The sequence below is a fragment of the Euleptes europaea genome, chromosome 17, assembly GCF_029931775.1.
Source record: "Euleptes europaea isolate rEulEur1 chromosome 17, rEulEur1.hap1, whole genome shotgun sequence".
NCBI classification, from domain to species: Eukaryota; Metazoa; Chordata; class Lepidosauria; order Squamata; family Sphaerodactylidae; genus Euleptes; species Euleptes europaea.
Genome location: NC_079328.1, coordinates 36,520,261 through 36,662,456, shown reverse-complemented (window position 1 = coordinate 36,662,456; position 142,196 = coordinate 36,520,261). Strand labels below are relative to the sequence as shown.

Genomic DNA, 142,196 nt, shown 5'->3' with positions numbered 1-142,196 from the left:
CCTCTTGCAGCAATGGGAATGATACAAAAGAAAAGTCTGTGGCCACAAAGAGGAGGATGCAACAGCGGCCACAGCACGTGTTGAAGAGTGTGGGCAGAGAAAGTTCTCCTTGCCAAAGAGAAGGAATTGCTGTTGACTAGGAGGTGTGGAGGGTGGAAATAAAACTCCAGGCAAAACCAGGCTGCTTTTTCCTTCTCTCTTTCTGAGCTTCAAGTTAATTAGCAGGGCTGCCTGCCCTGCTAATTAACAGCCCCCAGTTGTGATGACAAGCCAGATGGTATTAGTCAGAATAGCCAAGAAAGCCTCCATTTTCCGAGGCAGTATACCTCTCTGGATACCAGTCATATCCTCCTTATGAAATTCCAGAGGCTTCTTGTTGAAAACAGAATGCTGGACAAAGTAGACTTTGGGCAGTTCCACCCAGAGGATGCCTATGTTCGTCTCCAGGGCTTTGACCCTTTCTCCTCCTTGGGCCCATGTTGGCTGATGTACCCCTGGCTAGCTAGGTTTTTCCAACCAACCTGGGGCAGCTTCCCAGTTGTGGAGAATGGGATAATCTCACTCACTATGGGGAAAAATTTGCAACTGTCTTCCAAGGAGGATACAATTTTTAATTGTATTCTCCTTTAATCCTGAAGGGCTATGGCTCAGTGGTAGAGCATCTGCTTGGCATGCAGAAGGTCCCAGGTTCAATCCCCGGCATCTTCAGTTAAAGGGACTAGGCAAGTAGGTGATGTGAAAGACCTCTCTGCCTGAGACCCTGGAGAGCCGCTGCCTGTCTGAGTAGACAATACTGACTTTGATGGACTGAGGGTCTGATTCACTATAAGGCAGCTTCATGTGTTCATGTGTGTTCATGGTTCTCTTTGGTTAGTTTAGCAAACATCAAAAGTCTAAAACAGCGGTACCCACTCCCTGGCTCACGGGGAGTCACAATCACACCCACCATCAACCAAAAGAGCCACATCTACTTCCATCCCTGGCATGAGGACTACCCCTCAGGAAGCCTCACACCCTCCCTGTTCCTCAGGTGATGAACGTTTCAAGGTGGGAACATCTGCTAATCAGAAGCCCCACCAGGCAAGAACCTTGCCAACTTTCTTGAAACATGGGACACATGCGATATTGGGGAATGGTGTTCAGAAGAGCCACGGGTGGCATGTCAAGGAACCGCATGTGGCTTCTGAGCCAATGAGTATCACCGATCTAAAAGGAGGAAACAGGAGACCACGAACATTACAGTCCCCAACATAACTTTCCTTGGAGTATTTTAGCATCTACCTCACCAAGCGAAAAACAATAAATTTAAGGTGAGTTTTGTTTGTTTGTTCATACATTCTAACCATAGCTCGCTTGCAGTTGACCTCTTGCTTTGTCCAAGTAAAGTTCAGTCCAGGTTATGCAAATCTTGCCTCATCTATAAACAGCAAAACAGAACTTCTTTTTAGTGTGCTTTGATGTGAGATCCTAAACGGCCTGTTGGTGGTTGGCAAATGACTCCCATCCCTTCCTTGCACAGCAATAAGGACAGTCCTCTGCCTTGAGTGAAACCAGTTCAGCTGTAAACTATCACCTTTCTGGCTTGCAAACTAGTAACGCAACTACCGATTCAGCACCTGGGCAACTTTTGGGAGGGCTAATTCCACACGATAATTCATGGCCGCAGTGAGAGGCTGTAATCCTAAATCCATAATTGCTATTCTGTTCTTTTTCATCACTCAGAGGGCCTTATTCATGCAGTGGCTTTATTTTTAGTCCTCCTTTCTTGCTGAGATTTCAAGGCGGATAACAGAAGTGGTGGTGGGAATCAATGCAATAAAGAACAACATTATAAGACATACCACAAATTATTTATGAAAATTAGAAAACAACACAGTAAAAACAAGATATACAGTAAACAATGCCACAAATTATAACAGCATTCGCTTGACAAAAATGCCTTCCTGAGCAATTCCTTGGAGCACTCTGGGAGAGTCTTCTTTAGCTGCTCTGCCTAGGGTGGCCAACCTCCAGGTACTAGCTGGAGATCTCCTGCTATTACAACTGATCTCCAGCCGATCGAGATCAGTTCCCCTGGAGAAAATGGCTGTGGTGGCAATTGGACTCTATGGCATTGAAGTCCCTCCCCTCCCCAAACCCCACCCTTTTCAGGCTCCACCCCAAAAACCGGTTGCAAAGAGGTACCGGGCAACCCTAGCTCTGCCAGAGGATGTAGTGATGGTTGTGGGCAAAGATGGCTTTAAACCTCCACACTCAGAGGAAGTACACCTCTGAATCACAGTACCAGGAGGCAACATCAGGGGAAGGCCTCAGCTTCTATGCCCTGTTGTTGGATCTCCAGAGGAACTGGTTAGCCACTGTGTGAGACAGGATGCTGGACTAGATGGACCACTAGTCTAATCCCAAAGGGCTCTCCTTATGTCAAATTTTGGCACCCATGGCTTATCGGGACAGGGGTGTGTGTGTAGACCTGGGTGGCCTTTCACGGGTTCTGAGACTCCCCACCTCCACATGAAGCTCCCTTATAGTGAATCAGACCCTTGGTCCATCAAAGTCAGTACTGTCTACTCAGACCTGCAGCGGCTCAGGCAGAGGTCTTTCCCATTACCTACTTGCCTAGTTGACTGCATATTTTATGTACCTTCTGTAACAACTGTAATATTACTTATGCCATTAAAGGTTTTTCATTCATTCATTCATTCATACTTGCCTAGTCCCTTTAACTGGAGATGCCAGGGATTGAACCTGGGACCTCCTGCATGCCAAGCAGAGGCTCTACAAGCCGAGCCACAGCCCCTCCCCTAAATAGATTTAACAGAGAGGGGCATACTCTTGACCTAGATCTAGCCCATGGATTGCATAGGAATGCCCTACTCGGAGGCCCACAATACCCCTCTTTGTCTTTCCCGGCGTTGGAGCAACAGGCATTCGCGGCTGAGCATCTGCTGTCAATCACCAGGAAACACCGACCGCAATCCCAACCGTGGGCGTCATCCTCCCCGGGCTCATCAAGCCCCGCCCCTCCTGGGCCGCCGTCCAATGGGAGCAGCCTCTTTCCCCTTGCCTGCGTGCGGGAGGCCTGCGGATTGGCGGAGGGTTGGCCCTGCGGCCGCCAGAGCTTCAAGAACAACAAAGCCCTGCCCGGGGAGGCTTGTGCTATAAATAGGGACGCCGAGCAAGGATGGGACGTGTGCGTGGATCCCTCCAAAGGGGGGGGGGGGGAAGAAACATTGGCAATTCGCTGGGGCGCCACGAGACCTGCTTTCCAGCTGGGCCATTTATGCCTGGGAGGTTTTGCCACTCTCTAGATGCGCGTTTCCCCTATCCGAATAACTTTGCATGGGGTTAATTCACAGTGGGTAGCCGTGTTAGTCTGTCTGCAGTGGTAGAAAAGAGCAAGAGTCCAGTTGCACCTTAAAGACTAACAAAAATATTTTCTGGCAGGGTGTGAGCTTTCGTGAGCCACAGCTCACTTCTTCAGATACAGCTAGAATGTGAGTCCATCCGTCTTTAAGTAGAGGAGAGTGAATTCAGACAAGCACTAATATGTAAATGTTAACAGTATGTCAATGTGAATAGCAGGCGTGATGGGATTAGGTGTGGTCTGCAGAAGAGTCTGTGATGTCCAGGGGAGAGAGGGGTGTGGAGAAATCAGCGTTGGTAATGAGCCATGAATGCATGGGGGTTTATTGTTGAGTATTGAGAATTCGGGTGGGGAAAATGTACATCTAGAGTGTCAAATCCCAGGCAAAACTTTCCGTGCAAAAATGGTCCACGCCTGCTAGCAGGGCGCCTGGTATTGCCGGGCGGTCGCGCCCTTGCAAAGGTTGCGAGCTCGAAACGGTGCCTGCGGTGCAAAGGGAGGGGCGTCCAAAGCCAGACCGGTGACCCAATTGTAGAGACCCATGGAGTTTCTGTTGGCTCGAGCATACGGGGAGCCATTAGGCTTGGAAAGCGCGTGCACCCAACTTTCCTTTCTCCCTTAGAAGCTGCTTGATCCATTGATCTTGAGCAGCGTAAATCTAATGTTTGAGGGATAAAAAGGTCTGAAACAAATCTTGCCACTGACAATGTGGCCTTGGGGACCCTGTCACTTAATAAAAAAGGCATTATGTCGGACACAGAGGCATTAGATTTATATGTTAAAAGGGGAGAGATATAACGTGATCGGAGTTCTTCATAAAAGCGGCATTCCAAGAGGGCAGGAGCTAATGAATCGATAGAGCCAGAAGAGCAAGGACAGGTCCTGTCTGGGTATGGTATGTGCAAAATGCATGCAACCGACTTTCTGTTTGCTGCCCCGGGGCCGGCAGGCGCCAGGAGGGAGCTTTCCTTGGCGGGAGTGCCCACCCACGCACCCCCTTCCCACCGCGTTTGCTCCAGTATCCGCATACCGGGGTAGCAAAACTAAAAGGGAACGGGCGCCTTTGGCTCTGGGGTGGCTTTTGTGAGCCCGTGTGAATGCCGCTAACGCGGGAAGAGAGCGGCAGGGGGTCTTTGGAAAGCACAGCTGAACATTTTGCAAGCCGGCATGGCAACTTGCTTGCAAACCGAGATGCTTGCAAGCTGCATTGCAAAGGGGCCCTGCCCTGCCCTCTAATCCCTTATCTATACTCGGTATTAATTTTACATTAGGTACTGATTTAATAATGTTGGATAAGAACAGGTTAATTAAAATAATATTGGGATTAGTTCCGTTAGCAAAAGTTTATGCAATTTATGTTTAGATGGGAGAGGGGGAAGTCGTATATTGTTAAATTAGTGATATTACTTGTTTTTTTTTATTACTACTATTATTTTTACCATTGGATATTGTTTCCATGTTGCTATGTTAAATGAAAAATAAAATAAAAAACATATTTAATAAGCAAAGGGGCCCTGCCCTTTTACTCATGGGTGGGTCCCACTGGTCCCAACGCGAGCCTCCAGCGAGCGGGTCCAGGGTCGCAAACCGTGGCGGAGGAAAGCGGGCCCCCTTAAAGATTAGGCAATAAGTTAAAAAATAAAAAATGAATAAAAAAATGCAATGGTCGCCTTAGAGTTGGGGGTGGGGAGGCCCCCTTTGTCTCCTGGCAACCAATATTGTCAGACCCAATCCGCCGCTGATTGCAAACCCCGCCTAACTTGCAGGATGCGGGTGCGAAGAGACTCTTTTCCCCCTTTCCAACGAGGCTGTGATCCTCCTCCTCCCCCACCCCATTGCTTGGGCGGATCGACGGCTGCCGTCGGAGGGCGGAGCGGGCGGGGTCTGCGGAGGGTCGCCCGCCCCCCAGATGCAAGCCCCGGCCTCTGCGCTCCGCCCTCCGCCGGGCTCCTCCCCGTCTTGTTCCCGTGCGCCTCGGTGGGCGGCTGGGTCGCGAGCGGAGCTGGACGGGGCGGACGAGCTGCGGGGACGCAGCCATGTAAGTGCGGGCTGGGCTGGGCTTTGCTGGGGCGGGTTGGGTTGGGTTGGGCTGGGCTGGGGCGGGGGGCGGCCTTGGAGCCCTCTTCCTTCTCAGACTCCCCCACCCACCCACCCACCCACCCTTCCTGGACGGCTTGGCGTGGGAGAGGCGCCAAGTCGTCTTCCTCTGGCTTCCCTCTGGGCTGGGGGAAGCGGCCAGGCGGTCCAGCCCAGCGCTCCCTTTGCACGCTCTCCTCCCTCGGTGGGGAAGGGTTGCCCTTCGCTAGTTCTCCGCCGTCCGCTCTTTCCCCCTGAAGCTGGGGCTCTTTCCCCCTAAAGTTGGGACTGATCGGCGTGAGGTCCGCCTCCTAGTTCAACTTGGATTCCCGCAGCAAGACGGTACAGGGGACCGTCCCACCCACCCACACACCCACCCACATTTTCTTGCTTCAGGCCCCTGGGATAGTAAATTCTCACTATGGCCGTTTATAGAAAAGGGCAAGAGTCCAGTAGCACGTGAAAGACTAACAAAAATATTTTCTTGTAGGGTATGAGTGCCACATCTGAAGAAGTGACCTGTGGCTCACGAAAGCTCATACCCTACCAGGAAATATTTTTGTTAGTGTTTAAGGTGCTACTGGACTCTTGCCCTTTTCTACTACTGCAGACAGACTAACACGGCTACCCACTGTGAATTATGGCCATTTATGCATAGGAGGTTTTGCCTTGGATTTGCCGCTCTCTAGATGCACATTTCCCCCATCCGAATTCTCAAAACTCTGCATGGGGGGCTTAGTGTTGCGTTTTGAGAACCTGGGTGAGAAAAATATGCATCTAAAGAGTGGCAAATCCAAGGCAAAACCTCCCATGCATAAAAGTTGTATGTCTTATTTTTTACTTCATTGCTACCCTGCTTTTCTTCCCACTGGGGACCCGAAGTGGCGTACGTTGTTCTCCTTGCCTCCATTTTATCCTCACAACAGCCCTGTGATGTAGGTTAGGTTGAGAGGAAGAGAGCGATTGGCCCAGGGCTACCTACCCAGTTTCCATGACGGAGTGGGGATTCGAACCTGGGCCTCCTAGATCTTGGTCTGACGCTCTGACCGCTGCAGCCGCTCTGGCTTTCAAGCTATGACTGTCTTAAGAAAACTTCACATTACTAGTTCAGCTAGTAACTAGTGGATGGCCTCTGTATTTCTCCTGATTAGATTTGAGCTTTGCAGAGTTGCATTTCGCTCTGTCTGTCTTGTATGCCAGGGGCCCCTCTTGGCTGAGCTAAGTGAGTACATGTTTTCCCCAAACCGTATACATACAATGTAAGCAGAGTGAAGATCTATCTGCTTGGTGCATCTAAGAAGCGGAGTTTTAGCCACAGGGGTTTCTGCTGAAATAAAATTTTGCTAGCCTGTAACATGTTGAGCAGGGACTAATGTTTGCTTTTGCTGGAATAGACGGATAGGGCGACGCTTCTTATAGTTCTTCCTTTTCCATGTTCTTTTATTTAACAATACCCTCCAAGATGGATTTATAGTGGGGTCTTGCTCCTTACGTTTAAAACCCTTAAAAAAAAAGTTTTCTGCTACCAAAATTCTTCTCTTCCTCTCCCCCAGAATGCCTTCTCTTTGAATCACCATTGTGTGTGTATGGAGAGCTGTTGTTAAAGGGCTGTAGCTAAGAATCGGGAACCTTCATGATTCTCGCCTCTGCTGTGAACTCAAGCAAGCAATGTTCTTCCGGTTTCAGATTCCCTTTCTGCAATATGGGAATGATTGTAGTGGCCTGCCTTACAGGGCTGTTGCAAAGGTTGCAATATACATGCAGTGTTTGGGACACTGAAAGGACCAGTCAGTTACTAAGTCTTTTCAGGGCAAGCGCTGTGGCCCTCTTCCCCTCCTCCCCCGCCTTGCTTTCCTATAAAACCTTTTTGCCTCAAACTTTTTAACAAGCCAACTGCAATTTGCTTCCTCCATCACAGTCTGGCTGTGGGTTCTTCTTTCCCTCTCCTACTGTGAATAGCACTCTGTGCATGTTCAGAGACTCTCCCCTTATTGCTTCATGTGCGACTGGACTAAGTTGTGGGTTCTGGAGCTAAGCCGGAGCCCAACTGATTCTTCCAAAGGGGGTGTCTGTGATAGTCCTCCTTCCCTTTCAGCTATATGAGAAATGGGTGACCAAAATGCTCAGATTGAGGAATTGTGGTTGTGCAGGAAGGGAAGTTATTTGGAGATCTGGGTGAAGAGAGTCAGTGGCGCTTCAGTGGGGTGCAAAAGAGGTGAGGGCGTCCAGAAGGTGTGTGAGCCCCTGGTACAGAGGATTTGTTTCCTTTAATATCCTCCCTCCTGAGCCGTCTGGTGTCGTGGGCAGAGTCCACGTTGGTAATACCAGGTAATCTTGGTTTTTCCATTTCATGGCTGAGTAGCCGGCCATCCTCTGCGAAGGCCTGATTAGATTTCCAGCTCCGGCAAGGGCTGTCTCTTTGCCAGTTGGCGGTGATTTGCCTGCCGCCTGCCCGTGTTGCATTATTTGTGTAATTTGCAGTGTGGGTTTCACAGCCTGAATGTTTTCCTGAGGTTAGCAGGGTGTAATTTCCAAATGAAAGGGTTCTGCTCTCCCTGCCACTTGCCCTTCCCGCCACCGTGTGCTCATGGGGAGACTGATGCTCAAGATTGCTTTTTTTTTTCCCCGTTTCCTTTTTTGCTTGCATTTTGGCAGCGTGGGAGAAAGTGACGGGGAGCAAGCAGCTAACTGGAGCCTAAAGGGGAACGTAACCTCCCCTGGTCTGTCTTCTTATTTACAGTTGGAGATGCTTGTGGCTAGGGTTGCCAACCTCCAGGTACTAAGCCAATAGAAAGTCACACCTCTATACTAATGAAGATACAACCCAAAAATCAGTATAGGAAAAGGGGACCACGCTTACAAAATTAACTCCAAGGGAAAAGGTGCAGCGCATCCATGTGGTTTGTTTACTTTTAATTGGCAGCCTCGGAGACTGCTTTCCATTTTTAAAGGAACACACCCTAAGAACGGATGCTTCTGCCTAGAAGTTTTTTCTCTGCCTTTGCTTCCAAACCAAAATACTGTTTTGAGAAGCATCCTCACCATGGCATTGCCTAATTGTCCACTTTCCATGTTCTCCCTGTACTTGGCGTTCCCTTTCTCAAACTTGATTTTACTACCATCTTTTCTGAAAACTCAGTCCAGCCACCATCTGGACAGGAAAATGTGCATTTTTAAGGTCTTCCCCACATCGGTTCCTTCCCTCAGTCAGTTGTAGCTGCCATTCTTTGAGGCCTTTTAATTGCTGATTTTAAAAAAACACACCTCAGAAAGTCTTTCCATGGCATCGTGGAGGTGAAAGCAGGGGGAACTCATGAACACATGAAGCTGCCTTATACTGAATCAGACCCTCAGTCCATTAAAGTCAGTATTATCTACTCAGACCGGTAGCGGCTCTCCAGGGCCTGAGGCGGAGGTCTTTCACATCACCTACTTGCCTGCTCCCTTTAATTGGAGATGCCAGGGATTGAACCTGGGACCTTCTGCATGCCAAGCAGATGCTCTACCACTGAGCCACAGCCCCCGATTCTTCTGCCTGGGCCTGCCTGCTTCCCCTTGGCAGCTGGTGGAAGAAAGGGTGCAGAAAACTCACCTGTGGCTGAAGGTAATACTGTCATAGCATTACCTTCATAGAATTCATCAGTTGGAAACTTATTGTTTGTGATTGATGAATTCTGTGAAAGTAATGCTATGAATATGATGAATTTAAATAATTGATCATGATCAATTACTTAAAATAAAGAGCTTGCCTCTACCTAATTGTCTTGCAGTCATTTGGCGATCTCTTTGGATGTACCTAGCTAAGCTAAATTTCTCTGAGATGACTTTGACAATGAATGCAGAACAGAGAATCCTAACTGAGTGGGAGCATCTACTGCTTCGAGTGTATCTCATGTATTTCCATTGCAGACATTTGTATCCTTGTTACAGTTTTGTCTGTGTTCACAGGAATGGAATGAAGGGCCAGGTTGCGGGTACCTTCGTATTGTTCTTACACTCTTTAATCAAGATAAATCTCCCCACAAGAAAGATTGTGTTTAATTGTCAGGCCAAGGTATTCCCTCGGTTCAGTTCCACTTTCTAGAGAGGAAGAAGCCACGATTGGCTAAGGCAGCCTGGGAAGGGGTGTGGAGGGTGGGGACATTTATGTTTGTAACATTCTCAGGAGCAAGCGAAAGAGAGACCCCAGTGCGAAAGTGCTGGGATAAAACTGATCAGTAAGTTGATTTCTATTTGTCTAGGGCTGGGTTGAGGCAAAGGGTTCTTTTCCCACCGCAGGGGTTAACCTAGTACCTTTGATGTGCTGTTGCCAGTTGTTGTGAATGGTTGCTGTGCTTATTTTGAATACTTTTTATGCTTTGCATAGCAATGAGAGGACTGTCCTCATGTTTCATGCCTCTTTGACCTCAGTATTTACATACATGGACACACATACTTCCCTCCCCCTCAGTGGGGTAGCTGTTTTAGTAAGGTTTATTGAATAAAGCAAGACTTAGGGTTTCACCGCATGTCTGTTGCTGCAACACCAAAAAGGAGTCTTCTGGCACCTTAAAGATCGGCTGCTTTATTGTGAGTCAAGCTTGATGAGGGGAGGGAACCCATGAGATGCCTGAAAGGCTTTGTGCTGAAATGTTGAGAGTTGTACTTCCTGTCTTTAATTGTCTTTTAATGATTGTTTACAATCCTCCTCTGCTGTGTATATAATTCTGCTGACTGAGGTTTCACTTCATGCATCTGCTGAAGTGGGCTCTAACCGATGACAGCTGATTCTGTAAGAAGATGCCCCAAGACTCCATAATGTTCAGGAATGGGCAGAGACACGCCTCCTCAGTCTAACCTCATGCATCTGCATTTATTTATATCAAGCTTTTCTCCCCAGTTGGGATTCAAAGTGGCTTAGAACGTTATTCTCCCCTCCTCCACTTTCTCACAACAACCCTGTGAGATAGGCCTGGCTGTGAGTTTGCCATGGTCAGCCAATGAACTTCCATGGTAGAAGTGGGGATTTGAACCTGGATCTCCCAGAATCCTTGTCCAACGCTCCAGGAATTAAACTGTATTATACTTTATTAAAGTTATACAGTAGGAGAAGGATGATGGGTTTACAGCTGGAGAAGAGAGAGATCCAGGTGTGAGTGGCTGGGTACACATGCCAAAAAAATTGTAAAGAACTACCTGGTCTTTCAGATATGCATCATGGATCCTCATCCTGGTGTCCCTACTTTCAGAGGTCAGGTGGGTGGTGGGCAGTGAGAACGTCTTTTTGGTGGTGGCTCCCCATTATAGAATGCCTTTCCCAGAAAGATTCATGGAGTGCCTGCAGGTTCTCCTAAATTAAGACCCTTTTATTCTCTAACACTTTTTGGAAGAGATTGATCCATCAGCAGGTTTAAAGATATTTATCAGATCTCTTTCTGACTCTGTTTACTTCAATTTTGTTTTTATTTCATGTTTGTTTCATGATTTTATTTTGTTTTATCTAGCTAGGTTTAACTGTACACCACTTTTGCAGGTTTTTAAAAAATAAAAAGCAACTTAGATCTTTAAAAGATAAAAAAAACAGTTGCACAGATGTGTGCTGCATGGGACAAGGAACACTTTCCTATCTCCCCCCCCCCCGGCATTAAATACTGATGTAACCTGTCCTCTGTTACTGTTACAAAACAAAGCGAAAAGAAATTCTGATGGGATGTTTGCTCAGCCTTTTCCTGCATGTTCAAAGTGTGCGCGCACACACACTGGTTCACAGCCAAAAATGCATTCTGTTTCCCACCCTGGTTCAGGTGGGGTGACTGAACCATGTTGGTGAGTTTACTAAACTTGTCAATTCATTGCAAGTTCCTGTGACTTCATGCATCTCTGTCCACCCTTTCTTTTTTTGTGTGTCATATTGATATAGAACACAGATTTATAACTGGGACGGGTTGCTGTCATCCGCAGAGGCTGTTTTTTTTAGTGTGTGGTCTTTAAGTAGACCCACCATCAGGTTGCTTATGACTCTGCAGGTTTCTTATGACTCTCTGATGAAACATGGAGTAAGTCGATTTCTTTTTAAAAATTTATACCCTGCTTTTCTCTCCAACCGGGACCTGAAGTGGCTTATTCTCTTCTCCTCTGTTATCCTCAAAACGACAGCCCTGTGAAGTTGGTGAGGCTGAGAGTGTGTCGGCCTCATGGTCACCCAGCAAGCTTCCATGGCAGAATGGGGATTTGAACCCAGTTCTTCCAGGTCCTAGTCCGACTCTCCAACCTTTGCACTATGTCGGCTCCTTGTCATAGTTTGAATGGCAACATTGACTTCTATCAAGCGTCCACAAACTCTCAGGTTCGGAATAATTTCTTGGCCCTTGTAGGTGTAACCTGGGGAAAGATGCCTGTGCGTGTTTTCAAAATCAGGGCTGCATACCCTTCTGCAGTGGGACTAATCTTCCTAGTAGGTCCATGAATCATTCCAACGTCTCTCTTCTAAAGATAGAGGAATGGCATAATTCTAGGCTTCCTTTAAACAAAATAACCAATGGGTGCAGCGAACCTAGATTGCTGTTCCTTACTAAATAATGTCTGACAGCCTAATTGTCTTTAAATTACTGGATTGGTTCAACTCTTGGAGTTTAATGCGTTCCCTGGGGCATGCCTGACTTTAAGTGGCATGGCTGACCTTAAAGTATCCTAGGTGGCTGCCTAGGGCAGCGCATCTCTGGGGGGAGAAAGGGCTGGCAGGCTTATTCTCATTGCTGCATTAGATGGAATGGCTTTTTCTGTTCAGGGAGCTACTCTGCTGATACTTGGAAACAGCAGTGAGAGATGTCTGATGGTACAGGCAGATAAGGAGGGATCAGGAAAGAGGTAAGCAGTTTTGGAATGGCCCAGGCTAGCCCGATCTTGTCAGATGTCAGAAGCTAAGAAGGGTGGGCCCTAGTCAGTACTAGGATGGGAGACCACCAAGGAAGTCCAGGATCATTACGCAAAGGTAGACAATGGCACATGAACACATGAAGCTGCCATATACTGAATCAGACCCCTGGTCCATCAAAGTCAGTATTGTCTACTCAGACCAGCAGCACCTCTCCAAGGTCTCAGCAGGGGTCTTTCACATCACCTACTTGCCTAGTCCCTTTAACTGGAGATGCCGGGGATTGAACCTGGGACCTGCATGCCAAGCAGATGCTCTACCACTGAGCCACAGCCCCTCTGAACGTCTGTTGCTTTGAAAACACTGCTGGGGCTCCATAAGTCGTCTGCAACTTGACGACACTTTCTTCCACCACCACCAGGAAGTTGATGGTTTTGGGAGGAGTCCAGCTGGCCTGTTGTGGAGTAGGGTGCCTTTTAAATATTTTCACCAGAGTGCCAATATATCAAGGGTAAGGCCTTCTCTGTTAAGTGATTCAGAAGCACTTGAACTAAAAATATTCAGGTAATGAATTGGCCTGCCTGATGAGGATGGGTTCCCACACTTTTGGCCTTTCACGGGATGTGTAAAGTAGGATTGTTGAGGAGGTCACGTTCAAAATAGGAAATAGGGTTGCAGAGAGCCAGCTTGATGTAGTGGTTAAGAGTGGTGATTTGGAGCGGTGATTCCCCACTCCTCCACATGAGTGGCGGAGGCTAATCTGGTGAACTGGATCTCCCCACTCCTACACAAGAAGCCAACTGGGTAACCTTGGGCTAGTCACAGCTCTCTCAGCCCCACCTACCTCACAGGGTGTCTGTCGTGGGAGGGGGAGGTAAGGTGATTGTAAGCCGGTTTGCTTCTTCCTTAAGTGGTAGAGAAAGTGGGCATATAAAAAACCAACTCTTCTCTCTTCTTAACGCCTGTGAAATTTTAGGCAGTTTTCAGGGTTAGGGCATTTCTCTTTTTCTTTCCTTTCCTCTTTGTCATATGAACAGCAGATTAGTAAACAGCACAGGAATTCAGTGCTGCGGGCTGAGTGTTTTACAGCAACTTCTGAAGCGGTTGGAGATTTTCTGCATGGTGTTTTGCAACTGCACCAATATTTTTTTTTTTCCGGCTGTGCCTGTGTTTGTGAGGAGGACCCAAGGAGTTGGATTCTTTTCTTTTTTTGGTTATCTAGATCTCCAGCGCGATCTCTTATACCCTCCCATTAAACGGTTTCCGTTAAAGCAGTGCCAAAGGGCTTCTTTGGGGCTGGGTTTAAGATACCATGATAGTGGTTTTTATAAATGGTAGTTTGAGCAAATTTTGGCATCGAACCAGGATTTCACGCTAGGGTTTGTAGCTGGTTTTGTACATAGCAGTTTGCATTAATTGTGGGTTGTGGAGGCATCCGAGTTTCCGAGCTGATTGTGTTCCACCACCCCTTGGAGAGAGACCTGGTCTTAGATAAAATCCTCCCTGTGGTATAGGAATGGGGGGGAACTGAGAGGTGAGGATTACTTACATCCGGTAAACTATCCTGATTATTTTTGTTTTGCACAAAGCATGGCTTTGTACAGATTGCTGATTACTGTTATTTACTGGCAAAGAAGAAGCCTGCGCTACCGGGAGACTCTCAGAATGATCTTCCGGCAGTGTCTATTTTAAGGTGAGAACCACCTGTCAAGCACAAGCTGGGTGAGGACTTTGTCCACTCACCTGAAACGTGGGATGGGAGCCACATTGGGGCACAGTGCTCAGCACAGCTACAAGTGGCATGTCAAAGAGTCACACGTGGCTCCCAAGTCACTGAGTGAGTATCGCTGGCCTACTCTTCCTTGCAGTTAAACATACACTGGGCACGATCCCAATTTGCTTACTGTGCTTACCCATTTCCCTCTCTCATCCCCATCATGTCTGCTCATGCACCCCAGAAGTGACCATGGCAAGAAATCCCTGTGTGGTCAAGATGGGAATCAGTGGCTCAAGAAAGTACATCTCTAGGGCATACAGGAACAGGATACATCATGTTTCCCAGATCCATTCTGAGGGTTACTGTTATCAGTCAGCCATAACCTATCTGCTTCCGGTGTAGCACGCTGTGTTAGGTCCACTCGTCAGCTGAAATCAAAATGCTAAAAATAGACTGACATCTGTGTGTTGCAGTCTTATGTACGCTGACTCAGAAGTAAGCCCCAGTGAGTTCAGTGGGACTTCTTTCCTGTTAAATGCACTTGGGAATTGCAGTTTTCTTGTTGCCTGGGAATGCATTCTTAGAGATAACCCGTTAGAATTTCAAGTGCATCATGACAAAAAAGATTTTGCACGTTGGTGCAACCTGTTCTGGAATCTGGATTGTAGGCAGATGCTGATCGTTCCGAGTTGTGCTTATTTCTTCCCCTGGAATTCTGGCTCTTGGGAGGAGGGTGTCGCTTGGCTTTCACAAGTGGCAGCTGTGGCTGGATTTTCTCAAGCTCCTTCTGGTGCCTGGAGAGACAGGCTTCTTGGGGAGAGGCAGTTGCTGCTCTTAGCGAGGAAAGGGGGTTGAACGAACGTGCACGCAGCAAAAGGCAAAGAAAGAAAGTTCTCTGGAAATCCTCTGCAACTGAATTGCTTTCCCCAAAGTGACCAAGTGTGGGAATACTCATCTGAGGCCTAGTGCCATTGAACCTCTGTTCTGCCCCTGCATATTTGGGAACTTTTGCAAATTCTTTTCTTTTGCTTTTTTTTTGGGGGGGGGTATTGTTCCATGACATGTCCCCAGGCACATGACTTCCTTCTCTGCCTGCAGTTTGGACATCTGCCGTCCAGAAGAAGTATGAGGATATTAAAAACCACTTCCTGTCGCAGGGCAGCAGCTGCCGCCGCTTCTCGATTGTATTTCATTTTATCTAAATGTCTGTAAAAAGCACTTTTCCCGTTTTGGGTTTTAAGCGTTATTTCTCCCTCTGCTTTCTCATGTCTTGGTGGGTGTAGCCAGAGCGAGATTCGACCATTCTTTGGTGTCCTGGGTGAAATCTCTCAGGCGCTGTGTGGGTGTGATCATGGCTGTCCTTGGATCTATGGGGATTTGGTGGTTAGTAATTGGGGGCGCTTCAGGTTAGAAAGCCGGGGGCCTTTGTGACCTGGTGAGTGTTCTCGCCCACTGAATGCTTAAGGCGTAAGTGAAGATAATAGGATGAGAGTTGGGGTATGTAAAATGCTTGAAGGCGATGCTCGCATTCTCTGAGCCTCTTAGATTCTGAGTCTAGATTTTTTCCTTACTTGGGGCCAGGACTTGTGGTGTTGGTAGCCCCTTTTCTCTCACAGAGCTGTTTGTACTTTGTTTTACAAAACAAAGTTGCATTTAGATAACCCGGATAATTTGTCCTATATAAATAGAGTTGCCAACCTCCAGGTACTAGCTGGAGATCTCCTGCTAGTACAACTGATCTCCAGCTGATAGAGATCAGTTCACCTGGAGGAAATGGCAGCTTTGGCAATTGGACTCTATGGCATTGAAGTCCCTCCCCTCCCAACCCCCCCCCCCTCAGGCTCTGCCCCCAAAACCTCCCGTCGGTGGCAAAGAGGGACCTGGCAACCCTATATATAAATTGTGCAGATCCAACCACATTAGGGTAACATTAACGATTATAGATAGGGGTGTGGCTAAATAGTAGGGTGTCTGGTTTTCATGTGGAAAGTCTCAGGCTTAGCTCCCAGCATCAGGAGTAGATGATGTGAGGTTTCTACCTGAGATCCTGGAGAGCCGCTGCTAGTCAGTATATCTCTGTGGCTGTATGCATGACCTCATTTGGAGATAACATCAAAAGTCTAAATTTGAGGCCTCCCATGCATTTGAGGCCCAGGCCAAATGGCCATCTTGGCTGCTCCTGTGATGGGCACTGGTGCCTGTTGTGGTTACCCCCAGTTGGCCCCAAGTAAGCAGTGGGTTTAATTTGCTTCCAGAAAGGGCATGAAGACTCAGGGGCTGAGATCTTCCCAAGTAGCCCGTGGATGCCATCTGTCTTTCTTGTTATGCTGAGCCTCATGTCTGTAAACATGGCACAACCAAGTGCATTGTGCGTGGTGTAGAGGTTAAGGGCAGTGGTTTGGAGTGGTGGGCTCTGATCTGGAGAACCAGATTTGATTCCCCTCTCCTCCACATGAGTGGCGGAGGCTAATCTGGTGTACTGGGTTGGTTTCCCCACTCCTACACACGAAGCCAGCTGGGTGACCTTGGGCTAGTCACAGCTCTCTCAGCCCCACCTACCTCACAGGGTGTCTGTTGTGGGGAGGGGAAGGGAAGGTGATTGTAAGCCGGTTTGATTCTCCCTTAAGTGGTAGAGAAAGTCGGCATATAAAAACCAACTCTTCTTCTGTATCTTCCATGCACATATTTCCCCCCTTGGTCAGATGGAGGAAAGAGAAATAGAAGCACTGTAGAGAACTGATCGAGGCCCCCATGGAAACCCTTTTGCTCCTTGCATTCGCTGGTGTGTCTGCTGTGCGTTGATCATTGTGGAATTTTGTGTTGCGGCCCTTTGGAATGCTGGGAGAATCTCATTCATTGCAAACCCTGCATATCTCCCTACGTGATTGTCGGGGTGGGAAGTATTCCCTGCAGGACGGATGGAGGCGGAGGGCAATGTTGGAGGGTCAGGGTAGGCGGAGGCCTAAGATTATTCTTGGCTGAGGCAGCAGGGAACTTGTTTGGACATTGTAGCCCCTGAAATACTTTCCTCAAGGCCGGAGACAGCTGTTGGGGGGAGAACAAGGAAGAAAAAGAGGCCAAGTGGAAATATGGCAAAGGAAAAAAGGGACCCTGCGGTTCTGGAATGAAATCCCCTGGATATTCCTTCTTCTCCCACCCCCTCCCAGTTCATTTCAAACCATCCAGTTAAATTTGGACACTTTATTGGCCTAAAAAGGCAGACAAGCGTTGCTAGAGGCAGGCTGGACTCAGGGAACCACAGAGTGGCGGGGTCAAGCATCAGCATGCTCAGGCAGGTGCCACAATTGTACATTTGATCCACTCCAACCTGGCTTCTGATGGTTAATTTTTTTGGGGGGGGGGGGACAGGTGGGTGTCATGAGGAAATGGCAAGAGAAGACAGGCATCAGGTTTAAAAATTCTGTGTCCAGAATAGCTGAGTTCTGTTATCTGTATCAGCAGTGATGAAAATTTGCTTGTTTCTTTGTGTGACCGGGGGCATGATTAATTGTGCTGCTTTTAGCCATAGGACAAGGGAAGCGGTCAGGTGCAGATGTCCAAAATTCTGCCTTTTTGACCAGCTCAAAACACACCCACAGTACCATTTCTAAGAATTCGCTTGTCATTGAACACATGAAGCTGCCTTATACTGAATCAGACCCTTGGTCCATCAGAGTCAGTATTGTCTACTCAGCCCAGCAGCGGCTCTCCAGAGTCTCAGACTCAGGCAGAGGTCTTTCACATCACCTACTTGCCTAGTCCTTTTAACTGGAGATGCCGGGGATTGAACCTGGGTCTTCCTGCATGCCAAGCAGATGCTCTGCCACTGAGCCACGGCCCCTTTCCATCGCTCTCCAGGGTCTCAGGTAGAGGTCTTTCACATATCTACTTGCCTAGTCCCTTTAACTGGAGATGCCGTGGATTGAACCTGGGACCTTCTGCATGCTAAGCAGATGCTCTACCACTGAGCCACAGCCTCTACACTGTCTGCATGCTTCCAAGCAATTTTTTTTGCACCCATAAGAGTATTTTTTTTAAAAAAGGAAGGAAAGCTGAGGTTGCCTGCCCCCTGTGGTTGTTCAGGGCAGTGCAGTGCATGGTGGTTAAAGGCCCCTATCTCCCATTTCCAAGGCTGGGACTTGAATAAAGATAAAAGTCCTCTTTGTGGCTCATATTGATAAAAGGATTGCAGACTGCAGCTTAGTTTTACATCAGTGTATCCCACTTAAATATAACAGGTGTGCTGGAAAGCTTTCTTGTACGGCACCCAATATAATATTTCTTTCTTAAGCTTTGGATTTTCCACCGTCTTAGTCATAAACTTGGCTGGATGGTTGGTTGTGGTCTAGCGTAGCCTGGCATTTAAAGTCTTCTAAGTACCGCTGTTGCCGTTTCTGCTGGAAGACATCAGTTTTGCATCGAGCGCACGTGCTCTCCCATCCCCGCCCCGTGTGCTTCTCCCACATGATCGCTTTGCAGAGTCTCGGCTGTCTTCATCTCCAGACTTACTTAATTTGGAAGGCTGGATTGAGAGAGTTCCAGGAAGCTTGGAACGGCCTGTGCTGCTCCGCCTCAGGCCAGCCAGAGCAGAGGCGCCTCTGCAGAGTTAATGTTTATCCAGAGAAAGTGGGCTGTGGGCTTTGGGCCTCCAGAACAAGCCAGATGGGGGGTTCGTGGGGTTGCCAACCTCCAGGTGATGGCTGGAGATCTCCTGCTATCGCAACTGATCTCCAAGCCACAGATCAGTTCCCCTGGTGAAAGTGGCCTCTTTGGCAATTGGACTCTATGGCATTAAAGCCCCTTTCCTCTCCAAACCCTGCCCTCCTCAGGCTCCACCCCTAAAATCTCCAGGTATTTCCCAACCCAGAGCTGGCAACCCTAGGTGTGCACCATATCCACAGGGGGTGCAAGTGCTGCTGTGGTGGGGGTGTCTCTGCAGCTGAGAGGCACCCTTCAATCAGTAAGGAATTTCTGCGAGTAACAGGTTGTAACGTGGTGTAATGCTTAGTTTCAGACTAGGAGCTGGGAGAGCCACGTTCAAATTCCCACACCGCCATAGAAGATTGCTGAATGACCTTCAAGGAGGGGCTGTGATTCAGTGGTGGAGCCTCTGCTTGGCATGCAGAAGCTCCCAGGTTCAATCCCCGGCATCTCCAGTTTTAAAGGGACTAGGCAAATAGGTGATGTGAAAGACCCCTGCCTGAGACCCGGAGAGCCGCTGCCGGTCTGAGTAGACAATACTTTGATGGACCGAGGGTCTGATTCAGTATAAGGCAGCTTCATGTGTTCATGTGCCAGCCATGCATTCTCAGCCAAACCCTACCTCACAGGGATGTAGTGAGGAGAAAGTGGAGACGGGGGAAATATTGTAAGCTGCTTTGGGCCCAGTTGGGGAGAAAAGCAGGGCGTGAGCGAAGGAAATAAATAAACTGGTCCCTTCCTTTAGTGTTGTTTTCCTTGCCAATTCTCTGTTTCTCTGTCAATTGGGAGACACTTCCGTGTGTCCAGAGGGGCTGCTCCGTGCCTTTTTTAAAATTTAAGAAGAAGAAGGTTTTTATTTGCCAACTTTCTCTACCACTTAAGGGAGACTCAAACCAACTTACAATCACCTTCCCTTCCCCTCCCCACAACAGACACCCTGTGAGGTAGGTGGGGCTGAGAGAGAGTGACTAGCTCAAGGGCCCCCAGCTGGCTTTGTGTGGAGGAGTGGGGCAACAAATCCAGTTCACCAGATTAGCCTCTGCCGCTCCTGTGGAGGAGTGGGGAATCAAACCCGGTTCTCCAGATCAGAGTCCACTGCTCCAAACCACCGCTCTTAACCTCTACACCACGCTGGCTCTGTTGTTTTGCTGCTTGGAAAGATGTGACAGGGAAGGAAAGTCTTTCTGCATTAGTCTCTTGCATCAATCTGCTCTGTTGTGCAGGCTCTGGGGCCTGGTGTGGAATCTCGGGAAGTGTCAGATTGCTTGCGGGAGGGGGAGAAAAGATTCTAGCCCTCATTGTTATGGAAACATTCCACCAATGTTTACAAAAGGGTTCAGTATTCAATAAATGGCATTTGCATTCTGTGCAGTCTCAGTTACTCTTTTATAACTGCTGCCTGGTACATAACAATCTAGATCTCTTCTTCCTGAGAAATTACTGGTGGGAGGGGTAACTACCTTTCATCATTCTATGGCTAAGATATACTTCTTGATTTAAAAAACAAAAGCACATGTTGTCAGAAAGCCAGAGGTTTTTGTGTGTGTGTGTGTGTGTGTGTTTTAAACCCCTCAAATGCCACGATCTAGAATAAAATGTGTAAAAAAGAATATTTATGTAAACTGTGTATATTGTATTGATTTGCAAAAGTGAAAACTGATTTTTTTAGGATTTTAGAATTATGGGTTCTTTTTTTCTGCTTCACTCCGCGGGATGTCTTAAAATGCGTATTGTGGATCATGTAAAGCGCTGTATAAAACTTCCCTTTATAACCGTATCCAAATGCCGTGTTTTGATTCAGCACTTAGGTAAATACAATTTACAAATGTTATTGCTTTTGCTAGCGGTACAGGACTATAATTAGGGGATGCACACATTTGCTTAGCATAGTCCTTTAATTTGCCTGATGTGACTTTTTCTCATAGGTGGCACGACTGTTTAAGGTTAAATTGTCACCTGCTCTACAGTGGGATTTTAGCGCAAGCTGAGTCAGCATCTCCTGGCAGCTTGCATCCTCTCTTTCTGCTTCTTATGTTCTCTGCCCATATGAGATTGGAAGAAAAGTTTAGAGCGTAGTCCTTGTGTAAAGCTAGGGATAAATGAGGACAAAAAACATAATATTATTTGGTTTATTCAGCCTCCCCTTTCAGCAAAGTGAGTGGCTTCCAGTTGGTCAAGTAGGGAGTTGAAATGCAGTTGTGGGCAATTCTGCTTAGGATTGAACCTTTCTAAGACAATTGAAGCCGATGAGCGTAGAAAGGTCTAACTCTGTCTAGGATTGCAATAAGTATCTCTGTTCTTGAATCTCTCATAAATCTCCCAGGACTTGAAGAGAGCTGCTAATTGCATGGAAAGGCTGCAGGTTTGGCAGTGCCCACAGGCACCAGCTGCTATCGTATATAATTCAGGAACAGTGGGCATGCTGCTGCCGCCTCCTCCAGCAATCTGTTCAGCAGTTGCATCCAAAGAATTGTCAAGCCGCTCAGCTTCTTTGGTAAACTTTGCTTGTGTTTCTAAGAGAGCAAATAAGTTTGACGATAATCCCCCGCAGACAAGGGTGTGTGTAAGTGTGTGCATTGTGATACACTGGTCCAGATGTCCTTCGCTCCATTTTAAAGTATGTTGATACTGAAATTTCCCCCTCTCTGTTTGCACTTTCTCTGCCAGCCCTTTTGCCCATAGTTCCAAATAGCGCGTGTGCAGAAGGGAAGAAGCGAAGCAATTTGGAAGAGAGATGCAAAATCCCCCTCCCTCTCTTTTGTGCATACCAGTAAAGAAGCCAGTGTGCTCATTGGCTGAGAACAGTTTAGTACAAGGATGCTTTTAAATAAGCCAGGTAGCAGTCACTTGGAAGCTGCCCATGTCAAGTTTTGTGTATTTGTAGCTGGGGATTTGCTCCTATTGGCTCTTTTGCCGGGTCTGCACAGTAGCTGAATGAGGCCGGATCAAGGCAGTGGAGAGTAGGAGGGATTGTACCATTTCAGACTTGTTTCTGATTTTTCCTGTGAAAGGAGAAAACTAGGACAAATTGGATGTTCTAGACCCGTTTACCTCTGTTAACTAATATTTGCCAGGGATCTACGAGATTTAAATTTTTGTCTTTAGTAATATCTTTAAAGCTCTCTCATGCTTAGAATTAAGACCCCTTCACCCAGATATGCTACCTATTTTGTTCAAATGCTCGCATGTAGGGTGCACTCCAGGAGCCCCGTGGTGCAGAGTGGTAAGCTGCAGTATTGCAGTCCAAGCTCTGCTCACGACCTGAGTTCGATCCCAACGGAAGTTGGTTTCAGGTAGCCGGCTCAAAGTTGACTCAACCTTCCATCCTTCCAAGGTTGGTATAATGAGTACCCAGCTTGCTGGGGGTAAAGGGAAGATGACTGGGGAAGGAACTGGCAAACCACCCCGTAAACAAAGTCTGCCTAGAACATGTCGGGATGTGATGTCACCCCAAGGGTCAAAAATGACCCGGTGCTTGCATAGGGGACCTTTACTTTTACCTTTAGGGTGCACTCCACTCTTGCTTCAGGATTTTGTCAATTTGTTCAGCAGATTATGTGGATCAGCACTTAGTTGAGCATCCTTGGGAATAAAATGAGTTCTTGGTGTGATGCAGGGAAAGGCTGACTTTCTGCAACACTAAGAGCTAGGTTTCCTCACTTGCAACTTGTGGAATCCAGTAATGGGGGTCTGGTAAAGTGTGGGAGGTCCTGCACATAAGTAGTGGAGCTAGGAATCTGCCTTGTGATCTCCTCCTGGTCAACTCTAATCTCATTGGATGATACCCAAACCGCACTCATTTCTGGTTCTTAACCCTTGTGATTGCACCCCCCTGCGTAATCCAAATCAGCCAAGCTTGGGTTGCCCTCTCTTGGGCCTGGCAGCTTTGTTGTCACTGGGTGGGTCTGGGGCGAGAGTCTGCCTCAGTTTTGCATATGTCACTGTGGTGAAGTGGCCCAAGCCAGCTGTAGTTCCTGATTTATCACATGGATTCCATCTTTGACTGTGAACAGTCACAAAGGCACAAGGAGAAATAACGTAGGAGCTGACTGCGTTGCTGAGGGAACCACAGATGATGCTTTTGCTGGAATTGCCAGGTCACAGTGACTCATGGTAAAGCTGGGAAGGAGGTCTTGCGTCTTGGCCTCCCTGGTCTCAGTTTGGCTTCTCCAGCACTGCTGCGACAATCCAGGGGATTACTGAGACAGGGGGAAGGGATGCAATTGACAGTCGAACTGCTTTCCGTTTTCCTGCCTTGGCTGCCGGGAGAGCATCTGCTAGGGCCTGCAATTCAAGGGTTTCCACTGGGTGAGGATGGACAGGCTCAGTCAAAGAAATGCTGGGCTTATGTCGGAGTACGAATTCTCTGTTGAACATCCAGACTTGGCAAGCAGAAACTTAAGTCCAGTTCAGTAATAAACTGTCCCCGTTTCTGAGCCAAGTGGGTTGTTGTAGGTTGCCCCTTAAACAGGCCTAAACTTTGCTTGCTTTCTCTGCTTTTATGTATTTAGATTTTACTCCCTGCTTTTTTCTCCTGGGGTGGCTCAAAGCGGCTTAGAACATTGTTCTCCCTTCATTTTACCCTCGCAACAACCACCCTGTGGGGTGGGCGGAGAGGATGTGAGTAAGTCCAAGGTCACCCAGCAAGCTTCTGTGGCAGAGTGGAGATTCGAACCCGGGTCTCCCAGATTCTACTCTTAACTGCAACACCAAACTGGCAGGTAAAGCACCTAGTTGGCCACTGTGTGAACAGACTGCTGGACTTGATGGGCCTTGGTCTGATCCAGTAGGGCCTTTCTTATGTTCTTAAAGTTGGGCTTTGTGCATTTAACCCTGTTCATGTCCATACTCTTCCATCTGACTTTGTCTGCTGTTCCGATCTTCACGATTCTTAAATGCTACGCTTTACTAGTAATATATCCCTTCTAATACATATATTTACAAGGCACTCATAAAGCAAAGTACTTGTAAATTTATGTATTAGAAGGGATATATTACTAGTAAAGTAGCATTTAAGAACCGTGTTGTTTGTGGTCTGTGCTGCTGTTATATTTCTTTCAATTTTGCTTATTATTGTAACAACACTCTACTTTGTGTATACGTTCCGATCTTCACGACTGCCCTCTCTCTTTGGCCTTTTATGGATTGCCTGTTTCCGCTGGATCTTCTGCTCTCTGACTGCACAGTATTTGCAGTCGAATTCTCAAAACCCTATGCACAGGGGCTTTCTCCTCCCCCGAAGAAATTCCAGGAGAACCTCGTGATTAATTATGCATCCCCAGCGAAAATGCGGAGCTTCTGAAGCATGCATGAGTCCCTCCCCCCGAAAATGCTGCTTTGTAATTGGCTCGGTCCAAAATACCAGCAAGCCTAAGTGGATCATTGGTGGGTCAGTGGAACAGGATTAGGCTGACCATATGTACCATTTTGAGCGGGACAGTCCCGTTTTTATCATGTTTCCCGTCTTTTTAATTAAAATGTCAATTTTGTCCCGTTTTGCACCTCATTACACTTCCAACTTTTGTTTCCTTCAGTTCTGACATTTCTTTTGCTGCACACAGGCATGGCTGGGTAAATTCTCATAGAAAAAGTGCTCAGATCGGGTTGCACTAATATTACATAACCCCTGTCCCGTTTTTGCCATCCCAATGTCTCGTTTTTGTCTCAAGGAAATATGGTCAGCCTATACAGGATGGATCTTTGCCTTTCTGTGAGCGGTTTGGGAATAGAATCGGAGCTTCAAGGTTGGATGGTCCACATTATTTGGCCCCTTGCCCAAAGGTGAAAACCCTGTGCTCTCCATCTTTCAACCTCTGCAATCCAGACCACGGCAAGGGCAGGTGTGAAGATGCCCATGAAGCAATCACATCTGGACAGCTTTACTGAAAGGAGCCGCAAACCACACGCTGCAGCAGGAGTCTTAAAAGAAAAGAGAAAGAAGAGGAACCAAACAAACCTCCGTACAGGATTTACTAGCCAGGAGAAGGAGGAAAAATTCTTCCCTGGCCACGAACACGGCAATCAATCAGAGCAGGAACCTGGCCCATCCGCAGAGTCTTCCAAGAGGAAACTTGGCTACGCTGGCACCGGGTGTACTTTTTTTTGTGCCGCAGTATGTCAAACCTTCTCTGCGGTGTTGACTGGCGTGAAGGGATTTGATCCCAGGACAAGGACATAGTTGCCAGAGACCAAAGTAAGATTTTTTTTTCCCTGTCAGGAATTGCTCTCGGATTGGCAATGGCTGGTTGGGAGCCCACTGCTTGCATGTGTTATAAAAACAGAGGGACCTGCCTTATCGGAGCTTTCTCTTCCTCCAATTCCCAGTGTGGCTGCATCCTCCTGTCTCCTTCCCATGTGGGTGGGGAGGGGTGCGGGAAGGAGGTGCTTCCCCCTCCGTTTCCTGTCTCAATCACATGGGCTTCGGCTGGTTTCTATGACAAAAGCCAGAAGGGGGTGGGAGCTCCGGGAGCCGAGTGCCTTTAAGTCTTCAGTGTTTTCCCCCTGTCCACGAGAGTGGAACAAAGGAAACGCGACAAGCCGGACGCCTTTTCTCTCCCCTGCTTGCGCTGCCTGGGAATCTAGACATGTAAGTTCCTAGTGGCATCATGCGTGTCCGACCCGTGGAAGCTGGGGAGGGGTGGGTGGCAGTGGGCTATTGAGCGAACGGGATGGACTTGGCTTCCAAAGAGACTGATTTAAGGTGAAATCTCTCACTTTGTATTCAGCTTGCTTGTAATAGGGGGTGTGAAAGATGGTCTTCAGGTGGGCAGCTGTCAGGACTGGTTATCCGTAGTCTTTTGGGAGATGTTGAGTGGATTGGCTTTGTGAGTCTCCCAACTGGAACTGGGAGAGAAGCTTTGTTATCCTTCAGAGCGATGGTTTCTGACAGTAGTTGACCAGCTTTTCCCTCTTCGATAATATGTTTTCCTTTCCTTTGCTGTGTGTTGGGCAAGGGTGAAAGCATAGGTTTAGGGGTGTCCATGGGGAAAAAAGAATATTATCGTTAAAAGTCACTGTGCACACCAGTTGGATATTTTAAAATAACCGAACCACAGCAGCGTCCTGCATTCAACTGATATGTCGGTATGGTTTCTGTTTTCTTCAAAAGCGCGTTCTCGTTTTAAAAAAATAATCAGGTTGGTCGCATACTTCAGTGCCCTGATTTTAAGTGCCGCGGCAAAGAACGACACTTTAACTGTTTGTTTTATTTGTGTAAAAGATCTGGCGGTGGTCTCTAAGGCGGCTTACATGCAAAATAAAACCAATGCGAGAATAAAATGGGAAGCGGGGTGGGCAAAAACCGCCAGTATAAATCATGTTGGCCTTAAGAAAAGGAAACACGCCGGAAACAGTTGCATAATTTCATCCCACCAAAAGCTGGGTGGTGGTGGGGAAATAGGGCAGCTTTCCCCCTAAAGGATTGCAGAGTTAGCGCCAGGCAAAATGTGTTTGAGGAGGGGATTCCGTAATTAAAATCTCACGATGGAGGAGCCTCTGGTTTGCCACCCATCTATGAGTAAGGGGCAGCTGATCTCTGACTGTCTCTCGGTCCATTTGAAAGTTCTGCGTTTGACCTGTCAGTTCCTAAGTGACCTGGGGACCACAGTTCCTGAAAAATGAACTGCATGGTTCAGCAAGTCACCAAATGATAGTTCAGAAAGTTGCCAAATGATGAGATGTCTGACATGGTGGCTAAGGCAAAACCTCTGGTCCCCAAGTTCTCACAAGAGCTCCACTTTTCATGACAGCTGTGGCGCTCCCATGAAGCACTTGCAGCCCACTGCACTTTATTTAACCGTTCTTGAGTGGTGACCAACAAGGATACAACCCGTCGCTTGCTGTGAGAGAATGGGCGGAAGAACAGAAGAGGGTAGCGGTGGTGTGGGGCTGGGGAAATGGAGGATGGAGCAGGGGATGCTTGATTTTTCTCTGGAGAGCCAGCGTGGTGTAGTGGTTAAGAGTGGAGGACTCTAATCTGAAGAACCGGGTTCGATCCCCCACTCCTCCACATGAGTGGCGGACTCTAATCTGGTGAACCGGATTGGTTTCCCCACTCCTACACATGAAGCTTGCTGGGTGACCTTGGGCTAGTCACAGTTCTCTCTGAACTGTCTCAGCCCCAACTACCTCACAAAGTGTCTGTTGTGGGGAGAGGAAGCGAAGGTGATTGTAAGCTGGTTTGATTCTCCTTAAAAGGTAGAGAAAGTCGGCATGTAAAAACCAACTGTTCTTCTAATTCTGCTTCTAGCTGTGATGTAACCAAACCTTCACAAGTGTTTTCTTGCCCTTTTTGCTGCCATAATAGTCACCTTTAAGTGTTGCTGGCATCCCAAGCTCTGAGAATCAAGGGGTTGGGGCCTGATATCAAGGGATGGGGTCTGAGGGCATCCTATACCTTCACAGCTTCTGCATGACCCACTTACGTTTCAATCAGGGTTGATTCTAGGCCATGTAGCTATTTTCATTGTGATTCCGGGCATAACAGGATAGTTCTCCCTATCTGAAGTACATGTTTATGGCTAAAATGCAGATTGCAACTCTGAAAACCCCCTGCTTTGTTGAATATATTTTTGTGACACATTTGCAATCCTGCCTTTGCTTCAAGGAGCTCAGGACCCTGAGCATGGGGTTATCTCATTTTATCCTGACAGCAGTCTAAAGGGAAGGGGACTTACCTGAGAGTGCAGCTTCTCTCTTCACTCAACCACCTTCATGGCTGGGATTTGTGTTTGTGAGCGATGTCAGAGCACACCTTTCACTTTCTCTGCTGTGTTACATCAGCTGTATGTGACTTGGTGATCATGGTGTGGCCAGTACGCTGGATTAATTAGTCTGGAATTGGAGCGTGGCCTTATATACATCACCACATCAATGGGAACTGAGAGTACAGGGAAGTCAAAGGAATAGGGCTGCCACCTGATCCTTAATTCACAAAATGGCTTCTTATTTATTTCAGAAAAATAAGAGATGCCCCGTAACTGCAAAAAGCAACTTTAATGTAATATATTGGAAGGATGGTTTATTCTGATAAAAGTACTGGGAATGCTCTCACACACACATTAAGACATTGTATTCTTATGATCTTGTGCGTTCCTTACTGTGTAGCTTTTCAGGTGGCCAACCTAAAATGGAAGAATATGTAGAGCTCATAACCTCTGAAGAAACTGGAACTGCATGCCCATATCATCCAGATGGCAGACCGAGAAAGGGTCTTCTCAGGCATGGCACCAAAACTGTGGAATTTCCTCCATAGGGAGATTCATCCATCCCCCTCCATCATTGTCTTCTACCAGCGGATGAAGTCTTTTGTTTAGCATTCCCGTATTGCCCCTCCTTTCTGTTTGTTATTTTACACACATACACACACAGAGTTTTTGAAGTTAATTTTAATGTCTCTTTAACTGTTCAGTGCCTTGAGGGCCCTAACTAGGCAGAAGGGTGGGATACAGATATAAAAATAAAAAGCATGTACTGACAAGCTTTAGGGCAGTAGGCAAGAACCCGGCATCTGTCTGTGGAACGTTTCCCATGCCGTTTGAGCTGTGTGCCAAAGTAACCATCTCATCAGCTGTCAGACAGCTGTCAGTCTGCCAATAGCTGGATTTCTGTCCTTACCACATGGTCTTTGTTTCTGAGATGGAGGCAGAGTCTTCATTTTTCTGCCAGCAGATCTCTCTGGAAGGGGAGAGACGCTTGTCTTTGAGAGGGCGATTTGCTCTGGGGGCATTAGAGAAAAATTCCCTGTCCAAATGACTTGGGACGTGTTGGGTTGACGATGGCCTTTGAGTTTCTCCCTTCCCCTTCCTTTGTTCGAGGCATGTGGGCTGCAGGAGCCCTTGGCTATTCTGTGCTTGGTCCCTGACTATGGGCACCTCAGAGCCCACCTTGATGGTTATGACCAGCTGCAGGTGGCAAAATTGATTGACTTTCCAGCATCCTTCCCAAGCATCCTTTCTCTTCCCAGAAGAAGCTGATAACGGGGCCGTATGTCAGTAGTGAGAGAAGATTTTTCTCTCTTTGTGGAGTTAGTACATTGAAAAATAAATACTGGTTCATTGCTGTTACCTCATCTTTTCTCCTTAGGGCTTGAGCTGTTGTTCATAGATTAGGTGTTCCCTCTTTCCCCCCTCATACCAACCCTGTAAGGTAAATTAGGGTGAGGGAGAGTGATTGATTCAAGGTTACTCACTGAGCTTCAGGGCCCGAGTAGGGATTCAAACCCAGTCCCCGGTCCGAGTCCAGCTCAACTCACTACACCACGCTGGCTGTTACTTTCAGACATCATTTTGCCCACGCATGGATCATGCATTAATACACAATTTCTTCTGAGGTCTGCTGAGATTTATTTTCACCTCGGCTGCCGGCTGCGTTGCTTTGAAATAGGTTAACCGGTTAATAAATTAAGTTAAAAGCCTGTATCTAAGCTGAGGTGATTATTTTTAAGATCCTGGTTCCAATTAAAAGTCCAGTGAGAGGACAGCGTTCAGCTTCGCTTTTCTTCGTGGCTGTTTTAGATTTTGTGAACGGAGTTAAAAAGGATAGGCCCTGCTTTGTTGCTTGACTGGATTCTTCCTTGTTTCTCTGCCTGCCAAGAAGGCAGCTGTGGGGGGAACTGGAGGGTTGGTTTGTCTGAACAAATGTCTATTTCCAGCTTATAATTAACCAGTTCGGTCCTGAGTCATGCGGGTGGTGGAGATCTATCTCAAAAAGGAGGCCCTGATGGAAGGGTCTAATAGTGGTGAAGAAATCCCCACCCGAAGGGTTTTGGAAAAGGAAAAACGTTTCCAGTGACAGCTGTTAGATGGGGAAAGAGATGCTTTTGTAGGGATGGTGTTGAATTTCTCATTGGTTTGGACCTGAAAGTCCCCAATTTGATTTTGCTTCTCTCTTGGGCATAGTGCAATCTTTATTTTCATGACATTCTTGGCTTTTACAGAAAAATTTGCACGTTTTTCAGTTTTGTGTGTGAGTAAACCAGCATTATACGCCACAGGTAATTTTATATGTATAAACTGATACTCTGTATAAATAACATATAAATACCCTATTTTAACAAAATTATATTTGTTAATGAATCCGCAAAATCAACGGTGAAAAGTGCTCAGCCAAAACTGTTGAGAAATATATTTATTTTGAAATGTTCATGTGCCTGCCTTTCTCTTGAGCATCTCTTCTATTTATTTAGAGCTTCTGTGTGACACCTTTGGATCCAAAATTGTCTAACAAGTAATAGAGCCAATGTGGTGTAGCGGTTAGAGTGTTGGACTGGGATGTGGAGACCTGGGTTCAAATTCCTGCTCTGCCATGGGAAACTTGCCGTGTGACCTTGGGCCAGTCACACACTCTGAGCCTAGCCTACCTTAGAGGGTTGTTGAGAGGACAAAATTGAGGTGAGAATGACGTAAGCGACTTCAATTCCCTTGGAGAAAGGCAGGGTATAAATGACGTATTTTTTTAAAAAAATAAACAATACCAGATCAGCATTGAAACAGAAATAATATATTCAACAGTAAAAAACTTCAGGAACACTAAAACAGGTGCTGTCCCATAGTCAGTCTGTTGAGCTGAAATATAAACAAGAATTAACAAAGAATTAAATGGAGACCATTTGTTAATTCTTCATTTTTTGTCCTTTGTAGAGGAACTTTTGAAAGGAACTAAGCAAAAAAATGCCTTGTAAACAACCCCTCCCCGCACCATCTGCGTGGGGAAAGGTATTCTTACCACTATATCTAACAATAAGTGGGCTTTGCCCTGTGCTGATCTAGCTGTTGAATAAACCCAAGACATTTCTATACTGTCTTTCCTACGGAGGTTAAGGCTGCTTACAAACATGGCTGCAGTTCAAGCAACATAATTTAAAGCAACCTACAAAAATGCAGTGTGCAATATAACAATGCTAACCGCCAACAACAAAGGTCAGATTTATTGTCTGCCAAAAATTGTTATTCACGTTTAATTCAGAAGTATATGCTGTCAAGCTAAGGCCTGCTTCCATGCTTTATGAAAGGCCGCCAGCGTTGGGGCTTCCTCAGCCGCCTCCGGTAGTTGTTCCACAAAACAGGGACAGCGATTGAAGCCCGGAAATGGACAGACACCGATCGTGCCGCGCAAGGAGGAACTGTGAGGAGAAGTTGTTGCAAAGAACACATTTGGCACGTGCATTGATCAGGGAGATTATGAAAAGCAGAGCAGCAGGGTCATCTGTAGATTAAGGTGCGTGCGTGAGGGACTTCCCCAGGTGTGCAGAAAAGGGTGGCTTTGTAAACTAGCCAAAAGGAAAATGGAAACAAAAACCTCCAGGCAGTCTGATGAGGAGTAAATAGGCTTCAGGAATACAGAATGTTGAGGGCAACTGAGTGTGGGTCAGTTAAACCAAAAGGTGGACAGGACAGGGGGAGAAATCAGCCTCCTGAGTCCCCAGATACCATATAGAGTTATTGAGGAAGTGCTTTAGTTTCGGAAGCCTGGTTGCAAGATTCTGAGAGGGTTTGTTTGTTTTTTACCTCCTTAATAGGAGCTCTGTGTTATAATTAGATTGCAGTCAGTTTCTGAGCTCTGAACACAATGCCCACGTTGGTTGATTATTCCGAAAAGCCATGCGAAGACTGCCAAATGACAGCCGGTGGCTTGGACTGAAATTGGAGGAGGATATTTCTGGCCAGACCTGACCTGGATAGCCTGGGCTAGTCCCATCTCGTCAGATCTTGGAAGCTAAGCAGAGTCTGCTCTGGTTGGTACTTGGATGGGAGACCACCAAGGAAGTCCAGGGTTGCTATGCCGAAGCAGGCAATGGCAAACCATCTCTGATCATCTCTTGCCTTGAAAACACTACAGGGTTGCCTTAAGTCGCCTGGGACTTGACGGCACTTTCCCACCACCTTTCTGACCATAGAGAACTGTTTCGGTAGGGTGGTGCGTGTGTGTGTGTTGGAAGGAGCTTGCCGAAGTAGTAAATTCAAGTTAGACTGATTTTGCACAGTTGCAAACACTCCAGAGCTCCATTGGTCTGAGTAGCTCTTTATTTTTATTTTTGCTGGGGGTGGGGTTGGCTCCAGGACCGATGAGATCATTTGCCGTTCATGTTGTGCTCGAGACCTCTCTCACCAGCAGGTTAAATGATTTTGCCACCATTGTTTTGAGGAGGTGAGAGAGCCAGTGTGGTGTAGTGGTTAAGAACAGTGGACTAATCTAGAGAACCAGGTTCGATTCCTCACTCCTCCACATGAAGCCTGCTGGATGACCTGGGACTAGTCATAGTTCTCTCAGAACTCTCTCAGCCCCACCTACCTCACAAGGTGCCTGTTGTGAGGAGAGGAAGGGATTGTGATTGTAAGCTGCTTTGAAACTCTTTAAAGTAGAGAAAAGTGAGGTATTAAAACCAGTTCTTCGAGAGCCAGCGTGGTATAGTGGTTAAGAGCGGTGGTTTGGAGCGGTGGAGTCTGATCTGGAGAACCGGGTTCGATTCCCCACTCTTCCACATGAGCGGCGGAGGCTAATGTGGTGAACTGGATTTGATTCCCCACTCCTACACACAAAGCCAGCTGGGTGACCTTGGGCTAGTCACGCTCTCTCAGCCCCACCTACTTCACAGGGTGTCTGTTGTGGGGAGGGGAAGGGAAGGTGATTTTAAGCCGGTTTGAGTCTCCCTTAAGTGATAGAGAAAGTCGACATATAAAAACCAACTCTTCTTCTTCCTCCTTCCTCCACATGAAGCCTGCTGTGTGACCTTGGGCTAGTCACGGTTCTCTCAGAAGTCTCTCAGCCTCACCTACCTCACAAGGTGCCTGTTGTGAGGAGAGGAAGGGATTGTGATTGTGAGACTCCTTAAGGTAGAGAAAAGCGAAGTATTAAAAGCAACTCTTCTTGTTTGCTATTTGGCCCACTCAGGCACAGCAAAGCAGGATACACATGAATTTGCCTTATACTGAAGCAGACCATTGATCCATCAAGGTCAGCATTAGATTGGCAGCGGCTCTCTAGGGTCTCAGGCCTTTCATATCACCTGCTACCTGATCCTGCCAGGGAAGGGAATAGATGGTGCATGTAGCGACTATATTAACATGTGATGGATTGGCTGCTTTGCAGCAGTCATGTTGGGATCTGTCTCTTGGGCTGCTGACGGGGTCAGGTTGGCAGCCGCCGATACTTCCAGCTCCAAGTGCCAGGCGGGAAAAAAAGGTGTTTTGCACGGCGGCGCTTGATGAAGTCCAGGGTGGGCCAGATATAGCCGCCCCACTGCTTTTGACCTCTGAGTTGACTCCAGCGCCAGTCTAAAAATGTGCACTTGGGATAATTCGGGAAGGTTTTTGTGCCTGCTGCTGCAAAGCTTGAAACAGACTGGCAGAGATGGGGTGGGCAGCATTATAGATCCATTTTCATAGAATTACAGAGTTGGAAGGGACCACCAGGGTCATCTAGTCCAATCCCCTGCACAGTGCAGGAAATTCACGACTTCCTCCCCTACACACACCCAGTGACCCCTACTCCATGCCCAGAAGATGGCCAAGATTCCCTCCCTCTCATGATCCGCCTAAGGTCATAGAATCATCATTGCTGACAGATGGCCATCTAGCCTCTGCTTTTATGTTTCACCCAGGAAGTTTGCCAAGAGAGAAGGCAGGTTGGGTAGAATGTCACATCCTAACCAGTGGATATGGTGCAAAAAGGGGTGAGGGATGGATAGGAAGCTCCTCAGCCATTATTTGTAATTCTCTGAGGCTACCTGTAGTTCACAAGGAAATGAATGTTTGTTGCCTGCATTCAAGTAAAGTAGGCAGGTCTTTAGCAACTGTTGTCTTGTGTGTCCCCCCCCCAATTTGGTCCTCTACAAGGTAAATTAGTCTGAAAGGTAGTGGTTGGCTCAGTGAACTTCATACCTGAGCAGGGATTGGAACTCGGGGCTCCTACATTCATTAGCACAACAGCCCTGTGAGGCTGACTGGTCTGAATACCCCATTTTCAGACTGAGGTGGGGAAGAGATCTGAGGCTGATAAAGGCAGTAGTGGCTGGCCAGATGAATTGAGTCTTGAACTGGAGATTTTCTGGCGTAGGGGCTTCCAGCTGTTCCCAGTTGTGCTGGCCCATCTCCAAAATTAGCAACCAGGAACCAATCCCCTTTTTAAAAACCTGCCTGCTTCCCAGGACCTCTTTAATAATCAACTCCAAAACGAGCCAGTTGGATTGTGATGTGTGTGTCTTGGTTTCTGTGTGTTGTATGTTGTGTTTGTGTTTCTTCTGGAGGCAAAATGCTTTTACCCCATTGCTGGACAGAGAAGATCAAATGACAGTTCTTTATTCGTTATTCCCTTACCACCAGTAAAAATTAAGGTGTTCTTATTTGCTTCTTGAGTGTTTGGATATCAAGCTGAAAAAAAGGAATCTTTCCTTGCTCCAAGTTTGATCCCAGTTTTGTAGTGTAGTGGTTAAGAGCGGTGGTTTGGAGTGGTGGACTCTGATCTGGAGAACCGGGTTTGATTCCCCACTCCTCCACATGAGCGGCGGAGGCTAATCTGGTGAACTGGATTTGTTTCCCCATTCCTCCACACGAAGCCAGCTAGGTGACCTTGGGCAAGTCGCAGCTCTGTTAGAACTCTCTCAGCCCCACCTCCCTCACAGGGTGTCTGTTGTGGGGAGGGGAAGGGAAGGTGACTGTAAGCCGGTTTGAGTCTCCCTTAAGTGATAGCGAAAGTCGGCATATAAAAACCAACTCCAACTCTTCCTCCTCCTCCTCTGCTGCTTCTGCTATGGATGAATTTAACTTGATTATTTTTCATGCTCCTTCCTGCATGATGGTGGTAATTGGGTTTGTGCCGTGCTGTTGTCCCCAGCTCCTTTGCCAAGCGCCTGTCTTTGGCAGTACCGGTGTTGATGCTTGGCAGTGCACAAAGGCCAATGAACTCCCATGTTATGCTGCCTGCCTGCCCTCAGTGATGGTGGCATGAAGGCCAAGCAGGGGTTCGAGGCTTGCAAAACGGGGCTTTAATTGCTGGTGGAAGAAATAGAAGCCGGGGGTGGTGGTGGGTGGGTAGATAATGATCTGGATCCCTCTTGTGTTTTGTAATGTTACAGATGTTGCCAACTGGGGTGCATGAAATATACAGTATAGGAGGCTTTGTGTGTTTCATTACACCCATGTGCAAAAGAAGCACATGGGGCCATGGCTCAGTGGTAGGGCACCCGCTTGGTGTGCAGAAGGTCCCAGGTTCAATCCCTGGCATCTCCATTTAAGGGACTAGGCAAGTAGGTGTTGTGAAAGACCTCTGCCTGAGGTCTTTCTGGAGAGGCGCTGCCGGTCTATCGAGAGCTGTTAGCCCTGTTGGAACCTCCATGTTTAGAGGTAGAATGCCGCTGAATATCTGTCTTGACACCAACCAGTGGTGACATTTTGGGATGGTGGGGTTGGGCATCTCTTGGGCTTAAGAAGTGGAAGCGTTGGTAGAAGGTAGTAGAAAAATGAGTAAGGTGGTCACGGAAGTTTTAATTTAATACAAGTGGATCCCTTATCTGGACATCCCATATACAGACTGATCCGAAAACTGGACCGTTCAAGCCGGCATGCAGGCAGATGCTTTCAATGTTTCCTCTCACCTAAAAAAATAAAATACAGCGTATACTGCAGCGTAGGTGGAGACTGGAAGCCTGCCCTTGTTAGTTTGTTTGTTGTTTGCTGTTGCTCTTGTTTAACAGCTGATATAGGTATTCTGGTGAGTTGCTTACACCTTAGTGGATGGCCCAGGCTAGCCTAATCTCGTCAGATCAGAAGCTAAGCAGGGTCAGCCCTGGTTAGTATTTGGATGGGAGACCACCAAGGAAGTCCAGGGTTGGTATACAGAGGAAGGCACTGGCAAACCACCTCTGTCAGTCTCTTGCCTTAAAAACCCCATAAGGGGTTGCCATAAGTTGGCTGCGACTTGACGGCACTTTCCACACACACAGGAGCCCCGTGGCGCAGAGTGGTAAGCTGCAGTACTGCAGTCAAGAGCTCTGCTCATGACCTAAGTTCGATCCCAACGGAAGTTGGTTTCAGGTAGCCGGCTCAAGGTTGACTCAGCCTTCCATCCTTCCGAGGTCGGTAAAATGAGGACCCAGCTTGCTGGGGGTAAAAGGAAGATGACTGGGGAAGGCACTGACAAACCACCCTGCAAACAAAGTCTGCCTAGTAAACGTCGGGATGTGACGTCACCCCATGGGTCAGGAATGACCCGGTGTTTGCACAGGGGACCTTTACTTACTTACTTGGTTACACCTTTGCTTTCTGATGGTTCAGTGTACACAATTTTTTTAAAAATTGTTTAAAATTACATTCAGGCTATGTTTATAAAGTGTATATAAAACATAAATGACTTTAGGTCCCATCCCCAAGATACCTCATTATTTATATGCAAAAATTCCAAAATATTCTAATATACGGAAAAATGCAAAATATGGACCACTTCTAGTCCCAAGGAGTCCTGATAAGGGATACTCAACCTGTACTAATCTTAGGTGAATGCCACAGTATGGCAGCATGAAGGGCTCACATTTCTAACTAAGGAGGGGACCTTCAGACCAAAGAGATTTTCCAGCGCTTTGCAGGCAGGCAAAGTAATGGTGGACAGCCAGCGTGACGTAGTGGTTAAGAGCGGTGGTTTGGAGCGGTGGACTCTGATCTGGAGTTCGATTCCCCACTCCTCCACATGAGCAGTGGAGCCTAATCTGGTGAACTGGATTTGTTACCCCACTCCTACACACAAAGCCAGCTGGGTGACCTTGGGCTAGTCACAGCTCTCTCAGCCTCACCTTACCTCACAGGGTGTCTGTTGTGGGGAGGGGAAGGGAAGGCGACAGTAAGCCGGTTTGAGTCTCCCTTAAGTGGTAGAGAAAGTCGGCATATAAAAAACCAACTCTTCTTCTGGATGGACTTCTGGTAGCAATGTGTGGCGGGAATTCTCTCTCCCCTTCTCTCTCCCTGCCTCTAGTGTACTGTTCATATTAAAACTTAATGAGAACAAATGAGCTTGTTGCCAGGCGAAGAAACTAGAACCTCACCTAGTATGCACAGCAAGGAGGTCTGTGGTCTGCCTTCTTCCATCTTGACCTAATTGAGACCTAAATGCGTGTTTATATTTGAGAACTTAAGGGCATTTCCATTTTAATAGGAGATGAACTGCTTCTGGTGTTTGTGTAGTCTAGCTTTATAAATGAATATTTGTTTTATAAATGAATGTTTCATTGTCAGCTGCTTCAAGGGCTGTGGTAGCTGAAAAGTGGCCTTAGATATTCTGATCTAAATATATATATTCCTTCTTCTGATTTAATCCCCTAGAACCTTTGGAGTTCTGCCACAAAGTGGTGGGGGCAACTACAAAATTGCTGCCACAAGAGGCAGAGCCAACCATAAATTATCTGTTTTGAGAGATTCAAAACAGATAAAAGGAAGTATTTCTTCACACAACGCACAGTTAAACTGTGGAACTCCCAGCCCCAGGATGTGGTGATGGCTTCCAACTTGGAAGGCTTGAAGAGGGGAGTGGACGTGTTCATGGAGGAGAGAGCTATCCATGGCTACTAGTCAAAATGGACACTAGTAGTGATGCATACCTATTATCTCCAGGATCAGAGGATCATGCCTGTTATATTGTGTGTATGTGTGTGTAAAGTGCCGTCAAGTCGCAGCCAACTTATGGCGACCCCTTTTTGGGTTTTTCATGGCAAGAGACTTAACAGAGGTGGTTTGCCAGTGCCTTCCTTTGCACAGCAACCCTGGACTTCCTTGGTGGTCTCCCATCCAAATACCAGGGCTGACCCTGCTTAGCTTCTGAGATCTGACAAGATCAGGCTAGCCTGGGCCATCCAGGTCAGGGCTCCTATTATATTGGATACTGTGAAACACAGGCAGGACAATGCTGCTGCAGTCCTCTTGTTTGTGGGCTTCCTAGAGGCACCTGGATGGCCACTCTGTGAACAGGCTGCTGGAATTGATGGACCTTGGTCTGATCCAGCATGGCCTTTCTTATGTTCTTATATTTATGATTTTATGTTCTCAAATGACTGTCACAAGAGGTGAAGCCAACCACAAAATGTCAGGGAGTGAGGTCATGCGTAACTCTAATAGAGTAACTCTTCAGCATTTCAGGAAGGAGCTACATTTAACAGGATGCCTTGTAAAGAATTAACATTGTTTAAAGTACTGTCTTGCATACACATGAGTATCTTGTGTCATGGTGGCAGCTGATGCTGAAACAACCTTTTTAAAATCTGCATGGTTGATCAGAAGCCCATTGGGCAAAATTCCCACCTAGCCCTGCCCACTTGCTGGGTGCCAAGAATGGTGTCAGTAGGCAACATGGTGCCCATGGGTACCACACTGGGGACCCCTGCCCTAGATATGCACCGACCTTCCCTGGAGGTTTTTAAGCAGAGGCTAGATGGCCAACTGTCAGCAATGCTGATTCTATGGTCTTAGGCAGATCATGAGTGGGAGGGCATCTTGGCCATCTTCTGGGCATGGAGTAGGGGGTCACAGGGTGTGTGTGGGGGAGGTAGTTGTGAATTTCCTGCATTGTGCAGGGGGTTGGACTTGATAACCCTGGTGGTCCCTTCCAACTCTGTGATTCTAAGATCAGCTAAAAACGAGTTTGTGGTTTATTATCCCTGGGTAACTCTTTGTGAAGATGGACATGCCCTTGTTTTCTGCTTGGACTGGAGCCAGAAAGTTCAGAAGGACAGAATCCAGGGTTGGAAAATTATAGAACCCACAGTATGCTTTAAATCCAGTGGATAGTTTCTAGAGAAGCAAAAAAAGGAGCTGATCCTCTATCTGCACCATTATTTAGAAGAAGAAGAGTTGGTTTTAAATGACGACTTTCTCTACCACTTAAGGGAGTCTCAAACCGGCTTATAGTCACCTTCCCTTCCCCTCCCCACCACAGACACCCTGTGAGGTAGGTGCGGTGGAAAGAGCTCTTAATAGAACTGTAACTTGCCCAAGGTCACCCAGCTGGCTTCGTGTGTAGGAGCGGGGAATCAAACCCGGTTCTCCAGATCAGAGTCCACCTCTCCAAACCACCGCTCTTAACCAATACATCACGCTGGCTCTCCAAATAGCTGCTTTCAATGAGAATGGGGAAGTAAAGGCTCTGTTATCAGTCTAGTCTTTTCTTCGCTTTCTGGTTTGAATAGAATCTCCTTTCAGCGCAAGTCCTTTTAGTTGGTTAATTGCTTTCTAAAAATGGACTCATGGTTTGTATTTGTTATTAATCCTTTAATATTTAAACCACTGCATAAGTCAGTTATTATATGTCACATGTCCCCCTTTTTTTCTTTATTTATACATTTGTTCCCTGGTTGTTTTGTGGGGGGGACTTAGCTTTGGGTATATTCTTCTGTCATTTTGGGAGGATTAATTTTTCAGTCTGTTAGCACGGGATTGGGAGTGAATTAACACCAAGCTAGCACTGGAACTAGGGGTTTATTTTAGGCCAGTGGTGATTAGCGTTTCTACATGCTGAAGAATCATTATTAAAGTACTTATGGAACTGGGTGCTTTGCAGAATTTGCAAAAAACACAGCCAATGGCCTTCCTGAAAGAAAAAGGCTTACTTGACAAGCAAAAGGAGAACAGGATAATGGAGTCTTTTCCACACTGTTATCTGCCAGAGAGCCGCTGTGCATTACAGAGGATTCTCGAACATGTTCTAGGGGTGCCTCTTCAGTTTGTGACAGAATGGCCAGGTGTGTGTTTTGCAACTGTCCGAAAATGAATTGAGCGCAAATGTGCTCTGGGAATACACCCAGCAGTCGCCTGTAGTTGTGTGCTGCAAGGGTTTTAAAATATTGTGCAACCGGACACAAGATGTACGGCTCCAAGAGAATGTGCAGTTCGAAAGTTCAAGTTATGTCAGCTGATGTAAAGGCTGGTAACTGTGAGAAGTAAAGTGGATAGTCTGGGCTCTTCTAGAACCCCAGACCCTGATTTGAGTTTGCTTGTTTCTGGAATATAACACTATTCTGCATTAGTCTTATCAATTTACAGTCCTGAGTTTTTTCTTCAGAATCTGTTGCAGGCTTTGAAATGTCCTGGAATGTGACTACAACATGTGCGCTCATTAGAGGAAAGTGCACCGGTTTGTTGTAATGGTGCACGCCGTGTTCCTGAATTACAATCACAGATCTCTGTGCAATTGGAAATTTTCCCTTTTTTAAAAATAAGAAGAAAGCCTGATGTGCACAGAGGAGGTCTATAAAATTATGCAAGGTTTGGAGAGAGTGGACAGGGAGAAGTTTTTCTCCCTCTCCAGTAATACTACTAGTTAAAATGGATACTAGTCATGATGCATACCTATTCTCTCTAGTATCAGAGGAGCATGCCTATTATTTTGGGTGCTGTGGAACACAGGCTGGGACGGTGCTACTGCAGTCGTCTTGTTTGTGGGCTTCCTAGAGGCACCTGGTTGGCCACTGTGAGCAGACTGCTGGACTTGATGGGCCTTGGTCTGATCCAGCATGGCTCTTCTTATGTTCTTATAATACTAAAACACGGGGTCATCTGCCGAAGCTGGAGGGTGAGAGATTCAAAACAGATAAAAGGAAGTATTTTTTCACACAACGCATAGTTAAACTGTGGAACTCCCTGCCCCAGGATGTGGTGATGGCTGCCAACTTGGAAGGCTTTAAGAGGGCAGTGGACATGTTCATGGATGAAAGGGATATTCATGGCTACTAGTTAAAATGGATACTAGTCATGATGCATGCCTATTCTCTCCAGGATCAGAGGAGCATGCCTATTATCTTAGGTCAGGGGTCCTCAAACTACGGCCCGCGGGCCGGATCCGGCCTGTCATGGTCCTGAACCCGGCCCCCTCCTCCCTCCGGAGCCGCCGCCGCACCCATTCCTTCCCCAAACTAAGGCAGCCGTTTGCCATATAAAGCGTCGGTGGCAGCAGCGGAGCGGCGACACCTGCGCCAACCCGGGAACCGCCGCCTTCCTTTCCCCAGGCAAGGACTTTCAATCAGATGTGTTTTGGGAATTTTGTATTTCACATCTGTGCACAGGCCAGATTTGGAATGGGACTGTGGCACATGACGAGAGTAAGGCTTCAGCCCCTCCCCCCAGCTGTTCTGAGCCAGGGTGGTGTAGTGGTTAAGAGCAGTGGACTCTAATCTGGAGAACCGGGTTCAATTCCCCACTCCTCCAAATGGCCGGCGGACTCTAATCTGGTGAACTGAGTTGGTTTCCCCACTTCCTACACATGAAGCCTGCTGGGTGACGTTGGGCCAGTCACAGCTCTGTTAGAGCTCTCTCAGCCCCACCTACCTCCAGGGTGTCTGTTGTGGGGAGGGGAAGGGAAGGTGATTGTAAGCCGGTTTCATTCTACTTAAAAGGTACAGAAAGCCGGCATATAAAAACCAGCTCTCCTTCTCCTTCCCCTATACTTCTCCTCCTCCTCCTGATTTGAATGACCACCAGGGACCAACTGTTTGCTCTCCTGGGGGAATTTTCCTGTCACCCTCAGTACTTGTGGGTTCCCCAATGGGGCAAATTGTCGTTCCTGGTGGAAAATATCCCCGCAGGCCCGCAAGTGTCTGGGAGGTGTGAGACCCAGAATAAGTCTGATTGAAAGCTGTCAGGGCTACCATGAGAACTTTGTGAACTGACCTTCAGAGAGACTCTCCCCCCCCCCAGTATTTTGCTTATTCTTGGGACCAAGCTTAATGTTGCTCTTTGCCTTGCAACGGAGAATTGGTGGCAGAAAGAGGTTCTTTCGCCCCTTCTGCACCTGACAGGTTTTTCCAACAAATGCAGCAAACAAAAGCCACATAATGAGGGTCTGTATGTGGTTCCATTAGGGTTGACAGGTCCCACTTAGCCTCCGGCGGGAGGCCTTCGCATTTACGCGTGCGCCGACGCACATGCGGCACTTCCGGTTTAGAACCGGAAGTGCCGCCTCGCAAAGGGCCTTTACCTCTTAGTTTGAGTGGTAAAGTGGCCCTTTACCACTCAAACTAAGAGGTATAAGGCCCCTTGCGAGGCGGAACTTCTGGTTCTAAACTGGAAGTGCCATGCGCGGTATGCACGCGTGCATGCTCGTTTGCCCACCGACCCTCAGGTGGTCGGCGGGCAGAGGGGGCAATTGCCAGGGGTTTGCCCGCCACCAACGGGCACCTGGCAACCCTAGGTACCATCAGGTCGCAACTGAGTCATACCGACCCCCACCTCATGGGTTTTTTAAGGCAAAAGATAAGAAGAGGTGGTTTTGCCTTCCATTTAAAGGTATTGAATGACACATGCTTTGGAGTGTGTATGCTTTGGAGTTCTCCAGAGCTCTTTATCAGGCAGCATGTTATAAACAATTTTTAAAAGTATGTGCGGGGTGGGGGGAATGCACCTTCTAGGCCATGGCTCTGTATATGTCCCATTAGATGTCAGTAGGATGCTTAGCTGACTTCAGCGGACCCAAGGTGTGGCTAGCTAGTATCAGATTATATCCCTGGCATACTGGGAGGAGGAAGAAAATTCAGAAACGTCCTACTCAAAGTACAAAAACCAGCGGTTGGCCAGACGTCCCTTGCAAATGATCCCTCACAAGGTTATGTTTTCCTCAGCTGGGAAACCTAGGGATAAAAATACTTACAACTTCTGGTGGGGGGCATGTTTGCAGGGGACACTAAAGTAGGCCTTGTAAGTCGAACACCCCCTTTTAACTCTTGCAAGTCTCCCCTACACACCGCACGATGCTGTATTTTTCCATGCCAGGAAAACACGAGGGTCAGAAACCCAGAGCGTTCTGCATTCCTCCTCCTGTTTGTTTACCTTGTCTCCAGATCTTTTCTGACAGGTAGAATTGCAGTTTTCCCCCCTCTTCCCTCCCCCTTCAGCTGTTGCTTTAACTTTCAAAACAACACACAAGTCCCATGGCACCTTGCATACCCAATTCACCACCCACCCCAGCAAGAAGATGCTTTGAAAAAGCTGCAGAGCAGGAGAGGTGAGGTGGTGGTGGTGGTGGAAAGAGGATTTGGTTTTTTTTACCGCGCCAGGTTCTCTCACTCCCCCTCCCACTACATTTTCTTGTGCTCTCATCACAGTTCCCAAATGAAATGAAAGCTTTTTGCATCAAAGAATGCTTCCGGCAGAAGCCTTGAAGGATTGGGGGGTGGGGGAAAGGGAAGTGATTCAAAGCAGCTCTGAAGTGTCGCTTCTCCAGTTTTAGGGGAGGCGGGGAGCGGAACGAGCCCATTAAACTTAGTTACACCACGGTGCTCGCTGTCTCTGCGCGTTTGTCCCCGTGTTCTCCTGGGAGAGGTGCCGCTGCCTGCCTCCTCCTGTGAAGGGAGAATATGGGCAGGACGAATGGATCCTGCAGAGTGGAAAGGCGCCACCTATGTTGTGTGGATAAATGGTTAATTAGCCGCTAGTCAACCACAGAAGCAGCTAGGCCCGGATTCTGCTCTTGGGATAAATTATTCAAACCCAGGCACCCATTTGCATCATTAGTTCTGACTGCAATAGTTTGTACTCTTTCCTTCCTCCTCTGGGGTTTTGTCCTAGTCAGAAAATTACAGTTTAAAAAGGAGAAGAAAACCCATCTGCCTCTTCTACTTATTAGTGCTTTATCTTTAAAGAAACCAAAGATGAGCACAGATGGGTGGACCCAAGCTTTGCTTTGCACTGAAGATCAGTTAATGCAATCCAGTTATCCCTTAACGTTTCAAGAGTCCGCATGGGGTAGTGGTTAAAGTGTCAGACGAGGATCTGGGAAACCCACCTTCCAATCTGCACCGTGCCATGGAAGCTCGCTAGGTGACCTTGGGCCAGTGACTGTCTCAGCTGAACCTGCCTCACAGGGTAGTTGGTAGGGTTGCAATCAGCAGCAGATGAAGGAGGCGGAGACGTCCAGAGGGGGATTGGCAGGTCTGAAGCAATGACACCACTTCTGGTGTGAACTGAAGTGACATCATTGGCAGTGGAGAGTGCTTGAGCATTCACCCCAAACTCTGCGGTTTAACCACAGAGCCTTGGCCAAATGCTAGAGTGTCACCTGGTGCAATGACATCGCTTCTGTATCACGCCGGAAGCGACATCATGCTAGGGTTGTCAGTTGCACCCCCTCATTGTGTCCGGACATTTCCTCCCACCACCCAACTGAGAAGCTGCAGACAATGGATGCTGCTGGTAAGCCTAATGGTAGCATTGCCAACAGGCCTAGAGGAAAATGGCCTGTTCATTTAACAGAGGATTTTTGGGTTGTTATTTACCAGGTGACAGGTTATTTACCAGGTGACATTATTTATTTCCATTTCATGAAAAAGCTTTGGCCATTTCCACATATTAGCTTTGGCCATTTCCACATATTAGGCTCTTCATTAAAGGATCAGGACATTTCCCCACCATAGCATTCTTTAGGATTTAAGTTCTGAATAGACATCCTTAGGATTAGGCTTTTAACACCTATATTGGCCCTGCAGAAGGAGAAACACAAAGCTGGAGGAGAAAAACGACAGTCTTTCAGATGCTGGAATGAGCTCTTGGTGTACACAGAACAGTTTTTCGGGCTTAGGTTTCCCGAGAAGAGGGGAAAAGGTGCCTTGCAAATCTATTTACCTAACGAAGCAAAGCTGCTTACTGGGTAGCCAGGCTTTAATTAAAAGCAATACAGCTCTTGTTTCTCCCCCACCTGCCTCCCCCACTGGATTTCTTTGTCCCTGGTTGGCTTTTGAACTTGACCTCAGTCTGAAGGCTGCATGGGAGCATGGGGCTGGGCATGGGTGTGTGACTTCCCTGCGGATGACAAATGTCACCCCAGCGAAGCTCATTTTCACTAGGTTCAGGGGGAGGCAGAAAGAGAGCGCTTCTTCACGCCCTGCCTAATTAACTGTCAGAATTTGCTTCCACAAGACGCTGCGCTTTAATAGCTTTTTAGAAAAGGATTAGACACAGACACGGCAGATGAGTCCATCAGCAGCTAATAACTAAACGGAGCCGCCATGTTGAGAGGCAGCAAACCTCTGGATATCTGATGCTGTACACAAAAACGGGGTATGGCCCTCTGTTCCCCAGAGGCATTTGGCTGTCCGGGAACAAAATGCCAGGTCTGTGCAGATCTTTGTCTGAGCCTGCAAGGTAATTCTGACATTAATCACGTACTTCTCGGTCCAGATCTCGGATAGGGCTGAGAACTTGTTTCACGGTGGGCCCCTTCCCGTACTTTGCTGCTCAAGGGGGAATGGCCTATATGTTTGGGCAGGATGTGGGTGACCCCAGTTATATGTACTTCAGCGTGGTGTAGTGATTAAGACCGATGGTTTGGAGCAGTAGATTCTGGTCTGGAGAACCGGGTTTGATTCCCCGCTCCTCCACATGAGCAGCGGATTCTAATCTGGTGAACTGGATTTGTTTCCCCACTCCTACACGAAGCCAGCTGGGTGACCTTGGGCTAGTCACAGTTCTATTAAGAGCTCTCTCAGCCCCACCTATCTCACAGGGTGTCTGTTGTGGGAGGGGAAGGTGATTGTAAGCCGGTTTGATTCTGCCTTAAGTGGTAGAGAAAGTCAGCATATAAAAACCAACTCTTCTTCTTCTTCAGGTAGGGTTGCCAACCTCCAGCTGGAGGCTGGAATCCAGTAATTACAACTGAGCTCCAGACTACAGAGATCAATTCCTCTGGGGAAAATGGCAGCTTTGGAGAGTGGACTCCTTCCTCAAACTCTGACCTCCCCAGGCTTTGGCCCCAAATCTCCTGGAATTTATCACCTTGGAGTTGGAAACCCTAGTTTTGGGCAGTTTCCCAAAGAGGTTTCCTCTGCTAGGTGCCCTGTAATATTTTGCTATGGGTTAACCAGGTTTGGGTACTTTGTTTTGCACAGAGGGCTATGTTAGAAATATATTCCAGGCATTTGGAAGCATATGTAATCTGGCCGTCATTATTTTTGCCTATACTAAATTTTGCTTACATCTGTTCTTTTAATTTTATTTATCTAGTACATCTTTATCCTGCCTTCTAAGAGCTCAGGGTAATGTACTCCCATTCTCCGTTTTATCCTCATAACAATCCTGTAAAGTAGGTTAGGCTGACAGTGAGTGATTGGGTCAATGAGCTTAATGCCTGAGAGGGGGTTTGAATCAGGGTCTCCTGGAGCCTAGTCTTTAACCACTACACTTTGCTGTCTTTTTTTGTGAGCGCCATCTGTACTGGAGCTCTCTACTATAGTTTGGTAGACCTGTGGAGATGCTTCAGTGTTGTTTTCCTTGTATATCAGGAGAAGGTTTTAAAAAACTTGGGGGAATCCTTGTGTGGGTTTTAAAGATACGGACCTAGAAACCTGTTTGACAAGAAAAACAACAAATTCTGACATAAACAATAAAAGAAGTACCCACACTGCATGAATGGCATCAAAACGTTATGGAGCTGGCCAAGATAGCCAAGTTAAGTAAATATATTGAAGATAGTTGGGTTTCTGACTTTGATATAGACTGGAAGGTATGGTCAGTATATATAAATCAATATTTTAGGGATTAAAAAATGACCTTAGGTTTTAGAACCTAAATGTATTAAATGGTAGACTAAGATGAAAATAGTTAAATATTAATTAAAGTAAAAATAGATTAAATCAAAATTATTCGCAAGAGAAATAAGGTATACGGTGGTCTGTTCTGTGTGAGGAGAGTTGGAGGTCAGTTTCCATAATGTTTTGTGTCTCACTTTTTCTTTTTTTCCTCACTTCTTTTTGTATATTGTGTTTTTGTATGCTTTATGTATGTTGACATATTTTGTAGTGTTCTGCATATTTCAATAAAACTTTTTTTTAAAAGGTACTAAAAAGCAGCCTAAAAGAGCAAGAGTCCAGTAGTACCTTAACACGGCTACCCATTGTGATCTAATAAGCAGCTTGTTTGCCTGTTACGTTTTATTTTGGCCCAATATTTGCCCATCTAGCAAGCTTTAAAAAAACACGTTTTGGGTTTTAAGCAACAATGGCATTTGGGAGCCTCTAGGAATTCTGGGAGAACAAGGTACCACCATATTGTGCTTGCAGGAGTTACTTATCCAATATTACTTATCCCCACTGCCCTCTACTGCCACATTTTAGTTCAGCGCCTTTTCTGAAGCTTGTACCCAGAGAATCAGAATGGGAAAAGGTACAAAATCCTTGTCTCTTCTCTGCCCTAAAATATTTTTTCTAGATTAATAAACACAGATTCAGGGTGGGTAACAGCCATATTAGAAACCAAACACAGGTAGTAAAATTATTTAAACGATTTAAAACACATTTAAAAACAAATGCAATTCAAATTATGCCATTGGGCTCCTTGTTGGCAGTTGCCAAATTTTTGGCAAAACAAAAAGCATTTTTTCAAAACCTGCCAGAGACTGGAAGCTGGGAAAGATCTGGTGACTTCAGAGTCCCTTGTACCCTATCAGTACATGTGGAGCCATCAGCAGGGCCATTAACCTCCTGGGCCCTTTCAGCTCAGGAAAACAGCACAGGGGGAAGGCTTAAGTCTCCTGTGTCCACACACCATGGTCCCCATCCAAATTTGGAACATCTGGGAAGCATGGACTCCCAAAACACATCTGTCAACCCCTCCCAGGGATATTCCTGAGAGAAAGGTATTATTATGTGTTTTTTTGCTGTCAAGTCGCAGCTGATTTATGGTGGGAGTTTTCAAAGCAAGAGACATTCAGAGGTGGTTTGCCATTGCCTGCCTCTGCTTTGAGACCCTGGTATTCCTTGGTGGCTTCCCATCCAAATACTAACTAGGGCCAACCCTGCTTAGCTTCTGAGATCCGATGAGATCGGGCTAGTCTGGGCTATCCAGGTTAGTGGTTAGGATCTCATTAAGTGATTTTGGTCCAGTCACTCACTCACTCTCAACCAGCCTAGCCTAGTTTTGTTATGAAGATAGAGATGAGGAGAAAACCGCATATTCCTCCCAGAGCTCTCTCCAGGAAGGGCAGTGAATAAATACAAGGGAATAAATATAGGGCCTTGAAGGGTGAAACCAGCATCTGACTTGCCCATTCTATCCTCATTAGTAGAGGCCATTAGCAGACAGCCGGAGCTCTTCCTACTGCATTTTCCCCCCAATCTGGATGTTATCTGGGTTTGGTGCATTCTCTTGCATCCTGCGAAACGACAGGTTTGGCCCTACGTTAATCCCTCAGGAATGTATGTCCTGAACTAGGCTAAGCTTAGCATCCTTCCTCCATAGTTGGAGAACAGGAAATTGAGGTGTTGGCATCTGACCCCACGCAGAGAAGTCTCGCATGCTAGTAATACCTGTCAGGCAGGTGTGTGTCATCGTCTGGCCTGCAGCATCAGACTGTTGCAGATTTGGGGATGCTCAGGGCATGATACTGTCTTGTGACCAGGGCATGATGCTGAACAGATATGCAAACTGAGATGAGACAATCAGTGATCTAGCTCACTGATGTCTTCTGTAAATAGCCAGTCTTCAGACAAAGAGAAGTCTTTTTCAGTACCTGTCACTTGAGACCCAGGTTTGAATGCTCACTGCGAGGTTTGCTGGATGACCTTGGGCAAGTCACATACACTCGGCCCAACCTACCTCACAGGGTTGTTGTGAGGATAAAATGGAGAATGATGTAAGCTGCTTTGGGTTCCTGTTGGGGAGAAAGGCAGAATATAATTTTTTTTTAAACCCTGCCGCTGTCTGGGATTGAACCTGGAACTTTCTGCATGCACAGTGGGCGCCCTAACTCTAAGCCACAACCATCTTCAGTGAAATGCTCACTTACAACAGGGTTGGCAGTCTTCAGGTGGTGGCTGGAGATCTCCTGGCATTACAGCTGCTCTCCATGTTACAGAGACCAGTTCCACTGGAGAAAATGGCAGCTTTGGAAGGTGGGGCTCCATGACATTATACCCCACTGAGGTCCCTCCCTTCCCCAAACCCCACCCTCCCCAGACTCCACCCCCAAAATCACTAGGTACTTCTCAACCCAGACCTGGCAACCCTAACATACAAGCACTACATGAAAGAAGACATCTTTATGGAGAAGCCCCCCTGAATGTTGTGGGACTTGATGGGATCAGGGGGAAGGAAGCAAGAGGGTTACAAAAGATAAATGTTCACCCTAAAGGACTCCTGCACCTCTCTTCTGGGTGTCCAAAGGGGAAGGGACTGCAATTAAGGCTATAGGATGGGCCTTGTAGAATCACAGGAAAATATTCTGCTGCTGCTGGGGCCAGATTCATGGGGAACGCCTTTCCTTTTGGTACAAATCTGATGAATGGAGATCTCCTCGCCCCGGATGCCTTCAGCCGGCAAGGCCCAGGCTGTGCTTTCCGGAGATTGGGCTGGTAGCGGGAGGTTCCTGGTTTCCTTCTCAGTGTTTTCTCTGACATTCCTCCTCTGTGTAAGAAACAGATTTCTTTGCCACGGAAGCGATAAAAGGGGACAGGTTTGGTTTGGAAAAGCACCTCCTTTAGAGAGACCTTGAGCTGTGCTTGTTATACCATCCCAACCCCACAGATGGCGCCACACCTGAAAGAACACACCTGTTCTCTCTGGCTGCTTCATCAAAGAATTTCCTACGGATCTGTTTGCATTTGTTGAAATTTAATTGCAGCGCTTGTGGACAGTTGTTTGTTTTTTGCACGGCTTTCCATGTGGTCTTGGAGGGGGCTATGTCAGTGACTTGTAGAAGAAGAAGAGTTGGTTTTTATATGCCGACTTTCTCTACCACTTGAGAATGAATCAAACCGGCTTACAATCACCTTCCCTTCCCCTCCCCACAACAGACACCCTGTGAGGTAGGTGGGGCTGAGAGAGTATGACTAGCCCAAGGTCACCCAGCTGGCTTCGGGTGTAGGAGTGGGGAAACAAATCCAGTTCACCAGATTAGCCTCCGCCACTCACGTGGAGGAGTGGGGAATCAAACCCGGTTCTCCAGATCAGACGCCACTGTTCCAAACCACCTCTCTTAACCACTACACCATGCTGGCTCTCTGTGCAGCAAAGGTGCATCATATGTTTTGATCCCTGCAACTTGGGATGGATCTGCTTTGGGCATTCCTTTGGTCAAAGCTTGCAGCTCCCCTGGAATTATTACTGTGGGAAGCTTTGTAGCTCAGTATATTTGCTCACTCGCTGCAAGATTCAAAACATAGATAGGTTTTGTAGATGGGATCGGAGGCAAGGGTCCATCTCCTGTTTAGGATGATGTGGTGCTGTGTTGTCTTCTTGGCTGGCATGTCGGAAGTTGTGTATTTCAAGTGAGGTTTCCAAACTAGCAGAGGGGGCTGTGTGGCACCAGTGAATAGCTCTGCTGACTGGAGACAGAAAACATCTCCAGAAGGAGCCATTGCCTTGAACGACACACAAGTAATATAGGAGCCCCCATGACTGAAGGCAGTGGCTCAAATAGGCTTCTGTATTAAGAAATAATGGAAGGTATTTGGCCAAGGAGGGGACTTTTTCTGCTGCACGAAATAGAAGCTTTTGGTAAATGGATTTGGTTTGCCAGAAGGAAGTCTGCATTTCTGGGTATCATCTGCATGGGTGCGAGCGTGCAGCTTTTTGACATTGCAATCTCTCAAGAAAAAAGTAATCTTTAAAAAACCACTGCCACTGTCCTTTCCTTCACACCTAAAATAATGCATCTCTGGCGGGGCCATAGCTGTGTCCTGCCTCCTTCCTTAAAACCAATCAAGACCATCATCTTAGCAAATCTGTGCCTTCACAGAGGTAATCCACTATTTTATTTAGATATTTATACACTGCTTTCCTCCCTGAATGGGGGGAACCTGAGTGGTTTACAACATTGGCCTGCCCATTTTATCCTCGCAACAGCCCTCTGAGATAGGTTAAGGCTAAGAAAGCAAGATTGGTTTTTTTTATATATATAAATTCCTGTTCTAAGATGGTGCTTTGGAGTGGGGAGGCTGACCGGTGCAGTAAAACAACTTCATGCTCAGAAGCTCATTTTCGGAATTGCACATTCTAGGGCTCTGGCGTTGCATCTTACAGATCTCGAGAAGGAAAAGCCGCTTGACAGAAGTAGAGTTTCCTGCGAGCCCTTGGGCAGTCTGTATCATCCCCTGTTTCCTCCCAAAGCAGGCCTTCTTCCTCTCTGTGCCTGTGTGTCTTTGACTCACCCTGGGAACAGCAGGAACTTTGTGGTGATGTCAAGCTTCAGGCAGGGAAGTGTGGGAGGAGACACGGCGCTCTGCTTGGCTGGCCGGCTGGCCGGCTAGAAACTCTCCCTGCGTTGGGCTGAGAGGTGCAGCAGCCAACCGACATTCCAGGATTCGCTCTGCAGAGCAGGGGATGCCCTGAGTCCAGCTTCAGGATGAAAAGAAAACGCAGAGGTAAAGCTTGTTCCAGTAGATCTCTCTCCTGCCTGGCTTCCAAGCCCACGTGAGCAGGGTCTCTAAGACATGATTACCAGGGAAGGGGAGTATAGTATAGTGGGCAAAGGTTTTGACCATGTAAACCAGGTAATTTTGGTTTTACGCCTGTTCTAGAATCAGGTGAGGAGGCCATGGCTGTTTCTCTCTGCTGCCTCTGTCCTCCATCATGAGAGCCTGTGTCACATAGTGGTTAGAGTGCTGGACCGGGATGTGGGAGACCCAGGTTCGAATCCTCACTCTGCCATGAAAGTTTGCTGGGTGGCCTTGGGCCAGTCACGCACTCTCAGCCTAACCTACATTACAGGGTTGTTGTGAGGATGCAGTGTAGGAGAGGGAAACAGTGTAAAAGGCTTTGGGTCCCCTTTGTGGAGAAAGGCAGCATATAAATTCAATTAAAATGTTTAAGAAACCCTGCAGTAGGAAGGGATAATACTGTCCTACCATGCAGGGTTATTATAAAGATTACTAAGATTGTGTATACAAAAGGTTTTGAGCATTCTGGAAAACTCTCAAAATGCTAAGAATTGTAATTTGGGATGCAGATGGGCTTTTTCATGATGTTCAGCACGAGAGTGGAGAACTTACTTGGTGAAGGATTCTCACGTGTGTTCTAAGCTGCTTATATCCCAGTGGCTAGGAGGTTTTGAAGAGAGGGGCAAGTTAGGCTCTCGGAGGAGTCCCTAGCAGTCCCTGTTCATTTATTGTGTTTTTGGATTTGGGGGGCATGGCGGAAAGCCTTTAATTGCCCTTAAAAGTTGTGCCTTCTTGCAAACCGTTCTTCTTCTACCCTGGTGCTTCCTGAAGAGCTCAGTTCCGCAGCACAATAGATTTTGGCTGTGGTGTAATCATTTGCCTTGACCTTCCACTCCCATGCTTTTATATAGTTATTTACAATAATGCTCTGGTTGTCTCTTGCCGTTTCCCCCCCCCCCTTTATTTTTGTATGATATTATTTTAATAGATTTAACAACACAGGGCTGTCTTGCAGAAACTGTGGCAGAGAACCCTGAGTTTTAGAGCTCTCCTGTGCATTGGAGTGCTTCTGGGGCCCACCCTGTGCCACTGCCTTCCTCCCACCCCATTTCTTGCCCGGTGTCCTTGTGCAGCATCTAGTTAAGCTGCTTTTGAAGTATCGTGGGGGTGCTGGTGAGACTCGTTGGGCCCCATTCCTGTTGCTGTCAAGTGCTGGGCGGGGGCAGTGGCATGTTTGCAACCGGGCAGTCATTGGCATGTGGTAGGAAAGGGGTGTGACTGTCCAGGGATGCTTACATGGGAGTATGCAGGGGAGTACAATAACAATAGATTAAATGGGAGTCTGTAGTTCTGTGCAAATAGTGTGGAGCTATGTCGATTATCACTGGGTTGTCATGGTGATTGCTGCTCAGTCATGGAGGCAAGGCAGTAGAGTTAAACAGGATGCCAGCAAGGCTAAGCCTATTGCCTGTAGCCCTGTTGACATGTTACAGTGAATGCATGTATTTCCTGCATGTACATGTGCATATCTGTTTGTACAAGAGAAAAAGAAGAAGAGTTGGTTTTTATATGCCGACTTTCTCTACCACTTAAGGAAGAATCAAACTGGCTTCCAATCACTGCCTCCCCACAATAGACACCCTATGAGGTAGCTGGGGCTGAGAGAGCTCACTGTGACTAGCCCAAGGTAACCCAACTGGTTTTATGTGTAGGGGTGGGGAAACCGACCCGGTTCACCAGATCAACGTCCGCCACTCATGTGGAAGAGTGAGGAATCAAACTCGGTTCTCCAGATTAGAGTCCACCACTCCAAAACCACCGCTCTTCACCATTATACCACGCTGGCCAATGCATGTTTACTTTACAAATGAAACTGGGGACCAGTACCTGGATAAACTTGGGGTTTATATTACATGCTCAGCTGTACGTGCATGGAGTGTACCAAGAGAATTCCTCAGTGCACATCTCAAGAGAAGTCAAGTGCACACTGTTGATGAATTGGTACATGCCTTTACCGTAATTTGTGACCAGGGATACTGTCTGCATTAAATCGTCGTGTTGGATGTGATAATAATAATAATATAAAAAATAATTGGCTGTCTCCAAGGATGTATGGTCAGCGCAAGCATTGACAGTGGTATTATGTAGAGAATTCAGCTGCAAATCTCACCTCTTAATCATCTGTGCTGGTAATGGGGGGATCAAGCTTCTAGTCCTTAGAGATTTAAGCAGTAATTCCTGGCTGCATTGGATAAGACAGGGAAAGGGCCAATATCTTTGACTCTTCTGCTCATTGCAAAACAAACAATGTGAAGCTGGAGAATAATTTTAGAGGAGGTGTTAGTAGCAAGTCAACAGAAACCCAGTTGGGTAGCATTTAGCTAGTAGTTGGAGGCATCCAATCAGCTTTGCAACTAAGGAATTGCATATATTTCTGCAGCTCTTGACCCTACTGGAACCTGTGTGCTCCCAAGGGTACTTGAAGCGTGTTTTGGTGAATTGTTGGTTTTTGGGTTACCAAAATGGGAGAGCTGTCTTTTCTCGTCTTTCCCGTCTCCATCCAAGAGCAGTGTCTCCCGGTTTTCATTTTAAGAAATCTCCAAATTGTTGACATTGGGATCTTCCATCATGCCCTAACCTAGAGAAGTAAAACATTAGGCTGTATGGGTTTGTTTACTGCTTATATATTTGCTGTAAACCTTTTCCAAAGCTTGGAAAACCAGTAGAGAGTTTCCCTGTGTATTCTGGGATGGTCTCTGTCTGTGGAACGTGTGTTTTCCAGTTGTAGCCTTACTGTTAATCACCTGTGTGCAGGTGATAATGGAACAGGTTAACATGTTAATTTTTTAAAATAGAAATCAGCAGCAGAAGAGAGAATATGTAAGAATATGTATGTGGGCTAGATAGAGTGTGAGCTTGTTACTGTTTGAACAATAACTCTTTTGGCAGTTTCAATTGATGCTTTAAAAGAAATTTACATCCCTCCCCCTATGCATCTTTTTCTCTCTCCCTCTCTTCCACCCACACTTTTTAAGTACTGAAAATGCGGCCCGATGAAGAGTTCTGAGGAACTTGGAAGCACGTGTTCATAATTTTGTCATCCTTTGGTTGAACCTAACAAAAAGATATTACACTATTCTTGTGCGTTCAGGCTTTTTCCAGGGACCAACATAGCTACCAACAATATTTGTCTGTTTTTGGAAACACTGCGTCGCCTAGGAGGGGAAATGCGTCTTGCAAGAAAATGCCTGCTGTGATCCATGCATGCCTCATCTAACAGCAAAGTTTAGTTTTTGGTTTTTGCTTCAGAACTCTTTATGCAAATCTGAGTGAGTAGGGTTTTACTTAACTACATCCCTACTTCCAATCTCTTGTTTCTAGAAGTAACTGAATTCAGTTTATCTTTGTGCAAAGCTGTGGTTTTTGCTGGGTTTTTTTTTTAAGAGTAGCCATATCCCTTGCTGTGCCCTCTTTTTAGTTTGCTTTCGGATGACAAACCCTCCACCTGCTGTTCTCAAATAGCACCATCTCTCACGCTCCTGCTGCCAGATGTTTGGCTGAACTTTCTGGTGCGTCTGCCTCCAGCGGTCTCTTTGCCTTTCTCGGACTGGCTTGCTGCCTGCTTTTGTAGGTGAGCGGGGCTCTAGCGGGGGTCAACAGTGGGCTTTCAAAAACCAGGCAGGTGGGAAAGCCGTCCTTGCTCTCTAGTACTCTTGTCCCCCCCCCCACTCCCCCCCCCAGTGGTTTCTCCAGCCTGCCTTTCTCTTTGCAACTGTTCTCTTCCTGGTTTTGGAGCTGATCGCTTTAAAGTTTCCTCCCACGGTTTTTCCATTTTAAATTGCTACTTACTGATAATGAAAGCCCAGAAATAAACACAGGCGGATGCTGAGTGCCGCTGGGCAGGCCTTGGCAGGGACCTCGCGCAAAGGCCGGCTGGCTTTCTTGCAAGGAGGGCTCGAGCCACCTTCCAGCTCTGCCTGGAAGAAAGCCCGGGCAGCTCCCCTGCTGCAGAATTGTGGGTTTGTTCCTTGCCAGTCACCACGTGTGTGAAATTCTTCACAAAAGGGGAGACGACAAAGCTCCCAGCTCCCTGTGTTGGCTGTGTTATAGAGGTAAGGGAAAGCAGTTCCGCAAAACAGTTGAGCAGAGTTGATGTCTAGGCTTCTCCTACTGCCAGGGCGGCTTCTGGAAACTTTCATTAATGCCTGAATCTCAGCAGTCTGGGTAAAGCAGCTGATTGCCTTTCTGAAACTGAAGAAGAGAATAGGAAGGGAGGGAGGGAGTGGGTTGTTGGTGGTGGAAAGTGCCGTAGAGTCGCGGCTGCCTTGTAGCGGCCCCATGGACTTTTTCAAAGCAAGAGACGGCAGTGGTTTTGCCATTGCCTACTTCTGCATCGAAGCCCTGGACTTCATTGATGGTATCCCATCCAGTGACTAACCAGGGACAGCCCAGCTTAGCTTCTGAGATCTGACGAGATCAGGCCAGCCTGGGCCATCCAGGTCAGGGTAAGTGGGGTTAGGGCAGCCCAAAGATGCTTCTCATCCAGAAAGCCCAAAGGTGTAGTAATTCTCCAAGTGGTAGATTCCTAAGCTTCTGTCCATGTGTGATCTTTCAAACGGTGGGTGCATTTACACATTATTGGGTATTGCTCTACCTAATGCTATAGTAATCATTTGCAACTGGATCAGCTTGTCCACGCAGTATAATCCAGTTGCTAAGGACATAGTGCAATGGTAGCAGGTTATCCAGCAATTTGTGGATGTGGTCTTTGTTTGCATAGTTATCACTGAACACTTATCCCAGTATTCTGCTGTGCTGCAACTTAAGGGGGGGGGTCTTTGGGGCAGTTTGCCCCAAGAACAAATAGCAGAGCCCTTAACTCGCTGTTATAACCCAGAGTTTGTTCTCAGGGCTGCTTCCTTTCTATTGCTGCTTGTTAAACAAAAGTTTTTAGATTGTCACATCTTGGACAGCCTTCTGCATCAATCAGACATCCTGTGGCTGAATATCTTGTGGTCATTTTGTGAGCATGTATTCTTGTTAGGGGAGTGGTTGAATTTTTTTTTTTAATTATGTTGGTTTTATCTATCAGGTAGGCAGGGGAGGCGTATCACAACACATATTTGGTGCCCTATTCTGTCCTCTTTACACAGAGCCCAGATCTAAATTTCTTCGAGCATTCCTAAAGGGCCTAAAATAATTTTCCAGATCCAGAGAAGCTGCTCTTTCTCCTATCAGATGCCAATCCTGATGTTTCCTGCAAAGTTTCACTCTTTGCTTTAGTAGCCAAGAAAATCCGAGCTAAAGCTGTTTTCAATCAGGGAATTTAACAAATTTAATTACTAGCTTCTTGGGGGTCAGACTGTTTTAAAGTTATTTCAGTTTTATTTTATGTTATTTTATTGTTATTTAATGATTTGTATGATAGATTGTGATAGCCTTTGGCTACAAACAATAAACTTTATCAACTCAACTTATCATATTTGGTGCCCTGGTGTGCAAGATTCTGCATGTGACGTCAAAAAGACTTTCCACGCAAGATGCTAACAGTGGGATAGAGTACTGATGTAGGTGTTATCCCTGGCTCTGTGTCGCTTGTAGTTCCATGCAAGAATGGCTCAAGTGCAGCATCCGGCATCTAGAGATTCTACGCCCTTAACTCTGTAAAAGTTTTTCTGGTTCTTATGGTTATAAAAGTGATACTTTGAAAAGTGTGTGGGCAATGTCTGCAAATTTCAGACACCTGGGTGGTGGGTGGTAGTGGCAGAAGTTTGACAGCTGTGTAGGATGGATAGAGAAGAAAGCTTGCAAAATATAAACAGGAGTAATAGGATTTACAATTTGAAGATGTTCCCTTCTCTTTTAAAGGAATTGGTAGTTTGTGATGCTGGCCCCAAAATCGCATGACTTTAGTTTGTTCTAGAACAGTGCTTAGAGAGTGCTGTACGAGATGTTCTTGCTGCCTTTTTTAATATTAAGCAATTCCTCCTTCTATTAATCTGTCTGTGTGACCCAGAAATATCTTATGTGAATGTTTGGATATGGCACGGACAGTGATAGAAAGCTGGCATGGTGTAATGGCTATGGGTGAGAGCGATGAACCCAGAAGTACCCAGTTTTAAATCTCGGCTCTTTAGTGGATTTCACCTTTTTTCAGTGGATCCCCAGGAGGTGTGCTGTCTAGGTACTGCTCAGACTCTGACCAGATGCTTAGCTTTTGCAAGTTGTATCCTGTGTCCTCCAACCACATTCTTGGGATCCTCAGGACATTCTAAAGCAGGGGTGTCAAACATAAGGCCCAAGGACCAGATGTAGCCCCTTGAGATACCTTATCCAGCCCGCAAACCAGCTGAGGGGGCAGCCACCCCTCCATTCTCAATCTGGGCTGGCAAGGCATAGCCCGGCCCGACCAAGTGACATTTATGTCAAATCCGGCCCTCGTAACAGTTGAGTTTGACCCCACTGTTCTAAAGTATAGGAAAATTGTAAGTAAGGAGAGGCATTATGCTTTTCCTCCACAATTCCGAGGATGCATTGTGCAGCTTGTTCCTTCCTCCTTTTATCTTCTCAGCAACTCTGTGAGGTAGTTTAGGCTGAGAGAGAGAGAGACTTGCCCAAGGTCACCCAGAGAGCGTTCATGTCAAAGTGGGGATTCGAACCCAGGCCTCCGGATCCTAGTGTGTCACATAGTGGAATACAATGACCTCAGAAGGTGGGAGAGTTTGGTGACTTAAGCAGAGACAATTTTTACACACACACACACACACACACACTGATCATACAAATGTTTCTGAACAAAGGGCAGCATTTGGGGGGGCTTTCCTCACTTGGGGAACATTGGGTGAGCCGGCAACGCCTTTTGTCTACATTGACAACACCAAGTATAGTATGGTCTTTTAGGTTACACTTCCACCCTCAGAGGTTGCTGGTCGTCTTTCCTTTTTGCAGATGGGAATGGAAGCAAAGCCTTTCACACATCCTAAATTATGTGCTTTCAATCCACTTTCAATCCACTTTAACAATAGTTTGCAAGTGGATCTCGCCATTTCACACATTAAAATCCAGCTGCAAAGTGCATTGAAAGTGGATTGAAAGTGCATTATTCAGGAAATATTGGCCATTTATGCACGGGAGGTTTTGCCTTGGGTTTGCCGCTCTCTATATTCCCATTTTCCCTATCTGAATTCTCAAAACTCTGCATGGGGGCTTATTGGTGAGTTTTGAGAATTTGGATGGGGAAAATGTGCATCTGGAGAGCAGCAAATCCAAGGCAAAACCTCCCGTGCATAAATGGCCCATGTGTGAAAGTGCTCTCTTGACTTGCTGGGGGTGTGTGTCGCTTGATGAAATGGTGGTTCTGCCTCTGAACTGAACACTCTGGGCCACAGTTTATCATTAGAGGCTGGAAATCCCCACTGCCTTGGGTCTCTACAGCAATGGTCTTCAACTAACAAAGTAGCCGGAAGAAGGTGGTGTGATTCTGGTTTGGTGTGGCAGGAAGAGCCCTTCCCAGGCGCCTTCAAGATCGCACCCACCTCAGAGCGGCTGGAAGCATACAGCAACCACTTCCGCCAATTGTTGCTGTTTTTCCTTTCTGGGTTGCCCCTTTTGGTGCGGGCCTGTTTGACCTGTGAAGCGCTTGTCAAGGATTTCCTCAAAACCGAGCCTTTCTGTTCTTTTTAGAAAACTGTTCCACTTCCTCTTACTAAATGAAGATTTGCCATCCCTCTCGGCTTATTACTTTGGCTTTTGAAGAAAAATAATCAGTGATGTCCTCGTTCAAGTCCAGGATGATGCAGTATCTAAGAAATAAACGTTGAGCTAATATTATACAAACTGTTATTATAATTTATTATAGAGGGTACATTCATTAAGAACACTAAGCCCAAAACGTATAGGCTTCAAATTAAAATTACTAAATTTCCAACAGTGTTGATGAACTGAAATAAATGCAAATGACCAATATGAAACCAGACGCGTTTCGGCCCGTTCGGCCTTCCTCAGTAGTCATATATACACTCATACATATTTTCAAAAACACATTCAAAAATACATAAAAGGTATGTTGAGAAGTAACCACCTTATATGTTGTGTGGCCTTTTGTAAATTGTAGCGAAAGATGTTATATTCACCATTTAAAATTGACGCACACACAAAGGTTCTTATAGTATATTTACAATGCCCCGTGACATTGTAAATATACTATAAATGTGTAAATCATCAAACAGATGTGTAAATCATCAAACAGTGATCACTGTTTTGGGCCTAGTGTTTTTAATGCGTGTACACTCTATAATAAATTATAATAACAGTTTGTATCATATTAGCTCAACTTTTAATTCTTTGCGTAGTTTAGGCTGGGTTTCTTCCCTTTTCGTTTTTTTTCTACTTTCTTCTGTCGTGTTGAAGAAGCCTAGCTGTTGTTAATGGAATAAATAGCGCCAATGAAGTGTGTATCTCACTCAACCAGCCTTCTCCAGAAACTGGATGTAATTTTGCTTCACTTTCCTGTAGTGGAGAGTGTCACGGCAGACCTTGGAAAAATTTCTGGTAGCCTTGGTCACTGGTGAAATTTGGGAGGTGGTAGATTCTGCTGGGCAAATCCTGTCAGGCTCTTTGTATAATTCAGTGGTTCCCAACCCTTTTTTTAACCAGGGACCACTAGGACTTTTTTGTTCGGTGCAGGGACCCCAAGGTTCAAAATAAAAATTCCGAGAATTCGAAAATAAACTTTAATCATAACTGTTAGTTAAACATTAAACCCAGAATAATATTTGAATATTTTTGTTATAATAGAGAACTTTTAATTGAAAATATTCATTTATTATGGGTTTATAACTTTGTTCCGCGGACTTTAATTTAGTTCTCGCGGACCCCCGGTTGGGAACCAGTGGTATAATTGGAGCTTGTGGGCCGGCAGGGAAAGGCCGATTCAAACGGGAGTTAATGAGGGGAACAGAGAGGCTCGGCGGTGACTGCCTCTAGTCGCTTGAATTTGTTGCTGCGGCATCTCTAAAGATTAGTGGTTACTGAGCCCTGCCTATTCCTCGAGGAGCGCAGTCTTGCGGCTCGTTGCCGTGACAACAGAGTCCGGTTGTGGCTCTTGACTAGCTGCGAGGTAGCCGTATTTCGCAGAATTCAAATCTGAGCCTTTTCTAGGGGCCCAACGACCTGCAGTATTCCATTACTGCAATGCCCGGTGGATTATCAGGGCCCTAAAAAGCTGCCGTGAGGGGTACATAAAGATTAGAATCATGATTCTGGGGTAGAGGGTTTTTAACACCCCTTCCACAAGATCTCAATTACAACAGGGGAGGGGCTGTGGCTCAGTTTGTAGAGTATCCTCTTGGCACGCAGAAGGCCCCAGGTTCAATCCCTGGCATCTCCAGTTAAAGCAGGGGTGGGGAACGTCAGGCCCGGGGGCCGTTTAAGGCCCGCGAAGCCCTTTGTGGGCCCTGACAGATCTGTAGCTCAGAAGGATCTAAGACTGGTGATCCACCCCCTCCCGCGGACAGGAATAGCCTCTGTTCAAGGCAGATGTGAGTTTGTTTTGCCGAGAAAAGGAACATTTTCCCCCTTTGCAGAAGAGTTGTTAGCTATGGAGCTGCTAGGACCGCCCAAGAAACTAATTTTTAAGTTGATAATTTTGTATGGCCCACAAATAATGTTATAAATATCCAAATGGCCCTTGGCGGGAAAAAAGGTTCCCCACCCCTGAGTTAAAGGGACTAGGCAAGTAGGTGATGTGAAAGACCCCTGCCCGAGACCCTGGAGAGCCACTGCCGGTCTGAGTAGACACAATTGACTTTGATGGACCAAGGGTCTGGTTCAGTATAAGCCAGCTTCATGTGTTCATGTGTTCAATAAATGGTTATCCGAGCCTGTTCTAAGCTATAGTGTGTGTGTGTGTGTGTGTGTGTGTGTGTGTGTGTAGGTAAACATATAGCACTTGTCCTGTCCCCGTCCCCCCCCCCCCCCGCCACAGCTTAGGTGGACCATTTTTTATCTGGGAATCATGAGGAAGGAGATAGTTCCAGGTGGGTAGCTGTGTTGGTCTGCAGTAGAAGAGCAAGATTTGAGTCTAGTAGCACCTTAAAGACCAGTAAGATTTCCAGAGTATAAATTTTCAAGACTCACAAGCTTCCTTCTTCAGAAGAAGAGTTATCCACCTCTTCTCTAGCATGATGAACTCCAAAATGTATTTTTGTTCCCCTCCCACACACACCATTACCCACAGGGGAGGTTCTGTGGCTCAGTGGTAGAACATCTGTCTGGCATGCAGTAGGTCCCAGGTTTAATCTCTGGCATCTCCAGTTAAAAGTAGCAGATGATGTGAAAGTCCTCTGCCTGGGAGCTTGGAGAACTGCTGCCCATCTTAAGTACAAAGTACTGACCTTGATGGACCAGTTGTCTATTCAGTATAAGGCAGCTTCATGCGTTCATGTGGCTGCTTCTTACATGTCAGGAATTCCTGGCAGAGAACTGCAGAATAGCAGCGTTTGGCTGAGAAAAATAAGTTTAAAACGGATTAATCATAGTGCCTTCTCACTCTGCTCTTGTTCTGCGAGGGGACAGGTTTTTTTAACTCAAAGCTCAGTGCTTTTGAGAAAAATACAAATCTCCGGATTCCTTTGGGGAAGCTGGGATGTTTTAAAGTAGTGTAAATCTAGTCTAGCATTTTATTAAGACCAAACCAAAGCAATGCAACACAGTGAACAAGCTTTCAAGTCCTCCAGAGTTCTTCATCAGTCTATATGTTTTTTTAAAGTGTGTGTGGAGGAAGAGAAATAGATGTCTCAGATCATGATCTTAAGGTCTCTTTCACACCATCCTGTGTCGATGCTTTTGCTGAATACGGTGTGCACAGAAATTGGCTGTTTTCATAATAACCAGTATTCAATCCTACATCTGTCTGACACCAAATGGCACCGTCCCTTACAAGGTCAAGAGCAGAGGGAAAATGTAGTAGTCCTTGTCCCAATGTGGCTGTCTCCTTTTTATTATAATCTAGAGTAAATGTGCCCTGACTTGGATAGCCCAGCCTAGCTCGATCTCATAGAATCATAAGAGTTGGAAGGTACCACCAGGGTCATCTAGTCCACCCCCTGCTCAATGCAGGAAATTCCAAACTACCTCTTCCCCACACCCCCAGTGACCCCAGAAGATGGCCAAGGTGCCCTCCCTCTCATGATCTGCCTACGGTCATAGAATCAGCGTTGCTGACAGATGGCCATCTAACCTCTTCTTAAAGACCTCCAGGGAAGGAGAGCTTACCACCTCCCAAGGAAGCCTGTTCCACTGAGGAATCGCTCTAACTGTTAGAAAATTCTTCTTGTCAGATCTCAGAGCTAAGCAGGGTCAGCTCTGGTCAGTATTTAGATGGGAGACCATCAAGCAAGTCCAGAATTGTTACACAGAGGCAGACAATGGCAAACTACCTCCGAACATCTCTTTCTTTGAAAAACCGTACGGGGTCACCATAAGTCAGCTGCAATTTGAGGGCTAAAAAAAAAAAGAGAGAGAAATTGTGTCCATCTGCTTTGTGTGCCAATTTTCTCTCCCCCAAAAGTGCCCATTTTCAAGACTTCCTGTTTCTGCCTCTTGCGGCTCATTGAAGCCGCGATGTGTTTGCTCAGTTCCATCTCATTGGTTATTGGGTGCTGTCTTCTCTGTTTGCCTGTGCGGTCACAGTCTCCCAAGGGGCTAGTAAAGGCAGCCCAGGGCCTGCGTGGGTGGAGGCATGGCTTGGTGCTTTCAGGGCAGTTTCTCGTGGATTTGCTTAGACCATGATGCCATATAGAAAGCTTTGCTCACCAAAGTAAAAGAAAATCCTGGGTGAGACATAGCAGACTTGAATCACATCAAGAACTTGTGACTCATCTCTTGGTTTATCAAAAAGAAGAAAATATTTCTCCCTAATATTTGGGGAGCTGTAGGACCAGCATGCTTTATTCTGGACTTTGGAGAATAGGCAGGTTGTTTTTAGAATTGGTCTTGATGCTCTCTGGAAGCCTCTTGGGATCTCTTCTGTCTTTGCTCTAACTTGAGCTGGACTGTCACCTCCACACAACATTAATGAGGTGGTACAGTCTTCCAGAACAGACTGTACCAGTTCAGACTGTTGATGGGGGCGAGGTCACAATTGTTACATATTCATCATGAGAGAGCTATAATCTTTCTCTTTGATTTGCTAGACTTTTTCTTTTACTTCCTGGGACTTACTTGGCAAACAGCTGATACTACTGTGTGTAGTATGTACTATCTGTTTGCTGTGTTAATGATCTTGCTCTCACTGCATTGTTTTCTACTTACGTAGTATCATTTTCAGCATTGTTTAAGAATTCTGTAATCCTAGTTCTATTGCATTGCTTATTAGGTGTCTCATGTTGACTGATTGCCTTACAACTGTGTAATCTGTTTTGAGTCTCAGTGACAAAGGCAAACTATAAATAATGTAAATAAATAAAGAGAGGGCTCTAAGGCAGCCTTGCTACTCCAGTTCATTTTGTTTGTCTGCATTTGTGATGGCTTGTTCGTTCCACCTTCCCTGTTTTGTTTGCACCACCAAGGGACAGTTTTGTGTTGTGCTTTAATTGAGAAGTCTTTAGGTTAACGCTGACTTAATTAAAATGCTTTAAGAACTGATTGCAAGATGCATTGAGTGACGGGAAGGGGATTGTGAGCATCAAAGTCCAGCTGGTGCAAATCCCAATAGGTTTTTCCATCTACTGCATCTCAAACAGATGGGGGAACCAGGATGGCTTTACAAGCACCCTGAATGGGGAGATATTAGCACAGTTTCAAAACAGCATTCATTCGAACCCAGGTCTTTCAGATTCTAGTCCAACAGTAGGCCCACTGGTGCTGGAATTAGGGAACAAGCAACCCTCTTTCCTGCCCTTGCTAACAAAGGGCATCCAAATTAAATGTAATAAAAGGGGAAAAACATTTTCACAATGGCATTCTTGGCTTCATGGAATAGTCACCAATATTTAACCAAAGCTAAATAATCAGCTGGTGGGCAATATTTGACTTGTAACTCACTGTCATTCCTCCTAAATAAATAAATACATTTATTTGCAGCTAGTATGCCAGATAAAACAGGCAAAACAGAAACTGACCATACAACGTATATGTTTACAACCAAGGCCAACGAAAATTTGGAATCACCCAATTTTACATTTCCCCAGACCAAGGGAGTACGGCATTCCTCCCATTTTCATCCTGTAACCGGGGAAGCCTCATATCTCTGCAAGTGTTATATCTAACATTACTTGCTTTGATCTCAAAACGCGCCACAGCTTGGCTGAAAATGGTCATCTTTAAAGCTGGGAAGAGGACTCTCCCAAAGGTGCGTCTTTATCCATCCTCCGTCCACTTCCTTGCACAAACAGGGAAATCTAATGAAATGGCCCGAAGTATCAACTCCATTCCACCCTAATATCCTTTTCCTGCGAGCAGGGAGCTGGCTCACCTGTCATGGCATGCTGGCAGCACCTCTTGGACTCCCCTCCTCCGTTGTTAGCAGTACCAGTTGCTGATTATCTTTGAAATGCTAGGAATGTGAGAGTGGAGCCCTGCCCCGCAGTGAAGGGGAAACGCTCGCTGTACAGAGTATCCCTTCTGGATTCTGTATAGTTTCTAAGCGCCGAAGACCTGGGTGGAGTTGACGTACCCTCCGAGCACGTCCCCTCGGTGAGTTGTTTCTCATCCATTTTAAGCTGCTGCGTCTTACGGTCCCAAGGACTTCACATTACATTTCCTGGACTGGGATTGGCCTAATTCTTGTAAAGGATATTGTGTTGGTGTTTGTCTGAAAAGGCTGCGAACTAGATCACTGGTTCCTGATCTCCTTACCTGTTCTCTCTTTGGCGGAGGTATCTTTGGCCCTGGCCAGGTGAGTGTGGCATCATTGTACTAGCTGAACCATGCTGCCTTGGCTCTGTCGCCCTCGCTTGCCATCTGTAAATACCCGGTGAGGCACGGCTCCCTCTGCAATCCGATTAAGGAGCCCCGACAGAGGTCCATCTGCGAGGGCCCTGCTGGGATTATGGCTCCTTCGTAATGAGTTTAATTGGGCACGGTTTCCCTAGAATCTGAGGCAATCTCAAAGTCGGACTGTAATCACAGGGCTGGCTTCTGAACTGCATTTTGGTTTTCTGTCAGAGAGGACTGTGAGGAAACTTGAGTCCTAGCTCCCGTGATGCTATTCTGAAGTGCTTGTGGCCTAAGATCTGTTGTGGGGTTGTTCAGCGTCGCTGCCAAGATCCTCCACTGAGCAAATCTGCTGCTTTGAACACATGAACACATGAAGCTGCCTTCTACTCAATCAGACCATTGGTCCATCAAAGTCAGTACTGTCTACTCAGATCGGCAGCGGTCTCCAGGGTCTCAGGCAGGGGTATTTAACATCACCTACTTGCCTGGTCCCTTTAACTGGAGATGCTTGGGATTTAACCTGGGACCTTCTGTGTGCCAAGCAGATGCTCTACCACTGAGCCACTGCGGCTCCCCAGTTCCTATTGGCTGGTGCTGATGTTGTCTAGCTTAGGTTGGCCATTGTTTGTGTCTGTGTGGCTTTGAGCACACTTGAGAAGGGCTCAGGCCTCCCCTCTTGTTTTCCCCCACTGGGCTATAAGCTGTGAGCTGGAGCACTATATTATTGACTGTGGGTATCCCAGCCTCAGTGTGTTCTGGAGTCCTTTACCCTCCTTCCCTCCCATAGGTACATAAAAACCATGCAAAGATATGGACCTTTTGATTGGACCTGTCCTATTGGCAGAATCACAAGCTTGGGAGTTCCACAGAGCTCCTCTTCTACAAGGATAACTGGTGGCCTCACTGAAGTGTTGCCACAGATTTTGCTAGCTTCAAAGTAGCAGTTCCCTAGATAGCCATGTGTGTTTGAGTGTGAGAGCTTCCTGAATGTTAAGCCTTTTGTCTCCTACATATTGTCTTGTTCTAACCCTAGATAAGAGACTTAATTCTTTGAGCCCTATGCAAGGAGGATTGTTCCATGTCTGTTGTTGTTCCATCAAGTGATTCCAAATCTTGCCAGTGTATGAATGAATTTTTTCCTTGGCCACCATCCTTCCCTTTCCTCTAATCAGCCATCACCAGTCACTGTATTTACTCGACAGGAAGAAGGCACCCCCTCTTTAAAAAGTTTTTTAGTGGACATAACTGTAACTTGAATGTGAATGTAAGATGACCCCCCCCCCTCTTTTTCATTGCATACCTGGGGAAAATAACCTTGGAGTGAATACAGTAATATGGTGATCTTTCTCATGCTTTGCTTTTCTGTTATCTGTTGCATAGCGTAATATCTGCATTCCACGTCATTCCTCCTTTGCAAATTGGTAAGATCAGCAGCTGCCCATTCACACACATTCTCTGGGGTGGTTCCCATCTTGTGGGACGGCTTGCCTGAGAAGATCAGGAGGGCTGCCACAGTTATGTCATTCAGCAAAATATTCAGGAGAGCATTCTTATAATGGAATCAGCACTGTATTAAGATGGAACAGTCGTGAACACACGAAGCTGCCTTATACTGAACCAGACTCTTGGGCCATCAAAGTCAGTATTGTCTACTCAGACCGGCAGCGGCTCTCCAGTCTCAGGCAGAAGTCTTTTACATCATCTACTTGCCTAGTCCCTAATTGGAGATGCTGGGGATTGAACCTGGGACTTTCTGCATGCCAAGCAGATGCTCTCCCACTGAGCCACAGCCCCTCCCAATGTCTCTCTGAGTGCACTTCTAAGCAGTCCTTAGAAATAATTAAAGTCAATACGCTTAGAAGGGTATAACTCAGCTCCGAATTGCACTGTTTCAGTGCAATCAAAAGAACACTTCCCAGGAAGTATGCCCCATTGAATAGCCATAAGAACATAAGAAAAGCCATGCTGGATCAGACCAAGGCCTATCAAGTCCAGCAGTCTGTTCACACAGTGGCCAACCAGGTGCCTCTAGGAAGCCCACTAACAAGACTTTGACTGCAGCAGCAGCATCCTGCCTGTGTTCCAAAGCACCTAATATATTCGGCATGCTCATCTGATCCTGGAGAGAATAGGTATGCATCATGACTAGTATCCATTTTAACCAGTAGCCATGAATACCCCTCTCCTCCATGAACATGTCCACTCCCCTCTTAAAGCCTTCCAAGTTGTAGGATTCAGAGCAGACCTCCTTAGGATTGCTTTTTCTCTTGTTCTCTGAAGCACAGACCAAAAAGGCCTCTATGTAGCATGGGCCAATTCTTCATTTCCTGCCCGTACCATCCACAGTATCAAAAGGTTTAGTCTGCACTTCCTTTAAAGAGCAAAGAGAGGCTTGCCTCCGGCTCCTAGAAAGTCTACCACTCAGTGAGTGCCTAGAGGGACTCTCAAACCATGAGCACAGACCATTTTCTGAGGCATTTTTGATCACGGTTAGAAAAGGAAGTGTTAGACATTTTCTCAGCATTTTAGCTGAGAAAGCCAACACTCAGCTGCTGGCTGGGGGCTTTTCCACAAATGGGGCAGCAAACTCAGGTTTGAGACGGTGTGTACATTTGATGGAGACCAGAAGCCAAGCCAGCAGCTTGGTGAACTTATCAATATGAAATATGCCATTCCAAAATGTTTTGTTTTGCAACATCCACACATTACATCTTTGGAGGGTATGGCTAGTATTTTTAAGCACGTACCTAAAAAACTGTAATTTGTGAATTTGCTCTCAGCGTTAGGAGACTACAGGGAGTCTCACACATGACCCACACATTCTCAAGGACACCTTCACGTGGGAATAGATCTGCAGTCCACGGCAATGATTACTATTGTTATCTGTTAATCATGTGGGAATAGATCTGCAGTCCACGGCAATTATTACTATTGTTATCTGTTATTGTAGATATCACCTGCTTTTTACTGCCATTGTCTTTATACCTTGTAATCCCTCATTCTTCATTGCTCACACAAAACGTTTGCCTGAGGCAGTTCGTTTGCTGTCATTGTTACTCACATGGTATTTTAATTTTGTATTCCTAGTCCTATTGCATTATTCATTGGATGTCTTGTGTTGCATGATTTCTTTCTCTCTCTCGTTCTTTGTAATCCGCCTTGAGTGTCTGTGAGAAAGGCGGGCTATAAAAAAGTTAAATTAGCGAAATAAATCAGTAGGGTTTGTGGACAGGTTTTGGGCCTAGCTGGGTCGTATGTTGTATGCTGTAATTATTTAAAGCACTTAAGAAACCAGGATGTATTATTGGGCACATAAGTTGGTGGTGGAAAGTGACATCACAGCTGACTTATGGCGACCCTGTAGGGTTTTCAAGACAAGAGGTGAACAGAGGTGGTTTGCCATTGCCTGCCTCTGCATAGCAACCCTGGACTTCCTTGGTGGTCTTCCATGCAAGTACTAACCATAGCTGATTGTGCTTACCTTCTGAGATCTAACAAGACTGGGCTAACCTGGGCCATCCAGGTCAGGATGGCGCACAATTTATCTACAAATCTCAGCTTTGAAAAAGAAATCCAACATTTATTGTTCCTTGTGGTTTTGAAAAAGGTGATAGTGTAGGTGAAGCCCAGCTGCTGAAAACTCCGAGAGGAGAGGCTGGATAGGATTGCCAGGGGTTAGGGCTTCAATGCCTCGTTGAACGCTTTCTCTCCCGCCCCTGGGGCCTCAGAACGAATCGTGTAAATGTAAATTATACGCATTGCAGAATTCAGCTAGCCGTGGTGCAGAATTAAGGGTGGGGGAGGGAAATCCCAGCGTGGCGTGCCGCAGCCAAACCTGGTGAGCGAGGCAGTGTTGAGACTGCTGGTGTGCCAAGTAAACTAATTGTGGCAGGCTCCCCGCCTGCTCCACCCCTCAAACGTTGCCTCTGGTTCCCCACCTTATCCCTGCCCATCTGTTCAGTGCCGGCTGCTCCTCTTCTCCGGCAAGCGTTTGTACAGCTCAGCAGGAAATCCCGGCGCAGGCCTAGAGGCGCTGGGGCTCGAGGCAACGTACTTGGGGACAGTCACAGGGAAGAAGGTAGGTGACACTTAGTGTCTTCTGGCTCACCTGTAGACTGATCTCCGGCTCCACACGGCGAGAGGTCAAAGGGATGTATAAAGGACTGGCAGAGGGAGAGCTCACCCCGCCTGGGCATGGCACACCAAATGCCTGTCCTTGTTCGGAGGGGGCTCGGCAAACTCCTGCCTCCGGCCCTTCTTTGCCAGTTCTCCAGCCCTTAGGTGGTCGTGGGACTTCGAGGTTCATGATGCTGTTGGAAAGACTGTTCCGAGGTGAGTGTAAGCAGTTGTGAAGACTCTGCCTGAGACCCTGGAGAGCCGCTGCCGGTCTGAGTAGACAATACTGACTTTGATGGACCAAGGGTCTGATTTCAGTAGAAGGCAGCTTCATGTGTTCATGTGTTTGTGTGTGAGGGTACCCCGTGGAAAGTGTGCTTCTTTGAGCAATGGGCAGGCCTGTTTGAGATGTGGGCTGAAGTTTAGTGGTGTATCGGTTAAAGTGTTTGACTCGGCTCTGGGAGACCCAGGTTCGAATCCTCACTCTGCCACAGAGGTTTACTGGGTGACCTTGGGCCAGTCATACTGTCTCAGCCTAGCCTACCTCTAGGTTGTTGTGAGGATGAAACGAAGGAAGGGAGGATGTTGTAAGCTACTTTGGGGGGGGAGTGGGGTATAAATGAAGTAAGTAAGTAAATAAATTAAATATGTATTGTGATGTACCAGACCAGGTGGATGCGGGTTCTTATCACCCATAACAGCTGCTGTGGGTGGATTTGGGACCCAATCCATATTTGTTCAGCATGCTACCTCTGGAATGTCAATTTGTATTCTTCCCTGTTCTCCATGTGTAGGAGGGTTTTTGGGGTTTAATGGAGAGGTTCTCTTCTTTATGTAGTCTTAAATTCCTTGTTTGTGTTTTCCACACTTCATCGAAGTTTTAAAACAGTAGGACAAAAAGAAAGGTGATTGTTTACTCTGCGAAAGAAAAGACAATAAAAATTGATACTAAAGAGGAAAACAGTCACTTACCTCCTGAATAATACTTAACAGGAAAGATAACCGTACTAAAAGTGCTTTTACGTGGAGGAATATGGAAAGACCAGTGAAGTAAGAATGTTATAAAAATGATTGGCGGTCAGTAGACATAAAACAAATATTTTTTTTCCTTTGTTTAGTTGTACTGTTTCTCTCTTTTTATTTGCAGTTTAAGTTCTTGTAAACTGCCTTATGTACAGCTTTCTGTGTTCTATAAATATTGTCAACAACCCCTTTTCCTCTCCACCTGACTTCCTCACCAGGTTATTGTGACTACGAAATAGGGAAACCCCTGTCTAGGCCGCTCCGAGCTAAGCCTGAGGGGAAGGGCAGGATACCAACCCTATTACGTAAGGCATCCTTTCCCAGAGTTTGGTTCCCGGTGTTCTGTCGGAGGCTGGCTCTGAGCTGTTCCTTTGAAATTTGGGACTGCGGGGCCTGGAAGTCAAATTGTGTAGCACAAACTTGGATGGTTTTTAGGTAGGGCTGCCACCTCTGGGTTGGGAAATAGCTGAAGATTTTGGGAGGAGGGGTGTGGGGGAGGGGTGGGACTTCAGTGCCATAGAGTCCAATTGCAAAAGTGGCCATTTTCTCCAGGCTGGAGATCAGTTGTAATAGCAGGAGATCTCCAGCTAGTACCTTGAGGTTGAAAATGCTATTTATGGGGTGGGGATCCGCTGAGCGCCATCTTGCATTGATCTAGGATCTAGTGGTTGAGCCGTCTCCTTTGGGGTGGTGTTGCACTTTAAAGCATCTTAAGTCTGTTTGACGTCACTTGTTGTACAAGTGAAGTCGTGCCAAATTAAATGGATGGAGAATCTAAATGAGATCATAACAATCTATGAATGAAAACAGCTATTTCATAGAAACCTTAAATTTACTTTATGCCAAGGGATTCATGAAAATTGGTTGAAAATGTTACATAGGTGGTACCTTATGCCGAGCGATATTCAAAATATGAACAATTTGACATCTGGTTTATGTTGGAAATGTCGCAAAGCCAGAGGCACTTTTTATCATTGCTGGTGGACATGCAAATCAGTCCAGAAATTTTGGAAGAAAATACATAAGAAAGTAGAAGGCATTATCGGTCATACTATAACATATGATATCAAACTATTTCTACTGAGTAAAACTCCAGATAACATCGACAAGGACCAACAGGATATATTAAAATATTTAATTACAGCCGCAAGAGTAGTTTTAGCATCTTTATGGAAAACAAACAGAATACCAAAAATTGAGACCTGGATTGATAAAGCTTACGAATACCTAACAATGGCACAATTAACTGAAACATTACAAATGGATACTCAAAAACCAAATAGACACAAATGGAAATCTTTCTATATATATATTAAAACCAAAAAATAACAATTAAACTCTATGAGCTACAGCAGGATTAAATTGGAGATCAAATCCACTCTGCTAGTAAGTTAATGTATTACTACATTCTACAAGGGGGTAGAACTAGGCATATCAATGTTGAACAATATTTATGTAATGTTCTTTCCCTTTTCCTTTTTTTCCTTCTGTATCCCTATTTATTATTGAAAAGCAATAAAAATATTTATATAAAAAAAGTCTGTTTGATGGCTGTCAGCAGCTGCTTGGACAGGAAATTAGTATTTGCTAAGACAAAGCTTCTGAAACTGTGGGTCGTGACCCCATATGGGGTCGCGTAACTGAATGTGGGGGGGTTGTGATTTTTTAAAAAAGAAATTAAATAAATTTATTTCTTTATGATTTATTATCAGTAAATGTTTGGTTTCTATACCTATTTTATATACCTATATACCCGGGGTCGTGTAAAAATTTCTCGGCAGAAAAGGGGTCTCGAGTGGAAAAAGTTTAAGAAGCCCTGTGCTAAGGTACTGACTTTACAGGCGATTTTTCTCCCTTTCCTCTGAAGTGAGACGGCCAGGTGTGCTTCCTGGGGCACAGAACAGGCCTTTGCCTAGGACAGGTTCTGCCATCAGCGGGAGGAGGGTCTGTAGGATAGATAGGAGACCTCCAAACCACAACATGCTAATAAAAAGGCCACCTTGCAAGCATGGAAGGAAAGGTAGTCCCAGTTGGTAACCCCAGGGGGTGAGGGGTGTCACTTAGCTAGGAATGACCTGAAAAGCGTTGTCTTAGATGCCCGGCTGTTCAGCACCCTCATTCCCCACTTTGCCAAGAGAGCTGCAAGTTGCAAGCTAGGCCTTTGGCGGGACTTTTCCGAGCAGAAGGCCTTGGGCATAGCTGATACATGGCTCCCAGATACGCTTCCCACAAAACCAGCTTGGCGCGCCTGGTTTCCACATGCTCTTACATAATTCTATCTGTGTAACTGCCCAGTCTTCAAGGCTTAGCACCAGTTCTTCCTTGTTAAAATGAAAGCCTTGTGATGAAGATGCAAAGCAGTTCATCATCCTATGCCCACCACCGAGATGTCAGAACTGGGAGTATCTTGTTCCAAGGATTTGTAGCGTGCTGGTTGTCTGGTCTGGTTCAGGCCCCTGGTGGTAAAGTCTGCCTTGGAATGTTCCTCTGCTTGGAAGACTCCATGCAGTTGGAAAGCTAGTGTAGTGGATAAAGGTTCTGCCCTCTTTCTTTGTTCACAGTGCTGGTTGTCTGTTTGCGAGGTGTTTTTAACTAGAAAGAGCATTCCAAAACTTGTTTGTTTGTTTATTTTGGCTATTTTATACCCTGCTTTTCACCACAGGGGAGACCCAAAGCAGTTGACAATACGTTTATTTGCTTCGTTTATTCTCCTCTTTTCTCACTGAGGCATGAGGCAGGTTACACAATTATTGTTCTCCTCTGTTCTCCTCAGCTCCATTTTATTTCACATCAACAACTCGGCAAGGTACATGCACATGAAACTGTCTTATACTGATCCGAACCATTGGTCTGTCAAGGTCAGTATTGTCTACTCAAACTGGCAACAGCTCTTCAGGGTCTCAGGTAGAGGTCTTTCATCTCACTTCCCCTTTTAACTGGAGATGGTGGGGATTGAACCTAGGACCTTCGGCATGCAAAGCAGAAGCTCTTCCACTGAGCCAGAGCCCCTCCTCAAAGTTATGTTTGGCTGAGATAGAGTGAGTAGCCCAAGGTCACCCACGGAGCTTCCATGGTATAGTGGGTATTTGAACCTGGGTCTCCCAAATCCTAGTCTGGTCTTCTGTGCACCTTCAGTACATTCTACCACCTCGGGTCTTTGCCACCTCATTCCTCTTTCTTTACGTATGGGAGGGGCTGTGGCTCAGTGGTAGAGCATCTGCTTGGCATGCAGGTAGGTGATGTGAAAGATCTCTGCCTGAGACCTTGGAGAGCCACTGCCAGTCTGAGTAGAGTAGACAATACTGACTTTGATGGACCAAGGGTCTGATTCAGTATAAGGCAGCTTCATGTGTTCATGTGTTCATGTGAACCAAGCTGAGATGGGATCCGAATTTATCCAAGCTTAGAATTCAGTCCACAGATCCCTTCCCCCAACTGTTTCTTTCTTAAAATGGCTGAATCAGTCATCTTCAATACATGATGTTCTTGCAAGTTTCTATTCAGCAATAGATTCTTGAGGGTTGGGAGCAGCTCCCTTTGGCCCTCAACCAAGCCCCTGGCTTTTGGGTATCTGGGCTCTGTAATCGCTGTTGATCTTGGGTGATATGTTACTTTGGGCATCAGTCTTGGCTGAGTGTGCCATTTATAAATACTGAATCAGGCATGCCAGAGGTAGAGGCATCCTCCGTGGAGGAAGGCAGGATTCTGGGAGTTGCTTGGTCGGTGTGGTTCCTGCTCCCTTTCCTTGGGGATAGGAGCTAGCAGTTGCCAAAAAGATATGGGGAAAAAGGAAGTCAAGGAAAAGAAACTTGATAGACGAGACTGGCTTCTCAATTCCGACCAGCCTGGTTCCCCCAGGCAAATGTGATCAAATGGTGAAAACTTAAGAAATTAGGGGGAATTTTTACAAAAATTGTAAATTAGGAAAAGAATGGATTGGGGTGGGAGTGCCAATACGTATCCGTGTCCCAGACCTGCATGACTCTGTGATTTGGGCTCTTTCACACTTGCTGAGTAACACACTTGCAACCCTCATTCAGTGCACGTTTGCGAGTGGATTTTGCCATTCCACACAGTAAAATCCAGCTACAAAGTGCATTGAAAGTGAATTGAAAGTGCATTATTCGGCATGCCATTGTGTCAGCATGCTAAGGAGGGTTGGTGCCTATTCAGGAAATAGTTTCAGCTCTTGTGCATTGATTCCCCCATTTATTTTTTCTCTGTCCCGTCGACGGTTCCATCGGCCATCACCTTGTGCTTACGCTGCTTTCTGCTTTCCTCTTTGCAGGGAGACCCTCCCGGTGCAGCTCGACAATGTCGCTCTCGGTGCGGCCCCAGCGACGCAGCCTGGCTGTCAGGATCAATAGGAGCCAGTCATTTGCAGGCGTCAATTCTACCCAGGACAAAGGATTCAGGTAGGCTCAGGAAAAGCTTCTTGGATGGGATAGGGTCGGGCACTTAGTATGAAGCCTGGAGTTGTGTGGTGCTCATCTGGCTGGTCTGGCTGTGATAATTTGCTCCTTTTCCATTCTCCTGCCCCAGTGATTTAAAGTGGTCCACAACACATTTATCTTTAACTAGTTTGCTTAAAGACTCTTTGCTGGCATCCCCATTTTCTTTCTTGGTGTAATTCAAACAGCTGGTGTTGACCTATAAACCCAAACAGGGGCGTGGGGCTTGAATACCTGAAGGGGATTCCCTTCTTCTGCCTGACCTCATGTTTTCATCTGAGGTCATCAACTGAGGCTCTGTTCTACAGCTAGCATGGTGTAGTGGTTAAGAGCTGTGGTTTGGAGTGGTGGACTTTCATCTGGAGAACCAGGTTTGATTCCCCACTCCTCCACATGAGCGGCAGACACTAATCTGGTGAACTGGGTTAGTTTCCCCACTCGTACACATGAAGCCAGCTGGGTGACCTTGGGCTAGTCACAGCCCTTAGAGCTCTCTCAGCCCCACCTACCTCACAGAATGTCTGTTGTGGGTAGGTGAAGGGAAGGTGATTATAAGCCAGTCTGATTCTTCCTTAAGTGGCAGAGAAAGTTGACAAGGGGCTTTCAGGTAGTTGAGAAGCAGAGGTGGTTTGCCATTGCCTTCCTCTGCCAAGTCTCCCTTGGCAGCCTCCCATCCAAGTACTGACCATGCTTATCTTCTGAAATCTGACGCGATTGGGCTATACCACGCTGCCTTCCCTCCGCAGGCATAATGGTAATTCAATTCAATAACCTTTAATAGGCATAGTACAAAAAACAGCTCATACAGATTCTCATGAATGAGAACAATTCACACAAATCCCTGCTGAACAAACCAGGCCCCCTACAGAGTATACAATACAATTTAGTGTAAAATATATACAATGTACCATATTTTGGGGTTAAAGAAAAGGTTATAATAAAGGATTAAAGTCATCTAACTATCCTGCCAGACTGTGATATAATAAACAATGATGATGATGCATAATGGTACATATAGCCCACAAAATCAGAGTACATTGCACTAAAAACACAGTATAATTCAGACAGTAAAGCAGGAATTACAAGATTGTAAAACAATGCAGTGAAATGTTATACTGCATGCAATCAGCAGCGTAATAAAGAATAGAGAATAATGCAATAAACATTGCATAATTCATATCTTTGAATTCCACGGGCATTTATATAGCCTTACTTGGTACAATTGCCTTCCTGGACAATAGCATTTAATACGATGGGTAGCCATGTTAGTCTGTCACTACTAGTAGAAAAGTGTAGGACTCCAGTAGCACCTTAAATATTAACAAAATTTCTGACAGGGGGTATGAGCTTTTGTGAGCCACAGCTATCTGAAGAATTGAGCTGTGGCTCACGAAAGCTCATACCCCCTGCCAGAAATTTTGTTAGTCTTTAAGGTGCTACTGGAGTCCTACACTTTTCTACATTTAATACATTTTATAGAATGCTCAAAATGTGGAATTCTTCCAGTTATTGTTAGTCAAGACATTCTACATGATGAGAGCAACAACTGAGCATTCTAGCTGCTGAGAGTTCTTGCTATCGAAAGGGAGCTGGATGCAGACTCTGACATACAAGACAGTTAATTCTTCTGAAACTGTGCCCCCCCTTTTAAAAACAAAGTGAGCTTCTAGTCCTTAGGATCCCAATGCAATGGGGGCTCTTCTTTGTTCTTGCAGGAACTGCCCTGCATTCAGCACCCCGACGGTCTCCAGGAAGTCTAGCTCCAGGGTCAGTAGGATGTTTTCAATGTCTCACAAATCTCCTCCGCCCAAAGTGCCCCAGCCGGAGAGACTCGATGAGGTGTATGAAGCACTCAAGAAAGGAATAACGTAAGTCAGGGGTGGGGAACCTCAGGCCCGGGGGCCGTATGCGGCCCCCGAGGACATTTTTTGTGGCCCTCCGGAGCTCCGGGGCCCTGCTGCAGAGGTGGGGCACAGGGTGGCCCTCCCAGAGGGTGTTCCTGGCTTACAGCGGCGCTGCGGCGCCCTTTGGACCTCCTCTCGCCAACTGTCGGCTGTTGAGCAGCGAGAGGGAGGGGGAAAGAGGCTGGCGGCTCCCGGCTGCAGAGCATGCATGCAGGAGCCGATCGGGCTTCAGGGGGGGGGGCTTTTGTGGGGAGGAGACTCCTCTGGGGAGGAGAGGGCATGGAGACTGGGGCCCAGTCGCACGGTGCCAGCATGCGCGGGTGTGTGTGTGTGTGTGTGGGGGAGGCTTTTCTCTCTTTTCTTCCTCTTTTTCTGTCACTCTTTCTCCTTTCTCTCCCTCTCTTTCTCCCTCTTTTTCTGTCTCTTTCTTTGTCTCCCTCCATCCTTTTCTTTGTCTCCCTCCGTCCTTTTCTTTGTCTCCCTCCGTCCTTTTCTTTCTTTCTCCCTCTCTCTCCATTTCTTTCTCCCTTTCTCCCTCCCTCCCTTTCCCTCTTTCTCTGTTTTCCTTCCTCCCTTGCCGATCGACTGTGGGCTGCGCCCCCCTGACACCTCGTTTGTTCGGGCCCACTGCTGGCTGCCCTTCCGCCTGGGAGGGGGGAGTGGGGGCACCCTGCAGGCCTTCTCTGTGTGGCCTCCCCTGGGGTTTCCAACCTCCAGGTGGTGGCTGGAGACCTGGCAACCCTAGCCTCTTCCCCCCCCCCCCACCGGGAGATCTACACCTGGTATGGCCCCTGAATGATGACATAAATGTGCAAATGGCCCTTGGCAGGAAAAAGGTTCCCCACCCCTGACGTAAGTCATACAGCACCCAGTGCCCCCCCCCCAATGTTTACACTGAAGCTAGTGGTGGAATTATGATGTTGCTAAACCGTGATTCAGCCTGTCCTGTGCACAGATCAGCATGTCTTGCCTTAGATTACATAGTACATATCTGCATTGCCCCCATTGGGTGGGGGGCATGTGGGTTTCTGAATTCCAGTCTGTACTGGTGGCTTACTGAAAAAAGCCCATAGCCCAAAGGACTGGTTGATATAGATAGCTGTGCTGGCATAGCCTATTGCAAGAGTCCCCAACCTTTTTTGAGCCTGAGGGCACATTTGGAATTCTGACACGGTGTGGCGAGCACAGCAACAGAGTTGCTCCCCCAAAATGGCTGCTGCAAGAGGCGGAGCCAACCACAAAATGATTGCCACAGCTGAACTTCAGTAATAGTGCTGTGGTGGCAGCTGCTGCCAAAGCAACATTTTTTTAAAAATCTGCACAGCCAATCTGAGGCCTTGCTGGGCAAAAGCCCTACATAGCCACGCCACTTTCTAAAAAGTTGGGGGCACCCACCAGAAATGGTGTTGGGTGGGCACCGTGGGGCCCACAGGCACCATGTAGGGAACCCCTGGCTTATTGGGCAGCCAAGACAAGGAGGGCTTTTCTTGGACTTTGAGGCCAAGGATAATTTCTTGCAAAGATTAAAGGCAGCTGAATGGGTGGCTTCCTCAGAAAAGCCCATAACCCAGAAGCACTACTGAGCATAGATGGCTGCACTAGCATAGCCTGCTGGGAGTTCTTTCTAGGCTTTGTGGGCAAGGATAATTTCTTGCAAGGATTAGAGGCAGCTGAATGGGTGGCTTCCTCAGATAACCTCATAACCCACAAGCTCTATTCGCTACTGATAGCTGTGCTAGCGTGGCCTATTGGGAAGCCAAGGCAAGGAGAGGGGTTTTTCTTCCCAGGGCTTTTCTGCCAAGGATAATTTCCTGCAAAGTTCCCAGGCAGCTGAACGGGTGGCCAGGATGCTGGTTGTCCTTATCTCCGAAGTTCTCAGGAAGGTCTTTGTTCCTCCTGCTCATCTCGGCTTCTCCTTTACAGTGCTTATGTGGACGTGCATCAGCTCGAGCTGGAAAAACTGAACATCCAGATCCGTGAGTCCAAGAGGAATTCCCGCCTGGTGAGTGAAGGCTTGCCACCCACAGATAATGTTCCCTGCCCACACCAGGCACACCCCGCAGTTCAGAACTGGTGACCACGGAGAAACAACCTGGGAGCCTTCATATTTAACACTTGGCTCGTGCTTGCACCATGCATCTTAGCCGTACCCCCTGCTCTGCCTCTTATTTTTTCAGCCACTCTGATCCAGTGGGAGCTTGCTTGGGATTGTGTCGGTGCTCCATACGCAGGGCATTTTCTCTGTCTCCTCACCCCCTTCCCCAGAACCTGGGTACCCTTTGCTGCTATGGGCAGCAGTTGGCATGGCCTTGGGGGGGTTGGCACACAGCAACAGGGGTTAATGTTGTCACTCATGGTGTGGTATGCTTATGTCACTCACAGTGTTGTATGGTTATTTCGTCTTTTGGAGCTCTGCCCTGAACTTTCTCCTCCTTTCTTATCTAGGGCTTTCTCTACGACCTTGATAAGGTAAGGCCTTGACATGGTAAGGGGAGCGTTGCTTACCTGGGCCTGCATGTGTGGGAGCTCTAGGCCCTGACAGCCTGTTGCATTCTCTATCCCAGGGGTTCCCAACCTTTTTGAGCTTTTGGACATATTTGGAATTCTGACAGGGCATGTTGGCGTAGCAACAAAATGGCTGCCACAGGAGGAGGAGCAATCCACAAAATGGCTGCCACGCCAGTAGTACAGTGTAGATCCTGCTGGGCTGTGGTTGCAGCTGCTGCCAAAGCAACATTTTTAAAAATCTGCACAGCTAATCAGAAGCCTTGCTGGGCAAGAGTCCTACATGGCCCCACCAACTTCCTAAAAACACTTGGCAGGTGCCAGAAAAGGTGTTGGTGGGCGGTGCGGTACCCCGCTCTATCCCACAAATGCAAAACATCGCAGTTTCTGGGACCCTGGACTGTTGTTTTGTATCCCTGCCTTCTCTGGCTAAGATGCTGAAGTTGGATGGCTTCAGCAATGGTCATTGGTCAGGCAACTTCTTTCCTCTTCAACTCCATCCAGACTGTCTTGTTCCACTGCCCCCCTGCCCCCGGACAACAGCTAAATGCCAAACTAGATAGGATGTGGCTTTCATTAAATGGTTTGTGTGACTGAAAAATGCAGTCAAGAGTGTAAGAGCAGTGAACTTCTTACTCTTTCCCCCCTTGGACATCTTCTAGCCCCATCTACTTTCATAGATTTGGGGGGAAAGCTATGAAATCTTTTGTATTTAATGTCATATGCTTGTTTGTATATTGAAGTAAAACTTTTAAAAAACACAGGCAGGTTGACAATAGATGACAGTGGAACAAAAGTACATGAACACCAAGAGTGAAGCATCCCCCCCACAAAAAAATCACTCCAATTCTTAACACTTCTGTCTCCAGTCTGAAATCTGTCTTAGCTCCAGATGGGACAAGCAAATGCAATTTGATCAAGGGGGGAAACCATCTCTCTCAACACCTTTCACTTTTTTTCCTTTTACTGTTTTGGCTCAGCAACGCCTGAGTGGAAGCCGCTCTTTCTGAGAAGATACTCTGGCTAGCAGAAGGGTGTATAGCTTCTTCCCTTGCCAGAGAGATGCAAGAAAGGGTGACTAAATAAACAAAGGCGGGACTCCCCTTCGCCCTTTGTTTCCCTTTCAACTTCACAAAACTCTGTTTTACGGTAGATGGAAGGGCTCCAGCCACTTTGAGGAGGGGTCGTGACTCACTAGTAGAGCGTGTGCTTTGGAACTCAGCTTCAAGCCCTAGCTGTCCCAGTCAAAAGGATCTTGGGTACCACATCTAAGAGATTTAGCTAGAGACTCTGTGAAGAGGCTGCCAGTCAGTGTAGTTGATACTGGTACCTTTTCTGGATGTAACTGCTGCTTCACTTGTCTGTTTTCCCCAGAGATGTTCTACAATCACCTTGGCCTATCCTAAGGTAGAGCATCACGGTTTAAATCAGGGGTGGGGAACGTCAGGCCTGGGGGCCGTTTAAGGCCCCCGAAATCATTTGGTCTGGCCCTTCGTGGGTCCTGGCAGATCTCTAGCACAGAAGGATCGAAGACTGGCGATCCGCCTCCTCCCACGGACCAGAACAGCCTCTATTCAAGGCAGATGTGAGTTTGTTTTGCCGAGAAAAGGAACCTTTTTTTCCCCTTGCAGAAGAGTCGTTAGCGATGGAGCTGCTAGGACCGCCCAAGAATATAGCAGGCTAATTTTTAAGTTGATACTTTTGTATGGCCCGCAAATGATATTATAAATATCCAAATGGCCCTTGGCAGAAAAAAGGTTCCCCACCCCTGGTTTAAATGCTGCATTTCCTTTCTCCAGGACATGAGCAACACCATGAATTTCTCACTCCAAAACCAGCAAGCGCACCCATTAAACCACCGATGTTTCTCACAAATGCCACTAGAGCCCTTTGAGGGGAAGCCTGGGAGCATGAAGGATTTCCTTGTCAGTTGTTTCCTCTCCCAGTCTTATGAGTTTTTGTCGTTGTTTTTTTTAATTCCACAGCAAGTGAAGTCAATCGAGCGGTTCCTGCGCCGACTAGAATTCCACGCTAGCAAGGTACCGGACATTTCTGAGTGGGGCGTTGCGAAAGAAAATTCTGCACTAGCAATCAGCTGTGCCTTTGTGACCTTCTGCACATTATGCAATTCGAGCAGATTTGAGTATATGTTTTGAAACTCTCAGCTCCTCAAGAGACAACACAGGCGGGGGGGGGGGATGACATATTGCAGCGTCGAGCTGAGCATGTCATGCAATAAGGGCTAGGTATTTGCTTTGAAGAGAGATTACAATGTCATGATGTGATTTCTGCCCTTGCATCGTGCGCTGTGACTACACAAAGCCATGACTTTTCCACGCCTACTCTTGCTTTGCTCTGGGATACCTGTCTGCATAAAAATGCATTGTTGGTTTATCGTATGCCCCCCAGGTCTAGCATTATGTCCCCCACACTAATTGAAGGGAAGGACAGTGTGGATCTAGCCGTTAGTGACTACGACTAGGGAGACCTGGGTTCAAATGCCCACCCAACCAATCTGGATGTTACAAAATACAATGGTGGAGGAGAGAGAGATGTTTCCAACCATTGTGTTAAAGGCCTCTTCTCACCAGCATCCCCAGTGCTCTAAGCAGGCAGGCAAGTAGTTGGTGCCGGTGGTGTTAGGTAGCACTCTAGTTCCTCTGAGAAAGTTAAAAAAAGATGTCACTCCATTGGAATTACAAGATCAGCCAGCTTCCATAGCAGAGTGGGGATCTGAACCTAAACTTTCACTTCCTAAGTTCATCTCATAAGCCAACATGAAAGCCTCTCGCCATGGCTGTATGTCTGGCGATGCTGCACAATCACAGCAAAATATCAAACATTTGCAATTTATGTTTGCAATTTGCATGTGCAATTTGCAATCAGTTGCCATCTGATATATTTTTAAACTTTTAATTAATTTATTTTTATTCTTCATTTATGCCCCTACTTTTCTCCCCAAAACTCCCCAAAACACCTTACAACATGGTTCTCCTCTCGGTTTTATCCTCACAAGAACCCTGTGAGGTAGGTTAGGCTGAGAGTGACTGACAGACCCACAGTCACCCAGCAAGCTTCCATGCCAGAGCGGGGAATTGAACCTGGGTCTCTCAGATCGTAGTCTTATGCTGTAACCACTGCACCGTTCTGGTACTCCTGGCCTTGCCACAGCCTCACATTTTGCCTCACAGGCCCTGTGGCCTCTCCTGTGACTTCTGTGCATTCTTTGATTTTTTAAAACCTAGATAGATGAGCTCTACGAGGCCTACTGCATCCAACGGCGGCTCCGGGATGGGGCCCATAACATGGTCAAGGCCTACACGGCCGCCTCGCCCAGCAGCAAGGAAGCCCGTGAGAGTTTGGCCGAAGCCAGCAAAGGTTACAAAGAGTACACAGAGGTAAGCCAAGTTGGGAAGAGGAGGAGGGAAGGCACCGGAGGCGAGCGTTTCTAAGCTGGTGGCGTTTAACAGGCTGCTATTGGATGTCTTTCCTTGACAGACCATGTGCCTGTTGGAGAGCGAACTGGAGGGTCACCTGGGAGAGTTCCACATCAAAATGAAAGGTACCAAGTCCCTGAGGGAGGGGGGCATAACTGTATTTCACACACAAACTTGTGGACATTTTGACGGCCATTTTGTGATAGAGTACCCTGGTGGTAGGGTTGCCAGGTGCCAGCTGGTGGCAGCCAAACCCCTGGCAATTGCCCCCTCTGCCCGCTGACCACCTGAGGGTTGGCGGGCAAAAGTGCACACGTGTGTGCATACCGCGCGCGAGACTTCCGGTTCTAAACTTCCGGTTCCGCCTTGCGAGGGCCCTTTACCTCTTAGTTTGAGTGGTAAAGGGCTGCTTTACCTCTCAAACTAAGAGGTAAATGCCCTTTGCGAGGCGGAACTTTAAAGCGTCGGCGCTTTAATGCAAAAGCCTCCCGCAGGAGGAAAAGAGGGACCTGGCAACCCTACCTGGCGGCCATTTTGTAATAGAGCACCCTGGTGGCCATTTTGTAATAAAAAATGTGGCTTGGCGATGCGATTTTGAATGTTGGGAGGAAAGAGAAAAGAGGGCTCCTTAACACTTAACACTTCCTTCACCAGCTCCTTTTCTACTCCACCGCCTCTGGTTCACAAAAGCTGTGAAGAAACTGGGGTGCCTGCTCTCACTCTTTCTCCCATTTCTCTTGCAGGGCTGGCCGGCTTCGCTAGACTCTGTCCTGGGGACCAATATGAGGTTTGTGAAGAAGGGTCAGGGTTCAGATCACATTGCTGAGGAAGGGATTTAGATGATGGGGTAGAGATTTAACAATGCTTGGCTGGTGCTTCAACAAGCTGGTTTGAGGTGGGGGATCTGTCTCTCTCACTGCTTGAAGTATTGCTCGGTAACAGCCAGGGTGAATTGGCCCCCTCTTTCGTATTATCCTTCCCCCTGGCTCTGGGGAAGTCCTTGCAGGCTGCATCTCAACATGGGCTTGGTTTAGGACCCACACCCAGGCTTTTAATGAAGGGAAATCCCCTTTCAGATAGACAGCTCGAATAATGCACTTTCAATCCACTTTCAATGCACTTTGAAGGTGGATTTTACTGTGTGAACTGGCAAAATCCACTTGCAAACAATTGTTAAGGTGCAGTGAAAGTGGATTGAAAGTGCATTATTTGGGCTGTGTAAATAACACCTTTGCCTCTGTGGTAACGATTGTGTTGAATCCATTGTAGATTTTATGCAGAAATTCGCAGTAAATTTTTAAGGCCTATTTTGACAAATAAGTTAAATTCTTTTGACTCCCCTAATGCTCTTTTTCTATTGAATAATTACTCGTCTGATATATTGGAGAAAGTGGCACCTTTTCTGATATTTGCTATGGTTTGCTAGTGCCTTCCTCTGCACAGCAACCCTGGTATTCCTTGGTGGTCTCCCATCCAAATACTAACCAGGGCTGACCCTGCTTAGCTTCTGAGATCTGACGAGATCAGGCTAGCCTGGGCCATCCAGGTCAGCATCTTTTAACTCATTTTTGTCCTAACCTTCTCAGCAATGCTTATTTTTAACAATTTGATGTTATTATGTGGTCACTCCATGAATTGATTTTATGCCAATAAAGGAAATTCTGATTGTAACGAAGGGGTTGATCTTTTAAATGGTTTATATGGTCTGTTTCAAGCCTGAGAACTATCTTAACGAGATTCATTTTAAGCGACCAAGTGGCAAGCCTAAGCAGGTCTACTCAGAATCCTACTCAAATTTATTCAGAGGGGCTTTCAGCCAAGTGTTAGGATTAGCTATAGATGTTGTATGTCGCTTTTATGCTCTCTGTGGTTTTTAATGCTGTTTTTAACAAGATAGTTAATGATTTTTGTGCTGTTCTTATGGTTTTGTCATTTTTTGTTTTGTAAGCCGCCTTGAGCAGGTTCTCTGGAGGAGGCAGCATATAAACTTTCTAAACGAATTGATACATCTGAGAGAGCTGCTTGTTATTAAGTCTGCCCAGTTGACTCTTCCTATCTCAGAGAGATTGTGCCAGTGTGGTATAGGGGACGTAGAAACCATGGAGCATATTCTCATCCATTGCCCTTCTTATGAAGAGATTTGTGGCAAATTTATTTGGCCTTGGACTAACAGGCTCTCAGCTCGGAGTCGGAGAGGGCAAGGAAGCTCCTCTCAGATGAAAATCCAAGGGTTTCTGTTGACACTGATCAATTTTGTGCCACCGCGTCCAAAATTAGGCGCAAATTGTTGGGATGACCTGCCTTATTATCTGTGTACATAGTAGTGTCCACCGCGTCCAAAATCAGGTGCAAATTGTTGGGATGACCTTATTATCTGTGTACATAGTAGTGTCCTCTTGGGATTTTATGTAGCCTCCAGTGTATTTTATACTTGGAATTCCTGGTTTTGATATTTAATGTTTAAATGTTTTTCTGTATATGTCTGGCTATGTGCCGTACTGATAAATGACTGCTCAGTTGATTCCAGTGTCCCATCTCACTTTGTGGCAGATCTTCATGAGGTACGGGCGCCAGCGTTGGAAGCTGCGGGGTCGCATCGAAGCAAACAACAAGCAAGTGTGGGACAGCGAGGAGATGATCTTCCTCCCCCTCATCACCGAATTCTTGTCCATCAAGGTAACCAGCACCATCCTGGCTCGGCAGTCCCTTTTCTCAGGAAAGCCTAGCTAGGCCCTTCTGTTCTCACGGGCTCCACCTTTTCCTTCCTCTTCCCAGGTGACAGAGCTCAAGAGCCTGGCCAGTCACGTGGTCGTGGGGAACGTCTCTTGCGAAACCAAGGATTTGTTTGCAGCTCTTCCCCAGGTGGTGGCTGTGGATATCAACGACTTGGGCACAATCAAGCTGAGCCTGGAGGTGAACTGGAAGTGAGTTCTTGGCTGCACCTATTTATTTGTTTATTTCTTTATTAAAACATATACCTATGCTCTCTCACCAGATACATGATTGTGGCACCTCACAATTTCAAATCATTAAAATTAACCATTAAAACCAGCCAATAAAAAGCCCAGCAGCATAAAGGTACATAAAAAGCATTTAGCCCGCTGAGTTTCTCCATTGATAAGCCACAGGGAGGTGCTGTTGGGTAACTGCGGAGACGCTTGAGACGTTGCAGGCCATGGTGGTATTATGTAGTATGGACAGATCTTGTCCCTTTCCTCCAGCTCCACCCTGCTTTTAGAAAGCTGGCTGAGTGAGGTGACCAAGCTGCCCCACGCTGACCTTCCTCTCATACTTACCATCACTAGTCTGAGTGGATTGGGCCTGGTCTACCCATACAGCAAAACCCTCTCCCAACTGGCAGGGTATAAAAGTTGAACCTAAGAGGGGGTTCAGGAGTGTGCTAGGTCTCCTTCCCCTAGATTTCCTTTGTACCACAAGACAGAGGAGGCCAGCCATTCTCACTCTGCATTCCTTTCGTTCAGCCCCTTCGACAAGGAAGACCAGCTGGCGTCTGCGAGCACTGTGAATAAGTCATCCACGGTCAACAAGAGATTCTCCATGTACAACCAGAGCCCGCCGGACACACCCTCAATGCGTGAACAGGCCTTTTATGTGAGTGCTCTCTTTGGGCAAGAGATTTTCAGGGTTATGGGGTGGAGGCAGGTGGGGGTTCTCTGTCTCCCCCCACTCACCAAGAACACGGAATGTATACAACCCAGTGAGTCGCCTATGCGATGCCTTATTTCTCCACTGTGGTATAGTGGTTAAGAGCGGTGGTTTGGAGTGGTGGACTCTGATCTGGAGAACCAGGCTTGATTCCCCACTCCTCCACATGAATGGCGGAGGCTAATCTGGTGAGCTGGGTTGGTTTCCCCACTCTTCTACCGACCCCTTGGTGCTGACGTTTGCCTCTTTCTCTGCACAAGAGCTTTCCACGGGTGACATCACCTAAGCCAAGGTGGGCCTTGCTGGATATTTTCCGGGAGACCCTCCTGGAGAGGCTCCCCCAGAGTTGCTCGTGCAGCGACGTCTCCTCTGTGCAGCTCGGCACAAGGGCACTGCAGGACCCTGTAAGTGGTGGCCTCAGTAGTGTTAGCGTAGCCTCCCGACTTAGAGATGCACGCCTCCTATGTATTAGCCTGTGACTCTACCCACCCCCCATTTGAAGCCTGCTTTAGTAGGACAAAAAGAGCGCTGCTTATCCATTGCTGAAGGGCCCATGTTTCCCTGTACTGCCTGGCAGTAGCGAACAAGAGGTTCCACCTGCCCAACCCGCTTGCCCTGGTGCTTGCTTGCTGCTGCCCCTTCAGGCAGAATGGATGTATTGCAGGCAATTTCATCTGCGTTTTGTAGCTGTAGATGCCTTCCTTGCGTTGCTGGTACAGAAGAGAACCAGTCTTATCTACCAAGCCCATGCTGTTCCTGCTTTCCTCGAGTTTGGGTTTTGGGAGTTGTAGTTTTAGGAAGAGGTGTCTCTTTCCTCCAGGCCTGTTGAGTTATTAGTGAAATGTCAGGAGTGGTGCTGTTACTAGTGTAGTGTTCACACCACCCGATCTGGAGCAGTTCCGTGTGGGAACAGGTAGCTTCAGAAAAGAGGTTCCATCTTTTGCAGGGCCTTCTTCCTCTGTCTGGACATCGTAGCATGCAGTGAGCTGTTTTTTCCTCCATTTGTCTTACAGAACTACAAAGGATTATCATAGCTGCTATATCTCTTTTAGCATGCAACTGTAGTCCCTATTTATTTGAAACAGGCCATATGGTAAAGTAAAGACCTTGGGAGGATATTAGGAAAGATGATCCTTCAAATAGGTAGGGCCCTGGTCTTCAAGGATTTTATTGGTCATAACCAGTACGTTGGGCCCATGGCTGGTTGAGGTAGGTGAGAGAGTTAGAAGTTATATAGAAGTGGTCTTTACATGGGAAAAGCTTGGGTGGATGGCTGGGAGTCAGTGTCCCTGTGTTCTCCATGGAGGTTATGAAGTCAGATAGATTAGAAACAGGCATATGCCCATCTTGTTTCTCAAAGACACCTGGGTGGTTGCACACACACTTTCAATGCACTTTGCAACTGGATTTGACTGTACACAGTGGCAAAAGCCCACTGCAAATTATCGCTAAAGGGCACCGAAAGTAGATTATGCAGCTTGTGCAAAAGTGCTGAACTGTCATTCCAGAAGTGACTGCGAAGTCAGCGCATAACAGCTTCGCATTACTAAAGAGCCCATTTAACACGACCTTTGGTGTTTGCCGCGAAGAATACCCCTAAAGGAACCATACAAAACAACAGAGGCGCGTTAGCTATGCACATGCTAATGGCCTTGCAAACAGGAACAAAGGAGAAGGCAAGTGGGGGCAGGTAAAATGATTCCTTTTGCGTAGGGACTGTGAAAAGGCATTTTTAAAGTCACATTTTTAAAAAGAGCTTTGAGCGAGCATCAAAATTGACCATGCAGAAATGGCCTCTGTGTATTTTCCCCCCCATACAAAATTATTGGCCTTTCAATGAGCTGGCCTGGGGGATGGAGCGGCTCGGCTGTAGTATGTATAAAATGGTACTTAGTTGCCGCTTGTTGGGGCAGGGGTCAAGGAAGGTCTGCGTGCTGCTCTCGTGCATGTGCAGTGTCCCTTGCAACCCTGTCCGCTGATGCCTTGATGCTGTCTCCCCCACAGAACATGCTGCGGCAACAGGAGGAGCTGGAGAACGGGGCGGCCTGGTCCATATCTTCGGAGTCGTCCGACGACTCCTCCAGCCCGCAGCTGTCCGGAAGCGCCCGCCACCCGCCTCCCCGACCTGTCGTGCAGCCTGAAGTGCAAGCTGTGGCGCCCGCCATAGAAATCGCCTTTACACAGCCCGAGGACAAAGACCCGCCAGCCCTGCAGGAGGAGGTGGCAACTGTCGCCAACGGCCACGTGCCCTATGCCCGGACTCTTAGCCAGATCAGCGAGGCCAGCGTGGACCTGCCGGCTTCCGAGGACAGAGAATGTGCTGCCCCTCAAGAGAGAAGTCCCAGGGATTTGCCTACCCTGGAAATGAACTCTGTGGCCCAAGTCGCGGTCTCCACGTTAGATGACCGGATCAGCGAATGTGAAGAGGAGGAGGCCGAGTCTGCCGGGGCCGCCAGTGTGGCAGCCGAGGAAAACGAGGACTCCGTCAGCCAGAGCCAGGAAGATCCACAGCCTAATGCCTCGTTGACTGAGCCCAAGCCTGACGTGATGGGTCTGCAGCCAGTGGGAGTCTCGGAGGTACCGAGGCCCAAACCTGTAGACTGTGGACTCGAGGAGGCTATCGGTTCTCTGGCCTCTGCTCTGGATGACTATCGGGGGCAGTTCCCTGAGCTGCAGTCCCTGGAGCAAGAGCTGAAGCATCTAGAAGGGATTCTTTTGGTAAGAGTAGGAATAATTTGCATGTACTTTTGGCATGTTAAAAACCAAATAACAGTCCAGGCTTTACGCTGGGGTAATGTAAGTTCTGTTACTTGTTCCAGAGTTCTGCCAATGGAAGCTGAATTCTGAAACTTTTGAACATCGGGCGAATTATTTTCTCAATGTGCATAATTTATTCCACTGCAATGAACAGCTGGCCAGGACATGTCCCACACTCTAGGGCAGGGGTGGGGAACCTTTTTTCCACCAAGGGCCATTTGGATATTTATAACATCATTCATGGGCCATACAAAATTATCAACTTAAAAATTAGCCGACCAAGCCCCAAGCAGGCAGCTGCCCCAGATGACTCCTCCCACGCAAGCAAGCAGGCAGGCATCCAACCAGTGGTGCACTCACCCACCTGCTGGCACAGGATGGTCTGTTGCACCAGCCAGCCATAGCCGTCCAGCCACACGCCGGAGTTGCTCCTGCTCTGCATGGTCAGGGCCGGATTCTACAGCTGGCTCCTGCTACCTCTGCCTGCAGGGATGAAATGACACACTGGCTAAGAATTCACACACACCCCCGCGCATTCTGGCACTGCCCCCTTTAACCCCTCCATTGTCGCCACTTCCGCCCCCAGCCCTCTTGTAGTACAGAGCGAATACGTTTCTCCATGGCCCGGGTGGGAAAGGGTTAACACAGTTCCTTGGGCGGTCTTAGCAGCTCCATAGCTAATGACTCTTCTGCAAGGGGGGAAAAGGTTCCTTTTCTCAGCAAAACAAACTCACATCTGCCTTGAATAGAGACTATTCCTGTCTGCGGGAGGGGGCGGATCACCAGTCTTAGATCCTTCTGAAGTAGAGATCTGCCAGGACCCATGAAGGGCCAGACCAAATGATTTTCGGGCCTTGAAAGTCCCCCAAGGAGCCCCTTAGCACAGAGTGTTAAGCTGAACGGAAGTCGGTTTCAGGTAGCTGGCTCAAGGTTGACTCAGCCTTCCATCCTTCCGAGGTCGGTGAAATGAGTACCCAGCTTGCTGTGGGTAAAGGGAAGATGACTGGGGAAGGCACTGGCAAACCACCCCACAAACATAGTCTGCCTAGTAAACGTCGGGATGTGACGTCACCCCATGGGTCAGGAATGACCCAGTGCTTGCACAGGGGACCTTTACCTTTTTAAAAGTCCCCCGGGCCTGACATTCCCCACCCCTGCTCTATGGCATGGTCAGTTCTTTTGGCCAGCTTTCCCCAATTCAGTCCTCTGTGGTTTTTGAGGAGAGCTTTGGACATTGCAGGACGTTCAGGCAGCTTGCCATGTGTGCTTTCTGCACAGTAAGCTTTGCCTTCTGGAGCCAGTGTAGTGTAGTGGACATTGTGGCAGATTTGGACATTGGACGACACAGGTTAGAATCCCTGCTTGTACCATGGAAGCTCGCTTGGGCCTGTCACAAATGCCCAGCCTGATCTACCTCAGAGGGTGGTTGTGAGAAAATGGAGGAAGGGAGAACGATGTTCTAAGCTGCTTTGAGTCCCAACTGTGGGGAGAAAAACGGGATATAAATAAATACAGGTGACTGCAGCCTTCCCTATGTCAGAAGCACTTGGGGGAGTGGCCAGGTCAGAGCGGAGGATGACACACAAGTCCTGTGTTAGAATGTGATGCAGAAGTGTGGAGAACAGGAAAGAAGAAGAGTAAAAGTTGGGGCCTGGGGATCCCCTCGAATTACAGCTCGTCTTCAGACCACAGAAATCAGTTTTCCTGGATAAAATGGATGCTTTGGAGGGTAGACTCTGTGGCATTGTTCTCCACGGAACACATGAAGCTGCCTTATACTGAACCAGATCCTTTGTCCATCAAAGTCAGTATTGTCTACTCAGACTGGCAGCAGCTCTCCAGGCTCTTAGGCGGAGGTATTTAACATCACCTACTTGCCTAGTCCCTTTAACTGGAGATGCCGGGGATTGAACCTGGGACCTTCTGCATGCCAAGCAGATTCTCTACCACTGAGCCACAGCGGCTCCCTGTCCTCCACAGGCTCCACCCCCAAATCTCCAGGAGTTTCCCAACCTGGATCTGGCAACCCTACCCCCCCATCCACCGCCGGTGGCCTGGGGGGGACCTGTCAAACCTAGGCGAGGTGGAGATGGGCTTGGAGCTGAAGCAGAGGAAAGCCCCAGTAGATTAACAGAGCTGTGCTGTTTGATCTCCCCCCACCCCCGCTTCATCTCACAGCGAAAACAAGAGGAATGCCTGAGCCGGTCATCCAGCACCAGCCTGACGGTGCAGCGCGCTCTGGAAAGCTTCAACTTCCTCAATGCTTTTGAGACGGACGATTCAGAGGGAGATGAGAAAGGGTGAGTTGGGCTGGACCAGGCTGTGGCTGAGAGCCAGCGTAGTGCAGTGCTTAAGAGCGGTGGTTTGGAGTGGTGGAGTCTGATCTGGAGAACCAGGGTTGATTCCCCACTCCACATGAGCAGCGGAAGCTAATCTGGTGAACCGGATCAGCGTACACTGCATTGTGGGTGGAGATTGAAAGCCTGCCGTTGTTAGTTTGTTGTTGCTCTTGTTTAACAGCTGATACAGGTATTCTGGTGAGATAGTACACAAAATTATTTTAAAATATTATTTAAAATTACATTCAGGCTTGTGTATAAAGTGTATATAAAACATAAATGAATTTGGGTCCCATTCCCAAGATATCTCATTATTTACATGCAAAAATTCTAAAATATTCCAATATACGGAAAGATCTGAAATATGGACCACTTCTGGTCCCAAGGAGTCCTTATAAGGGATACTCAACTTGTACTAAGAGCTTTACGAAAGCATGGTGGTTGTTAACTCAGAGAAATTTTTTAACAGAGCGGTTCCTCAGTGGAACAGGCTTCCTCGGGAGGTGGTGAGCTCTCCTTCCCTGGAGGTTTTTAAGAAGAGGTTAGAAGATGGTCATCTGTCAGCAATGCTGATTCTATGACCCTAAGCAGATGATGAGAAGGAGGGCATCTTGGCCATCTTCTGGGCATGGAGTAGGGGTCACTGGAGGTGTGGGAGGGAGGTTGATATGAATTTATTGCATTGTGCAGGGGGTTGGACTAGATGACCCTGGCGGTCCCTTCCAACTCTATGATTCTATGAATAGCTGCCTTGTTCAGGGTGGGTTCGGTATCCCAGGGTGCCTCACTCCAGGCTGCCATCTCTGCTTGGTACACAGCGGGACTTTTTCACTTGTGTCATCAGAGATGACACTGAGACATAGAGGCCTGATATGATCTCCTGTGAAGTTTAGTTTTTAAGTTAAAAGCAGCAGCAGGTGGGGGGAGGGGAGGCTGAACAAAATCCAAAAAGCCGCCTGGAACCAGTTAATTCCCCCACACACACAACTGCAGTTAATTTAAAACAGGAGCTGTGATCATAAATCTCCTCTGGCTTCATCTTGTTTGGTCCTGATTCAGCTGCCTGAAGCGAGAAACCAGTGTGATCTTGCTTGACAGGTGGATCCCTGTAGGATGTGCATCAACAGCTCCACCTTGTGCCCAGGGTTTGATATTGCTTCCTGCAATCTGTAGCTAATGACCATTGGCTGCCGCCCTGGATAGCAGAAAGGAAGGAAGGAAGGAAGAGGCAGCACCAGTATCAGGAAATCAAAATAAGGCCAAGCCCAATGGTGCAAAATAGGTAAAAATATTTTTTATTACTCAGAATAAAAGTTCCCTACGTGTTTCGCTCAGGGGGATTCTTCAGGGAAATCTGTTATTATTGCAGTAGTCCTTATGAGCATACATTCTGAAGCATAGGGCATTTTTATCCTGAGTAATAAAAAATCTTTTAATCTATTTTGCACCATTGACTTTGGCCTTATTTTTGTTTCCTTACCTGGATAGCCTAGGCTAGCCAATCTTGGAAGCTAAGCAGGGTCAGACCTGGTTAGTAGTACTTGGATAGAAGACCAGGGTTAATACGCAGAGGCAGGCAATGGCAAACCACTGCTGAACATCTCTTGCTTTGAAAGCCCATTAAACACCATAGGTTGACAGCAACTTGATGGCCCAAAAAACCCTGCTACAGATGTAAACTCTGGGCTGTATCCTAAAATCCCAGGTTGTATCCTGAAACTGGGTTGTATGCTGAAACCCCGGGTTGTATCCTGAAACCCCGGGTTGTATCCTGAAGCTTGCCTGCCCTGCTAAAATGTTAGATGTGTTCAGGGGCCCTCTGGGGTTGCATATGTTCTGTATCACATGTACACATAAATCTGCCTTATATTGAGTCTGTACTAGTCAATATAGTCTACCCTGACTGGCTGCAGCTCTCCAGGGTCTCTGTCACCGACTACCTAAGCCTTTTAACTGGAGATTCTAGAGATTGAACCTGGGACCTTCTGCGTGCCAAGTGGATGCTCTGCCACTGAGCTACGGCCCCTCCTCTCGTCCAGCCACATCACTATTCATGCACTCCTTGGTTGTCGAAGCTGGATTGAGCCAGGGCAGAAAAGTCAGGGTACCAAAGACTGGACTCTGAGGACGTGCTTATCTCATCTGCTTCTTCTTGCAGGAAACACAGCAGCGTGCAGCCTTTGCCTTTGAGCAGGGTGCCAGGATCTGGCGATGCCATCGGTGAAGAAACAGCAGGGTGCTTTCCCATGGAGGGCAGCTTGGAACCCATGAGCACCGGCAGCGAATTCCTCGACAGGGCACTGGTTCTGCATTTGAATTACTGCAATGGCTTGCTGCTGGTGAGGGCGAAGTGAAGGGGTCCTTTCCATTTGCAAACCCCCTCTTCCATCTGTGTTTCTTCTTCTTCTTTTGGTGCCCCACACATCTGCCCGCTTTCCTAACAGGAAAAGTGTTGGTGATGATCACTAGCGCAGTTACTTTGAAGGAGGAATTAGACCTACCCTACTGCAGGGCTTGTCTGTCAAGGGCTTCTAGCCATGATGACTAAATGGAACTAAAAGAAGGATTTGCATGTACCACTTGTGGGCTTCCAGTGGCACCTGGATGCTCACAGGTGGAAAAACAATGAACACATGAAGCTGCCTTATACCGAATCAGACCCTTGGTCCATCAAAGTCAGTATTGTCTATTCAGACTGGCAGCAGCTCTCCAGGGTCTCAGGTAGAGGTCTTTCGCATCACCTACTTGCCTGATCCCTTTAACTGGAAATGCCAGGAATTGAACCTGGGACCTTCTGCATGACAAGCAGATGCTCTACCACTGAGCCATAGCCCCTCAAGTGCTAACATAGATGGGTTCTTGGTCTGATCTGACAAGGCACTTCTTATGTTTTCAGTAGAATCTTATCTATGGTATATCCCTCAATCCAATTCACTCTGTGAGATTCCTGAAAACTGCCCTAACTTGCAACTGTTATTTAGTCCTTAAAGTAAAGGTCCCCCGTGCAAGCACCGGGTCATTCCTGACTCATAGGGTGATGTCACATCCTGACGTTTACTAGGCAGACTTTGTTTGCGGGGTGGTTTGCCAGTGCCTTCCCCAGTCATCTTCCCTTTATTTACCGACCTCGGAAGGATGGAAAGCTGAGTCAACCTTGAGTCGGCTACCTGAAACCAACTTCCGTCGGGATCGAAAGGTTGTGAGCAGAGCTTGGACTGCAGTACTGCAGCTTACCACTCTGCGCCACGGAGCTCCCTGCGCCACAGGGCTCCCTATTTAGTCCTTGTGTGTGTGTAAAGTGCTGTCAAGTCGCAGCCGACTTATGGCGACCCCTTTTTTGGGGTTTTCATGGCAAGAGACTAACAGAGGTGGTTTGCCAGTGCCTTCCTCTGCAGAGCAACCCTGGTATTCCTTGGTGGTCTCCCATCCAAATACTAACCAGGGCTGACCTTGCTTAGATTCTGAGATCTGACAAGATCAGGCTAGCCTGGGCCATCCAGGCCCCGTGGTGCAGAGTGGTAAGCTGCAGTACTGCAATCAAAAGCTCTGCTCACAACCTGAGTTCGATCCCGACAGAAGTCGGTTTCAGGTAGCTGGCTCAAGGTTGACTCAGCCTTCCATTCTTCTGAGGTCAGTAAAATGAATACCCAGCTTGCTGGGGGTAAAGGGAAGATGACTGGGGAAGGCACTGGCAAACCACCCAGCAAACAAAGTGTGCCCAGTAAACATTGGGATGTGACGTCACCCCAGGGGTCAGGAATGACCCGGTGCTTGCACAGAGGACCTTCACCTTATTTAGTCCTTACTGACTTGTTATTTGTGGTATGATATTACATAGTTGCCGTCTCTGAACCTGATGGCCGATTTCTCCTTTTTTGTGTTGTTCTGCACGTAAAACATGCCACTAGCTAAAAATGGCTCTTTGCAGGGTGTCAATTGGGGTTGTGCATTCCTACTAAGGGTATCTTGTGATGCTTCTATCCGATTTGTAGAAACTTGGCCATTTCGGACCACTACGCTGCTGTGAAATGTACGCGCTCGACAGGCTGGCTAGGGAAGCTCAAGTCCTGGAGATGGTCTGCCGCCTAGCCGGGGAACGGTCAGGGACAGCCAGTTCTGCCGAGGAAGGTAAGGAAGTGTGCGATGAGTGCTAATTCAAGGCCACTCACTGCCTGGGGAGAGCCAGTGTGGTGCAGTGGTTAAGAGCGGTGGTTTGAAGCTGTGGAGTCTGATCTGGAGAACCGGGTTTGATTCCCCACTCCTCCCTTGAGCCGCGGAGGCTAATCTTGGTGAACTGGATTTGTTTCCCCACTCCTCCACATGAAGCAAGCTGGGTGACCATTGGCAAGTCACGTTCTCTCAGCCCCACCTACCTCACAGGGTGTCTGTTGTGGGGAGGGGAAGGGAAGGTGATTGTAAGCCGGTTTGATTCTTCCTTAACTGGTAGAGAAAGTCAGCATATAAAGGCCAACTTCTCCTTCTCCTCCTCCTCCTCCTTCTTCCTGAAGAGGTGGGTCTTTTTCTTTGGATGTTTGTGGGAAGTGGAAATTATACCCAGGGCACCCACACTGTTGTTTTAAACGCACATCAAAACAGCAGTCACCATATTGTTTACACTGGATGATCCTACTTTCTTGGATGTGCTTACTAGCATATTCTGATGGGAAGCCGAATTAGTAGTCTGTAGCAGCCAATTGAAACAGGAGTCCAGCCACACATTAAAAGATTAGCAGAATTTATTCCAACGTAAGCTTTCACGAGCTAGAGCTCACTTCATCACATGCACAAAGTGTTCAACCAATGATGTAGACATACAAATACATCACTTTGATGGCTGAACGCTTCATGCATCTGATCAAATGAGCTGTGACTCACAAAAACCTATCCTGGAATGAATGCTATTCGTTTTTAAGACAAGTAGAATTAGTCTTATCACAAAATATAATATCACAAGATAACAGGAGTAGGCAAGACTCCTGTTTCATTTTGTTGCTGACGCCAGTCTCACTGTCCAACTTTCCCCTCCCCAATGCCTCAAGTGAACTGTGTGCTTTTTTATTTAAGAGGGTTGCGAGTATTTTTGTGCTCGATTTAATTTCTTACCTGATTTAACAGGACCTGTATTTAAAAGGTTGTAAAACTGATACAAAGATAGATGAGGGTGGTGTGACTTCACAGCCGCCAACCAATCAGGGTTGTGCACAGCCAGCCTCCCATTACAAATGTTCAGAAGCAGTTTACCTTGTAGTCAGATGCACCTTTCCTACCCCAGCTTGACAAGATTGTTTCTGGAGTACAGTGACAACTGGTGTAGCATTTACTTGTTTGCACACTACTGGACACTTTTTGGACTGATGGGAGGAAGATAAACTTTTGCAGACAGTGGGTTGGATCCCGAAGGATCTGTTCTACTAGCAGATATGCTTTCCTTTGGTGGAAGGAGCCTCACCCTGATGCAAGAGCCCCTTCCCTCAGAGGATGGCTCCTTTCCTCCAGAGAAAGCACCTTTATCAGCGGGATACATCTGCAGGATCCACGTTCCTTAGTGGTTCAAAGGGAAGATCTGCTGGATCTGCAACGGTGGCGCTAGTTCCAAACTGATTTTGTGATCTCTCTCTCTGTTCTCAGTGGTTCAATTCTCCACACGGAAGGAGGGTGTTTTGCCCTTCTGGGACAGCTGTGTGGCCAGCCCTAACATGTACAGCTGCCCCGTGGAGAGATTCCTAAAGACACTCAGTTCCCAATACTCGATACGAATCAATGAACGGCAGCAAGGCCTGGCCGATTCAGGTAAGTGCCTCATGCTCAACACATTCCCCTCTCCCCAAGATGTAGATTCTGTACCAAGATGTATATAGATTTGCATCCTGAATAAATTGTGCAGTTTAGTTTCTTTGTCACAAAACTAGCAAAATAATGCCTGTAACTAATTCCCTTGGCTACCAGAAAGACCTTCTCAGTTCTCGCCCCGATCACTGACATTGTTCATGTTGCCAGCCTATCGCCTATTACTTCCGCTGGTTAGAAATCCATAAATTTAGACGAGCTTTCTTATTGGCAAGGTGTAATGCCTTAGACTCAGCCGAGACTCAAAGGAGATACAATAAAATTATTGTAGAAGAACGCGAATGCCCATTTTGTCCAGATCAAGTAGACTCCCTAGCCCGCATTGTTTTAGCATGTTCACAAAATAATATTGCACGGAATAAAAATATCACTCCTTGGATAAAACAGCTAATAACACTTTATGAGAAGCGGATACTGCATTATCTACTATCATGTAGATCAGTGAATTGCATGAGAAAATGTGGCAATTTTCTCTCTTTATAGTGTCAAGAAGAAATTAATCTTCATTTCCCCCTTTTTTAAAATTGTGAAATGGCCAGATGAATAGCTAATGGCTGTTAAATCTAGGGAAAAGAAGTTTCATCTGTTGAACCACCTCCCCTATAAAATTCAATACTTTCCATAAAGGAACTTTGGTTCTTATTCCCATGCCAGTCTCTTATTTTTGTCAGTCCCTACCACTGTCCTTTCTCGGTCACTTCCCAAACGGAAGATGCTCAGAGTGTCTCAGTGTCAGGCGAGCGTTTATGCTGTGAGTATTTATGAGTTGCTTTCTGCTCTAGTGTGCGTGAAGCTGGTGGAAGAGATTCTGCAGCGCAGGCTGCCCAGGCGCCAGGGTGGGTGCCAAGCAGAGCAGGTGACGATCTTCCAGTACTGGAGCCACTTCGAGGCTCTCCCTCCATCAGCGCTGGACTCCTACATCTTGGATTTGGCAGAGGAAGGTACATTACGTGACGAGTGTGGATCCAGGATGGGGGAGGAGTTCTTGTGCGTTTGTCACTTGGTGACTGCAATCTCAAGTGATGACTTAGGTGTGTCTGAAATAATGCCTTTTTTATTCAGTGATAGGGATCCCAAGGCTACATTGTCAGTGGCAAGATTTATTTCAGTCCTTATATCCCTCAAACATTAGATTTACGCTACTCAAGATCAATGGATCAAGGAGCTTCTAAGGGATAAAGGAATTAGGTGTACAAACAGCCATTATAGATCAAACACCACAGAGACAACTGTTGTCATTACCCCACGTTGGCTCGAAGGCCATTGTTTTATGGGTGGAGGCAGTTCACGGAGTGGCTCGCTTCAGAGATAACGTGAAACCAGGGTTTATCTTGACTGAAACCAGGGTTTGGCTTCCAAATAATCATTCAGATCATGGCCTGCCTTGACAAATGGTGATTTTATCACTTTCGCTCTTGCCAGGCGTCTCTGTAGCTGGGAGCGTGGGAGGAGGGCCCCGGGGAACGTCTACATTTGCAGTTTGTGCAGAACCATAAACGGGACTAATTGTGGTTAACAAACCAGCTTTGGAGCCAGGTTTAACAGACCAATTAGCCAAAATTAATGGAGTCTCCCATGTTTAGTTGTTCACACTAACCATAATGAGTTCAGTTAACCCATGGCCCCTTGGGATGTGCGCAATGGAACTGTTCAGAATAAGCTTGGAAGAGGGGTGGATATATGTCAGTCAGCCCAGAATGTTGGACTTAGAATCATAGAGTTGGAAGGGACCACCAGTGTTATCTAGTCCAACCCCCTGCACAATACAGGAAATTCACAACTACCTCCCCCCACACACCCCCAGTGACCCCAACTCCATACCCAGAAGATGACCAAGATGCCCTCCCTCTCATCATCTGCTTAAGGTCATAGAATCAGCATTGCTGACAGATGATCATCTAACCTCCAGGGAAGGAGAGCTTACCACCTCCCGAGAAAGCTTGTGCCACTGACTTGGAAGCAGGAGACCACACTTTGGGGTGCTCACTCAGTTGCTGTCATGCCACAGCTTAACCTAATTGCTGCAAGCCTCCCTGAATATTATAAGTCTTTTGCATGATAAGGAAATTACTTTTTTCCCCCTAGTGAAGTGGTAGGTCAGAGGTTGAGACATCTTGCACAAACCTGCTTTTATGTGAGCGTGCCCTTCCTCCTCCCCTTGTGTGCCACGCTGGGGTCAGTTGGCGGTTGTGGGGAGGCCTGGGCAAAGAGTACCCCTGCCCCTCTCTGCCATCCTGCCCTTCCCTACCAGCTTGGTTGGAGCCTCCCTTTGAACCCAGGACCTTCTGCTATGGTCCCTCGCTGAAACAAGGCGGCTCTGGTTTTGGATTCCCGTAGCTGGTCCACATAATGGTTCTTTGCCCGTCTTGTGCCTTTGTAGTTCTTCTGGCCCAGAACCTGAACTCGGATGACCAGGACGTGGTCCTGAAGGCTCTTAAGCGCATGCCCGAGAGCCGGCTCCGCAAGGACGGACTGAAGGCATTGAGCCTCCTGCTTGTGGAAGGAAACAGCAAAGTTGTCGGGGCGGTGTCAGCACAGCTACGCACCCTGTCGGAGAACCCTGGTTTCCGGGAGAGGGTAAGTATCCGGATAAGGGTGCAGGGAGGTGGTCTGTGGATGGGGAGGCGCATGAGGCTGCTTTTTTCAAGGGTCACACCCACACTACCAACTCTGTTGCCTTCTTCTGCAGTTTTGCAGTCGGGCTCTATTGAATCATTTTGTACTTACCGTTATTGTATTTATTATACAGATCTGTTGTCTGTATTAACGGGCAACAGTCCACGCCACCGTTCAAGGTGCTGGCATTTCCAGCGGTCGCTGGAGGTGGGCAGATGTGGGCAACAGGAGCCAATATGCACCACCTGAGCCTTTTGTTGCGAGAAGCGGTTCTCCTCGCAAGTTGCAAACACCCCTGACTGGGCCGCTCACACTTGGGGGCCTCTGGCTGAGGATGGCCTGATGCCACCTATCTGGATGGGGGCTCGGAGCAGACAGGCCCAGTTGGGAGGCGCTACTGCGCTGCGGCAAGCCGGCTGGCAGATGAACCCTGCCTGGCAGCCAGACCTACACAGAGTTTGGGGGGACATGGCAAACCTAGGGGGAAGGCACAGGTGGGGAAATGTGGAAACCTGCCTGAGCTAGATGTGGAGGCAGGCAATGGTAAATAACCTCCAAACGTCTCTTTCCTTGAAAACCCTACAGGGTTGCCATAAGTCAGATGTGACTGACACAGACAAACAGGGTTGGCCTTGGTTAGTACTTAGATGAGAGACCCCCAAGTAAGCCAAAGTTTGCTATGCAGAGGTGGACAACAGCAAACCACTTCTAAAATGTCTTGCCTTGAATACCCTATGGGGTTGCCAAGTTGGCACTTTCCACCACCAGGAATTGTGTGATCCACCTTGATTCTCTGTGAGAAAGGACCATAAATGAAGCAGATGATGATGATGATGATGATGATGAAGCAGACTGGAACCAGTGGACAGTCAGTATCTCCCAGAGAACTCTAGGAAGTGTAGTTCTGAGATAGTACTAAAGATGTCTTTCCTAGCCCATTTTTAGATATATCCTAGAACTACATTTCCCAAGGTGCATTAGTTGGGCGCCATGTTGTTTAATCAGGTTTAAACCAGTTTGTAAATATATGTCGTGTAGCTGCCTTTACTGAGAAGGGGTTGCCTTACATTGGGAAAGGCCAGCTGACAGAATGTTCTTCCTTAGGCCCTGGTGAGTTACCTCGAACAGCTGGAGGATGAGGAAGTACAAACACGAATTGCTGCATGTGCGGCTTTGGGTTGCCTTAAGGTAAGGTTGCTTGGCATTCGTCTGAGCTCAAAAGCCAGCTTTTCCCACCCTTTGTCAACTTGGAATTTGGGAGTTTTCTGGAACCATTTTGCCCTCTGTGTCTGAGCAGGCCACGCACACAAACACCCGTCATAAGGAGGGGGGACAGCTTCCGAATCAAAGCAGGACTTGCTCTCTCTTTCCACCTGTCTTGCGGCAGGTCTTCGTTCCTGCTCTAGGCTAAGAGTGGAAGGACAGAAGTCCGCTGGCCCTTGCTCTTCAGCTTGTGCCCAAGGGCTACCACCTCTGCGCCCACCCAGGCCTTAAATACCTGGAAGAAGCAGAGGAGATAAAAACAGTATGGTGGTTATTGAGCTGCTGCTAGGTGGCAGGATCTTCCTTGGTTCCTCTCGAGCCAGAGCGGAGAAAAGCAGGTCTGGCTGGAAAAGCCCATGTTTCTGTCAGTTGATCCGAAATGCCCTCTTTGCTTTAATGCTCTGTAATGTTTAAAGTACTCCTATGTTGTGAGTTGCCCTGAACAGGGACAGCTCAGGCTACCCAAGTCTCTTCAGATTTTGGAAGATAAGGGGGGTTGGTCCTGGTTAGTACATGGACGGGAGACCACCAAGGAAGTCCAGGGTCACTAGGCAGAGGCAGGAAATGGCAAACAACCTTAGAACATCTCTTGCCTTGAAAACCCTATGGCAGAGGAGTCAAACATGCAGCCCGCGGGCCAGATCCCTTGAGAGCTCTTATCCGGTCTGTGAGCCAGCTGAGGCAACCCCTCCAGTCCCGATATGGGCTGGCAAGCCAGCTGTGGGCTGAACAGCTGAGGCAGCCATACACACCGCTCGCCCCCCAATCTGGGCTGGCAAGGCATGGCCCTGCCCAACCAAGTGACATTTATGTCATATCCAGCCCTCGTAACAAATGAGTTTAGCACCCCTGCCCTACGGGTCACCATAAGGCAGTTGCAACATGATGACACTTTGCATCCATTCTTTTCTTCACATTTATTGATGTTATACTCATCCTGAAAAGCTGGACACCATATACAAGGTGTGAGCTGTAAGCCATGTTTTAAGATGCTTCTTGTGCCTTCTGGCTAATACATAATTTTACCACTGAGGGAGGCCTGTAAAAGGCCAAAACGTGTCTGGTCAGATTTTGGTCATTTTATGTACTAACATCGACTGCTATGTGTTGGTAATATTTGTAACTATGTTTTTGCTTTTTAAGAAGCCTGTATTTTAGGCCCTGTGTTTTTAAATACACTATATATAATAAAAAAATAGATTTATTGGTTGTTACATTAGATAGTGTTTAGCTCAACCCCCTTTGGTTTCCCCACTTTCCACTACCATCATGTTGTGGGTTCTGCCCATTGAAGAGGAAGAGTTAGAACCTGACAGCATCGTCTTTCTTATTTTTTTCCTCCTCACCTTCCGTAGGCCAAGGAGAGTGTTGAGCAGCTGGTGTACGTGTGCCAAACTGATAAGGAGGCCGTGCGGGAGGCAGCCAAACAGAGCCTCATGCTGTGTGGTGAGTACCCTGCTGCCCATTCAAGTCTCTCCCCCCACATACACACACAGTACGTTGGCAGGTGGCTTCCTCTGCTGCCCTGTGAGGCGGGGTGGAGGGTGGGGTCTGGTTTCATGCAGCACTATGCAATGCCCACTCTGTACTGAGACGCTAGGGAGAGCCTTTGCTAGCCAGCATTGTGCCGTGGTTAAGAGTGGTGGTTTCGAGTGGTGGACTCTGATCTGGAAAACCAGGTTTGATTCCCCACTCCTCCACATGAGCAGCGGAGGCTAATCCGATGAACTGGATTTGTTTCCCCACTCCTACACATGAAGCCAGCTGGGTGACCTTGGGCTAGTCACACTCTCTCAGCCCCACCTACCTCACAGGGTGTCTGTTGTGGGGAAGGGAAGGTGATTGTAAGCCGGTTTGAATCTCCCTTAAGTGGTAGATAAAGTCGGCATATAAAAACCAACTCTTCTTCTTCTTTTTCAAGGGCAGGGTATAAAAAGTGTTTGGCTCTTGAATTACCCCGCCCCTCTGAACCATATGAACCTGCCTTATACCGAATCAGACCATTGGTCCTTTAAGGTCACTATTGTCAGACTAGCAGCAGCTCTCCAGGATCTCAGGCAGAGGTCTTTCACATCACCCACTGTGTGTGTGTGTGTGTAAAGTGCTGTCAAGTCGCAGCCGACTTATGGTGACCCCTTTTGGGGTTTTCATGGCAAGAGACTAACAGAGGTGGTTTGCCATTGCCTTCCTCTGCACAGCAACCCTGGTGTTCCTTGGTGGTCTCCCATCCAAATACTAACCAGGGCTGACCCTGCTTAACTTCTGAGATCTGATGAGATCAGGCTAGCCTGGGCCATCCAGGTCAGGGCTCATCACCCACTACCTTATCATTTTAGTTGGCGATGTGGAGGACTGAGCCTGGGACCTTCTGCATGCCAAGCAGAAGCTGTACAACACAGCCACAGTGCCTCCCCCCCGGTCCTTCACTGGATTTAATGGCTGATAGAATCCCCTGTCCCCTTTGCCCTGTGCTGCTGTTCACTTGGCCAGAGCCAAGAACGCTAAGCCATTGTTGTTTATCCTTTGTTAGATGGCACTGAGAGAACCATCTGACTGTCTAAGTAGACTTCCGGGTCATGACGAGCCGGCTGCACAGGTTGGGATGCCGTTGGCCAGTCTGTTTCCCCCTCCCCACCCCGCCTGCCTGTTGTGCCAGCGTCTGCCCTGGATCACCCCACCACCCTTATCTTATTTGGGTCTTTTGTCTTTACTGTGGCACACTTCCTTCCCACCCATCCACCCCCAAGTCTGTAGGCATTCCCTCGAGCGTCCGTGTTCTGGGTCCGCGTGTCTCTGTCTATATCACCGGTAGCAGAAGGAACAGCGTTTCTGTTGAGGAGCTGTGATAAGATGCCAGGGTTTGGGCGCTCTTATCCAGCTAGGCCTTTTTATTTATCCTTTGGTCATTGACCCATTTTATACCCCCTTTTCCTCACAGCTCAAGACAGCTTCACAATTTTAATTTATTTATTTTGCTGTCAAGTCACTGACAACTTATGGCGACCATGTAGGGTTTTCAAGGCAAGAGACGAACAGAGGCGGTTTGCTTGTGCTTAGCAACCCTGCTTCCTTGGTAGTCTCCCATCCAAGTACTAACCAGGGATGATTTTTCTTGGCCTCCGAGGTATAGAATCATAGAGTTGGAAGGGACCACCAGGTTCATCTAGTCCAACCCCCTGCACAATGCAGGAAATTCACAACTACCTCCCCCCCCACACTCCCAGTGACCAGAAGATGGCCAAGGTGCCCTCCCTCTCATCTACCTAAGGTCACAGAATCAGCATTGCTGACAGATGGCCATCTAACCTCTTCTTCAAAACCTCAAAGGAGCACTAACCACCTCCCGAGGAAGCCTGTTCCACTGAGGAACCGCTCTGTTGGAAAATTCTTCCTAATGTCTAGACAGAAACTCTTCTGATTTAATTTTAACCTGTTGGTTCTGGTCTGACCTTCTGGGGTAACAGAAAACAACTCGGCACCCTCCTCTATATGACAGCCCTTCAAGTACTTGAAGATGGTTATCATGGCCCCTCTCAGTCTTCTCCTCTCCAGGCTAAACATACCCAGCTCCTTCAACCTTTCCTCATAGGACTTGGTCTCCAGACCCCTCACCATCTTTGTTGCCCTCCTCAGGACACCTTCCAGTTTGTCTACATCTTTCTTAAATTGTGGTGCCCAAAACTGGACACAGTACTCTAGGTGAGGTCTAGGCAAGATCGGGCTAGCCTCTGCTACCCAGTCATGACAGCTTTACAATATGTAATTTAAAAACATTCAACTAACAATTAACACCCCAGTTCAGCTGCCCAACCTGATGAAATGCCTGCAGGCTTAAGCTCTCATTAAAAGTTCTGGTGAACTAGAATGCGGGGTCATCTGCTGAAGTTGCCCCCGCCCCACATGCACACACAGAAGCTCTTCCTTTCTGCCTTTCTTTTGCCTAGTCCTCCCCCCACCCCGGTCAGCCCTCTTAATGTTCCATGCATGCTTGCAGCATGAAGCCCCCCCCCTTGGTGAAGTCACAACTGTGGTTCCTCCCCTTCCTGTCACATGACTTCCTGAAATGTGCTTTCACCCCAGTGGATCCCATGCTGCTGTCTGGGCTTTAAAGGAGGGTGCTGGGTGGAACCACTTTTCGTAAACGCTAATTAATTTTGTTTTGTCATTAGGCATAACTGTTGGAGTTCGCAGTTAGTGCTTTCATTACTTCTAAAGTTATAACTGACCAATATTTGACGATTCGATTTAACCTTTGACCTACTGGATGCCCACCCTAACCCACTGTGGTAGCACGACATTGGGCATGCCCAGTTATTGTGGCTGCAGTCCTATACACACACACACACACACACACACTTGGGAACTAGCCCCATAGAATTCAGGCAGAGACATTTCTGAATGAACATACATAGTATTTAGAGATGCCACCCCACACTGCTGCTTGATGGAGTGGTGGGAGCAAAAATCGGGGGAAACCGGCATTACACATCACTACCAGGTATACAGCCTGGTATACCAGGTATACAGCCAGGAGTGATGCTATGACAACCCCCCAGTTTGCAGAGTCTCTGACCACCTTCCAACACTTCCAGGAGCTGCCAGGAGAGGGCTGGCAGCCCTAATAGGGTTGCACTATAAGCAATTTTCCTCTCCCCCCCACAATCCTAGTAGTTTATTACTTGCCGCTTCTCTGGTCAGCTGCTTACCAACACACCTATGGTAACGTCTTGTCTGAAACAAATTTGTATCTTTGGAATCGGCAGCCGTTCACACACCTCTACCCTCTGTGGCTGCTTCCGCTACTTCTAGATGGAGAAGTTTGGGGGTGTTGGACTTGTCAGCACCTGAAAGGCACTCAGAAGGTGCTGATTCTTCCCTGGTGCAATTGGGAGACTAGGAAAATTACTAGGGCTGGAATGGCCGGCCCAGCCAGGTGCCCAGGTGTTAGTGCGTTAAACCCCATGAAGTGCAGGTGTGCGTTTCCCTCCCCTAGTACTTCCTGTGCCTTCTGGCTAACTTCTAAACTGCACAACCAGCAAGTTGAGAGGTTAGATGTAGCCTTCGGAGGACTGCCTGAAAGCTGCCAAGAAGGCAGCCAACAGAAGCTTTTCTAGCACAGCCCTTTCTGGTAATGGAGGACCAGCAGTGGAACATCCAAATAAAAAAGCAGTAGCATCCAAATATCTGCCAGATTGAGAAATAAAGATGATTAATTTGTTGTGCCGGGTCCATTTATTTATAAAGTGCAAACGTTCACATTCAAGCTGAACCTGGAGTATGGATCTGCTACCTAGCTGGAAAAGTCAGAAAACAGAGAACTACTGGGGAGATACATTCTACACGGTTTTTTTTCCCCACAGCAGGTTCCAGAGCAGAGCTCTAGAAGTTAGCATGATCCGTGTTTTGCCCTAGGCAGCATCCCTGACATAGGGTTCCCACTTTACTTCATCTCTGAAATTAAAACATTACAAATAGTTTATCCTACAGTGTACCATGCAATCCAGACTAAATTGGCAGTTTCCACTGATTCTCCCTTCTTGTAGATTCCCCTCATGCCGTTACTCAGGATCTCCAACCCCCAGCAGTAGCATTTTGTGGAGACGAGTGGCCTTCAGTGGGAAAGGGAGGGGGTGTGAGACAGGAAAGGTCCATGTTGATGATGGGAAATGTAGCCTGAGTCCAACCCAACGTCTGCACAGTTGTTCTGAGGTGTGCTGTCTCCTTCGTGTTATCTGCGTAATGTAGCCTGACAGACTGCCTATCGGGAAGACATTTAATTGCAATTTAGGATGGGAACAGGCATACGTGAGGGGTGAGCCCACTGAGAATCCACAATCTCCCCTTCTGAAGAGACATTATCGACTGAACCAGGCTGGGTTAACCATTACTTTCCTGTTTTCAAGAGAAGCCAGCTTTGCAGAGTGCTGATTGGCTGGCTGTTTTGACAGTCACTCAGTCATTTCCCTCCTTCTTTCCTACCTGGTTGTTGTGTAAATTGGCCGGCCGGTGAGGCAGTCTCTCCCTTACGTTTCAAGTTTTTTTTTAAAGATTTTTAAAAAAAGATAAACCAAATATACATTTTGATGGGCAAAAAGCATGTCAGATGGGGTACAAGCCAAGAATTTGAGGGAGATCCTGAAAATTCATGCAGGAATTGGAGACATGTATGTGGATGGCCAAGGCTAGCCTGATCTCATCAGATCTCAGAAGCTAAGCAGGGTCAGCCCTGGTTAGTATTTGGATGGGAGACCACCAAGGAATACCAGGGTTGCTGTGCAGAGGAAGGCACTGGCAAAACATTTCTGTTAGTCTCCTGCCATGAAAACCCCAAAAAAGGGGTCGCCATAAGTTGGCTGCGACTTGACGGCACTTTATACACACGTTAGTAGAGGAACGAGGGAAGGAAGAAGCAGCGCTTGCTCCGTAGCTGAAAAACCTATACCCATTCTTGGGGAATGTTAGAACGGCTTTCACGGCTAAGATCCCCAGTGTGAACCAGAGCACTTGTCCCACATGGTACTTCTCCTTCTCTTTACACATCTTTATTGCAAAAATCAGCACAGGCACAAACGAGAAATTAAAATACGCTTCAGAGGTCTGCTTGCAGACATACCCCAGAAAGGGTTACATGAAAAACTGTGGCTCAGGACAGGAGAAATCAAGAGCCCATCCAACCTGTCCCAAAACTACAAAACGAGCCTGCGCACCATTTCCAGGCGGAAGAATTCTGGCTGTCACCCGGACGGTCCTCACTGTCTCTTAAGGGGAGGGGCTTTGGGTCCAAATTCAAGGAAATCTCAGTGGGGGCCACCACTGGCTTGAACGTGGCTTGGGAGAGGGTTGCAGGTTAGGTCTGATTGTAGCCGCTCACACTGAGAATTGGCTCCAGGCAACAGAGGCTTTATGAAAAGGTGGGGTGTGGTTCCCTCTCTGTTTTAAGGCACCTGTATTTTTGACAGCTTGGCTACTAAAACTGTTTTGTGGTCTCTCTCGGTAACCTCTGTGGATCTTGCTTGTCATAACAGCATCCTAATTGTCCGCTGACTGGTATGTGTTGTATTCGCAGGGGAAGATGGAAAATCAGCGCACCGACGGCTGGAAGAGTCCCTCGACAGTTTGCCGCGGATCTTTGCCCCGGGCAGCATGGCCAGCACCGCGTTCTGAAGGGGGGCACGCGCTTGACTACCTGCGGGTCTGTTTGGGACCCAGAACCTTGCATGCCCATGCCATAACATCAATTGTGTCGCTCAGGCTCAGGGCCAAGCCAGCGTGCCGCCAGCTGGGCAGTTCCTTGCCTTTCCAGCACGCCTACACAGCAGTATTAGCAACGCCCCGCACACTGCCTTATGCGGAGGAAACCTTTCGGGTACCCCCCTTCCATGGCCTCCCTGAACAGCAAGTTCCTCTGTTCTGAAGGGGGTGGGAAGAGAGCTGAGATGATAGGATGGGCTCTCTGCATCCCCAAGAGGAGAGGGAAGGGGAAGGTTGTTTTTAATGAATGGTGCTATGGAAAACCAGGGGTACAGAGTACCAGAGGTCTGAAACAATAATTGTAGAAGCATCAAAAAATACCAAAAGTTGTATACAGTGAGGGGGAAAAGTATTTGATCCCCTGCTAAATTTGCCCGTTTGCCCTCTGACAAAGAAATGACCAGCCCACAATTTTAATGGTAGGTTTGTTGTAGCTGTGAGAGACAGAATAACAACAGGAAAACCCCCAGAAACCCAGAAGACTAAAGTCAGAGATTGATGTGCATTATAATGAGGGAAATAAGTATTTGATCCCCCATCAACCAGCCAGATCCTAACCCTCAACCTCCCTCGGTCTGGGGCTCCATGCAAGATCTCATCTCGTGGAGTTGCAATGATCATGAGAACGGTGATGAAGCAGCCCGGAACTACACGGGGGGAACTTGTCAGTGATCTCAGGGCAGCTGGGACCATAGTCACCATGAAAACAGTTGGTAACACACTACGCCGTGAAGGACAGATCTTGCAGAGCCCGCCAGGTCCCCTTGCTCAAGACAGCACATGTACAGGCCTGTGTGCAGTTTGCCAATGCACATCTGAATGACCCAGAGGAGAACTGGGTCATTCAGATGTGCATTGGCAAACTGCAGACGGGCCTGTACATGTGCTGTCTTGTGTAAGGGGACCTGGCGGGCTCTGCAAGATCTGTCCTTCACGGCGTAGTGTGTTACCAACTGTTTTCATGGTGACTATGGTCCCAGCTGCCCTGAGATCACTGACAAGTTCCCCCCGTGTAGTTCCGGGCTGCTTCATCACCGTTCTCATGATCATTGCAACTCCACGAGATGAGATCTTGCATGGAGCCCCAGACCGAGGGAGGTTGAAGGTTAGGATCTGGCTGGTTGATGGGGGATCAAATACTTATTTCCCTCATTATAATGCACATCAATCTCTGACTTTTGTCTTCTGGGTTTCTGGGGGTTTTCCTGTTGTTATTCTGTCTCTCACAGCTACAACAAACCTACCATTAAAATTAAGGACTGGTCATTTCTTCGTCAGAGGGCAAATGGGCAAATTTAGCAGGGGATCAAATACTTTTTCCCCTCACTGTATATAATTCAAAAATTGCAAAATGTAATGGAACATACATAAGATTATTATTGTAATTACAAAAGTACAAGGTTGTACCAAAATATGTCCACAGTTCAAAAATGGCAACGTTATCAAAAACATTTACAAGCCAAATACAGCAAATAAGCATTTCAGTACAGACATCATGTACAACTTCAGTATGGCAATTCTATTTTTTAAAAGTTTACAAACTGGAGAAGGGCACACAACAAAAGACAGGATGCCGGCTAAATTCCTGTTTCGATGTATGAACCTTCATCAGTCATGAATGACCTTACACTGGTTAATTTTTTGATGCTTCTATTATTTTTTAGACCTCTGGTACTCTTGTACCCCTTGTTCTTTCCCATAGAAGCCTGCTGGGTTGGGAGGGACCAAGAATTTGGGCGCTCTGTTGTTAGCCGGGGTCCAGCGCCCCTTTTCTGAAAACGAGCCTTGACAACTGTGCCAGAATTTCCTTGGTCACTAAGGCCAGCCTCCAACTCAAGAGGAGCCAGTAAAAAGCAGTTGTTTGTGTGTTGATTCTGCTGTTTCCACTTGAAGATGTCCTGCTCCCATTCAGTGATTATCCAGGAGCCTGCGGGGCATCTTCCGCTACTGACAGCTTGCCTCCCTGAACAGCAAGTTCCTCTGTTCTGAAGGGGGTGGGGAGAGGTCTAATATTATAGGAGGGTCTCTCCGCCTCCCCGAGAGGAGCAGGAAGGGAATCGTTGTTTTTAATTAACGGTGCCATGGAAAACCAGACAACGTGGATGGGTTGACTCTGCCTCCTTTGGGGCTATTTTATTATTTTTATTTACACTTTGGGTGTGTGTGCAAACGAACGCAAAAGTCCCTTTTCTATTAAAAAAAAACCCTCTGTAAATTAATCTATCTACACAGATATATAAATATATTATATATATATATGTATGTAATGTAATTACTGAGAGTTCTTGGCTAATTTTTTGATTTTAAGCCTGAAATAAAAATGAAGTTTGAGAAAGCTGTTGAGTTTTGTCGTTTTTCTGAATGCTTCCCTGGGGGGGGGGCTGATAACTGGGAAGTTAGGTGTCGTGCAGTGATCAAAACCACCTTGGGGACTGCTCAGGTCAGCGGAGCGTGCACCATCAAGACTTCAAAGATGTTTTCATTTGCGCACCTGTAAAACAGGAAGAGAGGATGAACACCCTCGCCAGAAGCAAAGGGGAAACTCCAGCGCCCGTGGGTGTCTCGCGAAAACATCAACTCAGTACATCACCAGGGAGGCGAAGAGAATGCCAAGGATTAACATTCACAGAATGGTCTAGAAGTGGGTCGTGCCGTAGCGTTGCTGAGCCGGTACCTGGACGCCATAAACCCAGAGCGCCCTACGTAAGCCCCGAAGAAGGAATAACTATTTTGAACAGGAATAGATTAAGAGTACCAAAACATCCCTGTAAAACCTAGGCGTCTGCCGGGTCTGGGCTTGTGCCATCTAAGACTGTGTACACCCTTCCTGCCACTGAAACTGGCATGAACATCCCCTGCTTGCCAGCTCCGGTCCGCTGCCCATGCAGCCACTTGGGACACCCAGGTGGCAGAGATCAACAATGAGGGAGGAGCCGATGGGCATAGTTTGTCCTTGTCATTGCTTCTCAGACCCACACTGCTGGAGAGAGAGCGTGGTGTAGTGGTTAAGAGCGATGGTTTGGCGTGGTGGACTCTGATCTGGAGAACCGGGTTTGATTCCCCACTCCTCCACATGAGAGGCGGCGGCTAATCTGGTTAACCGTGTTGGTCTCCCCACTCCTACATATGAAGCCAGCTGGGTAACCTTGGGCAAGTCACATTCTCAGCCCCACCTACTTCACAGGGTGTCTGTTGTGGGGGGAGGGAAGGTGATTGTAAGCCGGTTTGAGTCTCCCTCAAGTGCTAAGAGAAAGTCGGCATATAAAAACAAACTCTTCTGCTGCTGCTGCCTGGGTCCATGCTACTTCAGGAGTTTGCTCTGGACCTGTTGAGGCGGCATGAGAAGTTGGCATATGCTTTCTGTGCACACCTGGGCATATGCTTTCTGTGCACACCTGGGCCACTATCCCTTGGGTTCAAGGTGGGCCTCCCCTTTGTCTTAGACCCAGCAGGGGCAGCAAGAGGCTTTGGTTGTACTTTGATCAAGCAGTGCAGGCAGAATTTGGGTTTTCTACTATCCCTCTCTTTGGTTCCCCTCGATCTGGTGCATCCTGCGCTCCAGCCTCCATGGTCCCCTGAAACAAATACTTAAAAGTTGTACTAGAGCTAGATTACAGTCCAGTAGCACCTTAAAGACCGATGAGATTTTCAGGGTGCAAGCTTTCAAGAGTCAAATCTCCCTTTGTCAGACTCTATTGGACTTGGATCCGGCTCTTCTTGAACACATGAAGCTGCCTTATACTGAATCAGATCCTCGGTCCATCAAAGTCAGTATTCTCTACTCAGACTGGCAGTGGCTCTCCAGGATCTCAGGCGGAGGTATTTAACATCACCTACTTGCCTAGTCCCTTTAACTGGAGATGCCGGGTATTGAACCTGGATGCCAAGCAGATGTTCTACCACCGTGCCACAGCCCCTCCTCTTCTTCTGCAGACCCAACATGGCTATGTTCCAAAACGATCTCTAAGATGTACTGATACAGAGACCTAGCTGGCTCCAACAGTACCTTTGTGGCATTATGGAGAAAAACCAGTAATGATACACAGGCGTAAGAGAAGAGAAAAACCAGAAGTGCTGCCTAGAAAACAAGCACAGTGGATTTCTTAAGTGGCTCTGCCCTGTCACAATGAAACTGGCTTGGAAGCACCAGGTTAAATATTAGCCCACCGCTGCTCTTGTGAAGGATCCAGCTGTCCTTTCCCGTGTTGGTCTGGCAAGATTCCTTGTGCGCACATTCTTCCGTACAATTTCTGTGTGACTGATCTGCGAAAACATTCAGAGAGCTCTTAGCCCACCTCTGAGATAATTAGACTTGAGTTAGATCTAGTTCTCACCAAGCTCTGTCTAGGCTGTGCCACTCTGGAATCCAGGTAAAGTATCACACGACTGAATGCTCCTTCATCAACAAAATATTTCCTGCATGTAGTAAGCCAGTGTGTTGGGTCTAAAGCTATGCTTGAACTACTCTTGGTATGCCAATCAATTTTCTTATAAGTTGACCGCTGTCCAATGTCCCATGAAGAAGTAGAAGAAGAGTTGGTTTTTATATGCCGACATTCTCTACTACTTAAGGGAGACTCAAATCGGTTTACAATCCCCTTCCCTTCCCCACCACAGACACTCTGTGAGGAAGGTGAGGCTGAGAGAGCTCTAACAGAACTGAGACTTGCCCAAGGTCACCCAGCTGGCTTCATGTGTAGGAGTGGGGAAACAAATCCAGTTCACCAGATTAGCCTCCACCGCTCATGTGGAGGAGTGGGGAATCAAACCCGGTTCTCCAGATCACAGTCCACCGCTCCAAACCACTGCTCTTAACCACTACACCACGCTGTCTACGTAGGTGGCAGTTTATCTTTTTAACTTCAACATAGGGTTGTTATGAGTAATGGCAGCCGTCTCCCGTCAGCTTGCTCTAACGGCTAGCTCTTCCAAACAAGAAAACAAGCAGATTATGTTTGACACCCCTGATCTAGGCCCTCACATGCCACGTGGCCAGTGAAAACTATGGTAGGCTCAATGGCAACTGGCAAGCCTGTGAGTGGTATAATAAAATAAGTTGAAGAACATTGAGTCCAAAAACAACCAAAGCTTTCTACCTGGCTTTCCAGTAGAAAGAATGGATCATGGTCATCTCTGACCATTCATGGGGATACTTTTCGCTAACAAGGAAACTGAGGTTCACTGCTTGGGCTTAGCACTGAGCTCTCCTTGGCTGTTTTTATCCAAAGCAAGGACATGCAATAGGGGACAGAACTGGTAGCTGGGTTGATGCTTCCTCTGGGAAAACCTGTAGTAATGCAACCTGGGCAATCCAGAGTGTAGTGGGAGAATTATCGTTTGCTTTCCGAGAAAGGGCAGCTCGGCCATAAAACACATGTCCATATCCACCTAACCATCCTGAGAGAGAACAAGAAAAGATGAAGGGGGCGGGAGAGGTATGTTTAACTTTATTTGGTGGAAAGCACCGTCAAGTTGCAATCAACTTATGGAGGCCCCGTAGGGTCTTCAGGGCTAGAGATATTCAGAGGTCGTTCGCCATTGCCTTGTCTCTGTATAACAACCGTGGCCTTCCTTGGTGGCTTCCTATCCAATACCAACCAGGGCCTTCTTTATTTTATTAGATTGATATCCTGCCTTCCCAATAGGGACCCAAAGCGGCTTACCTTGTTCTCCACTCCTCCATGTTACAACAACCCTGTGAGGTAGGTTACGTTGAATGTGTCTGACTGCGCCAAGATCACCCAGTGAGCTTCCATGATAGAGCGGGCATTTAAACCTGGGTCTGATGATCGTGGACTCTCTAACCCAGGGGAGTCAAACTCAATTGTTACGAGGGCCGGATATAACATAAATGTCACTTGGGTCAGGTCGGGCCATGCCTCACCAGCCCGGATCGAGGGTGGGGGATTGGCTGTCTTGGCTGGCTCGCGGGCAGGATAAGAGCGCCCAAGGGGCTGGATCCAGCCCTCGTGCCTTATGTTTGACACCCCTGCTCTAACCACTACACTGCACTGGTTCAGACTGTGTTGAGTTTTTAAACTATGAAGTATTTTTTGTTGTTGTAGTTTCCCATTTACCTGCAATGCACAGTTGAAGATGGGATTTGCAGCACAAAATCACAAAAGTGTCATAAAGCTGAGCTGAAACAGGGGAGGGGGGATCTTTGAATGAAACACTTGGTGCCAATTTTGGGGTGGGGGTGGGGGGGAGAGCACAGAAAATGGGTAAAAGTGCTTAAATGCAGCCAAGCGGCATTAAAAGGAGATTACGTGCTGCACCTGCACTCAGTGTTCTCCCCCCCCTCACTTGGCAGATGTTTCAGGTCGTGCTGCCAATGTATATCTTCTTTTAAAAACCACCTTAAAAACTATGCCTAGCATGATCTCTCCCTCATGGAATGTGCTTGCCTAGATAAGGACGATGGATCCCCATTGTGCAACCAGGACTGGCTCTACAATCAAGTGGGGGGGGGGGGCTTAGGGCTGCCAACTTCCAGGTGGGCTTGTACAAAAGAGATAGCTATGCTGAATTAGGAAAAGCTGTTGTGGGGAGAGGAAGGGGAAGGAGATTGTAAACTGGTCTGATTCTTCCTTAAGTGGTAGAGAAAGTCGGCATATAAAAACCAACCCTTCTTCTTAATTAAGGGGTTGATTAAAAAAAAACACCACTATTTTAGTCTGGAAACTTAAAGTTATCTGTGGTCAGTTTTTATGGTCTATGTTTTTTATGTTGGGCTTTTTTCTAATGCAGGATTTTAATTAATATCATTTCATTGTTGTTCTTAAATTTATTTTGTAAGCTGCCTCAAGTAGTTTCCTGGAGAGGTGGCATAATTTTTTTCAAAATAATACACTTATAATATGTTGCGAGGAAAGTACTATATAGATTCAAGTGAAAGGAAGCTTATTTTATTTATGGCTCGGTACTGATGGATCTTTGTGAAATAATGTAAGGAAATTATTTATTTGCTTCATTTATAGCTAGGGTTGCCAGCTCTGGGTTGGGATATACCTGGAGATTTTGGGGCGGAGCTTGAAGTGGGTGGGGTTTGGGGAGGGGCTTCAATGCCATAGTCCAATTGCAAAAACAACCATTTTCTCCTGGTGAACTGATCTCTATCTGCTAGAGATCAGTTGTAGTAGCAGGAGATCTCTAGCTAGTACCTGGAGGTTGACAGCCTTATTTATAGCCTACCTTTCTTACTGAGACCCAAGATCTTCTGTCCCAGTATTTGTGGGGTGGGAGATAAATGGCAGTTCATCCACACAGAATGGATTTCAAGCTACCTGTTGTAAGCATTGACAGTGTCAATCTATCTACCCTTTTCACTGTTCCTTCCAGTTGAAAAAGCACATTTCGGTGGCATTTGAAAAACAGTAGCTGCAGTCCACATCTTCTTAGGAGGGAAGGGAAAACTGCCCATTGATTTTTTTTTTTTAAGGCTGTGAATGGCACTCAAATACATGTGAGCAAACAGGACGCCACTGTGTTTATTTTTCCCCCTTGGCAAAGTGCCTCTCAGAAAACAGCAGTTCAACAGGCCTGGCAGGATTTCCCAGCGCTGGCGGCTCTGCCTGTTGAACCTCCGCCTGTCAAGGTGGTCAAAGCTTGGCCAAATTAACCAAATTCCTACATGGAAAAGATATGGATGAATATAAAAAAACTTGGGCAAAGGCTGCCACATATTGGGCTAAACTGGCAAAAATGGATTTTACTACTTTAATTAGTGAGTTATAGAAACTAGTTTTAATATTTTCATATTTTACTGTTAATAGAGGTTTTTAAAACTGTTAAGACACTTCTTTGGAAGTCAGGTGATGGGTCACTTTTTTAAGGTGGGTGTAGGGGTGAAGGGGTATCTTTTTGGTTTTTATAATGTTGTAACTACGAATGTATTAATTAACATATACAGATACTCTTTTGTATTTTTTATGTTAAGTGTCTTTTTTACTATTATTATTTTTACATTATCTTTTATTGTATTTGTGTTATGTTATAAAAATTAATAAAAATTTATATATTAAAAAAAAGGTGGTCACAGCATAGGAACCCAAATAGAACAGAGAGCAGCCCTTTCCAAAGGGGAAGTATAACAAAGCTCCTTTCGATCAGCTGGGAGGCATCTATGTAGGGATGGGCACCTCTGCCTAAATCTGCACATGGCTGTTCAGGCGGACTATCCGCCCGAGGGGGGCTTGGTTTTCTGCGACAGGCGGCAGGCTCCTGAAGGGGGCGCCACGCCGCGAGGCTGCCCAGCCTCGCCCACGCCCGGTCCGCAGGGGCCTCTCTCTCTCTGTCTCTCTGCCTCTCAGGTGAGGGCGTGTGACGTCGCGCGCCCGTTTTCGCTTCCTCCTCCCATTTGAAGTTGGCGCCCAGCGGCCCCTCCCATGGTGCACCGCGCGGCCGCTTCCCCCCCCCCCTCCCTCCGCGCTTCGGCTCCGGCGGTCCGCGGCTGCCGGGCCGGCGCAGGCGCACTGCCCCCGCCGTCCGCCATTTTGTGTCCGAGGAGGCGACGGTGGGAGCGATTAAACGGCGAGCTGGTGCTGGGCGCTGGCGGCGGCCGCTAGCGGCGGGGGGCGGCGGCGGCAGGAGGTCCGCGGGGGCCCGGCCGGGGCGGGGCCCGGGGCAGCAGGGGCGGCCCGGAGGCGCCTCCGGGGCAGGTAAGCGGCGCGGGGGGTTTGCAGTCGCTTTCTCCGGCCTCTAGGTGTCACGATGGGGCTCGGGCTGGGACCCGCCGCGGCGCCGCCGCCGCCGCCGATGGGGAGCGGGGCTTTGTCTCCCTCTACCGTCCCCATCGCCCTCATGCCGGCCTGGTACTGCCGCCCATCGGCCTCGCCGCGCAGCGCCGCTGACGGGGCCCGCGACTGGCCGCCAGCAGAGCCGAGGCCTGGCCCCGCGCCCAACCGCCCGCCCAACCGCCCGCGCCGGGCCTGTCAGAGCCACCCGAGGCCTTCCTTTAAAAACAAAACCCCCATGAATTCCGGCTCGGCCGCCATTGTGGGGACCCGCCAACCGTCGACGGCCAACCGTCGCCTCAACGTTTAAAAACCGAGAAGGGGAGGGGGGACAACAACCCAACACGCCCGATCCGGTCGGAACCGGCGCCTCGCCCGCTTTCCTTCCTCCCTCCCTTCCCCCCCCTCCCTCCCTCGCAGGCCCGGCCCGAAGCGCCTCCCGCCTCCGCCCCGCTTCCCGCCGCGTCCCTCGCCGTCCTGGCCTCCCCTCGGGGTCCGCGCCTTTTGTCTCTGCCCCCGTCCGGGCTCCTCGGTCCGTCCCCGCCGTCCGTCCTTCTCGGGCTCGCCCGCTCCCGCCGGCCTGCCGCCGCCGCCGCCTGGTTTTCTCTGTGTGTGTGTGTGTGTGTGTGTGTGTTGTGCGCGCTGCGGAGTGAGGAGAGGCGCGGCGAGCGAGCGCCAGATCGGGGGAGCTCGAGCTCCCTCTTGCAAGGCAGGCTGAGCTGCAGCGCCAGGCAGCGCGCGGGCAGCGCCAGGAGGGGACGCCCCAGCTCGCCCGGCCTGCTTTGCTGCATGGCCACCGGCTGCATGGAGAAGCGGAGGAGGAGGAGGAGGAGGGGTGGTGGGGGGGTGGAAATGACCTTCTGACTGAGATGGCAGAGTGCTGCCAGTGCTTGATATTAGGAACCCAGTTCAAGCTCTGGGATTCCCCCCCCCCACTTTCGCCCATTGCCTCTCCCCCCCCCACCCGCCACTTTCCTCTCTTTCCTTCGTTGGGGTAAAGGCTTCGTTGGGGTAAAGGCTCTCTCTCTTCTCCCCCCCCCCGGCGATTAGGGCGGCCCCAATGACCACACTGCCGTGGCTTTAGCCTCCTCTCGCTCATTCAGCTCTCCTCTCCGCACACACCGTTCATTATTGCCCCTTGATAAGGATCTGCTCTTTTCTGTCATTTCCAAGGATGGGCTTCTGGAAGGTCTGGGATTCTTCCCACCCACCCACTCACTCACTCATTTTCCCCTCTTTCCTTCGCTGGGGGCAAAGGTTCTCTTCTTTCCTTCCCCCCCCCCCCACCCGGCGATTAGGGCAGCCGCAATGACTCACTCTGCCCTGACTTTAGCCTCTTCTTGCTCATTCAGCTCTCCTCTCTACGCGCACCATTATTATTGCCCCTTGATAAGGATCTGCTCTTTTCTGTCATTTCTAAGGATGGGCTTCTGGAAGGTCTGGGATTCTTCCTACCCACTCACCACCCACCCACTCACTTTCCCCTCTTTCCCCTCTTTCCTTCTCTGGGGCAAAGGTTCTCTTCTCCCCCCCCCCCCATTAGGGCGGCCGCAGTGACTCACTCTGCCCTGACTTTAGCCTCTTTCTCATTCAGCTCTTCTCTCTACACACACCATTCATTATTGCCCCTTGATAAGGATCTTCTCTTTTCTGTCATTTCCAATGATGCACTTCTGGAAGCCCGGAAAATTAGGCAGGGGTTAAAGGAGCACCTTCGAAGGCTAACCAGATGTGTGATTCAGAGCTTTTGAAGGATTTAATTTTCTTTTGCTTAATTGCCCCTGTGTCACAACTGACTAAGGGGGGTGGGGGACATACTCCTGAAGGAGAGGGATTCCTTGAGCTTTTCGTTTGTTTATCTTTGTTTGCTTTATTATGCTGTGATTAGGACTTGGGGTCACCATATGAACTGTTTGGAAATTCACAGGTTTGAATTTTTTTTGTTGTTGTTGCTGGCCTGTTTTGTTTTGAAGGTGTGTTGCCTCTTTTTTTGATTCTGCATACTTGACAGTTTAAACCCAAGCAGTTTAGAAGGCAGTGTGCATTTCAACCACCCTTGCAGCTGCTGCAGTGAAACTAGTCGGCTTGTAGGCCCTCCTTTTAGGGAGGCTAGGAGGAGAGAGGGTGAATTGCCTAAGGCCTGCTTAGGCTGATTAGTCAATAGTTAAGCCCTTCCATCCATAGACACCACCGCACCAGTGAATTGTCTTGAAAGAAGTTCAGAAAAGTGCCCTCCCCCTTCTCTGTTCTCCCTTTCTGGTTTAAACTGTGACACCCGATTCCAAAGGTTCCTGTGCCCCCCCCCCATGGAGGTACGCAGCTGCTGAGATCCCAAGCCTTTGCTGTCCTGAGCTCCATGGTGTGACATAACGAACTGGTACACAGGGGGGTTGTAAATGAAATTATTGGACCATCTAGCCATGATTGTTCAAAGGGAGGGAGCTTCGCAGGCCACCGTTCAGCCCCTAGCATCTCTAGTTAAAGGATTGCTGGTGTCAGGTGGTGGAAATGACCACCTGACTGAGACAGCAGAGTGCTGCCAGTGCTTGATATTAGGCAACTTCCTAATGGAATAGCCCTTTATAGGTGCGGCAGCTTGACATAGTTCTACGGTTTGCCAGTGCTTGCCATTGCTGTTTTGCCATAGTATTTATTTTATTTGTTTATACAGCACCTTTCTACCCAGTGGACACCCAAAGCAGCTGACCTTTCTCTCCTCCATTTTATCCTCACAACAACCCTGTGAGGTGGGTTAGGATGAGAGAGTGTGACTGGCCCAAGGTCAATCAGCAAGCTTCCACAACAGGAAGGGATTTGAACCTGGTTTTCCCAGATGCTAGTCCAACCCTTTTTTCTGGGGAAGGCACTGGTAAACCACCCCGTAAACAAAGTCTGCCTAGTAAACGTTGGGATGTGACGTCACCCCATGGGTCAAGAATGACCCGGTGCTTGCACAGGGGACCTTTACCTTTTACCTTTAGTCCAACCCTCTAGCCACTACACCACACTGTGTTGGGTAGAAACCACTGGAATTCTGTATGCGTTTAATGTTGTAGTAATCTTCTGAGTAGCCCAATGGACTTCTCCTAACTGCTTATATTAAAATCCAACTTTTAAACATATGTGGTTAGTCTGTTTACTTTGTGACATTCCACATATGACTCATCAGTAAATGGCCAACCACTCTGTAACCCAGAAGGGGTTTTTCAGTTGAGTTTTGATACTTTTTTTTTTTTTTAAAGAACACCTTCTTCCTGATGTTGGAACAGGTGGGCAGCCTGTGCTTCGTAAATCTCTTTTCTACAATTTATGGGCTTAGTGGTGAACTGCACAGTGTGGTGCAATGGAGAAAATGGATTTAGATTGATGATTTTATTACTGTTATAGACAATGAGCTCAAACCAGTAGAGGTTACACCCATTTAAACTGGTGGGAAATGCATTTACTGTGAGCTATAATTCCATTATTTTATTTTCAGTGGGTTTTAGCTGAGACTACTTTGTTGCCCAGTTATATTCATGGTCAGATTATCTGCCCAATTTCATGCATGTTTGGTTATAAATTCCATTCCTATTAAGTATTCGTTGGATTGCACCTCAGAGCATATTGTGAATAGTTCAGACTTGCCCATGTTTGTTCCCTGCTTGTATCTGAACAGTGCCAATGTCCTGCTGCTACCTGTCTTTCTTGAACTTGTGTTTGGCTTATGTAGCCTTAAAGCTTCCTGAATTCTTCTGCCTAGCTTATTAATTTTGGCACATTCATCTTAGGTCAGAGATCCATTTGCCTTAATCTCCAAATATCCAAACGCATCTGTGTATAAATTTGTACTCTTGCCATAATTGTGTTGGATTCTCTGTTAACAGCACTGCTAAGGACTGGATGTACCCTTACTGCTTCTGACAGAACTTGGTGTATATTTTTAAATAACTCTGAGGCTCAGCCAAAAGTAATAATTTGAGAATCTGCTTCATAAATATGGAAACTCGCTTTAAGATAAAAGTTTTGTCCCTTTTAATGTAGTGCCATCTTGACTCTGAGGAAATTAATTTCTTCTTGGGGGTGAGGAGGTACATCTTCCCTAATGAACTTGTTTCATGTAATCATAGTTGGCCTGTGCCATCTGATGTGATACCAGATTCAGTGTAGTTGTATTCAAATGAATATTATAAGAAAAGTATCCTGGTCCTCCTGGCATAGCAGTAATTTCAGAAAACAAAAGGAGCCAGCGTTGTGTAGTGGTTAAGAGTGGTGGTTTGGACGGTGGACTCTAATCTGGAGAACTGGGTTTGATTCCCCACTCCTCCCTGTGAGCAGCAGAGGCTAATCTGGTGAACTGGATTTGTTTCCCCACTCCTACACATGAAGCCTGCTGGGTGACCTTGAGCTAATCCCAGCTCTCTCAGCCCCACCTACCTCACAGGGTGTCTGATGTGGGGAGGGGAAGGGAAGGTGATTGTAAGCCAGTTTGATTCTTAAGTGACAGAGAAAGTCGGCATATAAAAACCAACTCTTCTTCTACTGTGTGGAATCTAGTGTAGCAGAACAGGTTTTTTTTAGCATGTTTTTTAAAAAACAAACTTCTGGGCTTTGTAATTGGCTTCATGAGTCAAGAAAAAAAAACCACAGGCATTCTCAGGCATTATTCAAGAAGTGGAGCTGCTGTGTACTGCTTTAGTGAAACCCTTCACTGATAACTCCAAGAACCAGAAGGTGCCCACAGTACACACACCCCTGTTGAGAGTACCAATATAGTGTAGTGGGTACAGTGCTGGATCTGGAAGTTCCTTCTCAGCTTAGAACTTTCCTGGGGTGATCTTTGGCAAATCCTTGTAAAATAGACGAGACCAAGAGAGGTGATGGTAAAGCAATCACAGCTTTGAGCTCCTTGAAGTAAGGAGTAATACAAATATAACAAATTATTTCCCCCTTGTACGTACCTTCCAGTTACCTAACTGCTGCTTATTGCATTTGATCAACATCTGTCAAAAAAGCCTTCAGAATAAAGTGTGCAAGTTTATGCACAGCATAATTCATTTTATATAAGTTATTGTTGGTGCATTATTGGTTGTAGTCATGCCCTGGCCGGAAACATTGGGATCTCTTGGGTTTGTGTAGTAAATGAGAGTTTGGCCATAGAGCATAGGCTGACTGCCCGCACTTTGGTCTTGTGTATTTCCAAATTGCAGCATTATATGGCTAGTTGGAGAATACCAGCATCTCATGTTTAGTTCCTCTTGTGTAGTTTCTTTTCCTTTCTCTGAAGGTTGCTGCTGAAGGGAAAACTAGATGTGGTTGTGAATTCACTAAATTGGAAAGATATTCTGGGATAAGGTGATCTTAGGTCCTGGGACAATTTCCCCCCCTTCCACCCCTTTGTTGGGTGGGCTACATAAATAGCACTTGTGGATGAAGATGTCTTCTGTGAAATCATCCCACTGGTCCATCCCATCTTGTTCAGTCTTCTGTCAGCTGTTTCCCAAGTTCTTAAGCACAAATGTACCTTGCCATTGAGCTTTGGCAGCTCCCAGCTGCCTTCAGGCTGTCCATAATTTAAAAGTTTGTTCTTGATTTCTTTGGGTGTCTTTCTTGCAAGCAAAGGGTACCTTAGGCTGAGTCCAGAAAGATTCTTTTGTTTGCAATGACTGAAAAAAGGATTGACTCTGAGCCAGAGGAGCTGCATCTGAGAGGCAAAGTTGGAAGCACTGATATCTCTTCCCCCTGCCCCCTTTTAAACCCAGAACATGAATTCATGATGCTTTGTTGGGGGTGGGGTGTTCCATTTGCCTGTGAGCCCCAGCGAAATCAGTCACCTTGATGTTTTGTTTATTCCACCCTGCAGGAAGTATTAGCGTCAATGGGCTGCTCAGTAATGGCACCTGATGCCTCATGCAGCTTCTGGCAGTTAGGGAACAAGAGACAAACACCAGCTTGCCTTTAGCCGTAGTTGACTCTGCTAATGCGAGATCTTTTTTTTTTTTTTTAACAAAAGTTGCTCTGGGGAGGAGATTTGGGACTAGAGAAGGCACAGCTGGCTAGAACTGCTGCTTGCAAACGCTCTCATGGGCTCTGCTTTGTCAAAAGCAAACGGCCTCACTGTTGAAAGCTTATGACCTGTATTTAGGAGAGAGGTACTCTTGAACGGAGCCAGCGTGGTTTAGTAGTTAAGAGCGTTGGGACTCTAATCTGGAGAACTGGGTTCGATTCACCATTCCTTCACATGAAGCCAGCTGGGTGACCTTGGGCCAGTCACAATTCTCTCAGAACTCTCTCAGCCCATGTGGAGGCGGGCAGTGGCAAAACCACCTCCGAATGTCTCTTGCCTTGAAAAAGCTATGGGGTTTCCATAAGTCAGCTGCGATGTGACTGAATTTTCCACCACCACCGCTACTCTTGGACATCTCAGATTACTCTGTGAGTCATGACTCTTGGGGTGTGCAGTCTGAACAGCAACCTAGTGCTGATCCTAAATCCGTGCTTGGAAATTACTGCAAATATATTTTTTTCAACCTGGTTTAAAATCACTATGAGAATGTTAACACGTGCGCATTCATTTTTTGACCATTGCATCACTGCTGCATTCATATGTCTAGACTTGAGCCAAGATGAAATAAAAAGGTGAATAAAAACCAGACTTGTTTTGATAATCAAAGTTAGTCGTAAATCGCCATTCCTAAGATGTTTAGTTTCGAGTTATCATTGGTTTTAATTTGAAACTATTTATTATTCTGATATTGTTTTAACTGGAATATTGTTGGATGTGAGCCACCCTGATCTTGGTCGGGAAAGGACAAGATAAAATCTAAATAAACAAACAAATACATTTATTTTCCTGCTCACTGGGGGCGAGATATGCATGCAAGTTCAAGTAAGCTAGTTTTATGCACATTTCATTTAATGGGGTTGAATTGACTGTCTGGGTGCCGTGAGACATCGCTTTGGCATATGCACACGAGTGTTTCATGTAAGCTTGGGATTCTGGTCAATTGACTGCTTGTTGCTATTATTAGAATATTCCATTAAGACGGGAACACCCTTGTGTAAGTAGCAGCCTACTTTTTTTTTTACTGGATCATGACATCATCTAATAGGCATGGCAGGAGTGAGGGCCCCAGCATGCAATAGCCTTGAATGCATACAGCACACAAGCGTACACACACACCCTTCATTAAAGATCAGAAACACTTCTCTCTCTAGAAAGTCTTTGCTCTCTGCTCCAAGTTAAGCCACAAGACCTAGTTTTTCCCTGCTCAGTTTAAGTACACATCACCTCTCCTTTCCATTGAAGACCATTCATACATTCAACTGCAAGTGAGATGGGACACATGTGAATTGGACCAAAACTGTCAGAAACCATGCATATGTTTGTAGCAAGTAACTAAGTAACAAAAGAGAGGGAAATGTCACCAGAACATCTCCGAAAGAATCGCTGTAGCCAGTTAGACATGGTTTCTCCTTGCTTGTTTGAGGCCGCTGCACTTACAGTTACCATTCATTAAAAGGGGGCTGTGCCAAGCTCTGAGAGGTTCTGTTCACTTATTGGGCTTCGGGAAGGGGGGAACTTCCTTCCAGATTCTTCTGCAAGTAACTCCAGAGAAAAATGATTTTCTTGGAACCGTTCTAAAGTGGATTGGCAGAGGTCTTGAGGCAAGACTCTTGATATTAATGTTGCCAAAAAGTTTCTTTTTGCAGTGCTGACTGCTTCAAAATTATATCTGGGAATTGAGTTCCATCTGTACGCACAATCAGTGCTGGATGCCTTAGACCAGGAATGTCAAACATAAGGCCCGTGGGCCGGATCCAGCCCCTTGAGAGCTCTTATCCAGCCCCCGAGGCAGCCACACACACCCCACTCTTGATCTGGGCCAGCGAGTCATGGCCCAGCCCAAGCAAGTAGCATTTATGTCATAGCCGACCCTCATAACTATTGAGTTTGACACCCTTGTCTTAGATTTTTCCCCCTATGTTTAGAGAACGTCTTTGATTATTTAAATCCCCTTAGTTTTGATATTTGTTATTAAAGCTTTTTTTTACTAATTGCTGCTGTGTATGTTTATGTTTGGAACTGCCAAGGTATGGTGGAGCAAAGTCATGATTTTGCACTGTGACACTTAAGGGTTAAATGGCATTATGTACTTGATATCTCATCAGATCTGAGCGAAAGAATAACTAACAGGCTCTTCCATTGAACTTGATTATTCAGGCGTAGAAAAATAAGCAGAACTGACTTGGCTGCCAGTATTGGCATACCTGTCTTCTCCTGCCAAATGCAGACTGGATCGAATTTTGGTGCCAGTTTGTCTTGTAGCCAACATCTAAGTTGAATTATTCTTTAGTTGCTGTGACGATGTACTCCAAACTATGACACTTTGTATTAGCTCTGTAGACTTGTGTGACTGTTAGACTACTGTTTTGCTGGGTGCCCTGGAAGATTCCCCTTCCCCCTCTTAATGATACATGGATCCAGAGCCCTGTTTGAACTGTATCCTTAAGGAGCAAAGTCAGTCATTGATTTCTAAAATCGTTATTAATTTTTCATATAGGTCTGAGCAACTGTTCTGAAGAACATTGATTATGCACTTGGAGTGAGCATCCTCTTAGAATAGACATTCTCTCCTCAGTGAGAGATAAGATGTCTTAAAATTGCTTCCTAATTAAATTATGGTCACTTTGTTTTTTTTTACTATGAAAATGTTTGGTCAAAATCTGCCTGATTGATCAACTAAATATTGCAGTCCCTTATTTTAAGTTGGTGGTGGGCTGACAGGCAAAAATTGAGTTGTAAATATTAAATCTCCAGTTGTAAATATTAAATGAATACATGTAACAGATTGTAATTAGTGACAATGACAGTCACAAGGTTAGAAGATCCCAGATGTCTATGCCTAGGAACTTTGACTCCTCCCCCCCCCCCACATCAAAGTTAAGTGTTAAGTAAAAATTGAAAAAGCCCAAACAAGCCCCTGCTGAAATCACTTGCAATCTAAAAGGAGGCAGCACAGAGGGGGTAGGAAATCAAGAATGTGCATGATGAATAATAGTTAGGATATTCCCACCATGGATAAGGGGGAAAGCATGTAAATGTTACTTTTGTGCATTTTTAAAGTATAAAAGTTTAAAGTAGTTTTGTCTTTGGTCCCCAGTTGCGCATATATAAATGTCAAGTTCCCTATCTTGTCTCACACCCTCAGATCATAAAACTGATCCACTGGAAATGCCTTGTGCCTAAGTGATGCTTACAGGAGATGTTGTGGTGCTTGCTGAAGAGCAATATATTGTGCCCTTTCCAGCATCAGTGCGCCTCTGTCTGTGGATGTGATGCACGTTACAGGACAGTGGGTAGGTCTTAGGGTGTCTTGGAAGAGCATCTGACTAACCAGATATTTTGCCGCCTTGGGGTTTCTGGGCCTTGTTTCTCTCCTGCACCAACCTTATTAGCGATAAATCAGTGAATAAAAACCTCTTCCCACACGTGCAGATAACACTAGCTGACCTGGCCAGATATGAAATGATTTATTGTGGGGGAGGGTGTGTGCAAGAGGTAGAATTCCTGGCTCACTTTAGTAGATGTATCACTCGTACTGCTGACAAGCAAAAACCAGCCACCCACGCTGTTGTTCTTGTGATCCTAATCTCAGGAAAGCATCATGTTAAGCACACACATTTAATTGCATTTGTGGTTCGTTAACATGGGGAGGGCTCTGACCTGGATGGCCCAGGCTAGCCTGATCTCGTCAGATCTCAGAAGCTAAGCAGGGTCAGCCCTGGTTAGTATTTGGATGGGAGACCACCAAGGAATACCAGGGTTGCTGTGCAGAGGAAGGCGCTGGCAAACCACCTCTGTTAGTCTCTTGCCATGAAAACCCCAAAAAGGGGTCGCCATAAGTCAGCTGCGACTTGACGGCACTTTACACACACACAACATGGGGAGGTGGTTCTGCATGGCATCTGGTTTTGCAGACAGGAGAATGAAGTAGTAGAATGAACTGCAGGTCTGAATGCTCCTTCACATCAGAAACAAAAATAAAACAATTCTGTTAAATTATTCACTTCCTTTTCTTGGCTGACTTTTTATTTGCAGGGAGTTCTTTAAACATGAGCGATATTCCACTGTGTGCTCCTCTGCCTGCAGTCTGACGTGGTCCAGTTAATTCTGCCACCTCATATTTTTACCACCTAATTCCCACCACATTCCTTGCTTGGGTAGGACTTCACTTCTGGTAAGGCTGGATTAAACAGGAAGTAAGTTTTCAGATGGAAAATGGACTTTGGTCTATTGCCAGTGGAGATTCGCCTAACGCCCTGAAGCTTTTCTGCCCTGGCTCCAAATAGTGCTTGTTAACCTTTTCTCCTTTCCTATCTGTATCTTGCAGAATATTCCTGCAGGGAGACTGTGCACATGTCAGTGTTAAAAGGATGAGAGCTTCCTGAGTTTGATTATTCATACACCAAATGCATACATCCGTGCCCCCCTTACTACCAGTTCTACAGTTGAGGAGATCAGTTCTCCTGGTCCCTTGCTGGAACAAGCCTGAGAACTTCTAGGAGTCTTGTAAAAACTACCTGGCTGATGAGATTAAACTGTTGGCCAGTTCTGACTCATTAGATTCTGAAAGCATTCACATGCACAATGTTAGAATCTTGCAGACATCTCAGGCTTCCTCTGTTCCGCACACAACCACATTACTTTTTCAAGGGCAGTTAAGGGTGAGGTTTTTGGTTTGCAAGGAAAAATCAAATGAGGCATTCCTTACACCTAACTTGCTGTATCCGGACAAATGCCACGCTCCCTCTGCTATTACTTTCAAAGAGAACAGGATCTCTGTGCCTAACCATCGCCTGTGAAACAGCAGCATTCCTTATGCGCAAGCAGGAACAAGCCTGCTGTAATTCACTTGTGCCCTTGCATCTAGAAGTCTTGGGGTGAGGCGACATGCCCAAAGCAACACAAAAGTAAGCCTCAGGAAAATAAACCCTAATTAGTACCAGCCACCAGAAGCTGGTCTAAAAATTTTTAAAAAGTTTTTGCAGCTCTCCAAGCATAGTGAATTCAGTTGCGAGATGTTGCAAAGTACCTAGTGTCTGGTAATAAGTAGAGGGGTTTTCTCGCAGCATCTTCATTAGCACTGGAAAATGTTCAGCTTTTGTGTGTATGAGCTTCAGATTGAATATACATGAAATGGCCGTATATGGAGTCAGACTGTTGGCCTCTCTCATTCAGTGCTGTCTAGCAATTCTTGGAGTAGAGCAGGGATCCCCAACCTTTTTGAGCCTGTGGGCACATTTGGACTTCTGACGCAACATGGTGGGCGCAACAACAAAATGGCTGCCGCAAGAGGTGGAGCCAGCTACAAGATGATTGCCGCAGCTTAACTTCAGTAACAGTGTAGATCCTTGCACTGTCATGGCAGCTGCTGTCAAAGCAAAAATGTTTTTAAAAAACCTGAACAGTCAATCAAAAGCCTTTCTGGGCAAAAGCCTTTCCTGGCCCCACCCACTGCCTAAAAACAGTTGGTGTTGGGGACCTCTGAAGTAAAGAAAGGTCCTTCCCAATACTTCTGTTTTTGATCCTTAAACTGGAGATGCCCAAGGCTGAACTTCACACACACACATACATATACTGGCATGCAAAATCATCAGCAATCCACAGCTTCTCTTCTAATGCTTTGGTATTTGGCATGGTGGTGCTTTAGAGCAGACTTGTAAAAGGCTATTTCCTGACCACCTGCGTTGAGTAAATCTCCAAGCAAGTAGGCACACATAAGCTTTTTGTTTTGAATTGGCAGGGTCAAGAATAATTCTCTTTTTATGCTGTCTATGTACCACAGATGGCTAATATGGGACTTTGGGGACTCGCTTGCTAGACTGCCGTAGAAAATGAAAATACCCTTCCCACCTACAGATAAGTTCTATGTGCAGATGCCAATCCAGATAGTCTCGTTTTGTTGTTTTTACCTATTTGAATTGGATTACCTACTTTGAGCCTTTGGGGGGTAGGCTGAGCTATACGTCCACTTAAAAAAAATTACTAATCTTGGACCTTTTAATGCACTGCTTTGCCCTTTTCTGCCAAAACTGAGTTGTCACTTGTGTGTGGCCTTTCTCATTTCATTCTCTATCTTTTCACCTTCCCCCTTTTTGATTCTTGTGAAAGTCCTGTTGGCCAGTTCTGACCTGTTGCCTGTACTTGCTGCCTTTATTGTGCTTTTGGAAACGTTGGAGATAATGGAAGATATTGCCCTGGTTTCATCACAATTGGCTTGTTCTGAAGGCAAAGTTCTTTTTGCCTCTGCAGTGGGTTGGTCAAATTGTCTCCTGTCTTCTATTTTTTATTTTATTTTTAAAGTAGGGATGACAGAAGACAAATGAGAGGGAAGCTCTTTGGCTTCCTGCAGGGAGGCGCTGCTCTGAAGGGATAGTGTGTCACACTAGTGTCCCCTGGTGGCTGGTTGAGGTAATCACAAGGAAACACCCTGCACTTCAATCAGCAAAACTTGGGCTTGTATTTTTTTTTAATCTTCACGTTCTTTACCTTTTCCAGACTCAGAACCAGCCTTTAACCTCAGCATGCAATGTGGGACCCACTTTTAAATGTTTTGCTGTGTGTCTTTCTTCCTCTTCCTGTTTTTCCTTCTCATTGCCCCCCCCCATATACTCCCAACGTTCTCCTGCTATTTCCCCCCTCTCAAATTAAAGAAGATGGTGCTGCTGCCATTGGTCACAGTCCAGCAGTTGAAGGTTTTCCTAGCTGTGGAAAGGAATGGAAGTTTCTAAAATGGTCCGCCGATCACCACTAATATTCCTCTGGAGTGAATGGGTGCAAGCTAAGGTGCATGCAGTTAATGTAGAGCAGTTGTGAGTCTAATAAGCCTACCCTGTTTGAGTTGTACAAGAATTGAGCGTAAGCCTTATAACATTCCCCATACACAGATTCTCAGTGACATACAAGAATCCTCTTTCGGCCAAGCAGGTGGCCCAAAATATTCCCTGAAGGCAGAGTTTGAAAAACATTGAACTAATGTCCAAGCCCAAGTCCTTGTTGAAGCTGCCTGTGGTGGCTGATGCATATAATGAGAGGAGACCAGTAGAACCCACTGCCTTTATTGGAAATAATCATCATGCGTTCCTGTCCCTCGAGACTTCCCCGCAAGCCTGTTTTTGTGCCCCGAGTCTTGTCTCAATATGAACTGCAGTTCATTCTCTTTCACATTATGGGCCCATATCAACAGAGTGTCAGCAACTGAAGCCGTGGTTTTGCTTTAAAGTTCAGGGCTGTCTTTCAGCAAGTACAGCGTGTCATATTTGTCTGGTCAAATTGCCCTAGGTGTGAGAATCTGTCCCAACGGTTCTCGTACATTGTCAAGACAGCTGCCTAAACTGAGCTTTCTTTGTTGTTCTTTTGTTGTCCACCAGCAAGGTGACATGGAAGGTGAAGTGGTTGAGGCTATCGGTGAGGAGTCTGAAACGTTCATTAAAAGCAAAGAAAGGAAGACCTATCAAAGGCGCCGGGAAGGTGGGCAGGAAGAGGATGCTTGCCCGATGCCGCCCAACCAGGCAGATGGGACTGAAGTGGTGCAGGATGTCACTGGTGGCGTCCAGATGGTGATGATGGAACAGATAGATCCAACCCTGCTTCAGATGAAAACTGAAGTCATGGAGGGTGCTGTGCAACAGGACGCCGAGGCCACTGTGGACGACACCCAAATAATAACTCTTCAGGTTGTCAACATGGAAGAGCAGCCTATAAACCTTGGAGAGCTGCAGCTGGTCCAGGTGCCTGTCCCAGTGTCTGTACCCGTCGCTGCTGCTTCTGTGGAAGAACTTCAGGGGGCGTACGAAAACGAGGTCTCCAAGGGAGGCCTGCAGGAGGGGGAGCCCATGATCTGCCACACCCTCCCATTGCCAGAAGGCTTCCAGGTGGTCAAAGTCGGTGCAAACGGGGAGGTGGAGACGCTGGAACAAGCTGAACTTCAGCCACAGGAAGATCCCAACTGGCAAAAGGACCCGGACTACCAGCCTCCAGCCAAAAAGACAAAGAAAGCCAAAAAGAGCAAACTCCGTTACACTGAGGAGGGGAAAGATGTGGACGTGTCTGTATATGATTTTGAAGAGGAGCAGCAAGAGGGCTTGCTCTCAGAGGTCAATGCAGAAAAGGTGGTGGGCAACATGAAGCCCCCTAAGCCAACAAAAATTAAAAAGAAAGGTAAGTGATGCATTTGCAATTGGGGTTGGATCTAAAAGAAAGAGCCTCAGTAATCTATAAACACCCAGATAAAATTTTGAAAGCCTGTTCTAGTGTGGGGTTTTTTTGATGCCACAGTTGGGGTCTGTAGGGGGTTAGAGGGCAGATTCTTCTTCCCCCGCCCTAAGGATCAGAAGCTGCCAGACATGAAGAGTAAAGATAAAGGGGTGACTGGTGGGTTTTCATGGCTTTAATTTGGAGTATGGAAGGAATTTTCCTCCAGGTCATTCTGGCTGGCTGTCCTGGGTTGGGGAGCTGCCGCCTTCTGTGAGTGTGGCATAGTTTACCTGCTTGGTCCACTTGGATTAGTTCTATGAAAGATGCCCTTGGCTCAGTTGGATGTGGCACACCTTGCCCTGCTTGCTTCAGTGCTTTTAAGATTGGGTGGGGGAGAACATGTGAGGGCGGATGCGCCTTGGAATAGGGGTTTGTGGAATAGATGGCATCCGTCTACTCCTGGCTGCATGCACCAGTCTGTGTATGGCTGGGCTGCCATTTAAGAGGGCTAAAAGGGCTGACTTCCTGTACAGGAGTGAAGAAGACATTCCAGTGTGAACTGTGCAGTTATACTTGTCCACGCCGTTCTAATCTGGACCGCCACATGAAAAGCCATACTGATGAGAGGCCGCACAAGTGCCACCTCTGTGGTAGAGCCTTCCGGACGGTCACTCTGCTGAGAAACCATCTCAACACTCACACAGGTACTGTTCAGATAACGCTGGTAACTCCTGAACACATTTCTAGGGGGTTCTGGGGTTGAAATTTTAAACCAGATCATTAGGATTGGAAATGGGCAAGGAAAATTGGAGTCGGGGAAAAGAGGAATAATTGAGGCTGGGGGGGGGGGCGTCTAGATTTTTGTTTCTTTCCTCATAGCCTATCTCTGACCTCAGCAGACCCTCCAGCCAGTCCTTGTTGGCCATAAAACCGTCTTCTTTTGTCCACGAGGGCTAGAAACCAGTTATCCAACACTGCAAATTACCTGGATTCTTCATAGCTTTTAACAGTCTGTGATAAGCATATAACATCAGGAGCAAAAACGAAAGTGAAATGCCGCTCTGAGGTGGGGGTGACAAACGTGTCAGGGAGCTGCAGAAAACATTTTTCTTAGCTGCGTTCTAGGACCTTAGCTGCGTTCTAGGACCTTGGGCGTACTGACTTTTTTTGGATTTAATTTGCCTTTAAAAACGTCCTCATTGCTTTTTCACGCTCAGATGGGGCAGCACCAGTCCCCTCCAAGTGAAGCCTTGCCTGTTCAGGCTGTTTTTAATGCCACTGTCTGGGTCCCCTCAGGTACTCGTCCTCACAAGTGCCCCGACTGCGACATGGCCTTTGTGACGAGCGGAGAGTTGGTTCGGCATCGCCGCTACAAACACACCCACGAGAAGCCATTCAAGTGTTCCATGTGTGACTACGCCAGCGTGGAGGTGCGTCTGGGTCTCCCTTTCTCCCAGTACTGGTGCCTGTGTCTTTTCCTTCAGCGTTCTCTACTAGATGCTTAAAAACAACTTGATGCATAATTAACTGTGTTTCTTGTTATTTGTTTCTGGGTCTTAATGTGTTGCGGGTGTCTAAATCAACTGACTGCTGCAGGTGGATGGCTTCTCAGAAAACATGCAATTACACCATGAAACTTCCTTTGTTGCTCCCAGTGGCTGTTCTCCTTGTACGGGGGTGCCATCGGGCGCAACACATCTGCTCTCATCAAACGGCCTGCCTGCCTGCCTCTGGGAAGTAGGGGGTCGTTTTAGCATAGTCTGCCCCACCTTCTCTAGCTGCCCATCTTCCCATTTGCTTTTCTGAAAAACAGCAAGCCGCCATTTTTTAAACTTATCTCGCAGGAACGGGTGGCAAGCATTTTAAAAGTTAGAACATTTTGCGATGAAATTGCTTGTGGGGATATTTGTAGGATATGGGGAGTTTGTAGGATATGGGGAGGCGGAGTCCAAAGTGACCATTTTGTTGTAGCATCTGACTTTTTTCTGTGTGTGTTAAAGTGCCTTCAAGTCACAGCTGACTTATGGTGACCCCGTAGGGTTTTCAAGGCAAGAGACATTTGGAGGTGGTTTCCCATTGCCTGCCTCCACGTCACAACCCTGGTATTCCTTGGAGGTCGCCCATCTGAATTCTAGCCAGGGCTGACCCTGCTTTAGCTTCTGAGATCTGACAAGAGATCTGACCGAGGTGGGGGTTGATATTGCACTGTTGTGGGAATGTAATTACTGGGAATTCCCTCTGTAGAGCTGCCTTGATTCTTGTGTCACTAACCCCATTTTGCACTCTTGGGTTTCAGGTCAGCAAGTTGAAACGTCACATTCGCTCTCACACCGGAGAGCGTCCATTCCAGTGCAGCTTGTGCAGCTATGCCAGCAGGGACACTTACAAACTGAAGAGGCACATGAGAACTCATTCTGGTACGGATGGTGCTCTGGTGATGTCAACACAGAAGCCCATGCACGCTGCAGCTTCAGCGTGCTCTGGTCCTTTGATGTGTAAAACCCATGCCTCCGTCTGCTTAAAAAGCAAAAATCAGAAGGGCAAGCGCACACTTCGAATGCTTCAGTGCCAAATGGGATTGCTTACAGAAATCTTGCCGAGTCTTTGCTCCCACATTTGGCCCTGTCCTTCACAAACTGTTACAAAGTACAGCATAACCTCTAGCGCTGCACCAGAAATGGAAGCTCCCTGACAAACTCTCAACAGATCTTTGGTGATGGGGTGTTTGTAATGGGCTGGGAGATTTTTGTGCGTCACAGAGCAGACCCTGATCATTGCTGCAGCTGACTTGCAGAACATGGCGAGTTTTGCTGTCTCCATTCTGTTCATCCCAACCAGTTGGCTTTGATTTGTAGGGGGGTGGGGGGGCTCTCCAAGCACTGCCCCGTCTCATTGCTTGATTCCTTTTTCCGTGAACCTCTCAAACTGACTCCCTCTCTCCCTCTCCCCTGAAAGGTGAGAAGCCCTACGAGTGCTACATTTGCCACGCTCGCTTCACCCAGAGTGGAACGATGAAGATGCACATCCTGCAGAAGCACACAGAGAATGTGGCCAAGTTTCACTGCCCTCACTGTGACACAGTCATTGCGCGGAAGAGTGACCTGGGTAAGCGCTGTCTGGCTTGTGGTCGAAGGAGAGGTGGTGATTAGTTTAAGGCCTCTGCCTTTGAGGAATATCCTGGAGGTGAACGGGTGGGTGGGGTGTTGGCCCAGGAAGTGATCTGAAGGCGCCTGGCAAAGGCTTGCCTTGTAAGCTTTCTGAGTGGAAAACCTCTGGAGAACCGTTTGAGTCCTTTGGAGGTTGCGCAGGGTATAAACGTCATCCTCATCAGTCATGTATTTCCTTGTATCGTTTGATCTCTTTCCCCACACACACGCACACCATTAATCACAAGGGCAGAAGCCCACTTTTTTTTTGAGAGCTAGCGTGGTGTAGTGGTAAAGAGTGGTGGTTTGGAGGTGTGGACTCTTGTCTGGAGAACTGGGTTTGATTCACCACTCCTCCACATGAGCAGTGGATGCTCATCTGGTGAACCAGGTTGGTTTCCCCGTCTCCTACACATGAAGCCGGCTGGGTGACCTTGGGCTAGTCACAGCTCTCTTAGAGCTCTCTCAGCCCCACCTACCTCACAAGGTGTCTGTTGTGGGAAATGGAAGGGAAGGTGATCGTAAGCCTGTTTGATTCTGCCTTAAGTGGTAGATAAAGTCGGCATATAAAACCAACTCTTAAAAACGGGGGCCTAAAATACAAGAAGCATTTCAAATACTGCACTTGTACAGGTTTGTTGGTGCAGTAATGATTTAGACTCTTTTAAAAATCCCGTCCTATCCCGAAGGCTAATAAAATGCTGACGAAAGGACGCATGCAGAATGTTTGAGATCTAAAACACGGTTGACTAAAATGTTTATTTTAGCTTAACCCAGACGGTATTTGCTGGCTCAGCTGAACTTTAATTTAGTCTCTGGAGGGTGTGCGAGCAATTTCCGTATTCCACAGGCTAGGCAGCAAAATCCGCTCGTTAAATGTGGTTTTATTTCCCTCGCTAGGTGTCCACTTGCGGAAGCAGCATTCCTATATTGAGCAGGGCAAGAAATGTCGTTACTGCGATGCTGTGTTCCACGAGCGATACGCACTCATCCAGCACCAGAAATCTCACAAGAACGAGAAGCGCTTCAAGTGTGACCAGTGTGATTATGCGTGTCGACAGGTGAGGCTTTTGTGAACCTTTCGGAGCATGATCCTTAATCTGGCCAGGTGTGGTTTGCAGGTAATTATACTGGCCTGCTTGAAAGAACTGAATAGGGCTGTATGCCCTAGACTAATGGTGGAGGCCGGTGTTAACCACTGGCACATTTCTTGTTTCCTTCTAGGAAAGGCACATGATTATGCACAAGCGAACCCACACTGGAGAAAAGCCTTACGCCTGTAGCCATTGTGATAAAACCTTCCGTCAGAAGCAGCTGCTTGACATGCACTTCAAGCGCTACCATGACCCGAACTTCGTCCCGGCTGCTTTTGTTTGCTCCAAGTGTGGCAAAACCTTCACACGCCGTGTAAGTGATCAGGGGTCGTTGCATGGAGCTGTAAGCAAGAGGCGACTGCAAGAGATCCATCAGGCATGGTCCCACGCAGACGTGCATTTTTTACTTAAAGGGATATTGCTTTGGGAAAAGCCAGCTCCAAAAGTCATTTTGCTGGTTGTACCTTTAAAGAGAGAAATAGTTACGCTCTCTGTTTGAACTCTGTTGTGTCCCCTGAAAAAATGTTGAAGGGAACATGGAAGAGGTTTATACAATTATGCATGTAGCAGAGAGAGTGGACGGAGAGAACTTTTCTCCCTCTCCCAGAATGTTAGAGGGCACCCAATGAAGTTGTGGGGCAGTAGATTCAGGACAGGCCAAAGGGAGTACTTCTTTATTCAATAAGTGATTGAAATGTGGAATCACTGCCAGAGGATTTGGTGATAGCCACAAGCGTAGATGGTTTTAAAGGGGGTTAGGTAAGGTCATGGAGGACAGGTCCATCAGTGGTTACCCACCATGCTGACTAAGGGGAATCTCCATGATCAGGTGTTCACAGTTCGAATACCAGTGCTTGGAAGCAACAGCAGGAGCAGGCTTCGGCCTCTGTGCCCTGTTTGTTGGCCCTCCCTCCAGAGCAGCTGTTTGGCCACTTTTTGATACAAGATGCTGGGCTAGATTAGACCACCGGTCTGATCCAGCAAGACCCTTCTTGTTTTGTTATATTGTGTCATATGTTGGAAATCAGAACTTCTACGCTTTCCATTGCAAGAAGAGGCCACAGAATACCGTTAGGATGATGAAATGGTAAAATCAATACATGCTAGAGATGTATTCCCAGGTTTGCCTGTGCATTTCAACTGGAGCAGTTTTTCCATTGAATTTATAAAAGCAATAGTGGGATTGTGAATAAATAAAACTGTTGAAAAGTCGCAGCACTGAATTTTGGCTTCATATTGCATAGTTCTGCACCTGAAGGCAGGACTGCTTAAGGAAAGAGCGTGGCATGTACCCTTTGCTCAACATTACAGCCAGCCCCGTTGCTGGGATTTGGCCTCTTTTTGATGGATGAAATCTATGTCAGTTCAAGGGGTAGGTTCTGGTGACCTCTAATGCTTGTCTCCCTTTATTTGGTTAGAACACCATGGCCCGACATGCAGATAACTGCACAGGCCCTGATGGGGTAGAAGGAGAGAATGGAGGTGAGCCCAAGAAGGGGAAGCGTGGGCGAAAGAGAAAGATGCGCTCCAAGAAAGAGGACTCCTCCGACAGTGGTAAGGACTCAGCTGTCTCCAGAAGAGCTCATGTTACTGCACACATAGCCATGCACTTGTGCATATGCACACTGTATAACTCTCCAGCCTTGCATTTCAATCATTTGTTATTTGTCACCCACACTGGAGGGTGGAAAGTGCCATCAAGTCGCAGCTGACTCATGGCGACCCCGTAGGGTTTTCAACGCAAGACATGTTTGGAGGTGGTTTGCTATTGCCTGCCTCCATGTGGGCTGAGAGGGTTTGGAGGGAACTCTGACTGGCCCAAGGTCACCCAGCAGGCTTCATGTGGAGGAGTGGGGAATCGAACCCGGTTCTCCAGATTAGAGCCCACCGCTCTTAGCCACTACACCACACTGGATCTCTCGCCTACACTGGTATTTGTCTTGATACTTCTTTTCTTTGGTCACTTCCTGATCTTGAAGAGGAAAATGCAGAGCCAGAGTTGGACGATAACGAAGAGGAGGAAGAGACAGCGGTTGAAATAGAGGCCGAGCCGGAAGTGGAACCCGTGGCTCCAGCACCACCGCCAGCGAAGAAACGAAGAGGAAGGCCGCCCGGCAAAGCCAACCAACCAAAACAGCCCCAGCGTAAGTTCTGGGTCGCGGGAAAAGAGGGGAAAGGAAAGGCGGCCAAAAGTTACACGCTTTATTAGGAGTCAAGGGCTTGGCAGGGGGCACCTACCTCAAACAAGAGGGAAGTAGATAGAGAAGTAGTGGCAGGGAAGGTGGGTGGAGACTATCATGACCATAATCGTGGCAAAATATAGACTCCGTCTCTGAAGACTGGAGTCATTGACATCAGCTACCTCCACGCTTTGTAACAGATTTTAATTCTTCTCCAACGTCCCTCCTTCCAGCACATTTCTAGCTCATGGAAGTGAATGTATTTCAGATTCACTGAGACTCTTGGAAATCTGTCCTGGATACTAGATTCAGTGCCTCGCTTCAGGCATCGCAGGCACATCTGGAGTTTGTGATGGTCACAATCCTGGTTGTCAGGCTTGTACCACCCCCCTATCCTTTGGAGTGTGTCAAGTTTGAAGACTGTAATCTTCACATACACCAAATTAGTTGTGACTTTTGAATATGTGTGGACGTTATGCTTAATTAGACGTGTGGCTGTTATGCTTAATTAGAAGTAGTTGAAGGCTGTAGTCACCAATCTTGGCACACTGTGGGAAGAACAGGAGAGAAGCAGAGCATGAGCCTGGTAAATCTGATTTTATCATGATGTCTGAACTGAACCTACATGGAATTTTGAATATTCGTACCCCAGATGGACGGCTTGTTTCATTATTTTCGTTTAAATTTATTAAGTGACCTCAAGTTGAAAATTCACAAGCTTCCTGACCTTGTTGGTGCTTTAGCACTTGCTCCAGTTGCAGGCCAGTGCCCGCTTGGGAGCCTTCCAACCTCCAGGGCCCCGAAACCAGTGTCTGAAGACCAGGGTGCGTTCGGTTTTAGCCATGCATCGACAAAGAGCCTTTTCCGTCAGTGGATGAACGTTGGCTGTGTGGATTCACCCTTATGTCGCCAGCCCACAAAGCCCTCCGTCTCTCAAATGCCAGTCAGACAAGTGTGACTAATTCACGTCAGGGACATTTCTTCTGGAGGTGCTTCAGGGGCAGGGCTCGCCTGTATAGAAGATCAGTCTCATGCATACAGTTCCCACAGAAGCTCTCACGTACATTACCAAGGTATTCAGAGCACCATGGCCAGAAATTACCTCTGCTGGCCATGTGCTCCTGGGGCTGATTAGGCGGAGGGAGGCCTCCACCAGGTGTTGATGCACTATCATTGGTCAATTCCATTCTCTTCCCCCACACCTTAGGCACAAGCTTCATTCAGATGAATGGAGCTGTTGTCACCACGGCTGGATTTTGCTCCTCTTGCCTAAAGCCGGATACAGTAACCGCAGCATTCTGTTATTGTCAAGGCTTGTGTGCAAACTCTGCTAAAAATAAAAAAGCAATTAAAATCCTATACCGAGCGGCTGTGCAGCAACCCTTATTTATTTTTTTAGCTAATTGATATCCTGCCTTTCTCCCCAATGGGGACCCCAAACACCTCCCATCATTCTCCTCTCCTCTAGTTTATCCCTCACAACAACTTTGTGAGGTAGGTTCGGAAGAGTGTGTCTCACGGGTCCACGGTCACCCAGCAGGCTTCCAGCAGTGCCAATGGAAAAATGGGTACTGTGTCTCCTATTTTTGCATTGCTCTGCAGTTTTGAATTCTGCATACTTCATTCTGGCTTTGCTGGTCATAGGGAGGGAATGGTGCGGAGCCATCACGGTACAGCCCCGTGGAAATCTCATTTTGCTGCTGCCTCTGGTTTCTCAGACTTCACTAGGAACCAGCCACACCCTTTCAGGCACACCCATCTTCACACCCATAACAGCTGGCTTCTCTCCTCCTCTTGCCTCCCCCCAACTCCTTCAGATTCTCAAGCAACTGTGCACCCGATACTGCGTTACTGCGGTTCATAATAACAATCCTTGGCATTTGCCTAGCACTCTCAAGTACCCAGAGCGGTTTATAGGCATCATTCGGGCCCAAAAGACCTGTTCACTAGATCAGTATTCGTATCTCCATATTGGGGGTGGGGGCTGAGGCCGAAGGGGTGTCTCGCTGAAGGCTGCTGGCTGATGACTTCATGATAAGAGGCCAGATTTCAGCTGTCGATCTGAGCTCAGTCTTACTCATGCAGTTGCCGCACGTGTGCGTACGCAGGCCTGGCTGTGTCCTTACGGAAACGAGCATCTACACACACACTCGAGACTCTCTCCCTGGGGAGGCGCGCTGACTTCTTTCTGTTCCCTTTCACCAGCGACAGCAATCATTCAGGTGGAAGACCAGAACACGGGTGCAATCGAAAACATCATCGTGGAAGTCAAGAAGGAGCCTGAAGCAGAGACTGTAGCGGCGACGGCCGGAGCTCAGCCGGCTGCGGTGGAAGCGCCCAACGGAGACCTCACCCCAGAGATGATTCTCAGCATGATGGACCGGTGATGGAGGAAGGGTCGTGCTTGGACTGAACTGGCCTGGGCTCTTTTTGAAGCGGCTCAATCCTTTTTTGTGTTTTATTTTGTTTCTTTTCACCTTGGTTTTTTTTTTTCTGGCTTTGGGAAATGCATCGTTTTTTAGACCATTTTACCAAACAACCCCGGGACACAAAATTTCAAATGATGTTAGAAAAAAGTGAATTTTTTTGTTGTTGCCTAGGACTCTGTTTACTGTTAGCATAACCGGATCATGGAACATGGGGTGGGTTTTTTTTAAGCCCACACGGGTCTCCTACGAGTTGCTCAGTTGGTCAGATCCGAACTGCGTCGAACTGAGGCTCCACGGACAGCCCTTGTGCCCAAACTTGGGAAGATGGAAGCGTCGACTCCTCGAACCCATTGCAGACTGCCCTGGATCCGCACGTGCGTCCCTCGAAACCCTCTGGCCTCGTTTTTTGCGCTCTAGAGGTTTTTAACTGTAAATGCAGACTCTGGGAGGGTAGCGAAACTTTTTATTGCATTTTGGTTTTGCTTCTCCACCCCACTCCTCCCAGCCCTCCACTGACTGGTTCTGCCTCCACACCAGAGGTTCGGCATGCTCCAGCTCTCGTCTCTCCTCTCGGATGCTTTGCTTTCTGCAGGGCGTCACTGTAACGATTCAGCTTGTAAATAACTTTTTTACATTTTAATCCTTCCCCCCCCCCATTTAATTAAGAGGGTTTTTTGGGAGAGGGAGGGGGAAATTCAGTTCAAACCAGCCACCAAGCCCTGTCATTTTAATCACTTGTAAATGGAATTATGCAGGAAGGAATCAGTAACAGGTGGAATATTGGAACCTATCAAGTTTAATGGAAGACCACGACCCAGGTTTTGCTTGTAAGGTGGTGGAAATCCAGACCCCCAGCTTAGTTTCTGAGCACATGAACTTAGAAATGAAAATTGTCACATAAAACGACCTTTTTTTGAGTTTCACATTTTCACAGATCCCCATTTCTTTGCTCCGTTTTGTGTTTATAAATTCTGTGTTGAAAGCTGAGGTGGTGATTTGTAACTGGGCCTCCCAGCCCCTGAAACCTAGGCCAGAAAATTTTACTAGGTCAGTAATTATAAGATTTGGGGGTCTTTAATTATAAGAGAGAGAGAGAGAAAAGAATAATGTGAAATACAAATGATGCCTGTATATGAACCGTCACATGTTAAAAGTATGTAAGCTTTTTCTAGAGCCTCAGTCTTGCTGATTTCAAAAAGAATTTTCTTCTATGTATCGCTTTTAAAAGAGCTATCAGGTTAGCTATCCGATTCTAGGTTGATGCATTTTTGTACTTAGCTGTACTGTGTGATATTTTTCATTATTTTAGGAAACCAACATGAGATAAAAATGTTATAAAAATGCATAATGGGGTTTGGACTCTGGGAAGGAGAATATACTGCTGTACAGCTAATAAATAATAATGAATTAACCCATGGGCCTGCTTTCTTGGAACCCTGAGCAGGTTGTGTGAACAGTAAGGTGAGAAAACACTGCCTCTTCATAACTGACAGTATCCTGAGAGAAAAATACACGTTCGGCTGCTTTGGTTTTGCTGAGGAGATGGTCCCATTAAGAGTGAATAGCTTGATGATGTGCCACAACTTCATACTACTTGTGTGATAATCTATTAACAGTTACTGTTACTTGTAGTTGCTTGCACCTAGGATGACTTTTCACGTGTCCTTAACAGCCTTGCTCAGATCTTGCAAATTGAGGGCCATGGCCTCCTTTATGGAGACAGTCCATCTCTTGTTGGGTCTTCCTCTTTTCCTGCTGCCTTCAACTTTTCCTAGCATTATTGTCTTTTCCAGTGACTCTTGTCTTCTCATTATGTGTCCAAAGTACAACAGCCTCAGTTTAGTCATTTTAGCTTCTAGGGTCAGTTCAGGCTTGATTTGATCTAAAACCCACTGATTTGTTTTTTTTGGCAGTCCAGGGTATCTGTAACACTCTCCTCCAACACCACATTTCAAAGGAATCTGCTTTCTTCCTATCAGCTTTCTTCATTGTCCAGCTCTCACACCCATACATAGTAATAGGGAATACGATGACATGAATTAACCTGATCTTGGTGGCCAGTGACACATCCTTACACTTAAGAATCTTTTCTAGCTCCTTCATGGCTGCCCTTCCCAGTCTCAATCTCCTGATTTTTTGGCTGCAGTCTCCCTTTTGGTTGATGATGGAACCAAGGAATAGAAAGTCTTCAACAATTTCAGTTTCAAACACTGCAAG

At 47.1% G+C, this 142,196-nt stretch overlaps 3 protein-coding genes and 1 non-coding gene across 4 annotated transcripts in view; 3 read left to right on the top strand and 1 right to left on the bottom strand.

The window, feature by feature from the left end:
• The window catches only part of LOC130489000 (RNA-binding Raly-like protein), a 181,250-nt gene extending 155,664 nt beyond the window's left edge, over positions 1 to 25,586 (top strand). Inside the window, exon 8 of the mRNA XM_056862704.1 lies at positions 25,575 to 25,586. The gene's annotated coding sequence lies outside the window, so the exon portion shown is untranslated. The remainder of the gene's footprint in view (positions 1 to 25,574) is intronic.
• Positions 25,587 to 74,411: 48,825 nt separating this feature from the next.
• On the top strand, positions 74,412 to 108,069 carry RIPOR1 (RHO family interacting cell polarization regulator 1). Its single transcript, XM_056862705.1, has 21 exons — positions 74,412 to 74,535; positions 76,287 to 76,439; positions 78,399 to 78,477; positions 78,921 to 78,944; positions 80,966 to 81,019; positions 82,226 to 82,378; positions 82,479 to 82,542; positions 83,161 to 83,204; positions 84,968 to 85,093; positions 85,193 to 85,341; positions 85,900 to 86,029; positions 88,088 to 88,801; positions 91,019 to 91,140; positions 93,338 to 93,518; positions 95,172 to 95,307; positions 96,808 to 96,969; positions 97,809 to 97,967; positions 99,407 to 99,603; positions 100,747 to 100,830; positions 102,261 to 102,351; positions 107,972 to 108,069. Exons 1-21 carry the CDS (start codon positions 74,435 to 74,437, stop codon positions 108,067 to 108,069), a joined length of 3,021 nt encoding a protein of 1,006 aa, XP_056718683.1. The 5' UTR covers positions 74,412 to 74,434.
• Positions 93,943 to 94,014, bottom strand: TRNAD-GUC (transfer RNA aspartic acid (anticodon GUC)). The gene has a single exon. It is a non-coding gene; the product is annotated as a tRNA-Asp (tRNA).
• Positions 108,070 to 116,761: 8,692 nt separating the features above from the next.
• CTCF (CCCTC-binding factor) lies at positions 116,762 to 140,115 on the top strand. Its single transcript, XM_056862532.1, has 11 exons — positions 116,762 to 116,816; positions 130,305 to 131,094; positions 131,664 to 131,834; positions 132,427 to 132,560; positions 133,427 to 133,547; positions 134,086 to 134,235; positions 135,177 to 135,337; positions 135,501 to 135,683; positions 136,789 to 136,924; positions 137,350 to 137,514; positions 139,756 to 140,115. The coding sequence occupies exons 2-11, from the start codon at positions 130,314 to 130,316 to the stop codon at positions 139,935 to 139,937; spliced, it is 2,184 nt and encodes a 727-aa protein (XP_056718510.1). The 5' UTR covers positions 116,762 to 116,816; positions 130,305 to 130,313; the 3' UTR covers positions 139,938 to 140,115.
• The last annotated feature ends 2,081 nt before the right edge of the window (positions 140,116 to 142,196 follow it).

Excerpts from the sequence above, each read along its gene's own strand:
- CTCF (XM_056862532.1), top strand. The coding sequence starts at position 130,314 with ATGGAAGGTGAAGTGGTTGAGGCTATCGGTGAGGAGTCTGAAACGTTC. Across the intron at positions 132,561-133,426 it reads GTGACTACGCCAGCGTGGAG|GTCAGCAAGTTGAAACGTCA; the intron begins GTGCGTCTGGGT and ends CTTGGGTTTCAG. Across the intron at positions 133,548-134,085 it reads GCACATGAGAACTCATTCTG|GTGAGAAGCCCTACGAGTGC; the intron begins GTACGGATGGTG and ends CTCCCCTGAAAG.
- RIPOR1 (XM_056862705.1), top strand. The coding sequence starts at position 74,435 with ATGTCGCTCTCGGTGCGGCCCCAGCGACGCAGCCTGGCTGTCAGGATC. Across the intron at positions 85,342-85,899 it reads AGCCTGGAGGTGAACTGGAA|CCCCTTCGACAAGGAAGACC; the intron begins GTGAGTTCTTGG and ends CCTTTCGTTCAG. Across the intron at positions 96,970-97,808 it reads GCAAGGCCTGGCCGATTCAG|TGTGCGTGAAGCTGGTGGAA; the intron begins GTAAGTGCCTCA and ends TTTCTGCTCTAG.